We start from the raw sequence: 144,179 nt of genomic DNA on the forward strand, positions 1-144,179 counted from the left end.
ACCATCCTAAAAATGTTATTATTATTATCTGATTTATTTAAAATGGTTAATTTTTATTTTTATTTAGCTGATAAGCTGGTATTTACAGCATTTTACTGATTAAAATGTCCGTATGAATTTTGCAATAATGCAGTAGAAGATTTAAAGGGTTTACACTGAAATATTTTGGTTCTGGCACTGAAAAAAAGTTTCATGTACACATTATAGACATGCCATTAAAAAAGAAATTCTGGCACAGCTGCATTGCAGACTCGGGTTAATGGGTCTCATTTATCAATCTTTTAGTAAAGTTGTGCGTAAATGTTTGTGGAAATCAAACCAAAGCACCTGAATCAGTGTTTCATAAACACTGATTTTCTTCTTCGTACTCGCGTGCGTATGCTGATCCCCATAACGTGCAAAATGCGTTCCTGATGCAGCTCATTTGCATGTAGCGACGCCCACAAAACTCCATAAAAGGTAAAGTGCACAGACAGCTGGGAGCACGAAATGAGCAATCAGGGTAAAGTCTGAAAAACAGAAGTGGAAGTTATTTTGACTCACTTCTATGCCAATAAATACATTTGATAATAATAATAATAATAATAATAATAAGTGAGCGCTAAATCTCCCATCAGCTGAGGTGATTGTTTACGGCTTACGGCTCTGCGCAGACAGACTGTTTATACACCGCCATTTCATTTATCATAATTAACTGATTAGTTTTATTTGTCTTAATTTATGGTCTTGTGTTTGCTCACTTTCTTTATTTTCTTAATATTCTTTAATTAATTCCGATAGATAGATAGATAGATAGATAGATAGATAGATAGATAGAGGCCCATTGTACACGCTATAGGGTTAAATTATATAAATTAAATAATATATTAGAAAAAAGTATATACATGAAGAACTTAACCGTGGAATCGTGTTGTGAATTGTCATGTATTGCCAGAGATTTGTTGAACATGTATATTTGTCTTAAGTGAACTAATTTGTCTTAAGTAACAGTAAGTGATCCTGTGATGTGCGTATGCACCTGTATATGAGGATTGCTAACATCAATATCTGTTTCGTTTGCAGAATTTTTCTGGACTTATGTGCAGCGAAAAAAGAGACAGGATCACTTCAGAAGATGAGGTTAATTAAAAGAAATGTGAATAAAATTGTTATTGTGGCAAAAAAAATTGTATTTACTTCCAGGTAAATTAGATAGACAGACAGATAGATAGATAGATAGATAGATAGATAGATAGATAGATAGAATGTCTTTCATTAAGGTGTCTACTGATTTAAAAATGTCTTGAGTCTTATTTAAAGCATTAGAAGTTCTGTTGCACTGGAGTTAACTAAAAAAAAAATTCAAAATCTTAATGTACACATTTTGACCATTTACTGTAGTTAACTGTAATAATGAAGGAATGTGTGTATAATTTAACTCACATTAGAAATCTTCTAACTTTTGTACTCAGAGATCTAACTAACACCTTTTACCATTTTATTAATTGTAATAAAGAGGTAGCGTGTGTCTTTTGCACTCAGCCGTAGATAGATAAATTTGACTCATTCAGATTCATTCACAAAGATATTCATCAGATTTTAAAACAAATCCTTCCATCCACAATTTTATTTCTTCTTCCCATGTAAATTGCACAAATGCTCTGTCATTGCGTTTATTCGACTGTTATTTAAGTACTTTAAAAAAATGCAGGAAAAAATGCCTCTGAAATGCACTGACGCTCTTCAAAGATAATGAAAAATGAATGTATGGATAAATGCACGTTAACGGATCAGTGCACAAATTAAATTAAAGAAAAAAAATATTATTACACACCCATTTATGATTGACTTCCTGTTTCCAAATACAGAAATTGTGACAAAAAATAAAAAAGCATAGAAAATAAAAATGTAGAAAGGAGCATCAACTATACCATTATGGCTATGTATTCTGTCAAAGGATGATTTTATATGTATTTAATTTATATATATATATATATATATATATATATATATATATATATATATAAATAGAATAAGCACTGGCCAGAGCGCCATAAGTGCTCACATTAAAAAAAAATGTAGGATTGCATGTAAAAGGTGTGTTAGCGGCTGAGAAATAACATTTAGTGTGAAAGGTGAACGAAAGAAATCATGTGGCACGTTGCGCATTTCAAACATTATATGCATAAAATAGTTAACACAATTATGTTAGAAAATATCGTAACACAAACTGTTGCATAACTCTCAGTAGGAAGATGACTAATATGTACATTCATACATTCCAGCGCTGTTGAATTCTGGATTCTGATTGGTCAGAAGGTGTTGATTAATTTTCTATAACAGCAGCTCTGACAGTAGCGCAGGTTTATCGTTTCTATAGTAACAGCTCGTTCACAGGGACTTGTACGGCGGACGCTGTTTATATGGTGATGTTTTCCGTAAGAAGACGTTTATTTAACATTTATGGAAGGAGTCTCCAGTGTCGGTGCTAAAGATTTGGATTCAGAATTAAAGCTGTTTACGCTTTGCAGATTTTCAGTAACATGACAAGCTGCATGTTTTTTTATCTTCTTAACTTCAAGAGAGAGAATAAAGAGAGGCTGGTGAGGGAACGACTGTCTATAGCTGCTATAACGTAAGTGAGAACAGGAACTTGTTTCACGGATGTTCCTGAACAGAAATTGTAAAATTGTTGGCAAATCACTGTGAGGAATAAAACACATGCTGTTATCCATCCATTTTCTGTAGCGCTTATCCTATATAGGGTCACGGGGAGCCTGGAGCCTATCCCAGGGGACGGCCTGGACGGAGTGCCAGTCCATCGCAGGCCACAATCACACACATACACACACACACACACACTCATTCACACACAAATTAGACAATTTAGAGATGCCAATGCAGCCTAAAATGCATGTCTTTGGACTGGGGGAGGAAACCGGAGTACAAGCTCCACGCACACAGGGTGGAGGCAGGAATCGAACCCTCAACCCTGCAAGCCAAACATGCTAACCACTGAGCCATCATGCCCCTCACATGCTGTTATAGAAAACTAATCAACTTCAGGGTAGCAAAAGAAACTCCGCTTCATTACACCATGCCAGTATTTTATTCCCTACATGTATCACACCAAGTATGCACTTATGGATTGGCTGAGTTGTGCATAGCGGAAACAAAAAAACTTTTTTTTTTCATAACCATCATCATTCATCATTCCTGTGTGTTTGGAATTAGAGTTAGATATGAAAGTAGCGATGGATTTGATATTGTCTTTTATCCAAAAGCTTTACTTGATGCTAAAATATAATGCCGGTGTAGGAAAGGAGACAAAGCTGTATAAACAGGCAGCCTTTTCATAAAACACATACACCTTTAAGTTCTTTTAAGGAATGGAAGTTTCCAGGAAAATTCAGGAGCCTGGCTTTAACCAAAAGTCAGCAAGAAGAGAGCTCCAGAGCTCGAGAGTGCAGTTTGTGCTCCAGTTCTGCAGGGGGAGCTCTAGACCTGGAACTCAAACATGTCCGCTTGCTTTTTGGCCAGCTTGGCGACCTCATCACGGATGGCCTGGACCAGAGCCGAGGTGGAGAGCGTGATGGGAGTGATCAAGTCCACGGGTTCGGTGGACAGAGAGAACGGCTGATCGGGTTCCCCCTGAGGAGGAGACACCGCCTGGCTGGGGTTCCACTGGAAAGGACTTCCTCGAGGGTAACGTGGGTTCGGAAAAGCTTCTGCGTAACCTGGCAACGGAACCTGAAACAGAAATCACTGCTTTAGCCACATTTTACAAAGTTAAACCACATTTTATTAAGTTTTATTAATTTTAAGAGGGAGAAAAAAGAGAGACTGGTGAGAGAACGACTGTTTATAGCTGCTATAAAGTAAAAAATAATATTAAATATGATTTACAACATTAAGTTACAACATCAAGTGTAACTCTAAATGTGCAAAAGCTATGACATATCGCTGTTTAATAAATAAAAAATGTAATCATTGTCAAATTGCTGTGGTATAAGAGGAATAAAACACTTCGGGAGTGCTGTTAGAAAAGAAACTGGATAAATTTGCTTCATCATACATTTTTGATTATTTTCCTACAGCAGCATGCTTCAGAATGATGTTTCCTTATTCCACTAACTTTGTAACTCAGTAAACTTCTGGTATAGGGATGGATGATATGATATTAGCTAATCTGATGAAAAATAAATAATATTTAAACAAAAAAAAACCTGGCTGCATGTTTAAAAAAAAACAAAGTTCTAAAAAGATATCTCAGAAAAGTGTATCGTGACAAAATCATGTGACATACCATGTTATAGGAGGTTAACTGTAAAAAAATATATATATATATACATATATATATATATATATATATATATATATATATATATATATATATATATATATAATGGTATAATTGTTTATGCTAGACGTCATGAAGGATTACAGGGAGGATTACAGCTCGGTTATGAATCAGGACTCTTCCATGTGAGACTGTAGGCGTGTGAAAGAGTCTCGTACAGAATCAGTCCATGGTGAAGACACGTCCTCGGGCTCTGGGGGATACGACATCCACGAGGGGCTGTGATAGGACGAAGGAGGAGTGGAGATGAAGTAGCCGGGGTAGCCTGGCCTGCTGGCTGGGATGGCGTACACAGCAGTCATCGGGTTTCCTGCCAGACACGTGAAATGGCATTTCAAAACTATACAAGTAATAACTAATCACCAAATAATAAATAATCACAAATAATAACTAATCACCAAATAATAACTAACCACAAATAATAACTAGCCACAAATAACAACTAATCACCAGATAATAACCAATCACAAATAATAACTAACCACAAATAACAACTAATCACCAAATAATAACTAACCACAAATAATAACTAACCACAAATAACAACTAATCACCAAATAAGAACTAATCACCAAATAAGAACTAACCACCAAATAATAACTAATCACCAAATATTAACTAACCACAAATAAGAACTAACCACAAATAAGAACTAATCACCAAATAAGAACTAATCACAAATAAGAACTAATCACCAAATAATAACTAACCACAAATAATAACTAACCACAAATAACAACTAATCACCAAATAAGAACTAATCACCAAATAAGAACTAACCACCAAATAATAACTAATCACCAAATATTAACTAACCACAAATAAGAACTAACCACAAATAAGAACTAATCACCAAATAAGAACTAATCACAAATAATAACTAATCACAAATAAGAACTAATCACCAAATAATAACTAACCACAAATAATAACTAACCACAAATAATAACTAATCACCAAATAATAACTAACCACCAAATAATAACTAATCACAAATAACAACTAATCACAAATAATAACTAACCACCAAATAATAACTAACCACAAATAATAACTAATCACAAATAAGAACTAACCACAAATAATAACTAACCACAAATAATAACTAATCACAAATAAGAACTAATCACCAAATAATAACTAACCACCAAATAATAACTAATCACAAATAACAACTAACCACAAATAATAACTAACCACAAATAATAACTAATCACAAATAAGAACTAATCACCAAATAATAACTAACCACCAAATAATAACTAATCACAAATAACAACTAACCACAAATAATAACTAACCACAAATAATAACTAATCACAAATAAGAACTAATCACCAAATAATAACTAACCACAAATAATAACTAATCACAAATAAGAACTAATCACCAAATAATAACTAACCACCAAATAATAACTAATCACAAATAACAACTAATCACAAATAATAACTAATCACCTCTCATTTGTGTCATTTCTGTCGCTCAGGTTCTTTCATGCTCTAGAATATTTTTTATGCCTGTTTTGCTGATTGTTTTGTTTCAGATGTTGATGTGTACATGTACTTTTAACTATTATTTTTATGTGTATTTATTTCTATTTTATTTTATTCTATGTAATCATTACTGTTTTATTCTGACTGTGTTACAGTTTTGATTTGTTCACATGTGCATGTACTTATTTTTTATACTTGTATTTCATTTTTTTTTCTTTTTTCTCATTTTCATTTTTTTTACACTTTTTTTTTTTACTTGTATTTCATTTCTATTCTAATTTTCTTCTTTTTTAACTTATTTTTCCCTGTGTATTCATTCCTGTTTCGTGTGAGATGCACATGTACAAAGGCATTTCTTTCTATTTTGTGTCCTTTTTTGATTTTCTTTCTCCTTTCTCTCTCTTTTTATTTTTGTTTAATTTTGTTTGTATTATTTTTTACTCTTATTTTTTCTATTACTTTGTTTCTGCTTCCTTTCTTAGGAGGGAAGGCAGGTCATGTGTATATGACACACACACACACACACACACCTGAGTGGTTGAGTACAGGCTCAGTAGTGACAGGTGGGAGTGACCCTCTGCTCATTGGCACGTATGTGTTGCTGTCCTGCTGACTCGGCACGTCTGGCACAGATGATTCAGAGCTGTGAGCTTTTGGGCCGAGATCTGAGGAAGACCTGAGGAAATTTAGAACATGCATTGACTTGTATTCAGCACTAGATGGCAGAGTAGGAACAGAAATCGTTGACCGTCTACACATCCACACTGACAGTGTGAGTTTAGCATTGGACTTGATGCTCGCACCTCCGCAGTGAGCTCCTGGGCGCTGGGCCTGTTCTGGGAGGAACGGGAGGAGGAGGAGAGTCCGTGACCATCTCCGGCAGCTGGGTGAACCTGAAGGTCTGAACAGTGCAGTTAGCATCAGCACTACTAGAGACATTCAGATAACTAACAAACGCCTTGCTACAATCAGTCTATAGCTGTGTGTGGAAGCTGAACAGCGAGCCAGTTTACACCTCGTCATTTTACATGTCCTGTGTCTGGTTTGGAATCTGGAGGAATTTTGGAATGTGGAGGGGTTTCTGTGATGCATTAGGAGGGTTTTTTGTGAGAATATAATGCATTAGGAGGAGTTTTTGTGATGATGTAATGCATTAGGAGGGTTTTTTGTGAGAATATAATATATTAGGAGGGGGATTTTGTGATGATGTAATGCTTTAGGAGGAATTTAGATTATGATGTAATGCATTAGGAGGGATTTTTGTGAGAATATAATGTATTAGGAGGGATTTTGTGATGATGTAATGCTTTAGGAGGAGTTTTTGTGATGATGTAATGCATTAGGAGGAGTTTAGATTATGATGTAATGCATTAGGAGGGATTTTTGTGATGATGTAATGCATTAGGAGGAGTTTAGATTATGATGTAATGCATTAGGAGGAGTTTAGATTATGATGTAATGCATTAGGAGGGGATTTTGTGATGATGTAATGCATTAGGAGGAGTTTAGATTATGATGTAATGCATTAGGAGGAGTTTTTGTGATGATGTAATGCATTAGGAGGGATTTTTGTGATGATGTAATGCATCAGGAGGAGTTTAGATTATGATGTAATGCATTAGGAGGGGATTTTGTGATGATGTAATGCTTTAGGAGGAATTTAGATTATGATGTAATGCATTAGGAGGGATTTTTGTGAGAATATAATGTATTAGGAGGGATTTTGTGATGATGTAATGCTTTAGGAGGAGTTTTTGTGATGATGTAATGCATTAGGAGGAGTTTAGATTATGATGTAATGCATTAGGAGGGATTTTTGTGATGACGTAATGCATTAGGAGGAGTTTAGATTATGATGTAATGCATTAGGAGGAGTTTAGATTATGATGTAATGCATTAGGAGGAGTTTTTGTGATGATGTAATGCATTAGGAGGAGTTTAGATTATGATGTAATGCATTAGGAGGAGTTTTTGTGATGATGTAATGCATTAGGAGGGATTTTTGTGATGATGTAATGCATCAGGAGGAGTTTAGATTATGATGTAATGCTTTAGGAGGGATTTTTGTGATGATGTAATGCATTAGGAGGGGATTTTGTGATTATGTAATGCTTTAGGAGGAGTTTAGATTATGATGTAATGCATTAGGAGGGGATTTTGTGATGATGTAATGCTTTAGGAGGAGTTTAAATTATGATGTAATGCATTAGGAGGAGTTTTTGTGATGATGTAATGCTTTAGGAGGGATTTTTGTGATGATGTAATGCATTAGGAGGAGTTTAGATTATGATGTAATGCATTAGGAGGGGATTTTGTGATGATGTAATGCTTTAGGAGGGATTTTTGTGATGATGTAATGCATTAGGAGTAGTTTAGATTATGATGTAATGCTTTAGGAGGGATTTTGTGATGATGTAATGCTTTAGGAGGAGTTTAGATTATGATGTAATGCATTAGGAGGGGATTTTGTGATGATGTAATGCTTTAGGAGGAGTTTAAATTATGATGTAATGCATTAGGAGGAGTTTTTGTGATGATGTAATGCATTAGGAGGGGATTTTGTGATGATGTAATTCTTTAGGAGGGATTTTTGTGATGATGTAATGCATTAGGAGTTTTTGTGATGATGTAATGTATTAGGATGGTTTTTTGTAAGAATATAATGTATTAGGAGGGATTTTATGATGATGTAATAGGAGGTTTTTTTGATGGTGTGATGTCTGAGAGAGGTTTTAGTTATGATGTATTGGGAATGGTTTTGTTTATGACAGTGTATAAGGAGAGGTTTTTGTTTTGACATGCTGTACAGGGAGGTGTTTGGGCTACGGTATACAGGGAGGGTTATGGTTATAGTGTATTAAGAGGGTTTTGTTTATGACATAATGTGAATGTAGGGGTTTGGGCTATGATGTAATGTATTGGGAGGTATTTTGGTTATGATGTAATGGTTAGGGTTTTGATTATACTATACTGAGAAAGGTTTCGGTTACGATGTAATGTTTTGGGAGGGGCTTTGGTTATGATGTATTGGATAGCATTTTGGTTATGCTGTAAATTAAATAGGTTATGTTGATCTGAAAGGCCTTGGGTAGCTGGGGCAGTAGCTTTTGGGTCACTTAAAAGCTTACCGGTTTGCTCAGGCTGCACTGATAGAGGTCATGGCCATAGGCTGGTACCCACTGCAGTCCACCTTGGGCATGGCTCATGGTGTCAGGTGCGCTAGTTGGCCCCTCAGAGTAGGGAATAGAAGGCCCGGGGCTGTAAGGGCTAATCGCCTGGTGCTGCTGGTGGTAGTGGTTCCTTCTGCTGGATGAGGTATGACCTGCAGAAGCCAGGCTGAAAGCTTCCTCTAACAGCAGATGCATCTGCTGACGCACTTCATCTATAGAGGGCTGTGAGCTCAGTGTGGATGTCTCTGAGTGACCTTTGACCTGCCGCCCATAGCCATAGTGACGGCGAGCAGCTAAGCCATCCACGTTGGTCTCCTCAATGATTTCAGGCTCCGTCTGAGAAATGAGCAATACGAACATATCAAGAACAGATTCAGCTACTTTCACTTCTGCCAGAAAGCATTACATGACACCAACATTCCTCCAAAATATCTATAGAATTTTCAGCTAAAGTGGACATTTATATTCTTCTAGTAATGAAAGCTGGTGACTGACCCTGTTAATGTGGTTTGGAGACAAACATCAGCCAAACATGACTGGACTAAGGCAGTGGGCAGTGGTAGCTCAGTGGTTAAGACGTTGGACTACTGATCAGAAGGTCATGAGTTCAATCCCCAGCACCGCCAAGCTACCACTGCTGGGCCCTTGAGCAAGGCCCTTAACCCTCAACTGCTCAGATGTATAAAAAATGAGATTAAATGTAAGTCGCTCTGGATAAGGGCGTCTGCCAAATGCCGTAAATGTAAATGACTAACAATATCTGCACTACAGCATAAATCCATAATCCATGTGTTTTTATTAGCACTGATGCTGCAAACAGTTCCAAAAAAACTAAATATTCCAGGTTAAGACACGTGTAAACAGCAAATAATCTGAAAAAAAAAAACTTATATTGATGTGTTTAATCTTTGAAAGGTTTAGCCCTGTTAGCTCATTTATAAAAGGCGCCCCTGCTGCTAGTGACATTCGTTCTTAAATGCTTTTCACTAATAATCTCTCTGTGTTTAAAATAACGTGCCATAAAGAATGCACACTGAGCTGGTGTTTGAGGTCTGTGCATTTTGCTGCTGTTGCTTAAACAGCATTAAGAGAGTCGTGTTTATTTATCGCTTTCCTCGGCTCCACCTCCTCTGATTAATAGTCCGGGCTGAGCTCGTAAACGCTGAGTTAGTGCAGTAATGAAAAACGAAGCCCATCTGCAGTCTGCTGCAGGTGTGTGTGTGTGTGTGTGTGTGTGTGGGGTGAAATCTCTCTCTGCATTTATCTGCCTCAGTCCACCATCTTTCTCCTTCCTTTGCTCCCTCTTTCTCATGTCACAGGAAATCGGGAGCACCGCATGCTGGGGCTCATAAATCAGGTCGTGCTTGACTCGAGGTTCTGCAGTAATCTCAGATGGATTCTCTCACTCTGTTCAGAAGATCCAGCTGCAACGTGTTTTACTGGATATTGCACCAGGGACAAAAATATTACAGGGGTGACAAGAATCCTGTTGCAAAAGACAGCCATTTCCTTAAGAGATAAATTAGGCTAATACTGAAATAATGCTGGAGTAACCCATAGATTTTAGACTAAAATCCAGTTCACACCGGACGCATCGCCTCAAGAGCCCATTCAATTCCATTTTAACAAGTGTTTAAATTAGGGATGACATTTTTTTCAGACCAAGTACAAGTAGATGTTCTTTTCTCTCCAGAATTCGGTTATCAGGTATGAATAGGTGAATTTTGTTTTTAGAGACATTAAGTGTTTAATGTTTAATAATTAATGAAATAAGCCTAGTCTTAAAGCCTAAAAAACACTCCTCACTCTCAGCCAAGCCAATCTAAATACACAATATCATTTACTAATTACTGAAATGTCTTTCCCGAACTGTCCTGAAGAGGGCGCTAACATGACAAACTGAATGTACAGCAGCGGACAAACAAAAGAAAAGGAAGGTCACTTTGGTCTCGTTTGCTCTCGAGTTCTCTTCATTACTAAGTCTGTTTTGTCCGTAGTGATCTGCCTGCTGTAATTACGAAACCCTTCACCTAAAAATAACAGGTGTGTATTTGTGTTGATCGTGTTTCCTCATGTTGGTTTTCATGTTGGAGTATCATAGCGTACGAACACAGTTATGCAGCTACAGATTGCACAATCACGCATCTTTGTAGAAGATTTATCTCTTTTTATGCATCTCTGGTTTAAACAGTGGCCATTAAAAGTGTACACATGTTCTTTATAAAGTTCACAAGTTTATTTTAAAATGAAGCGCATTAGCTAGCTACATTAGTTAGCTTGGATGGAGCAGGATTGCAGTGGAGAAGAGTGAGTTTTGTTTCACTTCAGAAGATCACTTCTGTACAGCTGTAAGTAAAGTGTGTTTTTGTTTTCACTGTGTCAGAATCCCTGATTGTCAAGAACAACATACTGGGTAAGAGCTGTTATTTTCATTCACCTAGTATCCTCTGTAGACATTTCTTTCCTCTGTAGACATTTCTTCACACCACACTTTCTATAAATGAATGTGCACTTCATTTAAAATCATCTACAATCACAAAGATATGATTGTGCAATCTTGTGTAATGTTTCCACACTATGATACTCATTTTACATCAACATAAAGAAACAAATATTCCACTGATTTACTGTTCTATTGTCTCATGTCATGCTTTCAGTTACAGCTGGCTGCGGCCGAGAACGAAGACCCGAGAGCAAAAACGAAACTTAGCAATGTGAGCTCCTCTTCTTCTGTTTTTTTTTTTTTTTTTTTCCCGGCGCTTTACATCTAGTCTATTGTGTTAGTGACCTCTTCAGGACAGTGGAGTCTGGAGCAGATTTCCTTAGGGGCGTGGCTGGGATGGGGGCGTGTTTGTCAGCTATGTCAGCTAGAGATTCTGATAGCTCTTGAACTAGGCTCGAGAGCTATCTTGAGCTATCTCGAACCAAAAAAAAAATCACCAGAAACCTCAAAAATGAAAAACGACTGGAGTCTGGAGTTTAAGTCTGCTGTTGCTCTTTCTCTTGCCCGTAGCTTGTACGGAAATGCAGCTCAGACATCTCTGGTGTGGACTGACTGAGGTCTTGGCTTGACATTTTTACGTGATGCGTTTGGTGTGAATCCAGGGTTGGGCTCTACTCAGACAGTTGCCTGAACGCCAAAAATCTAAAAAAAAAATTGAGTTCATTTTTCACTAATAATTAACTCCCTGTCAATGTGGCTTATCCTTATACAAATTTGAGTGTTTTTTTCTAACCCATTACCAGTCTCATTTTTCTATTTTTCCATCAGACAGACATTAAATACCAAGCTATAGAGTGATGATCTTGTATCTTTCCCTTCTCTCACTGAAATGCCAATACAGCAGCCCAACTTGCAAGAACCAAAACCATCCGACAGACAGTTGTAGTACAGATTAGCATTACTCACGTCGTAGCCGCTGTTGCGGATGCCTTTCCGTGGCCGTTCTCTCATCACCAGAAGGTCCATCTCGGTTCCCCCGGGACTCGGGCTGTTTAAAGATTGTCTGCTCCGATACTCTGGATATTTTACCTCAGAGAGTCTGCAATTAATACACACATGACAATTATATCATTCTCACCCTAGACTTTAATTGTTGTATTCTGGATTCTTGAATTCTGGATTCTAGCTGATCAGAAGATGTTGATTAATTTTCTATAACAGCAGCTCTGACAGTAGTGCAGCTGCGAATCACAGGTTTATATTAATGCACTCGTTCTAACACATTAATGTTTCTATGGTAACAACTCATACACTGGGACTTGGTGAAGCTTTCTATAAGTTGATTTAACATTTATGGAAGGAGTCTCCAGTGTCAGTGCTTTGTTGCAGTCGGATGTAAAGCTGTCACCTTTCCAACGTCTTCAGGACAGAGGAGTTTACACTTTGCAGTTTCTCAGTAACATCTTGTTTCACAGACCTTCCACAACAACAAAAGTACAGCTTATCATTCTTTAAAAAATAAAAAAGATATAATGGTATAAAAATAAAACACTCCTGGACTTGCTGTTGCAGGAGAATAATCGACTATGGAATGGTAACAGTAACTGCCCTTCATCACACCACCCTATTGTTGATTATTTTCCTATATCAGCACAACACAGGCTGTCACAGTGGGGTCTGAACAGGTTTTTCACAAATACATTATATAGACAAGCACACTAATTAAATCTTTGTGTTAGAAGTTAATTTGAAAATATGAGGCTGATGATTATAAAATTGTGCATGAACCTGACAAGGTATTGGACTGATTTCATAAACTCTAGCACTACAAAACACTACAATTAACTGCTCGATTCCCTTTCAGGACTTTCAGATTGTGAGTAAAAGTGAAACTTAACAAATTAATCCAGATTGAGTGCTTTGGAGCTTTTCCTGTTCTGACCAGCTTGCAGTTCACTTCATTTCCCTTCTATATAAGAAATTGATTGACTGCATCATCAGCATATGTGTGTGTATGTGTGTGTGTGTACGAAGCCTAGGTCTGCCCATCACACCATTACACATTGCACACAAGCATGAAATTAGCCAAAGGAGGCTAAAAAAGCCTGTGTCACATTGACAGTTGGATCAGATATCCTTCAGTGACTGCAACCAGAGCCATTAGCTGACCCAGATGTCCTTGCATTGGTTAAAAAAAAAAAAAAGTAAAAAAAATTCAAAGAAAAGCAGAATACTGGCCTTGTGTCTGAGTTTAATGGTTGGATTACACTGGGTCTGGGGATAAACTCTTGGGCTCAGTGTGTAATCGTCTGTAATTGGCTGTAGTGAGAGAGAGTGCTTCTGTAGGGGCACTTGTGGTTTGCAGCTTGATAAGAGGATTTGCGTAAATTGGCTGACACGATTTCAAACCCCTCGGCCATCCAAAGCCTCTGCTTAAAGTCGTGTGTTTAATTTGAGAATTGACGGCTGTTTATTTGTAGGATGAGACTGTCTAGATCATAACGAACAAGATGAAAGTAGTTCTTGATACGTGTAGCACCTGAGGAACATCTGAATTGTATGATTATGCGGGGGTACACTACCTCGATTCACAGCTAAGATGAGTTGTCACTTCATCACATAAAAAAAGAAGTGTGTGAAGGGTGCAGATGTTAATTTCCTTCACAAACGGCAGATGAACATGGGGAGCGTTGGAAACTCCACACAGACAGTAACCCAAGCTCAAGATTGAACCAGGAACCCTGGAGCTGTGAGGCAGCAACACCACCCATCATGCCACCCTGGATGTAGAGTCAGGACGTTTTTCACCCTTGGTCCAAATACTCAAGTCTGCAACCACAATGGATTCTGGGCTTGTCTGGGGTTTGGCTCATAACTGCAGGTTTGCTTTCATATAGAAGAATTCCTTCCAAACCCAATTCCATATGTCACCTCTGTGCACTCAGGTTTGCCAAGTGGTCGGCCCTAGTTTCACCCATTTGCTGTTTTTATTTTTTTATTTTCCTTTGGTACCTACACTCAAGCTGGGAAGAATAGCACTTTTTGGATGGATGGCATGCCATTGTGCAGGAATACCTGCAAACATGGAGCTGACCTCATTTAAAGAAGATTTTTAACCAGGCAGGCTGGCATGAGAAGTGCATTTTTCACGATGCTCTCAGTGCAAGCACTCGCACCAGAAATGTGAGCTAATTACAGCACTCCAGTCCTGGGAAAGTCTGGTTTTTATATATCAGTATGCACAATAATGCTTTCCCTGGCATCATAAAAATAGAAACAGGAATTAATGTGACAAATTGAACCAATCACATTGTCGGTAAACAGCCCCAAACTGCCATTTTCAAGAAGACCTGGAATAGGTTCTCCAGGATAGAAAACAGCATTCACACCTCTTCAATCATACCAACTAAAAAGTCAAGTGCAACAATCACCTTAGATCCCTAATGACCAAGTAAGAGGCAACAGTGGTAAGATGACATGAAGAAGAAACTTTGAGAAGAATCAGACTCAAAATGAAACCCGTCCTCTTCTGGCTGGCACCAGACAGTGGGATTTTAAATCCTTATATTATAGTAAAAAAGTAAAGAAAAACATTACTAAGTGTGTTTACAGGATGTTCATTATGAGCAGATTGTGAATAAGTGTCCTGGGATGAGCACAGGACCGTGTTTATGATTATAACAGCAGCTCTTAGGTACAAATGTACAGTATCCAGCTAAGACTATTGAAGCAACAGTGAGACTTGGGCATACATTTAATAATGTAAGTAAGATAACATGCTTAGATAATCCCAGTACCATTAAATCCTAAAATATACAACAGAATTGTGAGGTCGTCACACACAAACCTCCTGCGTGATTTGACATACGTGGAGCTCCGGTCGTCGTCGTACTCTGGCGTTCTGCTGGACGGTCGTGTAGCTGGGATGTGTTCGGCTTTGTCGCTTCCGTGTCTCGTAGCCTTGGAGCTGCCCTCGGCTGATGGGAAGTCGTAGTAGCCTTTCCTCTTGGCTTTCAGCCTTAGCTTGTTCCTGTAATGCTCGATGTCAGACTTCTGCTTCAGAGCTAAATTCACCTGAGGAGAGACAGAGGAGGAAGTGGTTTATCTGAAAGCACAAAATAAAAGAAATAAGAAAGAGGAGCACTTAAGCCTTGATTTCCCATCGGTCAGCTAATTATACACCCTCAAGGGAAATGTGTCATGGATTTTTTTTTAAATGCTAATTTAAGTGAACGAGGCCAGAATAGGTATACATTTGGTGCGTTATTTCACTGCATGGGATCTGGCGCATAAAACTGCTATTACATGTACAGTTTACTTTAAAAAATGAGTCAAGACATTCTGACCAATCAGAGTCTGGAATTAAACAGCACTGTGATGGAGTTTAGTTTAAAAGACAGGAAGCAAACCAGTTAGTTCATCTCGCTTCCTTGGTGAAAAGAAGTTAAAATCAGGAATTTGATACATGTCCAAGAGTTTTCTGATGGTTAGTACTAGTTCAGTTGGTCTTCTTAACTAGCAAAACCTTGCAGGTAAAGCTGACCTGGTTTCTTTATGGTCCTGCTCTTCTATGCTGGATTTTCATAATAGAGATAAAACACTAAAGATGATTGAGCTCTTAAAATCACTCGAGGATAATCTGGACTCAGAACACTGAAGTAATCAAAATGATTTAATGAAAGAATGTAAAAATAACACAGAACGTAGATTAATGACACAGCACGAAAAAAATATTAGCGAATTAAGTTAGATACAAGAGACATGAACGCGTAATAACTTTGAACACAAACAGGAAATACGGTATATACACATTGTTATTAACTAAGAACAAGACAAAGGTGACACTGATAACTGACAAAATCCAATGAGTTAACACGGCTGAGGAAAGCAAAACCTAAACAATAGCAAAAGCATGTTGAAGACCGATAACAAGAAGCGCCAGAAGGGAAATTTGTGCGATGAATGTTTTGGTGATATTGTGGCTGGTGAAGATCGATGGCATCATGACATTTTAGCCAAAAAACCTGGTTGCATCTGCCATGAGGTTACAACTTGGCTATAGGTGGATCTTTCAAGAAGATAATGATCCTAAATGTGTATCCAAATAAACAGAAACGGCTGAAGGATGGAATATTTTTTGCGATTTAAACCTGTGGTCAAACCTGCTTATATACAGGAGCTTGAAATGGAGGAAAGAGTAAGAAGTAAGATCCTCAACAAGCATCTCCGATCTTGTTAGATTTTACAGGAAGAGACTCTGCACTGTTATTCTCTCCAGAGGACAGACAGCGGCACCAAAAATTAACTGCAGGGTGAAAACAGCATTTTGCAGCGTACCTCGCCATTCAGGACAGCCGAATCTTGACTGCGGTCAGAGGAAGCTGGCTGCGAGTACGCCGGCGGTGCTGCTATCGGTTTTACAGAGATGAGCTGCAGAGATCCTGATGAGGTGTCATACGGATCTGCCAAAAACACACACACACACACACACACGCACACACACACACAGCATGAACTCACACCTTCATTTCAGTGGCTACATCAGCAGAGCTGTGCTCTGTGCTCTGAGCTAGAAATGCTGCAGATTATTAACTGACTAAACTAGGAATTCATCGATACCATTTTTTCAGACTGAGCACGACTGCATGTTTTTTCTGTTACTCATCGATACTGATATAAAAATGAGTAACCTGCTTAATATTAATCAATTAGGGACGTCATAGAACATTTTATTTAGCTCTGTTTATGTTGGTGGTTGTCGTGTGCTGCTAGCAATGAACTCCTCGTGCTGAGGTTTATATTTTCAGATGTCAAAATGTGTACAAAATACAAGGACTCGTGCTTTTTCTGTGGCTGAATCTCACGTGGTGTTCTATTGTTCATGTAGGGCACTAGGTAGGGCACACAGTGCCCTTATGTTTCACCCTACAAAGTGGAAAGGAGTTGATTTGGGACTTTAATTAATATAAAATCAAGCTGAATGCCAGCAACCGGAAAACATTACTATGGCTAAATGAATAAAAACAAATCAGAAACATTAAATTGTAGATAACATCGTGATGTCTTAAATATGCAAGAAAAAAGGAGATGAGAAAAAAGAACAAAACTCTGTCAGGTCGCAAAAATGATGCTCAGCATGACAGCAGTCTGGACACATTGCCTGAAGCAAAGCAGACTGCAACCTGTGCTGTGTGAAAAGGAATTACAGCATCGTCCTACAATACAAGTCACCTGATAAAACCAGCTTTACGGTGTTTAAAAGTATTGGCACCCTTGCCGGTACCTGGGTAATATTTGTTGCTGTTAACACCAACTTTCTGCGTCTCATGCTCAGCAGTGCCCCCTGTGTGGAAGAGTGGTATGGCACTAATACCAATTCAGGGCTTTTTGCCTTCATCCAATATTTAATATTAAAGCAGCAACAACTTTTTCTTGACATTAGCCTCCTGTATCAATCCCACATGGCACATGAAACACAATGATTATTAGAAAGAAATAAACTGTCATTACTATTTTTGAGATTTATTAGTAGATGTTCCTGTCTCTTTGTACCTGTAAGGTCAAACGCAGTCTGTGTCAGCAGAGGAACATGAGGCAGCATATGGCTGCGACGATGTGCTTTACACACTCCCTGTAAAACTAACGCAGCGTGAGGGAGAACTCTACATGACAGATAATTATGTGTGAGGGAAGTGTCTGTTTTTCTCTGAGAGGGTGTGTTCATATGTGCAGAGAGATGTCTGTGTGTGTTTATTATTCAAATCTCATATATAGGACCCTGTTTTCATCCTAGTTAGTATCTGCTTGCTGCTAGTTTGCTTAGATGAAAGCGTTTTGTCAGAAATAAAGGCATGGAGGGGTAGCACTAAGCAACAGAAAGTGTGAGATCATAATCTGCTGGTACTGTGGGATTTTACAACACATCAATTTTTTATTATTATTCTTATAAAGCGCAGTCTTAAGTCATGTCGCATTTCTTTCAACGCTGATTTGTGGATGATTGCTAAATGTAGGTGCTGTGTAATGTTGTGTAACGGAAGTGACTAAAAACCAAAGGAATATTCCTTACACTGACTTACAAGTCAAGTGGGAAGTGTTGTGTTGTTACAGTAAAAAAAAAAAAAAAAGCAGAAAAGCCTCATTTCTACTTGATGCATGACTTTGTGCGCAAATGCAGAAGCAGCATCACTGTGAGCGGCGTTGTTCACGCACTCACTGCGTATCTTCTGCACATCCAGAAGATTTAAAAGCCCCATCCACTACATGCCACATCAGAGCCAAAGCATCCCATCAAACTCTAAATTGTTTAGCGATATCATACACAGCGACGTTAATCACACTGACAAACTCTGTCTCTCTTTCCGCCGTGGTTGTGATTGGTGTCGTGGGCTGCATCACAAATCTAAAACTCTGACTTTACATTTATTTACTAAATTTAGAAAATCCAGAGGGCTGGTATGTAAAAAAACAGAGCTTTTGGTAGGTTTGAAGGCTATATTAGAGGTTTTTAAAATTCTAAGTATAATAGAAAAAACCGCTAGTGTTAATATAAGTATAGTATAGTATACAAGTGCAGTTTGAATCTCTGCTCCAGCTCACTGAAGCTCCTCAGGTAGAACGTCACCAAACATCGTTTTAGCAAAAAGACGAGTATCTGCACTTCATCTCAATTAATAGAAATATGAAGGGAAGTTAAATCAGATGAAGGATCTGAGCATCCATATGTCCAATCTGTACCATTCATGAGGGAAAAGACAGCGCACTTCGTTTTTATCAAGTAGAATAATAAAAATATCAAGTAGGATTAGTGTTAATACACCCAGGAAACAAGAAATAATAATATATGGAACAGGTCTCTTTCTTTCTTTCTTTCCTTCTTTCTTTGCCTCTAGTAATATTTTTATTACTGGTCTCTACCACTTTTATGACATTCTACCACATTAACAAGAGAAGAAATAAGAATAAATTAAAATGGAATAAACATAAAATATATAAAAAATAATTATAGATTAGCCAAACAAACTTGCTTTAAACAACAGTCAAAATAAAGTGCACAGCATAGAGATAGGTCTGAATTTAAGAGCATTTACACTACCTATCAAAAGTTTGTACACCCTGGTTCATGGAGCATCTTCATTACAAGTAGCCTTTTTACTATTTTCTATAAATATTATATTATTATATATAATGAAGAAACTGATTACGCAGTGACCAAGAATAATGTTAAACACTCCTAGCATCTTGGCAGAGTTTCACAGAGGAGACTTTTCTTAGAACAGAGAAATAATATACAGCTACTATACAGGAATATACTGTATACTTTATATAAATATGTACATCTCTGTGATTTAGCCCATGTCAATCATACTTAATAACAGATATCATCCAGTAATATTAATTAACGGGAAACTAATCGAATAGTACTTCAAAACCATAATCCCTTATCATAATATATTAAGGACAATGAAAATATATATTTAATATACTCCGTCCAAAATATTGATTGGTAATGTACAGTATATGGAGTTCTCTGTTTTTTAGTTAAATCATGCACCATTTAAAAAAACGAGGTTTGACAGAAATGAGTCGCACTTTGTATAAGGATGCTGTGGATTGAAATCTGTTATATAATATTTTTATTTTGTCAGTGAATCTGGCCTTTATGGACCTTACACAGAGCTGAATTATAAAAAGAAAATATTTGAAATTAAAAGACAGGGAGCAGAAGTGGTTGGAAAACACATTAGGTTGAAGTATGTGTGTGTGTGTGTGCGTGTGTGTGTGCGTGTGTGTTGCCCTCACTCTCACCGGTCCGCTTCTTACTTTCCTCCTTCACGAGACTTTGCTGTGTCGTGATTTTCTTCACCGTGGAGCCTCGTACTGAGACCGGCCTCGCCGATTCGACGCTGACCGCAGAACCGTCCTCGCTCGGCAACCTGCTGCGGGAAACCATAGCAACAAGACGGCGAGGGTTCATGTGTGGGGATGCTTAAGTCACTCTGTTTTCTCTCTCTGTCTCTGTCTCTGTCTCTGTCTCAGCATCATAAATATGTTATGAAGTAGTTAGTAAGTTTAGTAAGTCAGTGCTCGGGTTAAAGGGGAACATTAAAATGGACACAAAAGCAATAATTATTGAAACATTCTCTTATAAATAATACTTCTTTCCTTTAGTGCTAAAATTCAATTTAAATAAAATCAAACTCTTTTTCTTCTTTCTTTCTGCCCCAGGGAATAGGAGTGTCCTACATCTTACCCTGAACATAAATTAAGGAATAAAACACCCCAAAATTGATAATGTTCCTATAACAGAACTTCCTGTTGTGTTTTATTCCTCTTATACCACAGCAATTTGCCGACAATTAATGTTTTTATTTATTAAAGGACAATGTGTTGTACTGTTTATCCATTTATAGTTACATGCCATGTAATGGAATGTCCACGAAACAAGTTAGTTGATTGATCGATCGATTGAGTTAAAGATTAATAATGCTTAAATCTGTTATTAAAACCTGATCATGTGTAAAATTTTGAAGCGGAAATGCCAGAGTAATTCTGCTGTCATCACCGTTGGTTTTTCTGAGTCTGAAGATTTAGAGCTAATTTAGAATATTGAATCAGTCTTAAACTCCAATCCAGCTCTCACATACACACTTTCTCACGCATGGCTAGTTTCTCTAAAACCTGAAGTTTGAAGATTAATCGGATTATTTTCCTATAATAGCATGTCCAAAGGTGTTTTGTTCCTCTTACACCACAAAAAGACTGAAAAGTCTTACATTTTATCCATTTATAGTTACATTTAAGGTTGTGGAACATCCATAAAACAAGCTTATAGTTACAGCAGCTATAAAACATCCATAGTTACAGCAGCTATAAACTGGTGCTGCAGCTGCAAATCACAGGTTTATATTATATTAATGAGAAAAAAAAGAGAAGCTGGTGAGGGAACATCATTATAGCTGCTATAACATAAGTGAGAACAGGAACTAACTTTTTTTGTTCTTATTTGATGCAGATAAAATAATTCGGTCAGAAATATAGCGTTGGTAAATTTATATCCAACTAAACTAGCAGTACGCCAGTGTCATATCAACTCGCAAAGGAGTTGTATTCTAGAATAAAATATGTTCAAAATGTCCAAACCTTTTCCGGATTTCGCCACTGAGGGTCTTTTTGGAGTTGGTGCCGTCTGGGTGGATGACCTTTTCCATGGAGAGAGAGGCGTCCCGGATCGGCAGCGGAGCCTGAGGAAGGGGTGCGCTGTCCTCGTCGGCGCCCAGCTGACCCAAATGCTGCTTCGCATAGTCGAAACCCTGAACAGGCTGTACCAGAAACGAAATAAAAAATATTATAATATCACATTTCGTCAGATAATTAGAAATCCGGCTGCAATTCTTATAGGAACAGGTCCAATATTTACACAATTTACAGTTTACTGTTTACTTTTTCATTCAGCAGTTACATTAAAATGGTTCCTTATTAATAAGTGAAACGTTTATAACAAAGTGAGTTATTATTTAAGATGTGAACAATTCTGGATATTAATAATAGTTTGGTGATTTTCATTTGATAATGTTTGGCTACATTTATGTAAGGTTACATCTCACACACACACACACACACACACACACACACACAGAGATAAATATTTATTTTATTAACATTTCCTCTCATTCCATCAACTGAAAGATATTATTTTGTATTGTACAAAAATCTAGAACCCTTAAAAACCCTTTTATTGCTGTTAAAGATTGCATAAAATTGCTCTTAAAGATTAAAATTGCTCTAGCGTTCCCACTCTCCATCTCTCTCTCTCTCACACACACACACACACACATAGCTTAAATGATTCATGAGTGTCATACGCTGCTGTCGACATGCCGCTGCTCAGCTGGAGCTAAGTGAAGAAAATCAATACACAGAATCACATACTCACAACTCGTAAACACACACTGCACACACACACATACACACACATACACACACACACACACACTCACTAGGAGTTTCTCATTGGACACTGAGCCACCTGAGCTTTCTGTTTTATACAGATATGAAAAATATCATCTCACATGACCTGCACACTGTAACATAACAACACTAATACCAGTCCTAGCTAGTATCAGCTAACTAGCTAGCCTAGCTTGCTGTCTAGGTTAGATTTATTATGATCAGTAATGCAGATGAAATAAATAAAGGTTGGTGTGAGGAGGTTGCTTTTGCCTTTGCGGAGAATTTGAGCTGCTTGTGTGACTTGACTGTACACAGCTACATTGCAACGTTGGAATATTGGAAAAAGACTCATTTTTTCACAAAACTTTGTCCTCCATGTTTGTTTTTCTCGCTTGCCACCAAACTTGTGACCTGATTGGTCAGGAGACAAAAAAGCATCACTCTACCACTCCACTTAACACAGAGCCACTACGACCAAAAAAATGCTGAAAGCTACCTGAACTGTGCAATTCTAAATCCGTAATCTTTGAGGTCTTTGCCTTCTCACCATCATCTCATGGTCAAGTTTCCTTTTAAAACCTTTGTCCCTGGTTGCACTTAATAAATATTGGCTTATGTGTTTTTTTTTATACAACCATCTGTGTTTTTTTATTGAAAGCTCTTAACAGCTTTCCACAAGGTGATGACAGAGAGATTTAAAAATATTGTTTATCCATTTATAGTTACATTTAATGTTCTCACTTATGGTATAGCAGCTATAAACACTCGTTCCCTTCCCAGCCTTCTTTTCTTTACTTTTCTTTTTTCTCTCTCTTGAAGTTAATAAGACAAAAAACATCATGTTATCAAGAAACTGCAAAAAAGCTCCTCTGTCCTGAAGATCTTGGAAAGCTTAAAGATACAGCTTTACCTCTGACTGTTACAAAGCACTGACACTGGAGACTCCTTCCATAAAAGTTACATAAACGTCTCCTTACAGGAAACTTCACCATATCAACAATTACACACATTTTTTAATTCGTTTATGTGAAGCGTTCGCTGTACACGTCCCTGTGAATGAGCTTATTATTATTATCATTATCATTATCATTATCATATCATTATATCACATGAGAACAAGTGCATTAATATAAACCTGCGCTACAGTCAGAGCTGATGTTAGAGAAAATTAATCAACATCTTCTGACCAATCAGAATCCAGAATTCAGCAGCTGCGGTTTTCTTTCTAGTCACTGATTGATTAGTCTTAGGGTTTGGAAATTCACAAAGAAGCATAACACATTAACATCGGTTAACTGTTTGTATTTTATACACCTTATACTGACACTTTTGTATGACAAACTCAGGAAACTCAGTTGTGTCTGGATGGGAAGCTCGTTTTCATGTCTTAATTTCATTTCTGTAAAACTTTCCTCTATAATTGGATTAAACTTCAAGCTCCTTTAATTGAATAAAGCCACAATTAAACTGGAAGTCATGGAGAAATAAAGCACATTACAGCTAATTTACTTCCAGCTGTCACATTAAACGTGTACAGTGACACTCAGTATGTACATTAAATAATCATAAAGACAGAACAAGTCCTGAGTAAAGAATGGCAATTTGTGATGGCAAGATTTCATAATTTTAGAGCTTTCAACCCATTTAAGACCACCCTCACCTAAAACCACTGCAGACTATAGCCTGTTTTCTCTTTCCATAAACATCAAATCAAGGCTGTAGATTTTTAAAGATCTATAAATGAAAGAACAGAATTGTACTAATGACTGGATTTTTTTTTAAAAAGCACAAATATTTAATAGAAACAAAAGTTGAATCTGTTTAGATGTGACGTTGGTGGTGTGTCTACATGCAGAAAATCACTGGGCGAAAATGTGTGCACAAATGGGTTACACTAATATAAAAGGGGTCAAGACCAGAGAAAAGGACGACAAAAAAAATCTAAATGTGTCATTATATCACATTATGTGTTTCTGTGATGAAGATGTGTGAAAAAAATTAACTTGATGTTAGCAGGAGGAATCTGTAGTTTAGCTGTTTTTATTAATTTATTAATATACTTTTTTTCATCTTAGAGAACTTGGTACCCTGCATAGCACAGCTGGCCTACTTTCACAAAAAAAAAAAACCTACAGAGAATTTCTGACCTTGTTCCCAATTCATACTCCACATATTTGGGTCTACATACCCACACACACACACACACACACACACACACCCACACACAGAGACACAGACACACAAGCTTTCAGAGAGCATCAATCCGCATCACCGTGTAAACTGTCCGAGAATGTAGCAAAAGTCATAAACCTTATTGGTGATTGTAAATGCAACATGACACCAGAATATGAACATGAAAGAATATGAAAGTTGCATACGTACCTGGTGATAATAACTCATGTCTCTCCGGTAAGTCGTCTGCAAGAGAGAGAACAGTGCAAAAAAGTCATTATCTACAGTATCTCTCTCTCTAGTACTCAGGGTGTTAACTGCAAAGAACTTTAAGCACATGTGGTTAGAAGCTCTTTTTAATAAGTTTTTTTAATAAGACGTTCGTACTACATGTAATAATAATAATAATAATCCCATAATAATACAAGAAGCAGAAGGAAAGGCAAAAAAATACCTCCACCCAGATGTGTCTTTACCTTAACCCGTGGATTCAGGTTGCCAATTCCGTCGGTTTTAAAGTCGCTCTTGTTTTTGTGACAAAGAACAGCGGTGATGATGATGATGATGATGGTGACAATGCCGATAGGGGCCAAAACAGAGGCGATGATCCAGAGATTGTTGGAAGGGCCCTTCACCACAGCTGCATGACAAGAAGATACGAAAGAACATACAACATCTGTCTCTGACATCCACTCAGCTACTTCTCTTTCACCTGGAAGTGATTTGTGAAATCACTCTAACCATGCCTACTCCTTCGGAACATATTTTGTCCACACCCACCTGCTCCCACAGACACTCTGACCACACCCACTTTTCCCCATAGACACTCTGATGACACCCAGCCTTTCTGCACATCCTTTGACCATGCCTACTTTCTCCCTGAGACACTCTGAACACACCCACCTGCTCTCAAACAAACTCTGTCCACACCTACCCCTTCCGAACATACTTTGACCACACCCATCTGCTCCCAGAGACACTCTGACCACACCCGCTTGCTCCTACAGAAACTCTGATCACACCCATCCCTTCTCATATATGTTCTGACCACACCCAGTTCCTTCTACACAAACTCTGATTTCATTTGTATAAGCTTTGACCATGCCCACTTCCTCCTACAGACACTTTAACCACACCTACCCCCTTTTGTACATAATCTGACTATGCTCACTGGCTCCTCCAGACACTCTGAACACACCCACCTGCTACTACAGACACGACACTCTGAACACACCCACCTGCTACTACATGCACTCTGAACACACCCACCTACTACTACAGACACTCTGAACACACTCACCTGCTACTACAGACACTCTGAACACACCCACCTGCTATTACAGACACTCTGACCACACCCACCTGCTACTACAGACACTCTGAACACACCCACCTGCTACTACAGAGACTCTGAACACACCCACCTGCTATTACAGACACTCTGAACACACCCATCTGCTACTACACGCACTCTGAACACACCCACCTGCTACTACACGCACTCTGAACACACCCACCTGCTACTACAGAAACTCTGAACACACCCACCTGCTACTACAGACACTCTGAACACACCCACCTGCTACTACACGCACTCTGACCACACCCACCTGCTACTACAGACACTCTGAACACACTCACCTGCTACTACAGACACTCTGACCACACCCACCTGCTACTACACGCACTCTGAACACACCCACCTGCTACTACAGACACGACACTCTGAACACACCCACCTGCTACTACAGACACTCTGAACACACTCACCTGCTACTACAGACACTCTGACCACACCCACCTGCTACTACAGACACTCTGAACACACCCACCTGCTACTACAGACACTCTGACCACACCCACCTGCTACTACACGCACTCTGAACACACCCACCTACTACCACAGACACTCTGACCACACCCACCTGCTACTACAGACACTCTGAACACACCCACCTGCTACTACAGACACTCTGACCACACCCACCTGCTACTACACGCACTCTGACCACACCCACCTGCTACTACAGACACTCTGAACACACCCACCTGCTACTACACGCACTCTGACCACACCCACCTGCTACTACAGACACTCTGAACACACCCACCTGCTACTACAGACACTCTGACCACACCCACCTGCTACTACACGCACTCTGAACACACCCACCTGCTACTACAGACACTCTGAACACACCCACCTGCTACTACACGCACTCTGACCACACCCACCTGCTACTACAGACACTCTGACCACACCCACCTGCTACTACAGACACTCTGAACACACCCACCTGCTACTACAGACACTCTGACCACACCCACCTGCTACTACAGACATGACACTCTGAACACACTCACCTGCTACTACAGACATGACACTCTGAACACACTCACCTGCTACTACAGACACTCTGAACACACCCACCTGCTACTACAGACACTCTGAACACACCCACCTGCTACTACAGACACTCTGAACACACCCACCTGCTACTACAGACACTCTGAACACACCCACCTGCTACTACAGACACTCTGACCACACCCACCTGCTACTACACGAACTCTGACCACACCCACCTGCTACTACAGACACTCTGAACACACTCACCTGCTACTACAGACACTCTGACCACACCCACCTGCTACTACAGACACTCTGAACACACTCACCTGCTACTACAGACACTCTGACCACACCCACCTGCTACTACAGACACTCTGAACACACCCACCTGCTACTACAGACACTCTGACCACACCCACCTGCTACTACACGCACTCTGAACACACCCACCTACTACCACAGACACTCTGACCACACCCACCTGCTACTACAGACACTCTGAACACACCCACCTGCTACTACAGACACTCTGACCACACCCACCTGCTACTACACGCACTCTGACCACACCCACCTGCTACTACAGACACTCTGAACACACCCACCTGCTACTACACGCACTCTGACCACACCCACCTGCTACTACAGACACTCTGAACACACCCACCTGCTACTACAGACACTCTGACCACACCCACCTGCTACTACACGCACTCTGAACACACCCACCTGCTACTACAGACACTCTGAACACACCCACCTGCTACTACACGCACTCTGACCACACCCACCTGCTACTACAGACACTCTGAACACACCCACCTGCTACTACAGACACTCTGACCACACCCACCTGCTACTACAGACATGACACTCTGAACACACTCACCTGCTACTACAGACATGACACTCTGAACACACTCACCTGCTACTACAGACACTCTGAACACACCCACCTGCTACTACAGACACTCTGAACACACCCACCTGCTACTACAGACACTCTGAACACACCCACCTGCTACTACAGACACTCTGAACACACCCACCTGCTACTACAGACACTCTGAACACACCCACCTGCTACTACAGACACTCTGACCACACCCACCTGCTACTACACGCACTCTGACCACACCCACCTGCTACTACAGACACTCTGAACACACTCACCTGCTACTACAGACACTCTGACCACACCCACCTGCTACTACAGACACTCTGAACACACTCACCTGCTACTACAGACACTCTGACCACACCCACCTGCTACTACAGACACTCTGAACACACTCACCTGCTACTACAGACACTCTGAACACACCCACCTGCTACTACAGACACTCTGAACACACCCACCTGCTACTACAGACACTCTGAACACACTCACCTGCTACTACAGACACTCTGACCACACCCACCTGCTACTACAGACACTCTGACCACACCCACCTGCTACTACAGACACTCTGAACACACCCACCTGCTACTACAGACACTCTGAACACACTCACCTGCTACTACAGACACTCTGAACACACCCACCTGCTACTACAGACACTCTGACCACACCCACCTGCTACTACAGACACGACACTCTGAACACACCCACCTGCTACTACACGCACTCTGAACACACCCACCTGCTACCACAGACACTCTGAACACACCCACCTGCTACTACAGACACTCTGACCACACCCACCTGCTACTACAGACATGACACTCTGAACACACTCACCTGCTACTACAGACACTCTGAACACACCCACCTGCTACTACAGACACTCTGAACACACTCACCTGCTACTACAGACACTCTGAACACACCCACCTGCTACTACAGACACTCTGAACACACCCACCTGCTACTACAGACACTCTGAACACACCCACCTGCTACTACACGCACTCTGACCACACCCACCTGCTACTACAGACACTCTGAACACACCTACCTGCTACTACAGACACTCTGAACACACTCACCTGCTACTACAGACACTCTCAACACACCCACCTGCTACTACAGACACTCTGAACACACCCACCTGCTACTACAGACACTCTGAACACACCCACCTGCTACTACAGACACTCTGACCACACCCACCTGCTACTACAGACATGACACTCTGAACACACTCACCTGCTACTACCGACACTCTGAACACACCCACCTGCTACTACCGACACTCTGAACACACCCACCTGCTAGTACAGACACTCTGAACACACCCACCTGCTACTACAGACACTCTGAACACACTCACCTGCTACTACAGACACTCTGAACACACCCACCTGCTACTACAGACACTCTGAACACACCCACCTGCTACTACACGCACTCTGAACACACCCACCTGCTACTACAGACACTCTGAACACACCCACCTGCTACTACATGCACTCTGAACACACCCACCTGCTACTACAGACACTCTGACCACACCCACTTGCTCCCAAACTTACTTTGACTACACCCACCTTCTTCCACAGATGCTCTGACTACACCCACCTGCTCTTACAGAAACTCTGACCACCCACTCTCACAGATGCCCTGATCGCACTTAACCTGAGATATTTTGACTACTCTTGCCCCATGCCATGGAGACTCAGACCCCTCCCATCTGCTCTTGCAGAAGCTCTAACCACATCCACTACCATCCACACATGCTTTGAACACTCCCACCTGGTCTCTGGTCTTGCACATACTCTGCCCCAGTCTGCAAATTCTCTGTACACTCCCTCCCACTATTGCAGATACTCTCACCATTTCTTAGATACTTCCTGCTCGCACCCTGAGCCTGCAAACGCTACACTCTCCCACTTCCAGATGAACTCTGACCAGTCCTACCCTCTCCCACTCATTCCTGCAGGTACTATGTGCTCAGTGCTATGCTTCCAATAGCAGTTAACTTTACTCCATTAGTCAAGTTCATCAAGGTGAACTAGGTTAACCTCAAAAATGTGTGACCTTTGATGCATAACATAACAGCAGGGCTCTGGTCTCTTCTTTATGAACGCATTATTAATAAAGTAACTGGTCATTCTTAAGTAAGCTTACAAGGATGTTGTGTTATCTCTCTTCATTCTACAATTTTCATGTCTTACTGCCTGCATGAGAATAAAGACATCCCACAGAATCCCAGTCCTGAAGAAAACCTCGAATGTGCAAATGTACCTGTGCAGCACACTACTTTTCAAGAAATATTCAGATGTGATTACACTTATCTCTGATTCCAGTATGTGCTGATTGATGTGTTTATGCTAATGCTTGCATTTGTGTGTGCCTGAGGCAGTGCATGTGATATGTTTCCGAACTAATCCCACATCCTATACGTTGCAAGAATTCTGTTATAAGAGATTTATTTCCCCTGATTTCTCGCTGAGGTTCAGCACTCCCTCCTTTTCTCCCTCCTGTGGAGAACTGAAGTGGTTTATAGCACCTCAGAGTACAAGCATGTGTGTGTGTGTGTGTGTGTGTGTGTGTTTGTGTGTGTGTGGGCGTGCTCAATCAAATCCCTGTGTAGTTACACATATGAAAATGGATTAGTGGATTAGCATAGAAACACCCATTTTCAAGCTGAATCCCTACGCTAGCAGTTGTCTATCAGTAAGGCAGTTAGAAGTGCAGCATTGATTTTAAGTAAGAACAGAAATATTAACAAACCTTCAGCTTGGAGCTGGACAAAATATCCCAGTGTCAGAGCCATTGTCTGAGAGTCCACAGTGTTCAGGATTTTCGCTGCAGTTGTACCAGGGAGTGGCATTCCATTCAACTGCACATAGTAGGTGAGTTCAGCCGGGTTTTTTGGACCTACCACTCGCCTCATGCCAACCATCTGAGATCAGAAAGAAAGCACACAGCAGAGACGTACGAATGTGAATACTACACGCTACGTTTATTTGATTATTACATTCTGTCTTTTTTCTTTGAGTCTGCACAAGGTGACCTCTGAGCCAGTATGTTGCTGTGGGTGCTGGATTTTGGACAATACTTCTTCATGCTTGGCAATCAAGGCCAAAATTCCTGGCTTCTTGAGGTTGATTCTCTGATCCCCCAGGTTGTTTTCAACTTTCCTGATTCACATCTCCTTTGATGCTGATGGCTGTACTACCTCCAGTGAAGTCTGTATAGTAGCTGACTGGCATTCACTCTGCATATGTGGTTGAAACCTCACAGCTTTAGTCTCTGGATTTTCTCCTCGATAGTGGGTTGTTCTTCACATCTGATAGTATGATGGTCTCGTTTTGAAGGTAATTGTGGAAGGACATTGCCAGGATTTGTCACAACATAGAATTAGGGAATTGTCAAGCTTGTTCATGTCTGACTTGAGCAGCGTCCACATCTCTGATCCATAGAGCAGTTGTGGCAGGATCAGTGTTTGGAAGAGATGTATCTTGCTCTTGATGGATATGTTTGTTTTCTTCTACATGCACCACTTGAGCAAAAGCCTGACTGTGAAATCTGGGCTGTGGATGCCACTTTCTTCACCTTACCCAATGACCCAAGATATTGATCTTGACCTGTTTGATTTGGACTCCATCAAAGCAGACAACCGTCTGTGACTCATCAGTTGCCTGGACTTGGTCTTGTTTGCACTGTCTATGCTCTGTAGATGCACTCACTGATTATTTTTCCAGGTCCACCTGCCATATAGGTAATTTTTTAGGTATACAATTACTGTAGCCCATATGTTGCTCTGCATAACCACATCTCTACCTTATCCATGTAAATGGACCACCACAGGATCACTAAATACTGCCCAGATGTCATGGTAGTGTTTGTATACCATGCAGCAGCATTTCTAAGAATGGACTACCACCCAAATAATACCATGCTTAGTGGTGGTCCTATGATGGTCTCTTCCCAATGATGAATGTTATAGAGAGAGCTAAGCAAGTACTAAGTACTAGTACTTTCATTACACAACCACACCACATACCAAGTAACCTCCAACTGTCACATTACTCCTTTAGATTCAGACTCAGAGTTACCTGAACAGTGTAACTGCCCACCGTAGTGGCACGTTTAAAGCGGGCACCCTGCTGATGTGCTACCACAAAGAGCTCTGCCAAGCGCTGCTCCATCAGACTGGCAAAGCTCTGGTACTGACCCTCCAGAGACGAGTTCTCCACGTCCTGAATCACTGCACACAAACCACAGCAAAGCATGGAAGAAAGGCAGAATTTCTAGTTATTCACCTACTGTGCTATCGTTAATCCAGTCACACTGCAGCAGACTTAGTTCAAGAAATATTGACCATCCTGACAGGCAGAAGCATGAAAGGCAAAGAAATATAATCTCTCTGATAAGATCTTTCCCTTCTCCTGAAGGACACATGCACATGAACATTTATACTCACTCACTCGCTCACACAGTAACTTAAAACAAAACAATGTAATCATTTAATACGATTTACCACCCTCAAGAGAAATCAGTGTCACTTATAATGTCCTGTAGCCCTGATTTGGCTTTGATATGATTATTCTGACCACCGAGAAGGTGTCCAATCTAGAAAGAGGTTACAATTAGACAATTCCAATCTCAGATCAGAGGGAGCTGTGCCTGGTTATGAATACAACCATCATGTCAAAAACAAAGCCATTAAAAACAAAATTCAGAGTCAGTGTGTTGATTATAACATTTTATACCACAGCACTGTTGAATTCTCGATGTTGATTGGTCAGAAGGTGATGATTTGTTTAATTCCGACAAGCCAAATTCAAAATAAAGGACAATATCCACTTGCTGTCTAGCTAACTGAAATGCTCGGATGCTACATTCATTTTGCTTGTCATGTTTGCGTGAGGCAAATCAAATCTCTGGTGTTTAGTTTTCAGTGCCTGGTAACAGGGAACCAACTCTTTATGGGATCGACTCCCAGCACCTTTAGTGTGAACCAAAAGAAGATTGATAATCTGATACATATATATTGACATATAACATTTAAAAAAAAAGTGAAGAAAATTAAGCAATGTAGCAACAATGTTTGCTGAGTTTTCATTCTTTGTCAGTAAAAAGGTTTCCTGATTGATTGATCTTAATTAACATGCTTACCTGTGATTACCCAGAATTCCTTGGTAGCTGCTGAGGTGTTGAGGTTGTGGTACTCCAAAGCTAGAAGAGAGGAGAGAGAGATACAGGGTGTTAAAGTGAAGTGCTTTGATCCTCAGCTCAGAGGCTTTTTAGAATATTTCGCCGAGCAGACCATCCGTACTGGTGGAGCGAAGCCTCGCAGCATTTTCCTAATGAAACTTTGACTCAGTTACATATCGGCAGAGTGATTAAAAGCTTTGGCCGGCTGCATCCTCTTAGGGCATGTTGGAGCAGAGAGCATGAAATCAGAACCAGGGTTTGGCCTATTTCTTCTGTCAAAAATGAAGTGCATGCAGCTTTTTTGCATATTAAATATGTGTGGAAAAAGTCTGCAGTGGGCTAGATTAGATTGGTACTGGCCAATTATAAATGTTTGAAAGAACGTTTATCCTTTCTCAGCGCTAAAGAAAAAGGCTTGAGGCTTGAGAGACTTAGAGACCAAATTAATACGACTCTTGAGATCGTGCAGCAGATGAAGAATGGGCTTTTCCAGCACTTAGAATGGAGGTGTCAGTCTTTCTGTAATGCACCAAATATAGCCCCTGGAGGCTTTGCTAATTAGCTGACAGGGGAATCCGATGGGTTAAAAAAGCAACTCCAATCAATTAAATAAAAAATAAACATATAACTTTCAGGTTTTGTTTTTGTATCATTTTTCAGTCATTTCACTGGTGTGGCTCTTTTAATGAGATAGGAAAAGATCTGTGAAGCCTCTAGGACCATAACAAACAAGAGCATGTGTTCTCAAGCAGGAGAGTGTGTGTTATTCCCTCCCATCTGCCTGAGGGGCTCTATAATGCTCCACCCTCACACACACACACAAACACACACACACACCTATAATAGCACTCCCCCATTGTTAATTATTTTCCCTCTTAATTAGATTTGATGATTGAGCTTTCCGTTTTTGCCAGGAAGGGCAGGAAACAGCTTTTGCTTCCTGTGCATGCCAAGTGTACAATGTTTTCATTCTCCACCTTGGCATGCACCATGCCCACCATGCTGCTTTTGTCTCATATACTTCCAGCTACAGAATATGTGGAAACATTCATGTTCCTTACAAAAGATTACAATAGAGAATATTTTAGCATTGTAATCGAATCTTACCTGTGTAAGACGTAAAGAAGAAAACACTCCGTGTCTCACTCCATGACACAAGATAGTTCCTATTCTCGCTTTATTATAGCAGCTCTCTTTTTTCTCTCTATGTTCAGCATGTTGTGTTACCACGAGTGTGTTACATCTGACTGTTACAAAGCGCTGACATTGGAGACTCCTTCCATAAATGTTAAATAAACATCTCCTTACACAAAACTTCACCTTCAAAAATATCTGTTTATGTGAATGAGTTGTTACTATAGAAACCATAACGTATTAGAACGAGCGCATTAATATAAACCTGAGATTTGCAGCTGCACTACTGTCACAGAAAGTTAATACCTTCCGACCAGCCAGAATCCAGAAATTAATAGATTACCATATATAGGTTAGCACCAAAGCACACTAGCTTTATAAGGAATAGGGAGCACACACACAGATCTATGAGACATTCCCTCACTTCCTGTATCTCCAGACGTCTTCCTAAGCAGCTCCTGACCTCTCCTCATGTCTCATCCATCCTCTCTACTGTTCCAGAAGTTCTGACTCTGTCCGTTCAAATAACTGCATAACCTTTCTGCTGCAAATGCCATTTCAGATTTATCCCCAGTCTGAGAGCCAAAAATAAAAGGGTAAGAAGTGAAATGGAGATAAGCAGCAATCATACCGATCATGTAGCACAGAGAAAGCTGCATTACGTACTGACTGAGTGAAAAATGTAGGTCTGATCACTGAGCCAAAGCATGCAGAAGACACGCAATCTGCCTCTAACCATACAACAGTTATTTTGTTCTGTTTCAAATGAGACGTCAGGTGGCTTCCTCTTGACCTTCTGAAGAAACAAGAACCACGTTAAACCTTCTAAAAATAATCCAACATGGTGTATTGGGTGTTGTCATTCCTCTAGATGAGTTCTTCTGTACAGAAACGTGTGAATCTATTCGCATCATATTCATAAGTGTGATATCACATGACAATTATTAAATAATTCAGTAATTTTTTTTTATAGTACAATAAGAATTTAATATGTAAGGGGTAAATGTATTGAGAAGAAGCCTTTATTTGTCACATATATTACAGCACAGTGAATTTCTGTGTTTTTTCTGTTAAGAAGCTAGGGTCAGCCACGATACAGCACCCCAGAGCAGAGAACGTTACAGGCCTTGCTCAAAGGCCCAACAGTGGCAGCTTGGCAGTTGCTAGGACTTATAGGAACCCCTGACCTTCTGATCAGTAACCCAGAGCCTTAACCTTTGAGCCACCACTGCCATAGAACAATAGTCAAATAACCCTTTTTGGAAGGAGGAATATTTATGGAAGGAGTCTCCAGTGTCAGGGTTAAAGCTGTAACTTTAAGTTTTCTGACATCTTCAGGACAGAGGAGTTTACGCTTTGCCCTTTCTTGGTAACACGTCAAGCTGCGTTTTTTTTTTTTTTTTTTGACTTGTTAACTGCTGAAGTTGGGTAAACAAATAAATATACAGCATGCGCAAAAAATGTAAGCATCCATAAAAAAAAAAACCTTACGCTCTGCAGTGATGAGCGGAGGGTAAAACAGGAAGTAGCCCACAAGCTCAGCAGTCAGGCGGCTCAGCAGGTTACTGGCCACGGTGCCGTTCAGGGTCTCGGTTCTGTTATGCACCACGTATATCAGAGATACTGCAGGAGAACCGGCCGACTGAGACACACTCAGAATCTGAGAGACAAACCAAGACCAGAAATTAGAATGACAAACAGAGAGAGAGGTAGAAATGAGACACAAGTAGAGCAGATAAATATAGAAAGAGCAGGCCAGTATAAAAGAAATAAAAATATATATATTTTTAAATAACTTGTGTAATGTAATGATAAATGTAATGTAATGATAAACAGGAATAAAAATGCTTCAAAAAGTAACAGCGATCAAATAAGTGACATTTTGCCATCTTCTTGTCCCTACAGTCTTAGAAAAAAGGGTCACATCTAGTCTAAGTGGTCATCAGTTGTCCCTCTTGGGGAAGTTCTGCAGAACCCTACACCTACAACAGAGAGGGTTCCAAACTAGAACCTTTTTAAAAAGCTATACAAACTACACAAAGAACTTTTAGAAGAACCCTCAAAGAACCATTTTTTCAAGAGAAATATTCAGAAAAAACACTTTAAAGCAAAAGACTTTAAGGTAAACTTGGTTCATCTCCAACACTGAGATTCTCAAAGCAATCAAAAAAATAATTAGCCATGCTAAATATGCTAACGCTACATTTATATTAAAGTTTATTATGGGCACACACTCACAAAAAATCTATTTAAGGAAAAAGCAGACTGTTGTATAAAAGAAAAAATTTAATTACGTCCAGTTATGATGTCTTAAGGAAAGAATAAAGTACTTGCCCACACTTGGGGGGCATCCTGTTATAGAAAAATAATCAATGACAAGGTGGTGTGATGAAGTGGAGTTCTGACCAATCAGAGTCCAGAATTCAAATTTCTTGCTATAACAGAATAATTAGAGGTTTTAAAACGGGCCTTTTGTGTGTGTATGTGTGTGTGTGTGTGTGTGTGTGTGTGTGTGCTCAGACCTGCACGCTGAGTGTGCTGTAAGCGTTCAGCAGCACTTTGGCCTCAGCCTCGGCAAACGCGTTCTCCAGTCTCTCCTCCATCAGCTGAGCAAACCTGCAGGACCTCAGATCATCTCCCGGTCCTACAAATCTCAAAACTGTTTACACACATACACACAGTTACACACACACACACACTCACGCCAGACTTTACAGTATATATAAAACACGAAAATTAAACACTGGCTTATGCTTAATAGGCATTATATTATCTCAGGCACACTATCATGGAAAATATGGTCTAATGGTTAACATTTTCAGTCATAAGGGTGCTGTTCTTAAGGCTACATGATTCCAACATAAGCGCTTCATAATGGCCGATAAACCTACATAAAAATAAACTTCAAGAATTGTTTGTTTTTGTTAAACATCATGACAACTGACTTCTGCTATGTCAGAGTCACAGAATGATTACGAACTGATGAAGGTCACCAAATGAAGGTTAAACTGGAAAAAAAAAATTGCAAAAAGTGACACTCAGGAGAAGAGCATCTTCTGAACTCAACACTTCAATTCTGGATTGTGATTGGTCAGAAGGTGTTGATTCATTTTCTATAACAGCAGCTCTGACAGTAGTGCAGCTGCAGGTTTATATTAATGCACTCATTCTAACATGTTATTGTTTCTATAGTAACAGCTCATTCACAGGGATTTGTACAGCGGACGTTCCACATAAACAGATTTAAAAAATGTGAATAATCATTGATATGGTGAAGTTTTTTCTAAGGAGATGTTTATTTAATGTTTATGGAAGGAGTCTCCAGTGTCAGAGGTAAAGCTGTAACTTTAAGTTTTGTAGTTTCTCTGTAACATGACAAGCGGTGTTTTTAGTCTCAAGAGAAGAAAAAAGAGAGGCTAGTGAATGAACGACTGTTTATAGCTACTATAACGTAACTGAGAACAGAAACTAACTTGTTTCATGAAATTTGCACAACATTAAATGTAACTATAAACAGATAAAAAGTACAACATATCATTCATTAATAAAGAAAATATTTTAATCACTGGCAACATGCTCTGGTATAAGAGGAATAAAACACAATGGCCATGCTATTAAAGGAAAATAATCATCTTCCGGGTGGTAACAGTGGCTCTGCATCTTCACACCACACTGTCGTTAATTATTTTGTCATTAATTATTTTACAATAATAGCACAGATAGAGTGTTTTCTTTCCTTACTTAACGGAGTTACGTGTGTAGATGTGTAGAAGTCAGTAGTTACGTGTGTAGAAGTCAGTTGTCAGTAGTAAAGTGTGTGTGCAGGTGTTATGTAGCCTTATGAACACCACCCTTCAGTGAAGTGTTACCACATTTTCCCTACTCTTATTATTAACAGTAAACTCTTCAAGGATCAGTCCAGTGATTAAAAAAAAATAGCTTCCAGAACTGACTTCCTGTCAGACTTGGTTTGGTATAAGTTGCTTTTTTTGACACCTGAATTTCTAACACTCTGTACATCATTCAAATAATTTCTACTTTTCTTTGACATTACTGCAAAATATTTGGGATTATTTAACTGGTATTGTGTCTATTCAATTCATAATTAATTCTTTTTTTGAATATTGCTAACAAAAATGTGTTCACTTGCTTTTTAACATAAGAACTAATCCAGTTTAACAAGCCTGATTATGCTGCGATTTGAAGCTGAGAGCTAGAGAACGGGTTTGAGTAAACACGCACAGCGTGCTAGAAGTGATGACGCACGATAAAACTGAACGAAATCCCAAATGCGATCCCAGCCAACATCTCTTCTCAGTTGACAGGTAGTGCTAAGAGAGCAATAACACTTTAATTTAATATCACAATAATGAGACAAGTGACATAAAAATTAATCAGCACATGCCTAATTCAGACAAAAATCCCCCCTGTCCCATATAACATTACTAGATTAGCTCATCCTCTGGTTCCTGGCTGAACGTCTCTGTTATTGGAAGTAAATCAAGCTCACAGCAGGTGCCAGCTCTCGGAGCCAGACTGCGTCTCTGACCTGTCTTCAGCATGAGTGAAATAGCAGGAGTAGGCCTCCAGGGGGCTGCTGGGATTGGCACCGCCTGCACCATGGGCACAAACTGCCGGATATCCGCCATCAGCCTGTCCATGCCGTAGGAGCTCAGAGCCTCCACTACGACGGACGTGGTGTAGACCATGTCGCCACGAGTTACGTAATATCCCACGGTCACGTTGTGCACCGTGGACAGACTTTCAATCTGTAGGAGCGAAGCATCAGAGCATCAGTCAATCCCAAGAAACGCTACAAGTGTTCAAGTCAAGAATCGGCCTTGTGAGGAGGAAATGAGGCGTGAAATTGATATGTTGGACAAAACAGAACATATCCTTCATAAGGTGGAGTGTTGTTTCTCAGACAGAAAATAGTAAATGTCAAAAAAAAAGAGAATTACATAGATGTGAGCTGTCAGCTCTTAACTAACCAGGAGTATTAGGTTTATCATTTTCACTGTTTAATAACCTAGTCTAAAAATATCATGCTTTCACAGTATCACCATATTAATCAACCGCTTAAAAAGCACACAAGTCAGTGGTGAAAATGAAAGGAAAAATTTATTGCGATTTATCTTTGTACAAATGTATCTTTGCACATCACAAAAAGGAAACAAATAGATTAAACCCACTACTTGCTAATTGTAACTATTTTTGAGAACAACTTTTCCATAAAATCTCTCACACTGTCAGTATTATTCACGTGATACCCTGAAAAAGAGCACAGCTATGAGATGAATAAATATCTAACTAGCATGGTAGTGTGTAGCGCTGCTTAGCCAAAAATGTAACAATGCTTAGTTTATTTCTGGTCAGCAACACCGTGTTCTTGTGTGTTTGAAAGCTGTCATGTTTGATAAAGTTCCGAAAAATCCTACAAGTCACCCTAGAGGTAGAAATGTAAAATATTTTCAACATTAGCAGATTAAATACACCCGAAGGGTTTTCAGTGCAGTCGCACCCCTGTGTCGAGAAATGGAGGTTGCTGTAGTGTGATTTAGAACAAGTCCAGAGGGAAGGGGTTGTGAATTTTTTGTGGAGTCACAGCCGGATACAAAAGGATAAGAACTGTTGGAGTAAGGAACTCAATCAGGTTAAAACATTACTAAATGGAAATGCGTTGTAATTTTGAAAAACGTAACGTTGAGGTAAACGTGTGATCATACACAGTGACTAACTGTGAAACCATGACACTGTAATAGCCCTACTGTTAAAAGAGAAATTTCTTTTTACTTGACAATATTCCCGGGGATAAGAACAGGGTTGGGTCGGCTCTCGGAATGACAAAATGACAGATGGCCTCACGGCTCAGCACACATTAAGTCTGTGTGTAAGTGTGTGTGTTAGGGTGGGGTTTGGATACTGCACGATTTCTTATACAATTGAGTCTTGTTGCTCGGGATGTGAACTGGCCTTTTGCCTGAGTCAGCAATCAACACCTCATGAAGGTGATATTGAGGGATTGTGTGTCAGTGAGGCTCGGAACTGAACCTCGCCCACACTTCCCTTGATTCAAAAGATCATTAAGGGATTAGACTGCATTTCCTCTCAGGGCCTTCAGGAACATCAACAAGACTCATTTGCGGTCAAGGAGTCTTTCATCTAGTGTTACTACTGGGTTAACATTTTTGGAAAACGCCAGAACTATTGGTGCCCTCTATGAAAATGTGCAGAAAGGGTTGCTGAGCGTTGCTCTCAGTCTTCAAGCACTGTATTTTTGCCATCACCTGTTTATCTGGGGGTATCTCTAAGAGGTTCCACACATGTTAAATCATAGTTCAAAAAGGAATGGATGTTCACTGAAATCAGCATTTTGCAGAAAAGTCTGAACTACTGAAATTATGCTAAAATAAGTCTAAGTCTTTTTTATGAAACGTACTGCATTTATTGTTCACAGAAAGATATGCATTTACTGACATTGCATGAAGGCCTTAAAATCAGTTCAACCTTCAAATTGATCCAAATTCATGTGCAGAAAGTGATGCTGTGAAAGATGCTAAGTGTCTACACAGTCAAATGTCAAAAAAGAGTTTTAAATGTGTGAAGAGTTGTCCAACTGACTGTGCAGTACCTCAGAAATATACTACAGTACAATATGAAGAGCAAAACCAGAGCAAGACCACAGAGTAAGACCAAACTGACCTGTGCACGGGCACCGCTGTCATTCAGAGCCTTCGCCAGTGCCAAAGTCAGACCTTTCGGAAGGTTCTGTTTCAAAATATTGTCCAGCCGGTTCCTCCGGATGTGGATGGACAGAACTGCCAGAGAAGGTCAAAGACATAAAGAATGAATTGGAGTGGCAAGGCTTATATGTGGTAAGTGCCACCCACAAGCCACGATATCTAATGAGAGAATCAACATCCATCCAAGTATTAAAAGGAAGATAAGGGTCCTCACCTGTTTTAACCCACATCCTGTCAGTTATGTTGCAGCTGAGTGGAGAACTTTGAGTGGTGGTGGTGGTTCTGGGTGGACTGGTCCTGACATGCTGGGTGGTGGTGGGCCATTTAGGGGACACGGTAGGTGCTATAGTTCCGGGAGGCTTTGCCGTAGTGGTGGTGGTTGTAGTCCCTGTGGTGCTGGTTAACTGAGTTGTGCTGGTCGGTTGTGTGGTTGTGGTACTTGTTGTGGAAGCTGTTGTGGTGGTGAGTTGAGAGAAATTGCTAGTTGGTAGTTGCTGGGTAAGTGGTTCTGAATGGACTGAGACATTTACATTTTTGTTGGGTAATATAGGACTTATCATTTGGAATGGCGGTAAACCAGAGTCATTTCCTATTGCATGAAGCCTCGTCTCTCGAGATGTAAGGACAGAGGACGGAAGCCCGGACATCCACTGGTCCAGCGTAGACTTCTCTGTAACAACAAGACGAGGTTCACTCACTTCCTGTGAAAGGTGTGATGGGATTAGTGCAGAGATCTGAGAGAACTGCTGCGAAGGCTTTGATGGTGATGAGAACAATTTTGATGGTGACACGGATATGAATGGTTGTTGTTTTGATATGTCATAATAGGACAATGGCTCAGATGATGTAGACGACATTAATGATGATTTTAAAGAGAATGATGAAGACAGTGATGGTGATTCAGATGTTATTACTGATGGTAATGGTGATAATGTTGAATATTTTGTTAATGCAGACTCATAATAAGATGCTGCTGATGGTGATGAAGATATTGCCAATGGAGATAAAGTTGAGGACAATGAAGACATTTTTGATGGTGATAGAGATATAAATTGTTTTGTTAACAAAAAATCATAAATGGATGATGTTACTGGTGATGTTAATGGTGAGGATGCTGATGGTGATAATGAGGACGATGAAGTCAGTATCATTTTCGATGGCGATATCAATGATATCAGTTGTTTTGTTAACACAGAATTATAATAAGATGGTAATAATTGTGATGGTGATAATTCTGATGTTTGTGATGCCGGTGATAAATCTGATAGTGATGGTGATAATTCTGATGGGTGTGATGTTGGTGATACTTCTGATGGTATTTCTAAAGGTGATGGTGATAATTCCAATGGTGATGCTTTTGGTGACAATTCTGGTGATAAATCTGATGGTGATGATCTTGGTGATAATTCCAATGTTGATAATTCTGATGGTGATAATGCTGCTGTTGATGATGATGGTAATAATTCTGATGATGTTGCTGGTGATAATTCTGCTGGTGGTGGTGGTGGTGGTGATAATTCTGGTGATAAATCTGATGGTAATGATGTTGGTGATAATTCAAGTGGTGATGATGCTGATGGTGATAATTCCAATGTTGATACTTCTGATGGTGATGGTGATAATTCTGATGGTGATGATGCTGGTGATAATGCTGGTGATAATTCTGTTGGTAATAATTCTGATGATGATGCTGGTGATAATTCTGGTGGTGGTGGTGGTGATAATTCTAATGGTGATATTTCTGATGGTGATAATTCTGATTGTGATGATGTTGGTGATACTTCTGGTGGTGATGATACTGGTGATAATTCTGATGGTGATGATGCAGATGGTGATAATTCTGATGACGATGATGCTGATGGTAATAATGAGGATGATGAAATCATTCTTGATGGTGATATAGACACCAAGGATGTTAATTGTTTTATTAACACAGAATTATAATAAGAAGTGAATGCTGTTAATACTGATGATGTAGTTGCTGATGATGCTGATAGTAATTCTGATGATGATATTTCTAATGGTGATATTGGTGATAATTCTGATGATGATAATGCTGGTGATAATTCTGATTGTGATGATGGGTGTGATAATTCTGTAGGTAATAATTCTGATGATGTTGTTGCAGGTGATAATTCTGGCTGTGATGATGCTGGTGAAAGGTTTGCTGGAGGTAATGTTGGAAATGATTCAGATGGTGATGTTTCTGTTGATTCTGATGGTAATGATATTGGTGATATTTCTGATGGTGATAATGCTGGTGATAATTCTGATTGTGATGATGGGTGTGATAATTCTGTAGGTAATAATTCTGAGAATGCTGATTCTGGTGATAATTCTGGTGGTGATGATGCTGGTGAAAGGTTTGCTGGAGTTAATGTTGGAAATGATTCAGATGGTGATGTTTCTGTTGATACTTCTGATGGTAATGATATTGGTGATATTTCTGATGGTAAAGAAACTGGTGATGATTCCGATGCTGATGATGTGGGTGATAATTCTGAAGGTGATGGTGATAATTCTGATGGTGATGCTGTTGGAGATAATTCTGGTGATAAATTCGATGGTGATATTCCAGGTGATAATTCTTTTGGTAATGAAGGTGATAATTCTAGTGAAGATGATGATGGTGATGATCCTGGTGATAATTCTGTTGGTAATGATGCTGGTGATAATTCTGGTGGTGATGATGTTGAAGGTGATAATTCCAATGTTGATTCTTCTGATTGTGACGATGCTGGTGATAGGTTTGTTTGTGGTAATGTTGGAGATGATTCAGATGGTGATGTTCCTGTTGATAATTCTGATGGTGATGATACTGGTGATAATTCCAATGTTGATTCTTCTGATTGTGATGATGCTGGTGATAGGTTTGTTGGTGGTAGTGCTGGAGATGGTAATAATTCAGATGGTGATGTTTCTGTTGATAATTCTGATGGTGATGATACTTGTGATATTTGTGATGGTAAAGAAAATGGTGATGATTCCGATGCTGATGATGTGGGTGATAATTCTGATGGTGATGCTGTTGGAGATAATTCTGGTGATATTCCAGGTGATAATTCTTTTGGTAATGATGGTGATAATTCTAGTGAGGATGATGATGGTGATGTTCCTGTTGATAATTCTGATGGCGATGATACTGGTGATAATTTCAATGTTGATTCTTCTAATTGTGATGATGCTAGTGATAGGTTTGTTGGTGGTAATGCTGGAGATGGTAATGCTGGAGATGGTGATGTTCCTGTTGATAAATCTAACAGTGATAATGACACTGACAATGATGGTGATGATACTGGTGATAATTCTGATGGTGGTGATACTGTTGATAAAGCTGATGGTGATGCCACTGATAATGATGACGGTGAGGATGCTGGTGGTATTTCTGATGGTGATGATGCTTGTGATAATTCTGAAGGTGATGATGCTGTTGATAAATCTGATAGTGATGATGCCACTGATAATAATGATGGTGATTGTACTGGTGATAATTCTGATGATGACAATGCTCTTGATAAATCTGGTGGTGATGATGCCACTGATAATGATGATGATGATGCTGGTGATAATTCTAAAGGTGATGATGTGGTTGATGAATCTGATGGTGATACCACTGATAATGATGGTGGTGAGGATGCTTGTGGTATTTCTGATGGTGAGGATGCCGATGGTGATAATTCTGAAGGTGATGATGCTGGTGATAATTCTGAAGGTGATGATGCTGGTGATAATTCTGATGGTGATGATGCTGGTGATAATTCTGATGGTGATGAGACTGGTGATAATTCTGATAGTGATGATGCAGGTGATAAATCTGATAGTGATGATGCCACTGATAATAATGATGGTGATTGTACTGGTGATAATTCTGATGATGACAATGCTCTTGATAAATCTGGTGGTGATGATGCCACTGATAATGATGATGATGATGAGGATGCTGGTGATAATTCTAAAGGTGATGATGTGGTTGATGAATCTGATGGTGATACCACTGATAATGATGGTGGTGAGGATGCTTGTGGTATTTCTGATGGTGAGGATGCCGATGGTGATAATTCTGATAGTGATGATGCAGTTGATAAATCTGATAGTGATGATGCAGTTGATAAATCTGATAGTGATGATGCTGGTGATAATTCTGATGGTGATGCCACTGATAATAATGGTGGTGAGGACGGTGGTGGTGTTTCTGATGGTGAGGATGCTGATGGTGATAAATCTGAAGATAATGATGGTACTGATAATGGTGATGGTGATGATGGTGCTGATAATGGTGATGATGCTGGTGATAATTTTGATGTGGATAAATCTGATGGTGATGATGTCACTAATGATAGTGATGATGCTGTTGATGAATCTGATGGTGATACCACTGATAGTGATAATTCTGAAATTGATGATTGTGATGATAATGATGATGGTGATGATCCCAGTGATAATTCAGATGGTGATGCTGTTGGTGATAATTCTGATAAAAATGAAGCTGTCGATAATTCTGTTGATAATGATACGGGTGACAATTCTGATGATGATGATGCTGGAGATAATTTTGAAGGTGGGGATGCTGATGATGATACTTCTGATGGTGATGATCCCAGTGATAATTCTGTTTGTAATGATGTAGTTGATAAATCTGATGGTGATAATTCTGAAATTGATGATGGTGATGATAATGATTCTGTCTGTAATGATGCTTGTGATAATTCTGGTGATGATGATGGTGATAATTCTGATGGTGATGATGCTGAAGATGATAATTCCAATGTTGATACTTCTGACGGTGATAATGTTGATGGCAATGATGATGGTGATAATTCTGATGGTGATGATGCTGGTGATAATGCTGCTGCTGATAAGGCTGGTGATAATGCTGATGGTGATGATGTAGGTGATAATTCTGATGGTAATAATTTTGATGATGATCCTGGTGATAATTCTGGCAGTGGTGGTGATAATTCTAATGGTGATATTTCTGATGGTGAAAATTCCAAGTGTGATGATGTTGGTGATAATTCTGGTGGCGATGATACCGGTGATAATTCTGATGGTGATGATGCCAAGGGTGATGATTCTGATGACATCATTCTTGATGGTGTTATAGACACCAATGGTGTTAATTGTTTTGTTAACACAGAATCATAATAAGAAGTGAATGCTGTTAATACTGATGATGTGGTTGGTGATGATGCTGATAGTAATTCTGATGATGGTATTTCTGATGGTGATAATTCTAATGGTGATATTGGTGATAATTCTGATTGTGATGATGTGTATGATAATTCTGTTGGTAATAATTCTGATGATGATGATGATGATGATGGTGATAATTCTGAGAATGATGATTCTGGTGATAATTCTTCTGGTGACGATGCTGGTGATAGGTTTGATGGTGGTAATGCTGGAGGTGATGCAGATAGTGATGTTCCTGTTGATAATTCTGACATTGATGATGTGGGTGATAATTCTGATGATAATTCTGATGGTGGTAATGCTGTTAAATAAAATGATGGTGATGCCACTGATAATGGTGATGGTGATAATGCTGGTGATAATTCAGATGGTGATGCTGTTGATGCTAATTCTGATACTAATGAAGCTGTTGATAATTCTGTTGACAATGATACTGGTAACAATTCTGATGGTGATGATGCTGGAGATAATTCTGATGTTGGTGATGCTGGAGACAATTTTGAAGGTGAGGATGCTGATGATGATGATAATTCTGATAATGATGCTGATGATAATTCTGACGGTGACGATACTGCCGATAATTCTGGAGGTGATGGTGTTGTTGATAATTCTAATAGTGATGACGCTGGTAATGATGAAGGAAATAATTCTGATGGTGATGATGCTAATGGCAATGATGCTGGTGATAATTCTGTTGATAATGATGCTGATGATGCTGGTGACAATTCCATTATACCTGGAGATAAATCAGTTTGTGTTCCTGATGTTTGAACTGTTAATATATTCATGGTGGGTGAAGACACAGATGCTGTTTTCTCTGACAAAAGGTTTATCCCTGATGCTGGAAACCTAGTTGGTAACACTTGGATACCTCTTGTGTTTAAACTAACTGATTCATTTGATGATGTTGTATTTAACACCATATGCAAGGAAAGCGTTGTATTGGTTGGTGAAGAAAAAGACTGTTCTTTTTTAATTATAAGGACCTGCTGCAGTGGATGTTTTATGTGACTAGAACCTCCAGTCCCTGCTGGATTTGATTTACTTGCTTCTGATCTAGACTTTAATGCCAATGTGGTATAGAACCCACTATACATTGACCTGTCTTTCCCAGAAGAGTTTATTAGGCCATTAGGTCTTACGGGTGTGAGGTTCAGGCCCTGGGCACCAGTACCAGGCGCAGATATCTGTTTTGATGATACAATAGATGCAGTTTCATCAGCAAATGTTTCTTTTCTTACCGTTGTTTGAGCTGTGATAAATAAAGCATTTTTAGTGAATATTCCAGGTGTAGCTGATATTCTTCTGTCTGAAGATGTGAAATAATCTGACTTCTCCACATCAGCTTTAGATGTTTGCATCATATTATGAAGACGTAATGAAGGTGTGGGAGAAAAAAACATATCAGAGGACCTCTTACTAAAAGTTGAACCCAAGAACTTCAACATGAAGGAAGACCTTGTCTCCATAGGTGTCTGCAATGAAGTTGAATCAATGGCTGGAAAGAGTTTTTCTTGATAAGTGAACTTATTACTGAAAGGGTTTTCAGATACCCTCAAATTAATTGGTGAGTACGTTTCATGGATACGTCTTTCAGGACCTGATGTAGTTACAAAATTGGAAGTGATACCATTTTGAAAGGTTAAAGACTTTCTGTCCAACAGGATTGATGGCTTGCTACTTGACAGACTATCAGCCACCTGTTTTGCTGTAGAGCTGGAGAAGATGGCAGATATTAAAGGTTTAGACAAGGTCACTGCTCTTGCTATAGTCTCAGAAGAGACTGTGTCAATTCTGTGAGTCATGAGTGGTGTTGATGGGATGTTGGTTGGTGGCGCATCCCAAAAACCTTTTGCTATCTTTTCAGTACCATGAGTTTTTAGAGTTCTGTTAGTGCTAGTTTCCTGAAGACTTGTACTCGGCATGTACTCAGTAAATGCAGAAGCTGTTTGCACTTGCAACTCCTTTTTAGGCATTGTATATTCTGAGAAGGAGACAGGTTTCTGCAGAAAGCTCACTGGTGTTGGCTTATCAGTTGGACCAGACAAATGGATTCTGGAAAAAGAGACAGGTGCAATTCGAGAATCCACAGTTGTCATGTCTGTCTCCAAAAGGGAGTTTAGAGATGTAGTTCTAGGTGATTTATTTTTGGCTTGCCATGGAACCTGTGTGGTCAGATATGTTCTGTATAACACCAGAGATTCGTTGTTGTCATTGGAGTATGGTTCTTCCAAATTCAGGTAACCAGCTGGAATTTGCTGTGTTGGTTTTCTTAGAAATGATTTGTACCCTGGAGAGGTTGGGTTCTTATGTATTTCAGACAAACCTGTAGGAGAAACCATCAAACGAGTGGTTATGAAAGAACTTGAAGGCGCTATTTCCCTTTCATTTAAGGATAAAGCCACACTTGAATCTGCCTTGGTGTGGATCAACTGCTCTTGAGCTTTAGAAGACTGAGCTGCTGATTCTTCATAAACATTTGTAAACATGCTGTTTTTAGAGCCATGTAACTGCATTTGGCTCTCACTTGATGTATCCTGTGGGACTGTAGATACAGATGAAATATAACTATACAGCTTTCCGTGATCATACATTGTTCTAGTGGTCCTCCAGACAAAAAATCCACCTGGGTTACGAGACAATGAAGTCGGTACTTGTGATGGTTGTCCTGAGACATGTGTAACTGGGGATAATGATGGCTTAGGCTCTAGCTCGGAGGGTGCCTTTGACACTGGGCTTTGGACAAATGGCTTGTTAAATTGCATGTATGTATCATACTCTACTGAGGCGTTTGACGTATTCTTAAGAGAAAGTGGTTTATCTGAGTACAGTGTGTAAGAACCAATGGCTGGGCTAGTTGATATTGGAACAGAACTAGATATGTAAGGGTGGTTACGTGCTGGTTTTGTTTCTTTCAAAAGTGGCCATAATGAGGCTGAATCTGAAGATGATAATGACGGTAATGATAAAGATGGTAATAATAAGGAACTTAACACTGGCGACACTGTTGATGATAATGATGATAGTAGTTTTGGTGAAGGTAACATTGGCAAAGGTGGTGTTGCTAATGATGATGACATGATGTCAGTGGCAACTGGAGGTACAGTACGAGATGCTGGTTGAGATTGGACAAAACTGGTAATTGTATGTGTGCTGAACACCAAACCTGAAGTAGAAGACTGGTTTCTAATGTGCACCAAAGCAGAGGACGGGATCATAAAAGATGGCTCTGCTCTCTGAATAGAACCTTCTGCAGGTGAATGGTTAGGTTGGTCGGTGCCCTTAACGGGACTCTCCAGAGTGGAGCCTGAATGAAGAGTGATCTGTGGTTTCACAGCTGTTCTGGCTGATAGAGACTTCTCTCTCATGTCCCTTTGTCGACTTGTAGGATCAGAATGGATGACCGAGATGGGATCCTCATCAGTCATATGCAAACCAGATGGCCGAAGAGAAGAGGTGGACAGGGTTGCTTGGTCCAGAGCTGATGCCAATGATCCAGACGCCTCGTAATTTGTTTCATCTGTGGGAGAAGAAACCCAGATGGTTATATTGGGAATATTTTATCTTTACAATGCAGAACTTTAGTTCAGATCCTATAGAGGGTAGAAGCTATAATTTTCCTGTCATATATTCTGGAAGTTTCTTTGTGGAGCAGGCACTCAGAATTATAGCTCTGTTGAACAATACAAAGCACTCAAAGCACAATTATTTTAAAAAGCCTTTAAAAACACTTTGAATAGACCGAACAGAACTGGTTTAATATTTTGTTATTTCAAGAAAAAAAAATGGAGGAATCAAAATGATGATCATTAAGCATTACATCAAGGAGCATCTTCTCAGGGTCCATACTTTTACTTTGTCAAGGCTTTGCTGCACAATACCATTTACACCACAGCAACACACACTCATTTATAGAGAAAAAAAGAGATGTTTAAACAAATGACACCTTTAAAAGACAGAAAAGCACTGTGTCATATTTCTAGATGTGTCAGATGTGTCAAGGTTCTGTGCAGGATGGCTGGGACAGGTCTCCATCTATCTATCCATCCATCCAGCCTACTCTCTTACAAGTCAGTGCACGTCTGTTTGACATGCTCGACAATATCAATTCATTCATTAGGATTTTGCAAGTCTGGCACATAATAAACGGGAGGCTGATTCTAAGGCATGTCAGGCTAAAGGAAGCTCATTAAAAATGTAGCACATCACTTTGAATAATTAAGATAAAAGAAGAACAGTTAAATCTTAAAGGGTTAGCTGTGATACACAAAAGGGACATTGTGTTAACAAATTGGCAGAACAAAGTACATACCAGTGTTAATTTGGCACCTATTTTGGATATAGTTTTAGACTTATTTTACTCATTTGGCTATAGTAAGTTTAGTTTAGGTTTAGCTGACAAAAACTGCAGCATTCTAAGTAAACAAGCTCAACTAAAACTAGCCACCAATACATTCTTACTTAAGTTTCCAAAAGTAAGATTATTAATATCCCATGTTTAAAGTTCAGAATGCTTTACAAATTCCTTCACTGACTCAAAGTCTTTCTCCTTTTCGATGTGTGTTGCCTAAATGAAAGATGTTTGGTGAACACATTTATTACATCAAGATAATATTTTAAAAAAAAGTGATTTTTGTCTAATAGATTGAATTGACATTGCCAAGACCATGGTCAACTAAATCAAAACAGTGCAAACTGTTGTGAGGAAACAGGAACTATAGTTAGATAAATGCATTCTTCTGGCTTACAGGGATTCAGTCTGAGGGAAGAAGATGTGAGGAGAACAGGACAGGAGAGACTGAGGTGTGTGATGTCACTCACTCTGGTTTCACTCCTGAGTTTATAACAACCACTTACTAGAAACAGTGAAGGTCATGGTGTCCCTTTGTCCCATTATACGCCTAGTGGGGAACTGACACACTTTCCATCTCCCTGGAGTGTATACTTACACACTGCAGTACCTCATGAGCAGCCCAACATATTGCAAATTCCTACTTCATTCTTTCTGCACACATCCTCTGTCAAAGTGTCCTTCTTGTCCTTCTTAACAGTCCTGCTCGGTTGGAGATAAACTGATAAATGGAGAGAATTTTTACCCACATCATCATCATCATTTATTCAGAATCCAGTGCTGCATATGAGAGCAGATTCTCTCACCAAAGCCACATTACAGACCTCTGCTCCCAAAGCACCAGCCAATCAATAGTTCACAGATAGTTCACTCAGAACGCTGAAGAGGTCAAATAAAAGCTTGCTCTGCCATTTATTAAAACTGAACTTGTGTTGAAAATGGACTGGTGTTGAGTGTCTAATAACGTCTATGACTTTGTTCACACAGCAGAGATTATTCAATTCAGTGATTCAAGCTTAACATAAATATACTGTAAATATAAATATAACACAATGCACCAGTTGTAGGAGATATTTGAAGAACATAGAGGAGAAACAACATTTATCACCGCTGTAGTTAGACCCGGCGTAGCCACTGCATTCGTGGGCGCTGCCATGTTGAAATCCATACTTATTGACGCTTAATTGATACATTGAGAAAATGGAGTTAATTGGTCTCACATGTGCAAATTCATTAAAAAAAATTGTATGATTTAATTTGCTTGAAAGTTCAAAGGTTAAGGTTGGGGTTAGGGGCGGAGTTAGCATCTGAACCTTTTCATACCCGCTCATTTTTATGATTTAGATCAAAATCCAACCACGATTGTTTTGTACTTGTCCGTATTTTTCATAAGATCACACTAGTTTTACTTCAGGCCAATATGCAATCGTAGATCCGAATAGACGTGAGCGATATGATAAAAATATTACATTATGATTCTTAAAGACCTTTCTAAGATACAATACGTATATGTATCATTACGTGTTGCCTTTACAAAAAAAATGAGTTGATAATTTTATTTAATGTCTTTAAAACTAAAAAGTAGGGAAAAACATTAAAGTTTCAATACAGTGCAAAACTTGTAGAGTTCATAACTGTAAAAATGTTATATAATAAAAGATATCCTGATACCTGTGGTTATCTCAGAAATGTTTATTGTGACATAATTTATCACAATATTGATATTACATCATTATATTTCTCAGCACTAGGTCTGAACATGCAGCACAGACAGCAGCCACAAAAACTGCAGAGATTTTAACAGAAAGTCAAGACAGACTAGATGTTTTCTTTGCACCAGGCCCAGGTTCTCTTCTCCTTTCACCTCTATCTACAATGTTCAAAATACACACCAGAACTGATTTACTAACAGAGTCTACAGAGAATTGCATCTTTCAAATCGTCTGTTTTGCATGATTGATTTAACAAATATAAAATCCAGGGGCATACGGTGTTTAGTAGAGGGTGGAGTCAATGGAAATACACAATATGGCCAAAAGTATGTGACCATCACACCCACATGTGCTTCTTCCCCAAACTGTTGCCACAAAGCTAGAAGCACAGAATTGTACAGAAAGTGTCTGTGTGCTGTAGCATTACAATTTCCCTTCACTGGAACTAAGAGGCCCAAACCTGTTCCAGCATGACGATGCCCCTGAGCACAAAGCGAGCTCCATGAAGACATGGTGTGTGAAGGTTGGAGTGGAAGAACTCGAGTGTCCTGCACAGAGCCCTGACCTCAACCCCACTGAACACCTTTGGGATGAACTGGAACACCGACTGCACCCCAAACCTCCTCAACATCCCAACATCAGACATCACTAATGCTCTTGTAGCTGAATGAACACAAATCCCCACAGCCACGCTCCAACATCTAGTGGAAAACTTCCCAGAAGAGTGGAGCTCATTATAACAGCAAACACAGGGGAATAAATCTGGAATGAGACGCTCAACAAGCACATATGGGTGTGATGGTCAGGGGGGCACATACTTTTGGCCATATAGTGTAGATTAATTTAGCACCTACAGTATAATTTGCAGAGATTTTGTGTATAAATGAATATGACTGAAGGGCAGGTATTAAATTTGTGAAAGCCTGTTTTACCATTTAGTGAGACTCAATAATGACAAAGTTGCAAAATAATGACTTAATGTCATTGTGGTAATGTTGGTCCAACACCGTGACCATTTAAAGAGACTGTGAAAAAGTTTTTATTACATATACTTTGTGAGCGCGCGCACACACACACACACACACACACACACACACACACACACTCTACACTCATTTATTTTGTGTTCTCAAATAATTTTCTGATATATCTATATCTATTCAGAGCTCATTAATACTATCGAGAACATTCAATGAAAACTCCTTTACATACTCCTTTACTTACTAAACTTTTATTTACAGAATTCATCTCAATCATCTGTAGCACACACAACCAGAAGGAAATATATCAGATTGTACATGTAACGTGGTCTCTCTTTATTTGGGATCTTGACATAGGGAGTGAATGATGAACCCGCTCAAATTAGATGTGTTAAAAAAATTTGATTCGACTGTTTGAAAGTCAGCGTATAAGCATACAAAGTCTTCATGCTAGCCTACAGTTCGACTGCCATATACGTAGAGTCTCTGTGAGAAGCTCTGGGAATCAGGAAGTCCAGCTGACTGTAGCTAAAACAAGTGTGATCAATTTAATGCGGCCGAGCTCATCAATCTAACCCCTCTGAGAGTGACCTACTGAATGTGGCACAATTTTGGCTGAGCTCAGATACTGCAGCTTGCACTGACGCTGTGTGTCCTTTTGCCCAGGAAGGCTAAAACAGTGGCTGAATCTGGGTCTGTACACTCTTGTCCCTTTTGGGAAGCTAAGAGCCCTTAAGTATCCAATGAACCCCTAAAGAACCCACGAAGACCCTTATTTCCTAAGATTGTATGTATTAACTGGGTGTGTCGTACAAAATCTGAATTATTGGTCATTATTCTCACTGAAATACCTAGAATTTAGCTAAACTGTCTTAGTACTTGGTACTTACACTCTTAGAAAAAAAGGTTCTTAGCCTCCTAAAAAGTTTTCTGTAAGGAGATATTTATTTAACATTTATGGAAGGAGTCTCCAGTGTCAGTGCTTTGATACAGTCAGAGGTAAAGCTGTAACTTTAAATAATATAATGCTGATAATATGACAAGCTGGGGTGTTTTTTTATGTTTTATCAACTTCAAAACAGAGACAAAAGAGAGACTAGTGAAGGAACTAGTGAAGTTTATATCTGCTCTAACCTAAATGATAACATGAGCTAATTTGCTGTAACAAAAATGGATAAAAAGTGCATCATTCTTTAAAAAATTTAACACACTTTTGATGACTATAAATAAATGCAGAAAGGACATTGTTCATATCACACTCTCCAGTGTCACCCAAATGAGGATGGGTTCCCTTCTGAGTCTGGTTCCTCTCAAGGTTTCTTCCTCATATCATCTAAGGAAGTTTTTCCTCACCACAGTCGCCTCAGTCGCCTCAGGCTTGCTCACTAGGGATAATTTTGTCTAACATCTAGGACTGTTTGTATGTTTTTGTTTCTTATGTTCTGTAAAGCTGCTTTGAGACAATGTTCATTGTTAAAAACGCTATACAAATAAAATTGAATTGAATTGAACTTTTGGACATGCTGATACATAAAAATAATCAAAATCAGGGTGGAAACAGTAACTCTGTTTCATCACACCACCCATCACTGATTATTTTACTACAAAAGCACAACACAGAGTGTTTAATTCCTTAAATACTGTATGGAGCCACAAATGACGTTATTAAACAGCATCACACAGTGCCACTTATTATCCACAAACGGTGCTTAGAATAAAAAAGGTTGAGAATGGCTGAAACAGAGAATTAAAAACAGATACTACAACAGAAAATAAGGTGTTATTCTCCAACAGGTGTCGTCTTTTAGGATATACGTATACATCGATCTAAATACAATATAGGATTTTATAAAAATCTGAAATATTGAGGCTGCTCAAGCTCGACCCATGAAGTCGGCACGTACACTTTCCTTCAAAGAGAGATAAATATCTCAAGCCTCTTCATATCAGCCTTATGAAAAATATGATATGATTACATCAACCGTGTCTCCAGCTTCGCAGTAATTTCTTTCACACTTCAGTCCACTCTGAAGGTTCACACCAGGGACAAGACAAGCAAGAAATATAGAGCTTTAGTTAACCTCACTAAATGAACTGAAATATGAACTGTGGAACCACACCATACATAATTCATTTTAGTTAATATTAAACTGAACTAAAAGCCTGTCTGAAGGACCGTGTCATTATTGTACAAAAACAAAACAAGTCATGCGACTGTTGGCCTACTGAAGGCACCTGCATTAATGAGTGTTTCAGGACTGAATCTGTGGACGTTAGGCCAAAAATAGGTCACGATATTTAAAGAATATGTATTTCTACAATACACATTATATATCATGACTCACATGTTTGTTAAGAACCTGCCAGCAAACTATTAGTGTTGTATTGAAAAATAAAGCTTTAAAATGTAGTCAGTGTTATATCTATTTGATGTCTTCAAAAGTTAATGAACTGTGATAATGAAGGGAAAAAAAATCTTTTCATTTTACAATTTTTAAAATCCAAAAATGTCAAATTAGCTGATTCCAGAATTTGTATTTGCTGTTTTAAATAAATAAATAAATAAATAAAAACATTTTATACTGGGTTATTGTGATACCTAGTATAACGCATATTGTATGTATATTACATCGTCATATTGCCTAACTAGTCTACAGGTTTTTTTTTTTTTTTTAATCTTCAGTTGCGTTTTATAAAATATCCATGAGGATACAACACTGAGATCCAACAGTAAAAAGGGAAAATCTCAGTTGCATCACAATTCAATTTGTGTGAAAAATCTATTTAGAAAATTACACTACAGCTTGATCTCACTGAATTTGTTTCCGTTTTATTTACCAGTAGTGCAAACATTCAAAGCCACGCTACTTACTGCTATTTTTTATATCTACATTTTGCGTTCAGACACTGCTGAATCGTGTCGTTGCTTGTCTGGGCTTCATGTTAAAATATCAGCTCTACAGTATGACTTAAATCTGTGCTTATTCTCAATATGGAGGAGGAAACAGCTTTTGTGCGTGTGGGTGTTAGCGGTGGAGGAGTTGGCATCGGAGTACTGAGGAGAACGTACGAGGCCGTGTGCAGCACATGGCTAATTTAAGCTTCTCTGAATCTACTGTACTCCTTCTGAAAAAGTGTACTTATCCAATAAGCCCTTAAAGAACCCTGTTTTCTAAACGTGTACCAAGTACCAAGATAGATAAATGTAAACTCCTGACAGGTTCTGGGTAATGAGAAGAAATTATGAGCAATTATTGGGAGGGTCGTGGGTTCTTCAAATGTTTGTTGGATAATTACGAGGTTTTAGCTTCCAAAAAAAGGGTTCTGATTGGTAACACTGAGGATTTTACTTCCTACCTTCCTAAACCTGCCACTATCTGTATCTGTTTACTGCTCCAAATATCCGTATCTGTATATATTCAAACTCAAAATGGCGTTTTGTAATTTTTCATTTTTTTTTTTTTTTTATGGAACAGAGATGTATGCAGGATGATTTTTAATCCGGCTTGCATGGTTATTATTTTTGTTTGTACCTGCTTTACCATGACTTCAGTTGGTTCTATTTTACAAAACATAAATAAACTAGCAGGCTAATTTAAACCACTGAGACCCTGATGAGGCAGGTACTAAGGATGAATGCTACAAATGCATTGTTCGTATTCACCTTACTGAATGTGGTGTTTCTTTGTCCTGCAAAACTATATCTGACCGCTCGCTCATATTAAAGTAAAACCCGTAAGTTTGTGTGATTTTTTTGTTGTGTACTGTGGGATAACAGTCCTGATACACAACTCCAGTCTTAAACGAATGCACTGTGAATCTTTCTGACAAACTTAAAAAAAAAAACCCTCTTATTTGTATCTGTTTAGAACACATTATCTCTTAAATCCAAATAATGTATTGATATTTGATTACACCCAACTACACACTCATCTACAGGACCATTGTTAGATCTGGACCACACACACACACACACACACACACACACACACAGCCTTTCAGTTATATCTAAGTCACATCTGTGATGACATTGAGGACAGATACTGCTGCAGATGTAACATGAATATTTGATCCAGATTGTGAAAAAATGATTTTATCGCCATTTTCAAGTGATGGATCTTGAGGGAAAAAAATGGACATCTCTCTCCCTTCTGTCTTAAAATCACATTAGTTTGAATGAAGACAGAGATTCTGCTGCAGGCTGTAAATGTCCCGTCATGAAGCAGAGAGAGAGACAGAGAGGCAACCCGCCTTCACCGGCCAATCCCATTTATTAAAATTACGAACCTTCACTCTGGCAGAGATACAGAGAGCGAAGTGAGCAACCATCTGCTCCTGCTCTGTCTCTCTTTCTGAATGGACTCGTCCTGTCTTTATGGACCATTCAAACTCTATAACACAGTTCACAGGTCACTAAAATGTCGACCTGCATGCATATGGATCAAGTGGAGGATCAAGGTGATGTTTTGTTAATCACCTGAGAGGCTTCATTGATTTTACTGAATGGTGGGAAAATCGAAACATGCTCCTGAAGTCCACTAATCTGGCATCATATCACCAGTTTAAACTTAAGAAACATTCAGAATAGGAAAAGTTCTACTTTATTTGTATATACAGCTAATAAATTGGCAACTATATATATATCACAGTACTATTTAATTCTCGATTCTGATTGGTCAGAAGGTGTTGATTAATTTTATATAAGTAGGTCCAGCTCTCGTTCTAATCCGTTATCGTTTCCATGGCAACAGCTCATTCACATGGACTTATACGGCGGACGCTCCACATAAACGGATTCAAAAACATGTCCAGTCTTTGATATGGTGAAGTTTTCTGTAAGCAGAAATGTGTTTATTTAACATTTATGGAAGGAGTCTCCAGTTTCAGCACTTTGTGACAGTCAGAAGTAAAGCTGTAGCTTTAAGTTTTCCGATATAGATCTCTGTTTGAACATGTTACAGAGAACAAGCTGTGTGTTTTTTCTTATTTTTATACCTTTTTTAAACTTATTAACTTCAAGAGAGACAACAAAGAGAGACAACAAAGAGAGGCTGGAGAGATAATGAATTTCACGTATGTTCCATAACATTCAATCAGCATTCGAGAAATTGCACTGCACTAAATTTGAAATGTTTTGTGCAGCCATTTTTTTTATTTTTTTTTGTAGATTGATTAAAATTCACATGTACAGTTTCCAAAGCACAAAATTTAAATCCAAATCTTAGTGGCACAAATATCTTTCCATAAGTGCTGTCGTCATGTGGTGACTGTTCCATGCTAGTTTTAAGTTTCTATACAGTAGCTAATAAAATTACAATCACGGTTTGGACATAAAAGTAGAAATAATGCTGAAAAAAGCATTGTGTTTTCTCTAAAGTCAGACCATCTTCTGACTCTCTCAGCACCATGACCCAGTTCTACCGTGTCCTGAATACGGCTCCGGTTTCTGGAGACCCGACAGCACACACACACCTGCTCTCACACACACACACACACACACACACACACACCTGCTCTCTCTCTCTCACACACACACACCTGATTCAAGTCAGCGGTTAAAGGTGTAGTATGTGATTTTGGTAGAAGTTAGCAGAGTATAGCTGATTAAAGGGATACTCTGGCGCTTTGCAGCCTGAACTTTATCCACTCATCTGTAGAGTGTGTGTGATTACTACAGACAAGGATTTCGACTCGTTTCCCTGCTCGGAGAAGAGAAGAGAAGAGAAGACTCGTTCACTTCAAAATCATGTATAATTGAAGTCAAAGGGCAGCTGTTAAACTCAGTCAATAAACATTTTAAATATGTGAGTATAAAGCGCAAATTCAAACCTCTGGTCATTAAACCGAAAGAGTAAATGGATTAGAGAGAGCGTGACTGTGGGATTCTGGTCAGTCTGAAGCTAGGCTTATTCCAAATGATCTACTTCTCAAAAGAGATTAAAATCAAAGTGTGCTGTTGATCTTTTTGCGGCTGGTAGCTGCTAACGGAAATGCAGCTGAGCTGAGGCTGGTGTGATGGTCTTAACGAGACATGTCCGATGTCAATTCGGGATTAGACTTCCATTATGAGTGAGATTGGAGTGAACGGGTTTATTCAGAGCAGTTAAACCTGTGGAAATTCTTCTCACACCTTTAATCAGCTGCAGTAACACACTCATCTAAATTCTGTTCAGACTGATTGTATATAAATCCAGGAAGTCACGGCACTACAGCGAACGTCAGCAATAAATGTAGAGGTTGCAATGTTGAATATTTTGCTGTAGTGAACAAATATGTCACAAGCAAAGCAGATTTTTCTCAGCCACTGTTTTAGTGTCATGACTCTACAGTTACACACAAACACACTCACACAAACTGCTTCGTCCAGTACTAAAGAAAAAATACCAAACCCAGACTTTCACACTTAATACTGGTCTCTCTGGATTCAGGATACATCCTAAACCACATACTACTACCATCCTAAAGTCCAGAATTATTGGCACCTCAAACGGCAAAAATAAATAAATAAATCAAACTTTTCATTAACAAAAATCATTCTCTTAAGAATGTCAGTTTTTTTTTTATAATAATAATAATAAAATAGTATTCTTGCTCCAAGACATGTGGCAAAAATATTTCATATGGTCTTCCATGACAAAAAAAAAGAAAAAAGAATTTCACCATCCGTAAACTGTTGTTGCATTTGGTTAGTTCCTGTAACCTTGAGGTATAAATATGAGGTTGCACACATTTAAAAATCTCATACACTCTCTCTGAAATGGTTCTCTCAATCACTTTTTTCACTATTTACTTCTGAGACTGTTCTATATACAGAGCTATGTAGGTGTAGCAGTAACAGAGACTACATTTATAATCACTTTGACCAAACAAATAAACAATTTGAACGTTAGAAATGACCTAGCAACCTGAAAATTACAGAAGTATTGAAGCGATTCTCTGTAATAAATACCTTCAAATTAATATACACATAAAATTCTACATGACAATACATAAATGCAGAAAGGACATTGTTCATATCACACACTCCAGTGTCACCTAAATGAGGATGAGTTCCCTTTTGAGTCTGGTTCCTCTCAAGGTTTCTTCCTCGTATCATCTAAGGGAGTTTTTCCTCACCTCAGTCGCCTCAGTCGCCTCAGGCTTGCTCACTAGGGATAATTTTGTCTAACATCTAGGACTGTTTGCATGTTTTTTGTTTCTTATGTTCTGTAAAGCTGCTTGGAGACTATGTTCATTGTTAAAAGCGCTATACAAATAAAATTGAATTGAATTGAATTGAACTGAATTGAAAAACGTACCACTAACATGTACCTGTTGGCTTTAGGAGTCGTTAAATAACATTTTTATTTAGATTTATTTACGGAGTCAGCATGATGGTATCCATCCTGACGAGGAAATTTCGAGGGGAAAGAAACAGCTATGCACTGTGGCACTGTGGTGCAGAAATAGTGTATAATGTATATAATGCGGTTATAATATAGTTTGGACAACACTGCAAAATGGCTGCACCTCAAATAGTGCACTATATAGTGAATAAATTTATACACAAAAATCTATCGTTTTTTTTTTTATCACCAGAGTTTTCAGTACAAAAGACACAGATGTTTGTTGATCTGCACATGTCAGGTAAGAGATATAAAATACATACAAACATTTAAAAAGGACAATCATTTAAAAAAGTCATGCTGTTGGAGGAAAATAATCCACAACAGGGTGGTGTGATGAAACCGAGTTACTGCTCATTAAATCTATCACAGTATGAAGTGTTTTATTTCTCTTATACCACAGTAATTTACCAACAACGGCGATTTTTATTTTATTAATGAACGACATGCCATACTTGTTATGCATTTATAGTTACATTTAATGTCTGTGAAACGAGTTGGTTCCTGTTCTCACTTACGTTATAGCAGCTATAAACAGTCATTCCCTCACCAGCCTCTCTGTGAACTTATGAAGTTAATAAGACAAAAAATAAACGCAGCTTGTCATGTCCTCTGTCCTGAAGATGTCGGAAAACTTACAACAGCTTTACCTCTGACTGTTACAAAGCACTGACACTGGAGACTCCTTCCATAAATGTTACATAAATACATGCCTTCTTACAGGAAACTTCACCCCAGCAGCGATGGCACAGGTATTATTTTATCCACCGTGCTGGTCCCTGTGAACGAGCTGCTACCCTCTGGATCTGAACCCTACTGTGAATCGGTGGTGTGAATTACAGCGAAGGCACGAAACCTGAGAACGGAAAGGGAAATCAGTGAAATCAGTGCCTGGGTGCTGGTGCTGGTGCTGGTGCTCTCTACAGAACCTGCACATCAGCCTCGGTGTGTGTACAGAGCACTCATTTTTATGAAGGGTGCCAATAATTCTGGAGTTGGCTGTATGGTGCTGGGACGTAGCCATGGTGATGACGGAAGCTTGCGGTACAACTGAAATGCGCAAAAAAAAAAAAAAAAAAAAAAAAAAGAGAGAGAGAGAGAGAAAACGTGGGATTTAGTCGCTAAGTTATCAGCTATTAATAACACATTATCGCAGGCATTCGACAAAGAAGTGCACGCGCTACCGTGCATGAAATGATCACCAGGTGCGTTTTTTTTTTTTTTTTTTTTTTCTCCTTTCTGTTATATCAAGGTTCCAACTTCCTCACGCGCTGAGGTGTGACCGAGGGGAAGGAAAGAAAGAAAGAATGAAAAGAAAAGAGTTTTTTTATATTTTTATATATATGTATATATATGTATATATCTCTCTTACCGGGGTTGGCGAGCGCACCGTGCACCAGCAGCAGCACTAACCCCGCGAGCATGCCTCCCACGCGCGCGCCTCTGCCGCTCCGCCGCCGCAGGCACGCGCCCGCTCCCGCGCCCACTACACGCGCCCCGGAGGAGCGCCAGGCGCGGCGGAATCTCCGCGCACAGTCGCGCGCTCCGTGCACGAACTCTTCCTCTTCTTCTTGCTCTCCTCCTCGCGCAGTCCTCGAGCTGGATCCGGAAGCCATTTCCGTTTCCGTGACTGAGACATCTGTCCGAACCGAACCGAACCGGAACCGCGAGTCACCCAACCCTACCCAACCCAACCCAAGCGTCGCGCGCTCCCGCAGCCTGCCGCTCTCCTCCGGCGCTCACTGAATTCAGGAGCTGCTGCTGCTGGTGCTGCTTTCCGGTTCGAGCATCATCATCATCATCATCATCACTGCTACTGCAGCAGCACCACACACACACACACACACACACACACACACACACACACACTTCTATCTGTTATCTATCCCTGCTGCTCCGATGATGCTCTGTGCACGCACTGTATAAAAGATTTACTGATAATAATAATAATAATAATAATAATAATAATAATAATAATAATAATTGCATGTTAATTGAATGATTTATTGAATGCCTCTCGAACACGGAGTCAACCTGCGCCCCCTGGTGGAAAACATAACACACTACAAGCTAATCAGTTCATCACGCCCACTGATCATACAGGTCAACCTGTAGGTGCACGTTTACACACTGTAGCCCATGTGACGTTATGCACAAAGTAATGGCACCCCCGAAACTGTGCATGGATAAAAATGGACCCCAGCCAGCGGATATCATTTGGTTGGTAGTTTATTCTCACCAGTCGTGACACTACACGCAGGGGCGGGTTACTACATCCAAGACCCGCCTCCCTTACTCATGAACCAATGTGCAGAGCCCTGACTGCCCACATCCTGCAACCCACAACACATGCTCTACTCCATTACACATCAGTTATGAGTATTTATATTTTATTTGACACACTCACAGTGCAGGCTTGAAAGCCCGGGCTCCTGCGTGGAGCAACAGAAAAGTGGTGGCGCCATCATCAGGAGGTCAAAATGAGATCAAATCCCATGACCAGGAGTCCAAGAGTCCTGCACATGGTCTAGGAGGAGGAGGAGGAGGCGGCAGCATACTCTCTCCTGTTAATCACAGAGACATGAGCCAACTATGGGCCTCTGTGAGCTCATGTATGCGGAAGAGGGCAGATAGTGCTTTCCTCCGAGTGTGTTACGCCACCCTGTGATGCAGCAGGAGCAGCAGTTTGAAAAGGTCCCGAGGTCGACTTCACGTGTTTCAGAGAGCTGTTCTAACTGAACACCTGCCAGGTGTAAAAGTGCACTTTTTTAAACTCACGTTTCTCTCTTAAACAGAAAGGATTAAATTCTTTCTCTTGTATTATTCTCCCCTTGATTCTATTCAACTCTGCACCATTTACTTATTTATTTATTCAGTCCATCCATGACTTTAAGCTCCTTGTTTTCACTGCATTCAGCTAACATTGGCTGCTACTACTACTAATTTATTATATAATTATTATTATTAAATTTATTTTATCTCATGGTGCTTTGGAGGTGCTTTTTATCCTTCCTTCTTTTTAGTTTTATTTCTGTTAGTGTGCCCTTTAAGTATTTAATGTCTGTAGGACTTCCAATATTTGTTTAAAAAAAAAAAAAAATCCACATAAAAATACATATTGAAAATTAGCCAAAATAAAGTAAGTGTATCCTGTAACATAACATAAAATAGAAAAATAAACTGATTAATACTTAAGCCTCCATGAAAAAGGTTATTAGACCATATAATGAATATCACTAAACAATGTCTTTAAGGTATTTTAATCTCAATATTTTGACCATTTCTGTTACAAATAACAGAACATTTATGAAGCCTCACACATGTAATGTCTTGTTGCTGTTAAAAATTTCTCTTTTTCGTAATTGTCCTAAGGGTGCGCAAACTTTTACACTGCACCATATAACCTTAAAACAGCAAACTATAAAGAACCGTTTGTCATCTATAATGCAGAGACAATTAAAACAAAACAAAAAAAAAAAACACGTGTATAAGAAACTGCTGCAATAGTTTTTTTTTTTTTTTTTTTTTTTAATTCAAAGTGAATCTTGACAATACACCATAAACTCTTTATTATGACACTCACCAAAAAGAGTCGCCTGGAAAACCCGCTTAATGTGACGGAGCCCAGTCACATCCAAGTCACTGAGAACTAGAGAGGATACACTATCGCAAACTGTAAAGACGTCACATCCGAGAGTTACACTTCCCCCATCCTCATACGGTCAAATATTGCACAGTGCAATTGCTACATGGCAAAACTAGTGTAGCATCGAACGAAACTTAAACAAAACAAAGCAAACAAAAGCCACAGAACTGACACGCGGATAAACAGTGAGTAACAGCTCCTATTTCATCACTGGTGAGTCAAAAAAGCAAAAATGCTGTAACTTGCAGAAACTCAAAATCCGGAAAAATATGCATTAGGACTTTTACAAGCCGTCATACTCAGAGGTGATTTCAGGATAATACAGTAGCAACAGCAGATTAGTACAAACACCCTGAATTAAGTGGATAGATTGAAAAGAAAAAAAAAACAAAACAATAATAGCAATGTAGCAACAACATATTAGTAGGAACATTATTAAGTAATAATAATAATAATAATAATGTTGATAAAAATGCAGTCTTATAGCAGGCTGATCAGGAGAAATAAAAAGAAAAGTAGTCAGAAAGTGGATAGATTTAAATAAAAAAAAAAACAGCAATGATGTATATATAATAATAATAATAAAAAAAAGTCTTTCAGTAGGTTGATTAGTGGGAAAAGTGTATGAAAATAAAAGTACAGTCATTTTTGCAACAATATCAGATGCATTAATGGAGACAGATTTGCTGGTGAAGGCCATTTCACAGGGATCCAAATACAACTCCAAATCTGGACTATAACTACAACTGCAAACTGAACACCTGCATGTGCACTAACAGATACATAATCATTAACTCTAGCCAAGAAATGTTAAATTACCGTTGATGTAAGTGAAAGATCATCTTTCTACAAAATAAAATGGTCTGATTTCGGTATTCTGATCCCTGGAATGGGAAATTAAACTGCCAGTTCTCGTTTCCAGCCTGTTTTTGCAGCGCAGCTTGTTTCATTACAAATTTCTCCTCAGTAAAGGCACACACACACACACACACACACACACTGTTCTTAACAATGTTTTAAAAAGACAATCGCTACAAGAAAAACACGTATTAAGCTTTATCCACATGAAGGACATGAACATGGAGATGAAGCTTTTAATGCTTTTATTGTAAGCAACGCCATTTTCAAACGATTGAACCTCCGATTTTAAGTACTGTTGATTGTGAGAATAAATTTCAGAAACACTTTCTATATGAAGCCCATATTCGTAAATTAATATAACTGCGGTTATAATTATTCTCAATGTCAAGCTCCAGTATAGTACTATACTTACAGAAGTAATACAAGTCAGTAAATTACTTTGTATTGATATCTAACTAATATGTGTCTGGAAATTAGGCGAGGAAAAACTGACGCCGAAAACTGGATTCGTGTCTAGACATTTAACGCCATATTCATAAATTATTATAACTGTGTTTATACTTCTTCTCATTATCAAGCTCCAATACAGTGCTATAATTATGTAACCAATACATGACTCGTGATAATTTCTTTACACAGAAATCTAACTAATGTCTCTGGAAATTAGGTGCCAAAAAACCGGATTCATTTCTAGACATCCAGACATTTAACTGCATTTTATTTTATTTTATTTTATTTTAAGGATCATAGATTTGGTTAATTCATTCCGAATGTAATGTGTGCTCTGTAGTTACTGAGCCTTAATGGTCTCCAATTTAGGAAAAAATTCCCAATAATAAATTTCTTTACAAAATGTAATCAGAAACTAAAATCTAAAATATTACTCAAAGGTTTGGAATATTTAAGGCTCTTAATGTTTGTTTGCTTATTTCTAAATCAATTCTGAGAATTCTTTATAATTATAAAAAGCAACATTTATGTTCCTATAATTCCACTGTGTTATGAGAGATGTATAAGGCATTATGCATTTTTAAGTATTTTTAAAAATTCTAATGCTACCAAATAATGAATTATAAGCACAGCCATAAATCTTTAACGATATCAGCTTTATAGAAAGTGTTACCTCTGTTTAAAAAAAAACAAAAAAAAAACAAAACATAAAAAACATAAAAGAATCAAACAGGTTATTTATGAAGTTGAATAAAACACTGGATTTTCATAAAAAATAAATAAAAAAAAAAAAACCCTGTGGCAAATTCATTGCTGGAGATTTAGACAACTGCACAAAATTGCATGAGGTGGAACCAAAAAAAAAGAAAGAAAGAAAGGAAAAAAAAAAAGTTGGGGAGTTATAATTTTCCTCGACATTTCGGCTTACCGGCACATTTGATAAAACCGATTCTCTGAATTTGTGATCATTAAAACAAATGTCTATTCTGCAAGCCATCACTTCGATCAACGTATAACGAAAAAGTAAACAGAGGAAAAAGAAGAAAAAAAAAACCTTAAGTTACATCTGGAACAGTTAATGAAAGTTAAAATACTGATGCGAAACACCACCAGCCCACAGAGCATCAACAAACTCAAACGAATCTCCATCAACAGCAATACAGTAGTTACAATTACACTCCAAACATTAAAGCAAAACTATTCAACCAAAATACACTTCTATCTCAGATAAGAAGAGAGAACTATACAAAAAAATACAAACGCAGATATGAACTAAGAAAAAAAAAAGTCATCTAATTTCACAGCTATCTGAAGTGGCAATAATTATATAGCAGCTTATCTAGGATACATTCAAGATAGAAGATACGTCTTATTACTTGCTCAGAAAGCTAAACCTAAAACGATAACCTAAGCCATATTTCAAATACGTTTCCGTTTATTCTTAAAACTTACCCCAGGACTATAAGTACTACAGTATACATGAGGTCTATGCAGGGAGAGTAGCTACCTTGCTTAGAAAATGAATTAATTACGAATTACAGTCTTTGGTGCTGCACAAGCAACTTTATATTAAAAAGAAGAGACAAAAATAAAAGTACACACAATTACCAGAAAAAAAAAACAAAACAAAACAAAACAAAAAAACAACGAAACAAGAAATCTGCACAAAGCATACATATTATCTCCCTGACGGAATGTATAAAATAAGCAGTCGACACCAGTAAGCATTGAACGAATTACATAATATAGAAATAAAACACATTAAACTGTTTCACACATGCATAAATGAGAAGATTGCACAAGATAAAGTCACACCTCGTCAAGCTTCAGCACTAAATAGACTAGCTCTATTAGATATACCGTACATATATATTAGATTATATTCCAAATACTGCATGGTCTGTCAGGCTAAGATGAATCCAAACCATGAATCAGAGACCTATTTGCATTTCGTCATCTAGTCAAAGCCATGCCCACCACGTTTCTACACATCTAGAATACAAAACTCGAAGAATTTCAAATTAAAACGAGAAAAATAAAAACACACAGACGCCCGAGAATCAACGACTATTTCGATTGTATTGCATTAAACAGTACAAACACTGTTAGTAGTAATTTTTAGTTTATTTTTTTTTCTCTCCACTTAATAGAAATTGATTATCAAACATTAAGCGGTATTCAATGCTTGCTTTTTGTACACTAGTTCATTCGTCGAAGGTAACAAAGAAAAACAAAACAAACAGCAAGCGTTTCGCTACAGCAAAAGCATGCCGTCCTCGGAAAACAAACAAACAAACAAACAAACAAAAAAAAAAAGAACCGACTACGTTTCAGATTCAAAAACTGGTTTTTGTGCAATACGACACATCCATGCCAAATTAGGTATGAAAGCATACACCTGTGCGTATACACACGCAGAATGCACGGACCGATCTGAATTTCAAGTGCTGCAGTCCGATACATTTATATATATATTTATATAAGTAGTAACATGAACAACTTCAAATATTTAAGGCACTATGGCTGAGGACGCGTTGAAACGATGCAGCGAGTGTCATGACAGGAACATTTAAGAGCGACATCTATTGGCATCTCTCCGATCCGACGTTGACGTTTGCAGCTCATGCAAGAACACATGCAGCGTGAGGAACGACCACTTTTCTAATCCGATTAAGTGACTCGACACCGAAACCACACCAGTATAAATACTTTGAGAAGGCAGAACATCACGACGTGGACGTTATGTGCAGGTCGGGGTTCATGACCAGGATACTGGGGTGGCTTTACAAACAAAGATGTGTCTCGCACAATTCAGAAGGCAATATAGAAAAATAGATTTGAGAGGGAACGAGGAGGAGGAGGTGCGCGATTACATGATTTTTTTCTTTTTGAATCGTTTTTTTTTTTCCCCCGGCACCTCCTTTTTTTATTCACCTGTTTGGAGGAGTGCTTCGTTTGAAAATCTGACAAGAAGTTGTAGAAAATGTGCAAAACACATTGTCTTTTTTTTCATCCATACTTGCTTTTCCTCTTTGCGTTCTTCACCAACTTGCGAAATACCTTCATAACATTCTTTTTTTTTTTTTTTTTTTTTAAAGCTCGATTAAAGTTCAATTGCACCCGAGTTGACGTGGTTCAGAAAAACAGCTTGCGTTCTTGTTTGTGCCATGGCTTTGGGCATGAAAATCAGATGATTTGTGGTTCCCGTAAGAGACCCTGCTGGGACACGGGGGTAGACGTGCTGCCTGCACCGAGTGGCGGTCAGATGTAGGAGTACTGGCTGAGTTTGGTGGGGCTGAGGGGGAAGCCTGCGTAGGCGGGAGAGGCGATGTACGAGTGTGAAGGGAAGATAGGTTTGAACTGGCCCTGAGGGTGGAGCGTGGGCGAGGGCAGGAGGCGGGCGCTGATGCCCACGCTCACCTGGTGCACCAGGTGCCTGGCCGGGTGGGAAAGGAGCACGTGGCTCCGTGTAGTACCAGGCGAGGGCAGGAGGTGCGACATGGGGCCAGTCGGCACCAGAGGAGCCGACGGCGGGTAAGAAAGCAAGGCGGGCTGTGCATGGGGGTGGACGATGCCCAAGGGCGGGGCAGGGGGATGGGCCGTAGAGTGGGTGGGGCTGCCATGTGGAAGGGTGAAAGCGTGGCCATGCACCGTGGGGGGGATGAAAGCATGAGGGCGCCGGTGGCTGAAGTTGCCGTTCCATTCTGTGTGGGACGAGGCGGGATGCTGGAGCTGAAACCAAAAACCAGTCCAGGAATTAAATAAACACAAGACACGCACAGCACGAATGCAGAGCTGACATTAAAACATTTTTTATTTCAGTCTTTGTCACATTTGCTTCATCTTTTAATGATCCTCTACCTGCCATCACCAGGATCTTCAAATATCTGAAGGGGTTTTATATGTTCATCACCATAAACACTGCCATAAATATTACTTACTACCTCTTACTTATAATTGAGATGAATATATATATAATTTATTTTAAAATTTTGTAACTGTACTGCTATAAAAAGAGCCTGTCTGGGTCAAGCGGATATCTACTGCTCAGTAGGGCTGCCAGAATAAAATGCCTCAACATCTCTGTTCAAATTATTAAAAAATAAATCAATAATTCAATAATTCTCTGTTTAAGACTCCATGTTCTATTTTTATGTCCTAACCCATTTCCACTGAAAAGTTTCCACTCATTTCCTCAGCTTTTTAGCTAAATCAACACTGTGTCGCTTAACATACTGTAAGAATAAATGAATAATTTTTCTCCGAAACTGGTATTATATATCCACAAATGTAATAAACAATAACAATGATGTATTACATTTAAAATACAGTTTTAAAAGATGAAGAAGAAGATGAAAGATCAGATTTAAATAGCTCAATCAAACAATTCCAATTAAATATTTTAAAAAACTACATTTGCACCAGGCACTTTTACTTCCATGCGGTTCTACAGCCACTGCATAGGTTTAATATCATTAACGCTATAATATCATTCCCTGTGTATTAATTAAATATACTGAATAGGAAATCATTTACGATTTGTCTTTACTGTGTGTTAGAGGATTCAAATTATAACAAGTTGAAGATGGTGGATATTATTTGGTTCCCAGGTAATGAAATGTAAGAAATGTAAAATGTAAACTATTAAATATTAACAAGAACAACAAAAAGAGATTAAATACATTAGGTTCAGTGTTAAAATTATAATATTGCCTCTTAATAACATGATATATTCTTCACCGCTCTTAGTTCATATCAGTGGTTCGCTAAACGGGGTCCAGCGTCTCCCAGGGGTCCATGAAGCATAGCCCAGGTGTGTGATTATTCTACATTTTGCTACAGGAAATCACAATCCATCGTTATCAGAGTTATTAACCTGTTTCTGTCTTCTCACTTGAATCGAATGGGTTCAATTCAAACCTCAGTAACTCCAAAATAAAAAGAACAGAATGATTACTGTTTTGACCTTTAGGCAGTAATGGAGGAACACTGACCTGCCCAAAAGGTGGTGGTGGTGGTGGCGGCGGCGGCGGCGGTGGCGGCTGCGACTGCTGCGATGGAAGGATGAGCTTCTGCGGTCGGTTCAGGAGCGGGGTGGAGTGATGCAGCTGTCTGACGGCACCAATGCGACCTTTCGACTGGCACGACGGCTCTAGGAATGATCGGATAAAAGAGGAAAACTGTTACCACCCTGAAGCTGATTATTTTCCTATAGCACCATGTCCCCAAGTATTTCATTCCTCTTAAAGCTTCCTGTCTGACTGATACAAAGCACTGACACTGGAGACTCCTTCCATAAATCTTAAATAAACATCTCTTTATAGAAAACGTCACCAAATCAACACACATTTGCTTTGTTAAATAACAGCAGGTTATCCATGTAGTGTTAGATTTAAATGATGCGAGCATAATGTTCCCTGTGTGCGTCGTTACTATAGAAACAACGTGTATATATTAATAAATGTATTAATATAAACCTATTACATTCTGACTAATCAGAGCCCAGAATTTACCATCGCTGTAGTGTAATCAGATTTACAACCATTAAAAAAAATAGTTTGAAAATAGTGACCCCTGTAGCCTGGATGCGTTATGGGGTAACTAATATCATTCAGATTTAAAGTTTCAGGTCACACCAGCATCTAAAAATACACCATCAGAGATCAGAAAAGCATGCACTACAATCTTACGCAAGATGTCGACATGGAATTAGATTATACCAATCATTATAGAGCTTTATTTCACAGACAGACCAGAGAAGGATTTTCCACAAAGGTAAGACAGAAAGCATGAGAAGGCGGCCATGTTGGTAAGGACTGTCACTCAAACACAAGAACCACGTTTCCTTTTTTTGTAATTCTCAACAGCTGCATCATGTCAGTCTGTGAGTGCTAAGAGCCGCGACAGGACACATCTGGAAACACAAACCTGGTGCTCCATTACGTAAATATAAACCTCTGGCAGGCGATTCATTCTGATCTTGAAGCTCTTGAGGTTGTGTGGTTTTGTAGGAAGACTAATACATGATTAGCATTTTGCTGTGTGTTAGATGTCTGGATACAGCTGATGTTTATATTTATGGTTAAATAAGAATGTGTATGAAGGTCAGCTCAGGACACATCTGGAATTCAAACCAGGGATCCAGATGTTTATTTAAAGATAGACAGTTACATAGATACTAAATACTATTAGGTACGCAGTTTAGTTGCAAATGTAATACGTTACATAAATTAGCTACCAGTTATAATCATATAATAAAGTGTTTTACCTAAAATTAGTTACCTAGTTTCCAAACCTGGCTACGGTTATGTGATTTCACAATAAATAAACGCTGTCCTTAATCATTTTACAACATAGTATCATTAAAACAGCTTTTCTAACAACTTGTCTGCAAACTTTGCTGGCTATCTATTACCTAAAAACTTTGCTAAGCTAACTAAGATAGCTGGCTGCTAAATAGTACGTCTTGTACAGGATGCGTGTAAAGAACAGAGAAGTTCATGAGACAGGAGGGTTCAGAAACACAGGTCAGGGAAGAGAAAAGGAAAAAAGAAAAACACGGCACACAGAATATCCAGGAGAGAAACCGGAGCTGCAGCCATAATCACCTGTACTGCCGACTTTCACCTATTATAGCTGCGCAACTCCGAGGCATGTGACCTGAAAACAGACGACAGCAAGTCGGTCCAGTGCCGGTCTCTAATTACACCCCTGACCTGACAGGAATGAACTCCACCACCCTTCAGTGCACAGGGTCAGGATTTACCAGCGCATCTCTTTACAACGTGGATGTGGGAGTTCCTTTAAGAGCTTCTTCAAATTCATGTTTGAGGTCAAGGCTGTAAATGTCACTGACTCGACTATTAGCACATCAAACGCACAAATTACGGTTTGCTGCAAGTAGTTGTGACCGCGCATTCGTGTTAAACTGCAGTATATCTTCAGTACAGTCTTTTCATAAATCCCTTGCAGTGCGAGTATATACGGGGTTTTACGGTAACCACCGGCTGACTGACAATTTTACTTTCTTTCTTCCTATTCTTAAGTAATCAGAAAGTATGAACTGTTCTGTGTCTAAATAAACTAAACTAAAACAAATACGCGCCTGGAGTTTACCGTAAAGCCCTGTATATACGCACATGACGGGCTTGACTACTTTTGTTTGTACCAAACAGCATTTTAAATAATTTTCTAATCCATTATTATCATTAGTATTACTTGTAAAGTGTTGTTGGCTTATTTAATCATCAAAAAAAAAAAGATTAAGAAGATTTATGATAAAGATTTAGTCTGATCTTTCTACATTGTCAGGGCTCATTTATACTTCTGTACACACGTATCTGCGAAAACATCACGCTACACACTGCACTTTTGTGTACTGTGAGTGTGTACACTAGGGGGCGGTGTCTAAGCCAAAAAAATGGGTTTAAAGATTAATAAACACAAGACAACGTTCAACAATTATACTCTTGACACTTGATACAACTGAGGAGGAAGCGTCACAACGCCTCGTCACGCAAAAGTCCATCTCTGCATCCCATAATTCCCCTGCAACGCTGCAACACAGACGCGTAAACACGCTTTAACGCAGAAACAGAAATCAGCCCTAACTGTCTCTCAATCAGGGTTTTGCTCTTTCCTTGTAAAAAACATCACTGTGTATTTTTAAAATAATTTTTTAAACATTACTACATGTGTACTTGCTTTGTGTACTTGCTATTTTTTCTGTAAACGTCATTAACTACATTATAAAGAGAAGAGAAACTGCAGGGAATTCTAAAAAAAAAAAAACCTGCCAAGGAAGACTACGCTTGAACCATGAAAACATAAATTTTTTTTTTAAACCGAATTACAATGAAGACTAAATTATGTCTTATCTTCAATCCTGATGTTCAACTACATTAATCTTTAAATTTAGGGATTAATTTGGTTTGTGGTTTGTGAAATGGTCAGGTATATTAGATAAACTGTTCCGAAAACAAAAGATTTCTCAATTTTTTTTTCAACTCAAGGCAAGATATAAGATTAATAAACAATCAATCTCATGAGAAGCATTGTTAGCGCTGACATTTTTAGACAATCAGAATTAATCCTGGGTTAGGGTTTTAATCAGCGGTTAAATGTTTAAGCCATGTTCAGCGCTACAGAACTCTGATTACAGTTGAAGTCAGATTAAAAAAAATCTCCAATTTGTTGTTCAGAGTTGTAGCGTGATCTACATTTTGAAAACAGCGATATCTACGCTTAACAGACACAGCACACGTAGCTGTTTTCCATTTCTGTCTGATATACAGTGATGTAAACGTTCTGTACCCGTCCTGGCCGTGGGTTCGTTGTTGTTATTCTGCACCCTCATGGGAGGCACCACCATGGTCCGTACAGGTGCTTTGCTCATCTCCGTCTCCGCGCTCACGTGGCTTTTACAGTTCTGATTCCCGTCAGCGATGAAACGGCTTTCCAGGAACGGACTGTCTGCTCGACCGGAGGAGTCGGAGGCAGGCGAGCCGTCTACCGTATCACAGCCGCTCTCTCGCTCGTCCTCAGACATGCTGCACACACACACACACACACACACACGAGCGGTTCTCACAGGGTTCTGGGGATCACAGTCACCTCAATGTTCATGTACACTGATCCATCGTTACTTTTTTTTTTTACATTTCTGGGATGCGTTTGTTGAGAGATACAGTACTGTAGGTCAACACATTTCATCACGTATTCTGAATTATTATCATCATTATCATTATTATTAGTATTAGTATTTAGTTATCGTTTAGTTTTTGGCATGAGGGAGGAAAGGAGGGAGGAGACATTTTCTGTCTTCTTTTTCATCAATGAAACAAACACACAGACATATTACACACACGTAAATGTTCTAATCTGTTAAAGCCAGTTTTGAGTTGGTCTCATAGAAGAAGGGTTTAGATTTAGTTTAGTTTAGATTTTTTTTCTTTTGTTTCTTAATTTCAAAACAGAACCTTTATAGTGTCATGAGAATGCAGAGCAACATGGTGTGTGTGTGTGTGTGTGTGTGTGTGTGTGTGTGTGTGTGTGTGTGTACACGTATTTACCCCTTTGTAAGGACCAAAATGTTCTCACAATGATAGGAATGTCAAATGTTCTCATCACAATCAGCCGGTCAGAGGTAAAGTTAGGATTAGTTTTAGGTATAATATTAATTAGCTACAGTAATCATTATGTCCTGATGGATACAACGTGTGTGTGTGTGTGTGTGTGTGTGTGTGTGTGTGTGTGTGTGTGTGTGTGTGTGTTTACCTGTTGGGTCTCTTGCAGGGTGAGGTGCTGGACTGCACCGATGCAGATGAGCTGGTACTGAGGCTGGAGTCGGGACTGCTGAGAGAACACACACGCTCCATATTCAGCGTACTCCGACACGCCTCACACTCCGGACTGCCTTTACACCTGACACACACACACACACACACACACACACACACACACACACACACACTTACTTTATATAATACCTCTAAACCTAAAAAATTTATCATTCTATAAAAAAAACAGGCGGCCAGATGCTAGTTTTTTAATTAACCTTTTTTAAGTGTGACACTTGGGAGATATTTAGATATTTTTTTTTATAAAAAAAGGTTAATTAAATTAACAAAAACTCTCAAAAAAATCTCTAAATGTCTCTAAATGTATTATTTATTTATTTATTTATTTATTAATTATCAACTTATCTGATTCATGTAACATAATAATAATAATACAATTATATTATAAATATTATTTTTTACTTTTTTATTATAAATATTATTTAATACTTATAACAACATTTTTTTTTAATATTATTTAACTCTTATTATTATTAAAATTTTTAGATCTTATTTTCATGTAAATGTGTAAATTGTAATTTATACCCTTACTGTATTTTTACATTAAATTTTGGCTACATCTGTCACCCGAAGGTAATAGATTAATATAATACTGAACCAATATTTAATGCGTTTTCTGTTTAAAGTGTTTAATAAATCTGAATTAAATAGACATCACGCGGTTTGGACTCACTCTACTGAGTGCCTCTGCGCTCCCGGCTCCTCTTCATCCTCCTCTTCATCGCTGCTGATGCTGATCACGCTGCCTGCTGGACTCGGTGTGTCGGCTGTCACGGCCTGCCTCTGCTTCTCCGACACGCCCAGCCCGTTCGACTCCGCCTCCACCTCTACCTCCACCTTACAGCACGCAGGCTCCTCCTCCTCCTCCTCCTGTGACTCCGCCTGTGACTCCGCCTCCACCACACAATCTTCCGTTTCAGGACACTGACCCTCCACTTCCTCAGTGCGTTTGCGACCGTCGGTGGTCTTCGGGGAATGGCACGCCGAGGTGTGTGTGTTGCTGTTGTGTGAGAAGTTAGCCCTAAAATAATAATAAAAAAAAAAGTCAAGTCTAGGAATAATGCGAGTTTAGGTTCGGGTTTGAGCCACGTATCCGACTAACCTGTTTGCACAGGGCTTGTTTCTCTTGTTGGCCGCCGGCTGCGGCCACACCACATGAGCGATACCGATGCTGATTGGCTGGTGCGCTGACATGGCTGTCATGTGATTGGCTAACAGAGGTTGGGGGTGGGGCAGGATGGAGCTGTAGTGGTTCCCGTGAGGCCGGACTTTCCTGAAATACGCAAGAAACGATGCAGTGATGATATTTCGAGCATATAATATGCCAAAATTCGGTTTCCCGTCACTCACCCCCAGTCTGCCAGCCTCTGTGGTCCTGCCATAGAATCGGACGCCACCGGCGTCACCTGCTGCCAGGCCGGTACCAGGATCTGCTGCGCCCGATTGGACCAGGCTTGCTGCAAACAGACAAGTGACGAGATTTTCCAGTAACCGCCAGGCGCCGCTCGTCTTTATTAGTTAAGGTCCGACACTAGAAAAGTTTACATGCACACTTTCTTTCTTTCTTTTCTAGAAAACTATATTCTGTACGGAGTTGGGCGACGTGACATATGCAAAATATCTTATTACACCATTTCCAGACATCTCTGCAATAAAACAGTAGTGTTGCATTTTAAAAATATAAGCTTTTAAAATTTATTTGATGATATTTTTTAATTTAGTACCTACAAAAAATAAATTAACACTGAAAAGGAGGAAAAATCTCTTAAAAAAGTGGCTCACTTTAAAATGATTTTTTATTTAATGATAAAGATACCCATGATATACACATGAAGTGTTTTTAATCACGTTCTAATTATCATTACTATTTAAATTATTTGTAAAGTAAGATATTTCCTGTCAAAATGTTTACCTTTTTTCTCTTTCAGGCGATTTCTTGCTTTAAAAAATGTTCAGTGTTGTTTTTAATAAATATAATAACTGATGTTAGTCACGTTATCTATCAATAAATCTTATTTCACGTTAATGAACTCAAAACAGTATCCAGTTACCACGACAGTCAGTAAAGACGCCGCGTCTGCGCATCTATCGAGCGGGAAAATCGAGTCGAGACGAGAGCACGTTACCTTCGTAAGATGGTGGGAAGGGGGCGGGGCTTCCTGAGAGCGTCCATTAATATCGGAGGGATCAAAACACCTACGTAACTGTCAATCATTCCAGGTTTATAAGCTGATTGGCTCATCTGTTTGAGCGATAGGTCGTAGGAGCGTACGCTGATATTATGATAGTATGCGAAGCTCCTAGGCAAAAACGCGTACATGCAGGAAGATTAGTAAGTGTAACGTGGTGAGAAGGGCGTGTACCTGTGTGATGACGCCTGGTCTGATCTGTAGAGGCTGGATGGCGGGGGCCTGGGTCACCAGTGGAACCGTGCTCTCCATTCGCACCGAGTAACCCGCCGGCTTGTTGGGGTTGGGAGGGAGACCTGCGAGAGGACGAATCAGTATAAACTGTAAACTTTGTTCGCAGAGACAATAACAAGCCACAAGCTTCTCCTCATGCGTGCCTTGTGGGCGTGGCCTATCCGACTTTCCAAAAATAAATGGTAGAAGCCACAATATATAAAAGTTACTGCGTAATTTATGCGAGTATTTATGATTGTCCAAGTCAGTGTGTGTACACGGCACATCGACACGACCCACAAATCCCGTTTTCACAACGCAATACAAACTCACAACATGTCATACAGCATCCATTATAATACCTTATAAACCTGCATTAATGCTCAGAAATAACACGCTGATGAATTCTGATAAATGCACACATCCACAGCCGGGCGTTCACCTTGGATGGTCGGCGGGCAGATGATGAGCGCTTGCTGAAATGAGTCCCCAAACTGAGCACTTCCTGTTTGGAGCGAGATCGCAGGATGCATGACGGAGGGAGCAGACGGAGCCAAAGGCTGCGGAGCGCACAGGAAAAATAAAAATACCACGTTAATGATGTCTGAAATCTGATATCTCACTTATTTCCATTTCACGCACATGTTCATGCTAGCAATCAATTTGCAGTTTCTGATGTTTATGATTTGTAGATTATTATTTAATGTAATGTGTTAGAACTAGAGACAGCACTGATCTGATTCCCAGTAACGGTGTCGAGACGATATCGACAAAAAAAAAAAATGGAGGATCCGATATCAGAGGAAGATCAGAATTGGAAAAGAAATTTGGTTTTGGAACTGGAAAGGATTGGAATGATTGATTTTTATTATATTTATACTTTATTATATTTACGAGTGAGTGTTTTTTGTGTGAAAGAGTTTAACTGTGAAGTGCTTCAGTTAAAAAAAAACGTAGCGTAAAAGGGTTGTATTATTTATTTTTAAAAATTATCATATGAGTATCGATATCAGCCGATATGTAAAGTTCCGGTATCGCTAAAGAAAACGCAATATCGTTCCATCTGTAGTAACTTTTTCAAAACTATGAAAATTATGAAAATACTATAAAGTGTTTTTTTTTTTTTTTTTTTTTTTTTTTTTACCAAACCAAACCTTCTTTTTTTTCACTTCATTAAAAAAAAATACAAATAAAAGAACGTCCAGTTATTTATTACATTTTAAGCAGCTTTACAACTTTGAATTTAAGAATTTAACAAACAAATCAATATTTAAAAAATTATATTATTATTATTATTATTATTATTATTATTATTATTAGTATTGACACATCAGTAATGCACAGACATTAAATGACCAACAGGGGGCAATATAACAATTCTAAACAAACCTTGTGTGGCACACGCACGCACGCACACACACACACACACACACACAAAGATGGGCCTTTGACTCAAAGTTCACATGAGCAGCACCATCTTTTTTTTTTTTTCCTCCACACTCTCAGTTATTGAATTGTTTCCTGAGCGTGATTAAAAGAGCAGGCGCAGGCCGAGGCCACTCTCTCCATCACAACACCACAACCACCATCACCACCTTCACCACCACCATCACCACCTTCACCACCACCATCACCACCTTCACCACCACCACCACAACCTCTTTTCAACCTTTTCACCTGCCGTTCCTCTTTACAATCCCTTCCCGCGAAGGTAATTTGCTCGTTTCGTTTTGACGCAGGAGAGAACGCAGGTGACTGAAACCTTCTCCAAACTCTTCCTCTGGTAAACAAATTACAGCTAAAATTAAGACTTGTGCCTCGAGGTCAGTTCAGTGAACAGAGAGACGGTTTGTCGCTTTTCCCCCTCCTTAGCAACCGAACGCTCCCTCCGCGTCGCCATGACGTCGTTCCGGTGTTGCCATGACTATGACGCTGCTGTGCAATAAGCTGACATTAGTGAGCTCTGTGTGAGAACAAGAGTGTGGAGGCAAACCGAGACATTTACATGAGAAGCACACGTACACACACACACACACACACACACACACACACACACACGCACACGCACACGCACACGCACACGCGTCTCAGCCGTGCAGGAAGACGTAAACGTTAGAGGCGGTACAGCTACGCGTGGCGTGACTTCGGATTACGGCTCACGCCGCTGTGACTCGTGAGCAGGGTCTCGTACTTGCGTGTGCACGGCGGCCATCTTGCTGTAGGGCACGGTGAGGTTGGGCGCCGAGGTCGTGGCCGGTCTCGTGAACGATGCTTTGTTGCGGTTGACGCTGTCGTAGGTTCCGGGTCGCGGCCGGCACACGTCCATGATGTGGAAACACGACTTCACACTGCGAGGAAGAGGAAAGAAAGAAAAAAAAACGAACAAAACCTGAAAATGTGCAACATGAATTAGAACTGAATCTTTCTTTCTTTTTTCCACCACTCCAATCATCACTTCAATAATGTGCTTTTCTTTCTTTCATTCTTTCCATCTCGCTTTCTTTCTTCCACCACTCCAATCATCACTTCAATAATGTGCTTTTCTTTCTTTCATTCTTTCCATCTCACTTTCTTTCTTCCACCACTCCAATCACATGCTTTCATTTCTTTCTTTCTTTCAATAATGTGTGCTTTTCTTTCTTTGTCTCTCTCTTTACATCTTTCTTTCTTTCTTTCACCACTCCAATCACATGCTTTCCATTCTTTCCTCCTAACTGATTCTATCATCAGTAATGTTTGCTTTTCTTTCTTTCTTTCTATCAATAATGTGTGCTTTTATTTCTTTCCATCTTTCTTCTTTCTTTCACCACTCCAATCTCATGCTTTCCTTTTTCTTTCTTTCCATCTGTTTCTTTCTTTCTATCATCAGTAATGTTTGCTTTTTTCTTTCTTTCTTTCTTTCTTTCTTTCTTTCTTTCCATCTCTCTCTCCATCTTTCTTCTTTCCTTCAACACTCCATTCACATGCTTTCATTTTTTTCTTTCCTCTTTCTTTCTTTTTCTTTCTTTCACGTTAACCGCTGGAACACTTGCATTAAACTAAATGAAGATTACGCAGAAAAACTGACTCACCCTCGTATACGTTCCACAAAAAAATAATAATATTTAATACTATTTTAATATTACATTAATACAATACATTGCTTATTATTATTTTATTTATTTATATTTTTGTTGTGTGTAAAAAACTCATCCATTCACTATTTTTCAGGCTCTAGTTTGTTTGTTTGTTTGTTTATTTATTTTTCAGTGTTGCTGTTTACGCTGGTTTCTCTGTTCAGTGCTCAGAAGCTTCATCTTATTTCCTGCGTAAGTGCACTCCGTAGGCTGCAGTCATGTTTTCTCCTCCTTATGTCGTGCACTAGATATTCGAGTCGTGATCGATTTCAGATTAACGCTTATGAGATGATAACGACAAAAACAATCTCTTTCTCAGTTTTAATGTGGAGCGATTGCTTACTGATTGCTGTGGGGAAAGTCGAGCAGGTGCTGCATGGTGACGAAGGGATGGTTGAGGACTTCACCGGGGACGATTCTCTTCTCCGCGTCGATCCATAGCATCTTCTTTAGCAAGAGCACGAACTCTCCACGATCCACCTTCTCAGCCAACAAGTCACAGCCTTCCAGATTCATCACTAAATTCACCTGCAACAGCGAGAGAAACCAGTCACACACACACACATGCACACACACGCGCACACACGCGCACGCACGCACACGCACGCACACGCACGCACACGCCGTCTCGCTCAGCTGGAAAAGTGACAATTCTACAATGCAAATTTTCCACAGTGTCCCTAATAAACATCACTATCTGACATAGCTAATGTCAAAGCAACGATAGATTTTATTTCCCATTAATGAACTCGAGGACGCCGCGTCACCGCATCTTGAAAATCGACACGAGAGATTACCAACGTGAGATGGAAAAAAGGGGCGGACCTTCCAAGGGATGTCAGTTAATATCAAAAACTTAACACCTACAAAACTGTCAATCATTCCACATTCACTACGTCCATATAAAGCCGATTCGGAGGCGGGGCTAAGTAAGAGCTCGGATTGTGATGTCATTAAATAATCTCGAAAGATAGCTGCTTTAGCTAACGGTAGTGTATCAGCCAAATTGTGGTTGTCATGGTAACAATGGTGTCAGTGTTTTCTTGATTGGAAAGAGTAAGAGGACATTTGGGGGCGGGGTTAATTTGCATGTCATGTATATTCATAGACTGTGATCTTTTTAATGAGAGTAATGAGTGCGGTTATACTGACACAGCTTTGCACTGGGTTCTAGTGTGTGTGTGTGTGTGTGTGTGTGTGTGTGTGTGTGTGTGTGTGTTACGTACATGCACAATATCATCCAAACAGCTGAAAATATACTTTCTGGCTTCCTTCGATTTCATCCCAGTTTCTGCCTCGTGTTCCTCTGTGGACTGAAGAACACAATAAAAGTCGTTATACACTGCATGTGTGCGCGCGTGAGTGTGTGTGTGTGTGTGTGTGTGTGCGTGTGCACGTGTGTGTGCGCGTGTGTGTGTCACCTTCAGTCTCCACGCAGCGTACTGTGAGTCAGACTCTCTGCAGAAGAAGCGAGACGTCTTCGTCCCCAGGTTCAGCAGGTTCTCTCCGGGTAAACCCTGCGTCTGCGAGATGTAGCGGATCTGAGGAAGGACCACGGGACAAAGAGAGAAAGAGTCGAGCGAAACGATTAAAAAAGAAAAAAAAGGAAACAAAAAACTTTTCTTTCTTTCAGCTTCTAAATAAATAAACAAATAAATAAATTGCTGATTTTTGTAAAACACCAGTGCAATTCAGTCATGAGATTTCTATAACACAATTCTACCTTTCGAAATTATTTTTCTTTCATTCTTTTTTCTTTCTTTTTTACATCACTACGATCACATCCTTTTCTTTCTTTGTTTCTCTTTCTTTCATTCTTTCCTTCCTTCCTTCTTCCTTTCATCACTATAATCAAGAGCTTTTCTCTCCCTCACTTCCTGAATTTTTTCTGACCACTCTTCTTCATTACACCTGCTTTTTTATGTAATATCTACAAAAATAAACAATTTAACAACGAACTAAAGAGTAAAATAACATTTTAAACATTTTACAATTTAAAAGATTCAGTATAAAAATTAAAAATCATATGTTTGTCCTATCACAGTTTATATTTATCTTTATTTGTTAGTTTGTTTGTTTGAACGCAGTGATGTCGGTCTCCTCAGACCACAAACCCACGACTCGGAGTTCAGTAAAACTTCAACAGTTCAGATTCTAAAATTTTACAAAACATGGAAAAATTAACTTTTATTTTTTTCTGTGATTGTAACAGCTCCAGACTTGTGAGCTGTTTTTCTCATTACAGTCCTGATTCTTCACATTAATTCCGTCTGGCTGTTTAGTTTTACATCCATTTCCTGACTTGTGTGTTAAACTTTGTGTTGCTCTTTTTTTCGAAGAGATGAGAGATTTTACACGTGTGTAATCTCACCTCTCTAAAGCACAGAAAGAGGAAATGGTCAGAAGGCAACAGTGAAGCTGCTGGACATTTAAAATGATGGTATTTATTTAAAATATTTTGCAAGGCAGGATTATTAACCCGGGATTTTCGTTACGTTTTTTGAGAAGAATGTCGATAATTCTGAGAAGAGCGAGAGAGAAGCTTCACCCTGACGTCAGCGTCACGCTGCTGTAAAGAGAAACATCCATTAGACACCCGGTGTGACAGCAGAGCTCTGCAGCTCACACACACACACACACACACACACTCTCTCTCACACACACACACTTCGGGAACTCCTGGTCACATGACCTTTAACCTTTCAACTCTGGTCTGTGCAGAATCGTGACTCATGCCAAACAAAATGGAAGGAATTTCCTGAACATGACGTGTTTAAACACACATGCACGTTCACACACACGCACACACACGCACGCATGCACGCACACACACACACGCGCACACACACACGCACACACACACACGCACACACACACACGCACACACACACACGCACACACACACACGCACACACACACACACACACACACCCCGCACTCTTAATGAAAGTGAAAGGGCTGTTAAATTCCTCTAAGAATCGCAACAGCAACAAGTGTTTTTATATTTCATTAGCAACTTTTTGCATAAAATTGTGAAAATCCACATTATTAATATTTATGATTACACTCACCAATATGTTCTACCCTACGCAGGGAGCATCGAGAGTAAAGAGCAAGTGTTTTGGGATTTCGCTGCACTGTATTTCGGCAAAAAATGTTCTCAGATAATTATATACAATTTTTCACTTTTCTCAGGAAGACTACAAAATATAAAAAAATTAAGCTGAATATCAGCAACAAGACTTTTTCTTGTTTTGGGGGTAATAATAAATAAAGTAATTATAAAATTAATAAATAAATAATTTAAAAAAAAAAAAAACATTAACACTGATAATACCATCTGATCAGCGTACACACGCCTGCTAACATCATCACTAACAGCAATGTCTAAAAAAAAAAAATTACAAAAATATTCTAAGGACAAATATCTAAATTTAACAAAAATGTTAAAAATTATTTATTAGAATGCATTAATATTAATTACAATTTATTAAATAAATGTATTAATTAAACAGCAGTTAAGGAGGTAGAAGGCTGAATTATTTTGGTTTTGTTGTATTTTTCATCATCCAAAAGCGATTAAATATATTTTAGCTCAGTTTTAGAACGACTGAGTTTTACATTTTGCAAAAAGACTCTATAGACAGATAGACAGACAGATAGATAGATAGACAGATAGATATACTATATACTATATATATTAACTTCATAATATAATTTTTGGTAATTTTTTGTTGCAATCGCTTCTTGAGGAATTTAATTTGCTAGTTTAATGTTACGCCAATCACTTGATTCATACTTCAGAGTATTTTTTGGTACACTGATGCGACGTTTCTTATTTGTAGGATATGTAAATATAAATATAACATAAAAATTTTGAGTAATATTAGCCATATTACATTACTCCTCTTTGCTTTTCTTTCCCAAAAAGAGCGATTATCGAGGATGTCGAGGATTTGCGCCGACTGCGTGTTAGTCTTCCTCTCACTATAAATTACAAATAATAAACTTTCAATCTGAAAATCCAGGACTAAAACTAGGTTTAAGAAATAAATAAATCTGCTCTGCTCTGATTAACTAAACACAACTGTTTCTTCTGCATAAACCAGAGAACAGCGTCATTTCTCCAGCTTTAGTTTAAATATAACATTTGAAATCGTTTCCTCTGATGATCAACACAGCGCTGCGGAAAATCACAAACATCCGTGCTTAAAATTAGACGAGGCAGATTAGACGGGAAGCGAGCGCCGGTTCCCGGGATGAAATGTTTTGATTGGCGTGTTGGACAGTGAGGAACGAGGAGCGAGGAACGAGGCCAGACAAGGGAGCGGATTCATCGGCATTCCGATCTCTTACATCAGCAAGCCGGGAGTGAAAGCAGCCCGGAATACGAGGGAAAAAAAAAAAAAAAACTTCATTACTCTGGATTTCTACCCAGCTTTTTCTTTTTCACTGCAGCGTAAAAAGTTAAACGCTGCACGTACAGGGTTGTAATATTTGTGGAAGTCTGTGGCAGGTCCAAGCCTGCACAGGGAGTGACGGGAAAACCACCATCGCTAAACACTCCCACATCGTACACAAACACGGAGAGGCACAAACCCCCGCAGAACGCTCGGATACTGAGCTCCGACAGCTGCGATTCCGAAACACTGCTGTTCCACACATGCCTACACGCTGAGCCGCAGCAAGGCGTTCGCTTCGGCTATTAATACTTTCTGCTGTGTGAGGTGGAACCCGACCCCCCCCGTGAGGAAGGAGTGTGGACGAGGGGGAGGTCTGGGCGCTAAACCCATGACTCTGACTTCACTCGCAATTCAACATTTTAACTTTTCAGTGACATTTTAATGTTCACAGTCACCAGGCTGCAAAAAGCAAAAGAAAAAGAAGACAAATCAGGAAGCAGAAAAACGAAATGGAGCGGTCTTCATTCTCACGCCTCCGCATGCACGCGGGTCACGGGGCCGTGTTACTGAGATCAGACTTCACACTTAAATCAACGAGCGCGCGTGTGTGTGTGTGTGTGTGTGTGTGTGTGTGTTCACGGGGTTCACAGTTCTAAAAATAAAACCCCTCTAAACGAGATTAAAAGGTGAAATACTAATTGTGTTTGTAGAGAAATCCCTAAACGTGGGCGTACAAACTTTATCCTCACGCACAAAAATGTTAACGACTGGTTTCGTGATCGCCTTAATGAACACGCAATTTTTACAAAAAAAAAACATAGAAAATAGTTAGAGTGTGCGAAGTCACTTCAGGAGATTAGCTGTGTAAAATAACACCACTGAAGGGCAGGTATTCAATTTGCGGAAGTCGCTGAAAACAAAATTACGCCTTTTACTTAAAATGTCTTAATATTACCACATCGAAGACGGTCTTTTATTATTTTATACCATATTATGGGTGAAATCTCGAATTTGACTGGCTCTGGATTTGATGTTTATATAACCGGATGCTCAGACGGCAGCTCCAGCCGTAACACGAACGCCAGGTTTAGAGTAATGCACTCGTTCGAATACGTTATCGTTTCTATAGTAACAGCTCACACGCAGGAACTTGTACAGCGGACCTTACACTTTGTGGTTTCTTGGTAACATGAAGGTTTTTTTTTTTAATCTAAAAGTAAAGATAATACAAAACACGGGGCTATAACCTTTCGATTAGACCGGACAAAAACAACAAACTCAAAAAGCTAGCAGCGTGTGTAAGACCTGCTCCTACTAAAGACCTCGACTATGCAGCTGTTCCTTCACCACATAAGTGAGCTAATCATGTATATATACATGCTAGCTAACTAGTATTGTGGTGTTGTGCTCATTAGCAGCTGCGACTTAAAGGACTAGCTAGCCAAGTGTGAAACATGTAGCTAGCTATTTACTTCTTACCTTAATACGAAAATATTGGATTGTAAATATAACTGTAATTTTTGGATTTGGTGTCACTTGTGCATTTCAGGATCTAAACTACGTTCCAAGTGGCAACAGGAACACTACTATTCAATACCTGATATGAGGATACAGTCATTGTGAGAAAAAAATAATAATGAATAGTTCAATTAGCAAAAGAAAAAAAAGTGAATAAAAGTAGTCAAACTATGACGAAATGTTTACAGCCCTCTCTAACTCGATCCTAACCACTGGCCTGTTTAGCTTTCCGTCAGGATTTTGAGAACAAGCACAAACTGTAAACTCGAGCACTGGGACAGCAGGAGGGCGGGGTGCGAATCTGATGCCTGGTTGTAAAAATACCTCGGTGTTTGTGCAGTGGGCTTAAGAAGGGCTTTAGAGTATAATGGGGCTGGATAAATACAGAGAGCTAGCGTCTGCTGAGCTAGAAACCTCACAGCAGCGCTGAGGGAGATCCATCACAGGTTTAAATACTCGCAGCTTCTCTTCCTGCGAGCCTTTCCCAGAAACAGTGTTCTAATCTGGGCCTGTTGCTGCCCGTCCCTCGCAAACACACACACACACACACACACACACACACATACGTGTACATATACACACAATGCCTCTAAAAAAGTCTCCCTGAAGAGTCTCAAAGCGGTGCCGGAGACAGGAGGGGCGGAGCTTGAGAAGACTTTAAGCACAGCATACACACGCTGTCCCATACACAGTCCAGCGTCGGAGAGAGAAGGCAGGACGAATTCCTCTCTGGACTGTTTGTACTGAGAGAACATGCCACGGCTCGGCGAATAACAGATGACGTAGTGCAGAGATCACACAGACGTGCGAGGACTCGGAGACCAGCGCTTTCGGTTCACGCCCACGCCGACCTGGCAGCTGCCGGGACGCTTTCAAAGCATGATTATTCACCTCAACTTTTAGTGTTGTATTACATAACACAAAAAACAATACATGTTTAGCAGGTTTCGACTCATTGAGCAGATTTTTAACTGAAAAGGAAACTTGGCAAACATCGTAATTTTCCTTCTCCTGTTTACTAATATTTCACTAAATCTGTGTGCAAACAACTTCATGAGGCCAAACTGAACTAAACATCCGTGCCAGATTTACAAAAAAAAACTGTGCTGATTTTCTTCACACTCATGTGCGTACGCTGATAAACACAATCAGCCGTAAATTCACGACCACGTAATGAACCACAACAGAGCTGATTTACATTTAGCGACGCCCACAAAACTCCATAAAAGGCAAAGCTCACAAAGTGACAAAATGGCGACTAAACGGTCAAAGAGACGGTGTGGTGTGATGAAGCGGATTCACTCTTACCAGCTCAAAGTGTTTATTCCTCTTAAACCGCAGCAACTTGCCAACGACTACAATTTGTTACTTATTAAAGAATGTCACATTATACTTTTTATCCATTTGTAGTTACAGTTAATGTTGTGGAACATCCGTGAAACAAGCTCCTGTTCTCACTTACGTTAGAGCAGCTATAAACAGTCGCTCCTTCACCAGCCTCTCTTTATTCTCTCTCTTGAGGTTAATAAGTTTATAAAAAAAAAACACTGCAGCTTGTCATGTTACTGAGAAACCGCAAAATATAAACCTCTCTGTCTTGAAGATTTTGGAAAACTTACTGACTGCTAGCGCTGACACTGGAGACTCCTTGCATAAATGTTAAATAAACATCTCCTTACAGAAAACTTCACCATATCAACGATTACACATGTTTATTAATCTGTTTGTGTGGTGTGTCTGCTGTACAGGTCACTGTGAATGAGCTGTTACCATAGAAACGATAACGTGTTAGAAGGGGAATGGATGGGAAGCACAAAACATGCACGATGTTGCTGTTGTAGAAGATAATAGCCAGTGTGTGGACTTCATTATTCTTTCTTCTTGGGTATTTTTGAAGTGTATTACCTGGTCGTACTCCAGCGCCCCGGGGTACAAGGGCCAGCCCAGGAACAGCTCCGCTATCACACAGCCCAGTGACCACATGTCTATGGCTTCACAAAACGGCAGGCCCAGGATGATCTCCGGAGCCCTGAGAGACAGAAAAACGGCACATCAGAGCAGAATCAGAGGCTCAGATCAATCTGAAATCAGCAAACAAATGCTGGGGACAAATACAGGGCCTAGTGTTTTAACATCTTCTCTCCTAACATCTAAATACAGCCTGATAATCGCTCCTGTGACTTGCAGCTTGGGTGGAACCTGGAACAAATACAGCACTGGAGCAGGAGTGCCAACACCGCAAACGAGAAAATCCTATCAGGCAGAGCACAGGGGGAAAAAAAAAAATAAATAAAAAATCTGAATTTTACCTCAGCATACGTCAAAGGACAGGGACAGGACGACTCCATGCTAACAGCATTACTGATGAAACCTAATAAACCCGATATTTAACTGCAATCTACAGAAACGTCTGGATTTAAAGCTGACTTTATGTTCTCACCCATTTAATAAACTAATATATATTATTATAAAATGACTAGTACTAAATAAACTACTAAATTACTGCTGAATAAACTACAAAACAATAACAACTAAGAATATTCTAAATGACTAAGAATAAAAAACTAAAACTATTACTGATTATACTGCAGAACTTTCTGCCAAATAAAATATTAAACTTACAAAATTACAAAAAAAAAAATACTACTGAATGAAATACATACAATTTATACTGAATAAACTAATAATTATTACATAAACTATTACTTTTGTAATACTAAATTATTAAATTATAAAAAATACTAATGAATAAAATACAAAAAGTATTACTAAATTCAGTACTAAAATGACTACAATGTAATGAATGAACTACAGAAAATACTACTGAATAAACTATAAAAGGTACTACTGAATACACTACTACTGAATAAACTCATTAAACTACGTAAAAACACACACACACACACACACACACACACACACTCTACAGAATAAATTATCGAAAAATATTACAGATTAAACCACAAAAACCTACTAAATAAATGACAGAAATTACTACTGAATAATCTACTAAAATCAGTACTGAATAAGTTACTGAAATAACTACTGAATAAAAACTAAACAGAATTACTACTGAATAAACTGCATAAATCACCACTGAGTATTTTACTAAAAACTGCGACTGTAGTTGTGTATTAAACTACACAAAATCTGTAATGAGTAAACTACTAAAAATTACTACTGAAAAATAAAAAAAAAAGCACAACAGAAGAACCTGAATAAAATCACTACTGAATAAATGACATTAAAAACTACTGGATGAGCTACTAAAAATAGAATAAACTAGTACTGAATGAACTACATAAAATCGCTACTAAACAAACTACAAAAACACGCTACTGAATAAACTACGTCAAAAAAAAAAAATTACAAAAAGTGTGCTGATTGGTCGAGTGCAGAAAGTCACTAAAAATGACAATAAATGAGCTCACAGTTTGTGCGAGTTTCCAGGTTTCGCGTCATCATACTTTAATTTTTTTTTTTTTTTTTTTTTTTTTTTAAAGTATGCGTATTAGATGTGATTGGTCTAAAGCTCATACGTAGCCCCGCCCCCGAATAGGTTTTTTTTTTTAAGATATGCTGAAAAATCAGTGTCTCTTTATAATCACAGCCAGCATCCAGGTGGAGTTTCTCATTTAAACATCATGTTTGTGAGAGTTTTCAGCAGCAGAACTCGTTTTTGTGGTCATTTTTTTAATATTTTAAGTTATAACTTCTTATGAGATGAAGAGAGTAAATGCGGCAGCTCGGGTCGGTTAACGCTGTGGCTAAGCTCGACCTCGGGGGTTTTAGGTTAGCCTGGTCGTGGGAGTGATGCGGTCACGCCACGTGAGGTTGAGGGTGATGCAGCTCCACTCAGCGCTCGTTAGTGCAACCTGAACTGACAGCTTAGTGTTACTCGGGTTACACCGGTGTCTCGTTACTGCCGTAAGCGTGCCTGCCTGCGAGCCTCCTACAGCGTGTACACAAAAGATGAAACCCTGTATGCCACGACTCTGCCTCCAAGCACATCCACGCTAGCTTTCCTTCACCGCTCCAGACCTGACAACCCCTGAAGAGGAATAATGCCGAGCTGGTAAAAACGCAGCAAGCAGTAAAAACCGCAACGCAGTAGGTTTTCCATAAAGTCGTGCTCAAAAACTGTTTCCATGCATCTGCACTGACTAGCGCAGGAGAGCAAACAGCAATGTTTTTTTTTTTCAAATAACTATGACTTCAATTAAAATTACTTTTAAAGTGTTACATTTCACACTTCACTATAGGAAATATTTAATCTTTTTTTCCCCTTATTAAAAATTTCGTCCTTTGTTCCTCTTGATTTTCTATCCCATCCCAAATAAACAGAGATAAGCGATTTTAAATATATACACGTCTAATGTTAGCTAAGTTGAATATACATTAATAGACTTTAATGGAAACCATTCTCCAGTGCCTGTGACAGAAAACGAGGACGCCGCGTCAGCGAATCTTTCAAGCAGGAAAATCGAGACACAAGTCGAAAGGAGAGCACCGGTCCCAAGATCACTACTGCAAGATGAGGGAAAAGGGGCGGGGCTTCCAGGGGTGTCAGTTAACTACAGATCTTCAACCCAATTTTTCCCAAAAATCGCACATCATAAAATAATTATTTGTTTGCGAGTTGAGGTCGTCGTTGGAACGCACAATGTAAGCGCTCACGTTATCAGCGGCTGATTTTTTTACGCCACTCCAACCTAAAATGGCCACCATTAAAGTTTTTTTTAAATCAAAATCTCATCCAAAAGTCACCGGTCAGAGGACGGCATAAAATAACGCCAAACTCGTGAAACAGCCACGAATATAATAGTGGCGATCGCGAACCAAACAAAACACGCGGATTTACAAGAAGCGCGAGTTGTTGATTTGTGGCAGCAGAAAGACGTCTCTTTGACGTCTCATCCGAGCTCAACCGAGTCACGACGGAAATAAACAGAGAACGAATTCCAGCTTCCTGCATCCTTATTACACAAAGCTCTGCAGAAGTGTCATTCATTCTCTCTTTTTTTAAGCCACGAACAGCTTCAAACTCTTTCACTGTTTAAAATGTGTTTCCTCCAGGCACAACAATGCTACGATTACACCGAGGACTCGTCTCTGTTTACGTGACACCATTTCTATGCGTTCCACACACACCTCATTTTAATCCAGTATTTGTCATTTATTGTAAGCGCTTATTCTCGGAGGCGTGGCTGAACAAGTTTGATTATTATTAGGTCACATGACCATATATGAACATGTATGTAGGCTGTACCTGTGCTAGGAACTCAACAACGTACCTAAAATCCCTGGAAAAGTCACTTCTCTGAAACGTCCTTTTAACATCATCTATCATTTTTATATTAACTCATTTTGGTTTCAGTGTGAGATGATAGAAAAGCATGAGCGCTTCCTGGAGAGTCTTTACACATCGATTTAAAAGACAACAACTGAAATAAATCGATGTAACTCGGTAAAAAAAATAACGGATATTTTGAAACTGATAGCAAGGTGATTTGCTGTAACTCTGATCCTTTTAAAATAGTCCTTCTCTACATCTTCATCATTTGTGAATTAACGGTTGAACTGAATAAATGTGGTCACGTATTGATCGAAGCCTGTGATATGATATCATATCGTATCGTAACAGATTCAGTGGCATTGTCAAATATCGAATACGCCATTTTCTCACTGATGACTTCATGTCTATCGTTAGAGGACCTTCATCGTATAATCTGACACGGAGAACATGTTGTCACACGGTCTGACAAAAAAATTTCAGCCAGTTTCTTGATTTTATTTCTGTATCTCGTAGATACGTTTGTCGATCTGCTGTTTTTATTGGGAGGAGATGGAAGAAGACCGATCAGGCGGGAAGGTCGGCAGGTCTGCAGCTCTCCCCAGCTTCCTTCATCTCCAACATCAACCACCATGATGGAAATGTCTGATTTCTCCAAACATTACAGCTGAAAAACACCATGGGCCAAGAGTAATTACACACAGCGATGATACAACGGCGTCAGGGTTCTCCGGGGTGCTTTAAGAGTGTTCTGATCTAACTGAGAACGAGCCATGATGAGAAGAGTAATAATCCGAGTGAGCTCAGCGTTTAAATGTTTATCTGTGATGTTAATGGGCCATGAAATGATTCTGGGGATCCAACAGAGCAGTCGCATTAGAATTATCAGTCTAATCTGAAATATTACATTTCAGGTTTGTAATGTCTTCGATGAAAGGAAGCGTGAGCGCCGCAACAGCGGCAAACATCTCTGACGTGAACGCAGGGGAGTGTCACGGCTGTATATACGCTGGAACGCTCTGTACCGTCTCTCATTCCACACATTACAGTGAACATTCCTGAGACGGATATACCGTGGACATGAGGGCATGTGGCATGATTTCCCTTCGGACCTTCTCATAGACATTTTCCACACGGTAACAAATCCGAGGTCCCACATTTGGTCGAGGTTTTCATTGCCACGTGAACCAGACTATAAGCACACGTGCTCAATTTAGTTCCTCTACATGTGGGCGGAGCTATAAATAGCGCAGATCGTCGATTGGCTACGGTTGCTTTTCTCTCAGAGACTACGGGAGATCGATCCTGATCTTCAGGAGTGTAGCGACCGTCCTGATCATTTTCCCGGGAATTGTAACGGCTCTCTTTTTGTTCTCCACTGCTGCATCGATATTCCCAGGGTTTGAACTTCACACTTCTTAATTCCTGTTAAGTTCATTTCTTTTAGACTTGTAGAACACTTATAGCCTTTTAAATATGATACCTATAAATATGTGGCTATTTCAGCTGACCCACGGAGTCACCCCTCACCCCATGGAGCCACGTGTATTTGTGTATTGAAGATATCAATTTCTCATCATCAGCGTGGTAAAAACAGCCGACGAGTCACAGCACTGCAGAGGTTTAAAGTTTCCCAATTCCAAAGCCAACGCTTTTCCAATTAGAAAGTGAAGCTGGGGGATATTTCAGTATAAATATAGCTTGTCCGATGTCATCCCATGTTGTATAATGCTCACGTAGCTCTAGTGCTTACTGAGGAGTTCCACCCAATTTTATTTATTCATTTCTTTTTATAGTTATATTTCGTATGTGCAGTGATAACCTGGTCTAACCTGAATTGATGAAAAAAAAAAGACGGTGTTGAAAATTAAAGGAAAATTTTATTACAAAATTCTGGACGAAAGTCTCATCAGTATGTATAAAACAAACAAACAAAAAAAAAACCAAAGAAATCAAAAGAACGAAGCTTGGCGTCTTCATGACGTACATGTGCTCGTCAGACTAAAAATTCAAACCTCATTTTAATCCAGTATTTGTCATTTATTTTAAGCGCTTATTCTAGGAGGCGTGGCTGAACAAGTTTAATCATTATTAGGTCACATGACCATATATGAACATGTATGTAGGCTGTACCTGTGCTAGGAACTCAACAACACACCTAAAATCCCTGGAAAAGTCACTTCTCTGAAACACCCTTTTAACCTCATCTATAATTTTTATATTAACTCATTTTGGTTTCGGTGTGAGATGATAGAAAAGCGCGATCGCTTCCTGGAGAGTCTTTACACATCAATTTAAAAGACAACAACTGAAATAAATCGATACAAAAATCATTAATCGATCATTACCAAAAAAAGATGAACTGGTGTGTAAGAAATAACGGATATTTTGAAACTGACAGCAAGGTGATTTGTTGTAACTCTGATCCTTTTAAAATAGTCCTTCTCTACATCTTCATCATTTGTGAATTAACGGTAGACCCGAACAAATGTGGTCACGTATTGATCGAAGGCTACGATACGGTATCATATCATATCATAACAGATTCAGGGGCGTTGTCAAACATCGAATCGTTGCCTTATTAATAAAAATCGTACTGTATGGAAGCCTGAAGTTTACATCTCCAGTCTATTCTGCAGAAAAAGCACTAACACTCAACTCTTTTCCCCCCACAGGATTTAATAAAACCTTTCCCAAGATTACCATTTCTATAAAACCTTTTACACTGTCAGTATTTCTCACTGTCATAATAACAAGAAAGAGATTTTAACTGGCATTTCAAAAACGTCAATAGTGAGGTGAACATCCAATCATACGCCGCGACTGAGTAAAGTGAGGTAAACATCCGATCATACACCGCGACTGAGTAAACACTGAGGTAAACATCCGATCATACACCGCGACTGAGTAAACACTGAGGTAAACATCTGATCATACACCGTGACTGAGTAAAGTGAGGTAAATGTCCGATCATACACCGCGACTGCGTAAACAGTGAGGTAAACATCCGATCATACGCCGTGACTGAGTAAACAGTGAGGTAAACATCCGATCATACGCCGTGACTGAGTAAACAGTGAGGTAAACATCCGATCATACACCGTGAATGCGTAAACAGTGAGGTAAACATCCGATCATACACCGCGACTGAGTAAACAGTGAAGTAAACATCTGATCATACACCGTGACTGAGTAAAGTGAGGTAAATGTCCGATCATACACCGCGACTGCGTAAACAGTGAGGTAAACATCCGATCGTACGCCGTGACTGAGTAAACAGTGAGGTAAACATCCGATCATACACCGCGACTGCGTAAACAGTGAGGTAAACATCTGATCATACACCGTGACTGCGTAATGACAGTATGAAAGCAGATCATTGATATCCTCAGAGAGAGAGGAAAAAGGAGAGATCTGCTAAGACACTTTGCTCTAACGCCTCCTTGCTCCCAGACAAAGTGTCCAATACAACTCACTGTCCGACTTCAGCATCTGACGAGTCAACAAAAGACAAGAAGCTTTTTATTTGGCTTGTGAAGAGAGAACCAGAGGCCAAAAATCGTCCTCAATCATGCGTCACATGCATCATTACATATTTAAAGAACTGTCAGTGATACAACTAGTCGCTATTTATAGAAAATGTAAAATTGATGATATTGTGCATATGTGAATATAAAGTCACGCTTTATACCTGTTGCGCTCTCAGAGGAGGACGAAGAAAAACGCCGACATGGCACAGAGTACATCACAGAGTAGCTCCATAACAACAGGAAGTTACCTCAGGACCCCGTGTAAATTTAATCCTGTCCGAATACGGCTTTAGTCAGCCAGTACGTCGCCGTTCAGTCCTCAGATATATCTGCATGACTAAAAACACACTTCAGCCCCATCAGGACAGGATTAAATATACACGGGGTCCTGGGATAACCTCCTATTTCACAGGAGCTCCTCTGTGACTTTATCTCCGGCCGGATATCTGTGTTTTTCTCCGTCCTCCTCTGAGAAAATTACAGGCCAGCGCTCACCTGATCATTTTAATCTGTTTACACATGTGTGATTTTCTATACAAATGTCTCCTAACGTTTGACTGCTGCTACTTTCCGTGTTTAATCTCGTAGCGTGCATCAATGCCCCTCCGCTAGATATTAAACATTTCCCGAGACATGAAACAAAAAATACAGATGCTTCTCTTATACTTTGTGATTATTATTTTATCGTATTTTCAATCTGTTGCTGGAAATTTGGTTCGTCCCAAACTGAATTAAGAGCCAGCGCCTCTTCTTCACTCCAGTCTCTCTTCGACCGCTCGGACGCTACGCAGTCACATGACCACGTGACGTGTTTACTGACGTTCTGCTGATGAAATGATCCAATCCGAACAGGGCCTTAGCATCAAATACACGCAGAATTTAATTCAGTGTTTAACTGAGAAACGTTTAAAGGTTCTAATCAACCATGTACTCGGGTAAATATTCATTTCCGTAAAGCTTTATTGAAGCCAGATGAATTCAAAGTAAATGTAACGTTGTGTAGTTTAATCTCTGTCTCTGTTGCGTGCAAAGCAGCAAAGAATTTAAACGTTAATTCCCACAGCTGAGTCAGAGGAAATGACTCTTGTTGTAATTTTTTTTTTCCTCTTGAAATGTAAGAGCATGTATTTACAGAAACTGCAATAAACCAGCATCCAGATTACGATCTTTTGAAAAGCTTTCAGATAGAAATGATCAAACAAATGCACTGACAGAACAGACCTCAGAGATGATGTTTAAGTTTGGTAATAAAAGTAGTTTTTTTAAATGCTGGGTTCAGTAATTCCTGTTTTCCCCCGTATGCTCTGTAGTACAGGAGGATAGTCGTACATCAGATTAGTGTCCCGTGATAAAGGGCACTTCTGACATCCTGGGCAACTTGCCTGTGCTCATTTTAGTCTCTGTAGTGTGCCAGCGCTATGCTCAGCATTTTGTTTCTCTACGCTGGCTTTAACTCGTGCTCCATACACGAAGGCTGGAGGGATCTGCAGAACTTCATCTCGCCTTATTTAAGTACAGAATAATGCTGCAATAGATTGCAATTCAAAAAGGTCCAATGCCGATTTTCCCGAAAGCGTTCCAGCGCTTCGGCTCGGAAAAAAACATGGATGCCCAGAGCAAGATCATATCTGTGCCTAGTCTCTGAATTTGATAAACACATAAAGAAGATCGACATCTGCATGATTAGTGAAGGGAAATGATGTATAACGCGCAGTAGGTTAACTGTCTTGTTCATCTTTACTCAAAACAAAAAGTGAGCTTTTATTGCGTTAGTGTATTTGGGATGAAATCAGTGGACTTGCCTTTAAACAATCTTTTCACGACGCAAAAAAATACACAGCAAGAAAAATCCAGTTTAATCAAGCAGAAAATGTTGCAAAGGGAATTCTGTTTAGTGTTGACGGTGCACCATGACGTAATGTTGTGGCGTCATGTGGATTATCGTCAGAGAACTCGGCAAGGTGGACGTTGGAATTCCGAGTTCAATGAATGTTAGTTTGCACTTTCCCGTGTCGGAGGTCTAGCTTTTCCTCTGAGTGCTGAGGATTGCAGCACAACAAACATACTGCTAGAGGAAAATGATCCACGCTGTGGTGGCGTGATACGCTCTGACACGCCCACTCGGAAGTAGAAGTAGATCGGGTTAAAGTTGTTCAGGGAAAGAAAAGGAAAAAAAAAAAAAAAAAAGGTCAAAAGTAGCTTAACAGGGCGTAACGATCGAGCGATTTTTCACAGCTGCATAGATTTAATTGGCAACAATCAAAAATTAATTATTATAGAAAAGGGATAAACAGCTGGTGTGTAAAAATGAGAATATTTTTAGACTGACTTGCAAGATGATTTGCCCATAACGCTGATACTTTTAAAATAGTCCTTCTCTACATCATCACCATCACCATCTTCATCATCATCATCATTATCGTTAGCGAATGCACAGCAGGCCTACTCCATATTCTGAACAAAGCTGATCACATATTGATCAGAGGAAACGAAATCAACTCGGTCACTAAATGAATTTATTAAAGCAACTGAACTCTAAAGTCACTTAGGGCAAGATTCAGTTCAATAAAGAGTTCACGATCTGGTTAAAATTAAAAACAGGGACGTGTCGATGTACGAATTCTGGGATTTATCGCACATATCTGTATACGGTAGTTAAATGAATTTAGCTGAACATCTGTAGCTGAATCGTTGCCTTAGGAATCTAAATCGTATCATGTTGAAGTGTGAGGTTTACATCCCGACTGCCTGATGAATTCATGTCAATAACATCGAATGTAAAACTCTGAGACGCTACATCTCCTGCAAACGAGAGGGGGAAAAAAACAGTTGCTAGAAAAGCGTGCGTGCGTACTGTACACTGTACACATGCTATTTTTTCCTCCATTGTTTTGCAGCCCGCTATGGAAGTCGCCAGAGACAGCACCGCTGCAGGAAGCGTACCGAGAGCGTGCCGAGCGGTGAAGAACGGATCTCACTGACTCGTGGGAAAGAATTTAATAACGGCAGGAAGAGGGAAGAGGTTCATCTCCTACCTCTCACATCTGTTTTTCTGCAAACCAACATCAGAAACCTCGAGGAACTACATGTCGCCTTCCCTTCCTAGCTGATGAAAGAAAGTGCGCCGCTGGATTATAAACCGCCATCGAAACAAGATCAGGATGATTCACAAAATTAAACGTGGTGTAGCGTCTGTAGTCAGCTGTAGCTATTAGCGGCTGAGAAATAATAAATACATTAACAAATATATGTACATTAAATAAATAAATAAATAAATATCAATTCTATGCTTTGACCAGTAAGTTAAATTTAATTTTTACTTTTTTTAAAAAAATATTTTCAATATTTTCAAAGTGTTTTCAATTGTTATTACTTTTATTACATGTTTTAATTTTTTTCATTCGATGACCATTTCTGATAAATCTTTCCTAAACATTTTCTAAACATCTTTCGTTTCTATTTCATTTTTAGTGGTTGATATTTGAATTTAAAAAAAAAAAAAAAAACAAAAGTGTTACATAAATACAAAAATAAATACTCATAACACAAACCTAGTGGCAATTTCTACATTTTAGAAATGTGTGTGTATCCACTAGGGCTGGACGATATAACGATATAATATCAATATCATGATCAATTTTTATAAAGTGCTTTTTTTTTTATTATTATTATTATTTAACAAACTGCATTGAAGCAGCTGATTTAATGCTAACATTTTGTACTCCTTTTCAGCCAATAAAAATGCTATTTTATTATAAATAAATGTTTTATAGCAAATAAATGTTTTTATAATATAAAAAAATAAACACTCATTTTATTTAATGTCTGCAAAAATAATCATTGAGCAGCGCTACTGTATTCGCAGTCAGTTTTTTAAGGAGACTGTAATAATAAATTTTCATTCTAAACAGAATGTGATGAACAAACTGTCGCTTTATTGAACTGAAACTCACCCTAAGTGACTTTAGAGTTGTGTTTTTTTTTTTTTAAGCATTCATGAAAAAGCAAAAGCAATTTTCCAAGAATTGTGAGGAAATGAAACATGCAAAATGCACGAGGAGAACAGCTCTGTAGTGGAAACACCACCAAAAGGTAACTAATCTGACAAATATTACGGCAAATATCAGATAAAAAGAGATAAATGTAAAAGCTGCTTAGTTTTTGATTCATTACGATTATCCTGGGTTTAAACATCCATGGTCAAGACAGAATATACACCGGAAAAGTCCTGAGTATCAGTATATTTACATTATAAATGTTGTTTATTTTGTCAGACAGTCCCAATAAATGTTACTACACCTCTACGTAGAACATTAAGGTTCTCATAAAGGTTCTATTCAGAAACCTAGAACAAGCTGTTTATGAGAAAAAGTAAAACCAAGTAGAACCCTTTTTTTTTTTTTTTTTTTTTTTTTTTAATAAAGCCAAGAGCCTTTAATTATCCGCTGAACCCTTAAAGAACCTTTGAAGAACCCTTTTCGTGTGTATTTTTAGGGTAAGTGTGCAGTAAAACTCCTAATTATTGCTCATTATTTTCTACCTAATATCTAGAACCTGTCAGGAGTTTAACATTTAGATCGTGGTTCACTCTTACGAAAGGTTCTTCAAGGGTTCGCTGGATAATCACGGGTTCTTAGCCTCCTAAAATTGTTCTACTTGGAACGCTTTCTCACTGGAAAACACTGTGTTGTTGGCTTCTACCTAAAACCTTTACGGGATTCCCGACAGGTACAAGTGAAGAACCTTTAAAGGTTCTAAGTTTTTAAGAGTGTAGTTATATAAGCTACATTTTTAAGACTGTCAGATAAATAAAGAAATGTATGAATAAACGTTTGCATATGTAAAGAAGCAAAAGCGGCTTTGCCGGTCTAACTTCCGAGTTTCTTTGATTGAATTATATATAAATGATCTTTCTTTCTTTCTTTCAGCAATAACAGCTAATGATAACTATCTGGAAACTCTTTCTGATGGGGAAACACAGTGTTGCATGGTTCTACACAGAAAACTCTATATAAAGGGACAACCGAAGAACTCTTAAGGGTTTGAAATATTCTTAATAGTGTAATTGGTACTTCGAAAGGTTTTTGCGTTTTTATGAATTAGGAGGGAAAAAATGGAGCAAAAAACAACTGAGACCAAAAGAAACAAAGGATGTTGAAACCTCATGAGAGGAACGACCACTTCCGTTTTGCTTCTAAAAGCCAGGAGTCTGAGAAAAAAAAAAAAAGAGAGAGAGAAGAGAAGAGAGGAGAAGAGAAGAGAAGTAAGCGTTCTCTTCGGCACGGACGCCTCATCCTGCCTACAATCACAAAACAAAACCGTGACATCAGCTGCTGAAAAATGTCCCCACAGCGTTCTCACACAGAGAGCAAGAAGCCGAGCTGCTTTCATCCTTCCATTTCTTTCTCAACAACAAAAACCTCTCATTCTCTCGGCGATCTCTGAGAACTCGCCCCAGCGCCGTTACTCACACTGAAATAAAGCAAATTATACTGTGAATTTGTTAGTGACCTAGTCATGATACAGTACAGCTCATTTGTTTACTCGGTTGCCAGAAACAGCAGGTTTAAGCAGGCTCTCATAAATGAATGATGAGGCTGAGTTACACCAGCAAAGACACAGAAACCAGGAGGACATGATGCCACAAGCAAACAATAAAGCACAACTTCCAGCCCTGATGAGGAATAATGCGTCATCCTTCTTTCACAAATCAATTGTCTAAGGTAGAAACTGGGGTGTGTGTATGCTGTATATACAGGGTTTTACGGTAACCGTGAGGGGAAAACAAAGCTGCCACTTCTCTGTTTTAATTAAAATGTACACAATAGAAAAGTTCACATGCTCACTTTCCTTCTTCCTGTTCTAGGAAAAAGACATTATGGACAGAAATTACTAAGAACGTGAGCATGCGAGCAACTTTTCTAGCATCTACAGTTTAAATAAAACAGACGAGTGGCAGCTTTTTCCGCCCAAGAGCCTGGTGTTTACCGTAAAACTCTGTATACATATATATACATACACACACACACACACACACACACACACACACACTCCAGTTTCTCCTGCTACTGTTTCTAATCACTTTCTAATTATCATTACTATCAAATCTATTTGTATTTTAACAAGTGTTAGATATGACACTTCGTTGTAGTTGCCTATTTAACTTTTTCTTTCCCTTTCGTATGAAAAAGTGCAGTTTTTCACCATTTATTTGGTCTGTAATAAACATAGCTAACTGGTGTTAACTATATACATGTCTAATGTTAGCAAAGACAAACGTAAACCGGAATTTTATTTCACTTTAATGAACAAAGACACAACGTCGGCACATATTTCAAGCAAGAAAACAGAGTCGAGACAAGAGCACTGATCTCGTCACTATAATAACGTGAGATCGGTGAAGAGGGCGGGGCTTCCGGGGGATGATGAGTTCAGAAAAACCTGTGCAGCTATCTATGCATCATTCTAGCTTCATATGCCAACTGGGTCATGTGGCATTTTTACATGGGGGGAAAAAAAAAAAAAAAAAAACCTTTTGCAAATTTTTCATAGCAGCGTAGTCCGATGTGAAGCTTCTACACAACATACGAAGGACTTCCATGCCATTTCTGCAGAAGCTGATGTGAGCTTCGGCATGTTTATTGCTTAGAAGTGTTTAATTAGGGCCTACTTGACTTTTCCATTAGCAAAAATGAATATCAGAGTCGTAATAAAAAGTCACAAAACACCGCAGACGCACTCTATGGGAATGATTCAGTGCACGACCCCTTTAACTCAAAGAACTGGCATTAAGTTGCTTCAAAATTTAATCCAGACCACCGCCTCACCCCGCCCAACACCTTTGGAGTAGGCTATCTCTATTCCACCTTCTAAAAGCAACAAAAAACAGCTGACTATTTAAGTTGGTGACCTTGACCAAGAGCTGGGGCGATCTCTCCAGCATGCATTTCATCCTGACTCATTTCACTCCAACTGCCAGCGCACTTCACCATCTATAGAAGTCAAACTGTGCTGGCGAGCCTCCCGTCAGCTAATTTTAGGCGGCTCAGCTCTCTCCAGCCCTCGTCCCCCCACCCCCTTTCCATCTGTATGTTTGGGTATTTACTCTCACTGGAGAAGCAGCAACAGCAGGCGTAGCCCGGCCATCACCAGTGTGTCACATGCCAAGAGTTTCGGCTGGAGGTTAGAAGCGACGCTCAAAGTTGGAGGCTTTCCTCACAGGTTTAAAAGAGCAGCAGCAAGAAGTAAATATTTTCCAAGGTGATAAATAAAATGTAAATATCATGGACAATGTCAGAAAAACTCTGCCAACTTTTCCAGAGCTTGTCGATACAAAGACATCAATGACATTATGATATATATATATATATATATATATATATATATATATATATATATATATATATATATATATATATATACATACATATTTTTTTTTAAATCAGGACGTCTCCTTTGTTACTTGCTTTTTTTGTTACTTGCTGTTATTTTGGTATCAGTTGTTTTTTGAATCTCCTTAATGCTGGAAAAAAGCCTGCAGAAGCAAAATTACACATCCTAATACATCGAGTGTATCGTAAAGATGTCTTCGAGTATTATTTAAGATATTTCAGCCCCATCACTGACCCCTAGCATCTACGCTAATTAATCCAAAGTTCCTGTGTTCTTAAGAGAGCTCCCAGTAAGGACATGTGCTCTGGAACTCGGCGCTCCATGTAAACATTCTCACAGGACTGAAGCTCTCATTGAGATTAACTGGGTCAGTCTTGATTATGTAACATGTATTTCAGGTTCATTTTTCTTAACTCGAGACAGAAACATACTCAGCTGCTACGACTTGTTTTTGTCAGATAGTTTTCATTTGTCTAAAATTTGCCTGTTTTTGCATTTAAAAGGTGTGAAAATGCAAAATTAGGGCTCAAGCGTCTAAGGTAGAAATCTGTTAGGATTATTATTGCTCTTTTTCTACTGACATTTTTGCATTTTTGAGGCTCTTGGCATGCTTGAAAACCCACAAAACTTGGCACTCGCATCAGAAGTGCTGACCATCAGGATCTGGCAAAGGCTTGGACGCGGGCGTGGCCCTGGGGTTGGGACTGTGACATTGTTCTTCACTGTTGACATCCAGTTTCATCTACGTGCACCAAATCTGGTACACATCTTGGTCTTTTTAAGACAGACAAATTTCACAATCACACTTATGATCTCTGCTCAACAGGAAGTCGGCCATTCTGGCAGATACTTGATACTTTTATATACTACTTGTGAACGATTCATTAGATAGAAACCAAATTTTGTTCAGCATGATGTGAAGACATTCTTGGCTAAAAGTCAAAGACATTTTTGATATCTTAAACAGCGCTGCAATGGCGAGGCAATAAATTAACATGTCACACTGCTCAAAAAAGAGGTGTGGCATAATTCCACTGTACATTGTGCAATCTGGCCCATGTATGTTCAGCGATGTGGCAGAATTGCATCCACATGCCAGCACTGGCTCGTCAAACTGACACTACTGCACCCTTGGTGCTTGGGCCCACCAATCGCTGCTTGCAGCTATGTTGTGTTATAATTTTATTTGTTATTTTGGGAGAATACTCCAGCTGATAGGATCCAAAACGACACACAAGAGACCAGGGACAGTTATAAATACAAAACAATAGGCACACCAGTTATTAGAGAACATTTATCTGACTTCCAGAAGGGAAAACGTCAAACTTCGGACCTTTTTTTCTATATTTAACCGTGCTTAGAGGAACATTTGTGAAAACAAAACACACTGAATCTTTTGTTGCTACAAATTAAATTTCTGCCTTCTCCATTTTGTCAACTTTATAAATCAAAAGACAGACATTATTGCACAAAAACAAATAACGGAAAAATAAAAGTTTAAAAAAAAATGTTTAGACGGATGAAAACTCATTTAAAAGGAATGTCATTTAAACTCAATGCCACATCAAGTCTTATAAAGTTTGCTTACGATTCTTTAATTAAGTTCTTGCTCCCAACAGTTACTGCATTTTTTTTTCTTTAAAAAAAAAAACCTATTGTGCTGGAGCATTTTTTCAGAAACACTGCTTCCTTTCCCATACTAACTGACTATAAACCCCCCTCCAGCAGCAGTAACACTGTTTTACAGAGTTGGTATGTGGTTCCTGAATAGACAGGATGTTTGTCATAGATGACATTTCCTTTCCAGCATTTTTACAAGACCTCAAATGTTATTTGACCTGATTAAAATGAAGGAAAAGATTGCTTAAAAAACATCATTATTGTGTGTTATTACTGTAAAGAACACCTAGGCTTTGGATTTACCTTTGTATTGCATTGTATATCTAATATTTAGGAATGGGCATTTCAGGGGGAAAAAATATGAAAAATTGAGTTTAGTGATACTTTAATGGCTACTACAACAAATTAATACTGAAAAGAAGGAAAACATTTTACAATTTTAAAGATTAAAAAAAAAAATCTTAACATCCAACTGGCTGCTTACAATCAGAGTGTAGTTTTTTTTTTACCCCAAAAAAAAGATATTAATACATCAATAAAAATCTATCACCAAAAAGTATACGACAATTTATCACAGCACCGATATTATATTATGACGTTGCCCAGCCCTAATTCATATCTAATTTACGATTATTTGTAACCTTTGCATAACTTAGTAAGTCATAATTACCCAGTGAGCTGCAGTCGCAACAACATACCATGTATAGCGTAAAATCATTTATATAGTAAGGTAACGATAAAACCAAACCTTGCTGCCTAGAGAAAGCATAAGACTTTTTATTGGAGCAAAAAAAAAAAAACAAAACAAAAAACAGACTCCAGAAGACTCACTGCTTAGTAGAACAATCAGGTCGAAATCAAGTCTGTAAACCAGACTATTCATTTTTTCCCCTTATAAGAATACTTAGCTTGTCAATATTTGCTTTGTGACAACTGATAAATTCTTGCCACTGTAAGACAAGACGAGGTCTAGTCACACCTGAAAATCTGCAAAATGGCCGCATTTGACGGACAATTGAACGCATATCAAGATTTACCCAAAACATCAAAATCAAATCAGGTAAAAACGCTTGAACACGTGAAGCTAGTTGTGTTGTCACTACACATGTGGAACAAAACTCAAAGGCCCATGCATTAACCTTACATACATACCTGTAGTACCGCGACTGGAGGTACGTGGAACAAACGGCTTTGGAGACATGGCTGGCGGAACCAAAGTCTATGACTTTCACCCGGTACGGCTGCCGGACAGGATCCACAAGCATAATGTTCTCAGGCTTCAGATCGGCATGGATCAGTCCCATGGCCTTCAACTTCTTCAGGGCGGTAGCAACCTGCTGAAGAATGGGCCGTATCACCTTTAGAGGCAGTGGGCTGAACTTGTTCTGCTTGAGGAAATCATATAGGTTCTGCTCAAGCATCTCGAACACAAGGCAGGTATGGTTACGGTGCTGGAAGCACTCGAAAGCCCGCACCAGGTTATGCTCGTCCGCATTCTCTCCGCTCAGACGGGCCAAGATGCCGACCTCAATCTGGCCCTGCCGCGCGTAGGACGGGTGATTTTTCAGGATCTTTACCGCCACCACCTCACCGGTGCCCCGTTTCCAGCATTTGACCACCTGACCAAAGGTACCACGGCCAAGGAAGTCCAGCACCTCATAGGTGTTCTTCATCGAACAAAGCACCTCATGTTGTACCAGCTGGTAGTCGCCATCCCCGTTGCCAGTTCCACCTCCTTGCTTTACTGGCCCCGCTGCCACGGCTGACGGGACCCCAACTGGCGGGTTCCCCACATTCGTTTGCAACATTGCAGGCAACATTGACAGGTCCTCCACTATCTGCATGGCGTTTCCCTGGTTCTCCAGCTCCTCGCTCTTACGTTTCAAACCACATCGCTGGGAACCATCCGGCAAGTTAGAACTACAGTTGTCTTCTTCCTTGTCTTCGTCAGCCCCTCCACCGGCAACTCCTTCTCCCCCACTACTCCCGTTGTCCTCGCCCCTGACCCCTCCAGATGCCCCTGTAGCTCCACCGCTGCTCCTGCCTTTTTCCAGATGTTTCGGCTCTTTGCCCTGTAACGGGACACCTCTTTCTTGGTGATGTGCTGCCGCACTGGTTGGTTGTCGTTGCACACCTTGTACAGCGACAGTCTGCACTGGAAAGTCCCCACGGTGTCTGCCCCCTGCAAAGTCCCGTGTCTTGTACGTCGGTGCAAATTTCGTTGGCTGTCCAACGCCAAGAGTTCTACCATTCAAAAAAGTCAGTGGGAAGGCCCTCTCATGGTAAACACAGTTGTTGGGTTCGACTTTGAGTTTCTTCACACTGCAAAAGGCACTTGTCTGAGTTTGATAAACATGTGGTGGGTAGACCAAGACTTGTGAGGCCATACCTGTGAGCAAAAAAACAAAAAAAAGAGTTACTAACATGGGCCACCACAACACTGAATAAATGAATAAGTGGAAAGATCTACAGTGAAATATTTTACTTGTGATGAATTTGCTAAACCATGTTAATCACACTCAGAAAACAGTTTGTTAAAAATGACAAGACCCTTTTTTCATCCCTGGCAAAAACAGCAATAACTTTCATTCATTCATCTTCAGTAATCCCTTTATCCTGGTCGGGGGGGCGATGGATCCGGAGCCTGTCCCAAGAACACTGCAAGGTGGGAAAACACCCTGGATGGAACACCATCTCAGGGCACCATGAACACACCTAGGGTACCGCCGACCTCAAGGTCAAACGGGGGGAACCTGGAGATATCAGGCAGTCCAATCAAATTATTTCACAGCTCTTTCTCAATCTACATCTCAGAGCAAGAACCTTTTTTCCCCTTTCACTTTTGAGATTTTCCAGAAATTAATCCACAGATTCCCTTGACCTTTCAGACAATGTTCTACATGATGACTTGATGAAGCAGCTGACAAAAACCCTTCTTCAAGATCAAATCCAGAAATATCACGGACCTATGCTAGGTTTGCCACATTCATTAAAATCCATAGGGATGACTGAATGCAAAACGTCATGGAGGGAAACCATATTTGAAAGATATTTCTCTCTCTAAAACCAAACAGAAGCTGTCTGGAGTAGGCAACTTTTACTTTTGGGGGTATCTTAAAATTCCCACCAAATTTTCCCTTTATGGAGATGAACGACAAGAAAAATTGTCTGTATAGAGATACAGAATTGATAGATAAACTGGGTTTAAAAAGGCGATATAGGCGTCCAAAATTCACGTTCCTTCAAATATAGAATTTTAGTTACAATATTTAACCTCGGGAAAGTCATACAGACAAGCAGCCCAAGATTCTGAGCAGGTTTAAGCTTTTGTTCGCTTGCTGATTTTTCTTTTTAAAGCCCAACTTTGGTAACTCCTTTAAGAAAGCATGCGATCCAACAACTAGTCACTCAATCATCTCTAGCCTGTTTAGAAAGGATATCAGACCTCAGTCATCCTGAGTTGGAGGCCAACCAACACTGTGCTCCAACAAAGCAGCGGCTTGATGCAATAATCGTTGACGCACACTATTGTGTACTGTATAGGTTCTTCTCTAGCCCTGAAAAGCTCCTACAGCTTCATAAATCTTTGTCAAACTTTCAAAAGATTTTTAAGGCTCTAAGGGACCTGTTTTCATTCTTCACTGCTGTCCACAGACTATGTATAACGGCAATGTTTTTCTTATCCATACGATACAACACAGTCAGAACAACTGCCAGATTTGCATCGCATTAGTGGTTGGTTTTGAGTAGGACATAACCTGAATTTTCTCCTTCCTCAATCAGGCCACTCCCTACACCTGGTGTGCAGAATGGCACCACATTGTTTAGATGGAATATCCAGTTACCTAGAGCTTGAATATGAAGGTAAACAGTTTGGGATCATTCATCTTTTAGTATTTTAAAAAAAAAAATAAACACCACCTCTGGCTGTGATGCACCTCATCCTATAATCCCACCCCTCCATGCTTCCATCATCTTTAAAAAGATCATCTCGGAGGTCTTTACTGGTAAGCTCAGGTGTTCACAGATGTGCATGTGTGTGTTCACATGAGGTTTGGTTTAATTTTTCAGCCAAACATACCAAGCCTCATCGCTAAACAGCCATTTCACAAGTGGCCACTCGCTCAACATGGATCAGATTTTAAATTAAGAACTCCCTTGCCTTTTGTATTAAGCATAAACATGTCTGAAGAGATTTCCTTCGTAATTTGTACAACACATTTACTTCGAATAGTGAACAGCAATGTATCAAAGTTCCCGTGTTCTCGTCTGACTCACTAGCTAGGAAAATAAACAAATTTACATCAACAGTCAGTTTGCTACAATTGTTTGGTACAATATTGTGAAGTTTTCTGTATGGAAGGAGTCTCCAGTGTCAGCAATTCGTAAAAGTCAGAGGTAAAGCTGTAACTTTTCCGACATCTTCAGGACAGAAGAGGTTACGTTTTGCTTCTTTCTTTTTTTTTTTTCGGTCAGTAACACGACAAGCTGCATTTTTTGGTCTTATTAACTTCAAGAATGAAAAAAGCGAAGCTGGTGAAGGAACGTCTGTTTGTAGCTGCTATAACATAAGTGACAACAGGAACTAACTTGTTTCACGGACATCACATTCTTTCATAAACTTAAAAATTGTTAGCGCTGGCAAATAGGTGTGGTATAAGAGGAATAGAACACTTTGAAAAGTGATGTTACAGGAAAATAAGCAGCGTCGGGGGGGGAACAGCCAGTCCGCTTCTTCACACCAAGTCACTGTTGATTATTTTCCTATAACAGCATGTCTACAAGTGTTTTATTCATTACATATCAAGACCTACAAAGTATTTCATCATTTTATTGCTCAAGCCTGCGTCTTGTCCTCCATAATTGTTCCCAAAGTCTACAGTTATGTTGACTGGTTCCTAACAAACGGCTCTCATGATTGTGACAGTGAGAAACGATGAGGGCAAGTCGACATGGGGTATTTAAAAATAAATAAAAAATAAAAATACTGAAATGGGCACGTGTCTTCACTTGTAGTGGACTTTCTCCTCATCCCATGAACCTTTATGCTCAGCAGTAATACATTCTCTCTGGGTTTATTACACATCCACCCTTTTTGCAAACATCCATCCTTTTCCAGTACAATGATTTTCCCAGCTTATTCTACACTTTAAATTCCTGCACATAAAAAAGCTTTTATATTCCCACATCAAACAAAAGAAAGGTGTGGTCTTATTTTTTGTGGTTTTCCTATATTGAGTGAACAAAAGAAATCCTTTCTAGCATCCTGAACAACTGTTAAATGTGCGCTCGTGACGTGCATCTGAGCAATTCTTTTCGTTTGGCAGAAAAAATAAAGAGCAGTCTTCCATGTAAACCATGTTTTAAAAGCTTTTACATAATAAAATTCTAATATTTAAGATTTTAGAGCTGCTTCCTGAGCAACTAAATATAATGAAACAGGACACGGTTCCAAAACCACAGTATTGCACGGTATAGATTTTTATCTGTTTTCCCGAGAAAAATCAGTGCTTTGCTGGGTTTGAGGTTTTCTCTGCAGGTTTCTTCGCATCCCTCTCCGATGGTCTTTATTAAATCCACCATTTTCAGAGGCAGCACCATGATGCTGTATTCCCAGTGTTTTCACCATCTTAAGGGGTTTAAAAATTTGATCAAGTCCTCAGCCAGCCTAAAAGTCACCAAGCCTTTGATATTTTCCTTCTCAGAGAGAAGAGAGAAAACAGTCCTTGATTGTTCAAGATTTCTCAGCCATGTCATCTTGGGTAACTTTGAACCCGAGAGGCTGCAGCATTTCCTGTTTCGTCTCAACACAGGGGCAGCTGTTGAGCTTCTACTAAAGAAAGACAACTTTTTTTTGTTTTGGACTCTCGAAGTTGCGTCCTTCGTCGGCGTGACCGTGGGCTTGTTTATGAAATACAAACTGTAGACTGATAGAAGGAAAGTACCACTGAACGCATTGTTAGATTTAGAGCTGAACGATATGACGATTTAATATCGATATCGTGATAAATTATTTGCCAATACACCTTTATACTTACTCATTAATTAATATATCTTCAAGAATCGTGATGATATTTTTGTCATTTTTGTCGCCCAGCCCTATTCTGATGCACACTGAGCCCTTCTAGTTTACTAGCAGTAGGCTAGCTGGATAATTATCAGGGCAAAAGCATTTAACTACAACTTATAAAAATCCAGTGCTTACAAATGTCCAGATAAGCGACTAACATGAATAAAAGAGCGACATCAGTTACCTTTTCATGCGTAACTGTTACTGATTAGCTTATGCTTATAAAATACGACAGCTTTTCGAGAGTTTCATGGAGTCCGAATTTTTTTTTTCTCATCCCAATCATTCTGCTTTCGTAGTCAACTTTAAACTTTAAACAAACCGTGTCGTCAGTTCATTACTCAGAACACAGAGGGTTAAAAAAAAAAAAAAAGAAAAAGAAAAAGAAAAGCTCTCAAGCCCTGTAGCTAGTCTCTGGTTTGATGAGCTGCCTTTAGCTATATAATTTACATAAATGCAGCTGACTGGATAAAACTGCAACAGAGGATCTGCTACACAAGTCGAACTGGTTTACGTTTAGACAACGAGTCGCTGTAGGGACTGCTGGAGAACTTTATTCCCCAAGTATTCAGTTCGCGACTTGTTCGCGTCTAGTCCACAATCCGCCAGATGACGACCCGTGTATTACAGATTGCCGGAAAACAACATTGGAATTTTTCCAACTTGCGTATTCGTGTATACACTCATGCCGCAAAATTACCTCATTTTCGACCTCCATGTGTTTGAGCTTCAATGTGGGGAAAAAAAAAAAAAAAACATGACCATCGACACCTTCTTGTTCTTCTTTTGTTAGCAACCAGCTCGCCAGCTAACTGTGAAGAGTGATGTATATTCTCCTCCTCAAAGCAGTGAACTGTATAGTCACTACAATGTTAAAGACTTAATAAGCGAATATTTCTTTATTTCATTTGATCTAAAAATTAAAACTTGTGAATAAAATTAAAAAAAAAACTCATTTAAAGGTCAAAAATGTTGCTGTGTTTATGGTTGATGCGGCGAGCGGCCATGTTGATTTGACGTCACTTGCTGAACTCAAGGTTGAGGACGCTGCTCCGAGTGTACGAGTAGGAACTTTGCGGTGTGGGGCGTTTTCTTTGCTTTTTCATAGTAAATTACGAAGGCAGCAATAAAGTGTGTCATTTTTTAATAAGGTTAAAGTGTAGAAATGTATCAAGCAACGCATTATTCGAATTTTCTTTGGCAGAATTTCTAGGAAGACTTCAACCTTTCATTTTTTCATTTAAATAACCAAGAGGCAGCTTTTCTTATATAATGCCACGTAACTGAAAACGCTGCTCTTTTAGGTAGATCGCCTAATTTGGAAACAAACAGTGAGAAAAATAAATAGCGTCTGTTACGACAGTGAAAGTTTTCATGAAGGAAAAAAGGGTCGTACATGAAAAGCAGGCACGGCTGTGGTGTTAACGGTGCTGAAAAAAAATAAATCTCACAAATAAAAAAAGCTCAGAAGCACACACAGAGCGAAACAAGGACAAAGCCTGAGCTGGATCCAGAGATGAAATCATCTCCAAATGGATTGTGTCTTGTGCCGTCACTTCTCACCGCCTGATCTCCGCGGTATTCGTGTGGTGTTTTTAAAACAGGAAACAAACTTTAAATAACCGGCGTTATGGATACAGCACATCTGCGCTCGACTCATCTGGTTTTTCTGAAAAACAACAACTTTTTTTTTCCCCGAATTCCACTTACGCACAAAAACCAAGCAAACTGTTTAAATTAACAGAGCTTGAAATGATTATTTCATCATCATCATCGTCATCCCGATTTTCATCCTAATCGAGCTGCACAAACACTCATATTAAAATCATGATACTGATTCATTTCTCAACACGATGTGATTCAAGAACTGTACATTTTTTTTTACGAAAAAATATAAAACAGAGCGCTACTATTCCTGTTTATTCGCTGTGTCCAATGAGCAAGCACGCGCTGCACCACATGACCTCACAAATGCACCTGAAGCTCAGTGAATCTACAGCTAAAAAAAAAAGGGGAGAAACAACGTGTGTGTGTGTGTGTTAGTTGAAGCTTTGAGTGAATTTCAAAAATGTTCACATGTAGTGAGAAAAAAAAATTATTTCCAAATGAATGTTTTATATAAATATCATGTGCTGAATATTACAATTCCAGATGACTGAAAAAACCGATGACTAAACGTATAAATCGAAGGAAGTGGGCGAGTGAGTCATGGCTGCACGTGCCGTCTCACGTTCTCACGTTTTTATCCTGTAATCTTTGCATGCGAGCAGCTTCAATTAAAAAAGATTGCACTATTTATCCGGTTGTTTTTATCGCTCGTTAAGTAGGTCAGGTCGTGTGTTTGTTCCTCAGCTAAACACATTTACTGATTAAACTGCGCATCTCGGTCATGCAGCGGCGTTATCGCGTAGTAAACACGGTCATGTGCGGTTTTATTGGCGTCTCGTGAACGTGATCCACTTCTCCGCTGTCAGAGAGACTGCTCTGTTTTCGCGGCCCGTGACTCCGCGGCATTTAATCGTCCTGATTACGCCTGATTCACTTCGGATCAGACTGCAGCGGCACGTGACGAACGTTCCTCTGAACTTCTGCAGAACGTTTCTGTGTCCTTCACCTCGGTTTTAAATCTTTCAGGGATTAAAAAAGTAAAACAGGTCGTTTGAGTTCTCAAATCGAAACCACATTAAAGCTACGATCAGGAATCACGTCACCACTGACGGGGAATTTTATTTCTGTTCAATAATCAAGGACATGAGGCTGCTTGTGGCTTTGGGGGAAAAATCCACACACAAACCTACAGAAGTTAGATTTAAACAGTTTTTAATATACGCGCAGGTAATAAATTACCATTTTAAAACTTTTATAAAATCATTTACGCTAACGTCACTGCACAGATTTGCTCAATCAATAAATTAAAAAACATTTTAAATAAAGAATTACATTTTAAAACAGAACAGAAATCAATATGAACAGAAAAAGAAAATTAATTCAAACATTTTTAAAGTTGATTATTTAGTTTTAATTTAGATTATTGAGTATTAACTGATTATGTCTCATAAGTATTTTTAAAATTTTTCAGATATTTTAAATTTAGAAATTTAGAAATTAGAAATTTAAAATAATTGTAAATTCAATGACTAAACTGATCAAAAATATCTTGAACAGTAAATAAATATACAAATATAAAAAAATTATTTGATATTTCTTTAACTGCAACACACTCTATTTGCTTTTCTGAGAAATCACGATCTATCCATTATTTTTTATTTAACGTAATTTAAATAATTACAAACTGACTAAAAACATTTTGCTCTAAAAATTGTAGAATTAAAAACTGTAAAATTTAAAAACTAAATTTTTAATCTTTCAGTGGTAATTTTTTTTAAATAAATAGAAATGTCATAAAAATTAAAGAAAAAAATTATGTATTTGTATAAAATATATAAATATTTTTTATTTTGTTTTTTAATAATGAAAAATGTTTTATTATTAGCTTTTTATTTTTTTTAAATAAAACACTGCTTTATTCCTGGCAGTTTGTTCGGAAACCTGTACATCACGTTTCGTAGAAAAGTCTCTGAGAACCGTGATACGATGAAGGTTCATGTTCCGAGATGTGGAAGATATAGGGCATAATAAACGCCTTAGTGCACGTGGCATGTGTGTGTGTGTGTGTGTGTGTGTGTGTGTGTGTGTGTGTGTTTAGAGCCCTAAAGTTCATTTATTTTTTTGCAAATCTAAAAATATGCGTACAGAATTTACATAAAACGTTTATAACGATTTATAACGTTTGTAACGCAGCGTCTAACTTAACAGTTACTACTTAATAATTATCACTTAGTTATTATTTCCTAAACAGGAAGTAACACGGTACTTCAAAGCAGTCAAACTGTAATAAACAAACAAACAAACAAACAAACATCTTTGTTAGAGAAAAACAGCGAGTATACTCTCACTGAGCACTTTATTAGGAACACCTGAACACCTACTCACTCACGTAATTATCTCAGGATTGCGGCTGGTTTGAGTTTCTCTAACTGCTGATCTCATGGGATTCATTATTAATTAATTAATTAATTAATCAATTAAGACGAGAGTTAACGAGGTGAGGGAGTAACGCGTGGCTGTGCATTTGGTTCTGCTGAGGGAAAAAAAAAAAAAAAATCGATTATCGCGTGACTCGGGCTGCACTTCCTGTCAGTGAATGAACTCATTCTTTGCAACTGCGTGTGTGTGTGTGTGTGTGTGTGTGTGTGTGTGTGTGTGTGTGTGTGCGTGCGTGCGTGTATATGTGTATGTGTGTGTGTGCGTGTATATGTGTATGTGTGTGTGTGTGTGTGTATGTGTGTGCGTGTGTGTTTACAAGAGACAAACACAACCTTCCTGTCAGCAACAAGTTAAACCTTTTTTATTAAACTGTTCACTGGGTTGCCAGATCATCTCGCAAATAAATCCCCTTTACACGTCTTTAAAAATATATATATGTGCCATTTTAATTAATCAATTTATATTTAATTAATTAATATTCAATGTTTTCATAAAGATTGTCTGATACGCCCCGTTAAAGGAACGGAAGCTTCTTAAATCGTTATCGTGCCAACATTAATTCTTCTGCAGACCAGGAATTAATTTTAAATAAAATTTACTTATTTATTTGTTTATTTATTTTAAATATTCAGAAATAATCGAGTGTGATCGTAGCGTGAGAGGAATCGCCGTTATTACACGTATATTACCTCTGCGTTTCCATGACGATATTGCAGTTGATGACTTTGAAATCGGTGAGATAAAGAATTTTTTTTTAGTTAAATAAATTAATCCAGTTTTAAATATCAAATTTGAATATATTATAATATTTCTAATTAAAATAAGGCAGAATGAGCTATTTATGTGTTTTCTCTCTCTCTTTCTTTTCTTTTATTGATTAAGGAGTCACTTTTTCTGTCCTTCTGTATTTTCGTATTTCTATTTAATTTAATCGAGTTTTTAATGAATTATTTATTTAGTCGAGTAGCTTTTAATGATCCTAGTTTCATTTAAACTCTTTAAACTCTTCTTTTATTTATTTAATTACTTTTATTTACATTTATTCTTTTACACTTTTACTGTTTTGAAAAATTAATTGTCATTTTTTAAAGCAATTTGAACTGCTGTTTGTATCAAAGGTGAAAATAAAAAGATTATTAATAATAATATTAATATTAATAATAATAATTTTTCGGATTACATCCAGACAGCAGGGTTTAGTGGATGATGTATAAATATATAAAGTTAATTAACATAATTACTGTCACACAACATGTAAATAATAACATAAAATAATATAATTGCAAAAACAATTTAAAAAAAAAAACAGAACCAGAAAATTAAAAGTAACTCAGTTCTGTAGATTTAAAAACGGACGTGTGATCTGAACTTGTCCCACAACCCAAAAAATAAAAATAAATAAATAAATAAACAAACAAAAAACAAAACACCAGCAGATTAAATGTAACTCAATTCTTCATATTAAAAAACTTTTAAAAAAATGTATCTATATACGTTTCACAACTCTTAATAAATAAATAAATAAATAAACCAGTTGATTAAAAGTAACTCAATTCTTTATATTAAAATATAATTTAAAAAATGTAAAATAAATTAAACATAAAAATATAATTAAGATAATAAATAAACAAATAAAAATAATCACCAGCAGATTAAAAGTAACTAAATTCTTTATATTAAACTATAATTTAAAAAATTAAAAGAAGTTAAGAATAAAAAATAGAATTAAGATAATAAACAAATAAAAATAAAACACCAGTAGATTAAAAGTAATTCAATTCTTCATATTAAATTTTTTTTTAAAAATTTATCTATATACGTTTCACAACTCGTAATAAATAAATAAATACACCAGTAGATTAAAAATAACTCAATTCTTTATATTTAAAAAAAAAAGTTAAACATGTCTCTCACAACTCATAATAAATAAATAAATAAATAAATAAATACCAGCAAATTAAAAGTAACTCAATTCTTTATATTAAAATATAATTGAAAAAAAAATTTAATAAGTTAAACATATTATAAATATAATTAAGATAATAAATAAACAAATAAAAATAAACACCAGTAGATTAAAAGTAACTCAATTCTTTATATTTAAAAAAAGTTATCAATACATGTCTCACAACTCATAAATAAATAAATAAATAAATAAATAAATAAATAAATAAATAAATAACAGCGGATTAAAAAAAACTCAATTCTTTATATTAAAATATAATTGAAAATTTTTTTTAATAAGTTAAACATAAAAAATATAATTAAGATAATAAATAAAAGTAACTCAATTTTTTATATTTAAAAAAAAAAAAAAAGTTATCAATACATGTCTCACAACTCATAAATAAATAAGTAACTAAATAAATAAATAAACCAACCTTTAAATAAATAAATAAATAAATAACCTTACTTTAAAAAGCATGACCTGGCAACACTGCTGATTTGTCAGTATTGAATTCAGTGTAATATTCCGTGCACTGCGCTTTCACACTCAATACACACTCGCTCCCTACTTAGGCGCCCTACAGTCAGCGGCTCGTGCGCCCTACCTAGTGCACTTCACACCCGCTGCTCCGCTATTAGGGACGGAACCGCTGCTAGTTATAAATAGCGCTTTGCTTTTATATCCTGCTGAAGGCGAGACTCGGTGTGATTTCTTTCCTCTTTAACTTCATCAGAGCAGCTAAAGAGCTCATTATTCACCCTGTAACGCGTCATACGCGTCTTATTACACGTTATAACAAGTTTACGACACAGAAAACAGTCACTTAAACGCCTCGTACGCAGCTATGTTTGCGAATTGTACTAATATAATGCATTATTTCTCTACTTAAAGTATTTTATTATTGTAACAACCCGAGATTTTATCCTAATCCAAAAGTCTGGATAATTTTACAACTACATTTGAGTGCGAACTTTTAGCTAGGTGCGAAGTTAGAAGCTAAGCTAGCTATCGATTTTTTAGCGAATTGAGCTCTTCATAATTAATCTTTCTAACTTCTCGTTCAACAGATACACTTGTAAGATGATTCTATATTTATAGCATTGTCGAAATGGATGTTTAAATTTATTAGCAGGCAAGAAAAAACATGAAATTCTCGTTAGCTAGTTAGCAATAAACACCGCGCTGTTTGATGTCGACCGTTTGTTCTTTTCCTAACCGTTTCAGGACAAACCCCGCCTCCTTCGCTGTGATTGGCTAATCCGTCACAACACAGGCGACCTGTCAATCAAAAAGTGAAGCCAGCCAATCCCAGAGCAGGACGCGGGATAAAACTAGCTAATAATAGCACAGTGGGCGGGGTTTTCTGTAATACAGGTATGGAATGAAAATAAACTCGAAAACAACATGCTAGGCAGCTAGATAATCAGATCATGTTTGGCTTCGGGTTCAGCTGATAACCGCACAGACGCGCGGAGCTGGAAGATAAACCTCTTACCTTCACGCAGAGTAACAGTTGGTTAGCTCCAATGTTTCTCCGGACATTTTAAACACTCGTATTATAACTCATAGCGTGTACATCTGTGTGCACTGCTGCCATCTTGTCCTGCACAACTGGAGACGGAGAGCTCGCGCCTGATCATAACATAGCAACAGCACCAGCGTCTCGCGCGTGTCAAACTCCACAAACCCGCATCAGCGCTCAGAGAAACCGCACGCAGTCCCGGGCATGGCGGTGCGGTGCGCTGCGCTGCGCTCGGCGGGGCGGCGGAGCCGCGACTCTAACCGGGAAACGAGCTCCGCTTCATCTCCGAGCTCCTTCCCTCTGCGCTGATCTCACCGACTCTCAGCTGCGCGAGACTAATGTTTTGGAGTTTATGTCACCGCGCTCAGACCTGAGCAACCGAGCACAGAGCAATCGAACAGCGAGAGCGAGAACACAGAGCAATCAAACACACACCACACATCGATCAAACAGAGTAATCGAACACAGAGCAATCAAACAGTAATCCATCACACACACACACATCGATCAAACACAGAGGAATCAAACACAGATCAATCAAACAGAGTAATCAATCACACACAGAGCGATCAAACACAGAGAAATCAAACACACACACAGAGAGAGCAATCAAACAGAGAATAATCAATCAAACACACACACACACACACACACAGAGCTCAAACACAGAGTAATCAAACACAGAGCAATCACACAGAGAGCTCAAATACAGAGTAATCAATCCAACACACACACACACAGAGCGCTCAAACAGAGAATAATCAATCAAACACACACACACAGAGCTCAAACACAGAGTAATCAATCCAACGCACACACACACACACAGAGCTCAAACACACAAACACACAGAGAGAGAGAGAGCTCAAACACACACAGAAATCAAATACGGATAAATCAAAGTGATCAACACAGAGTAATCAAACACAGATGTCAAACAGATTAATCCAGATATAAACTAGAAAACACACAAAAAAAAGCCTTGGACATAACAAGGGCGAAAGCATGACAAGAGTTTGTGATTAGAGGAAAAAAAAACAAGAGAGTATAAATAGACAAACTTATAACAGGCTTAACGCCTGGACACAATCAGAAAACACAATACTGACAGAACCGGGGGGCAGAGACATGAACAAAACAAAGGCACGTGTAATGAACTTGTGTGACAAAACCTGAAGCGTGTCAACAGAATCCAAAATGGGGTTCGAGATCCCTGAGCAAAGCGTCCATCAGCTGTCAGAGGTCTCGAGGCAGCAGCTCCTAGTCTGTCATGGTTAATAATTTCATCCATACTGTTTTCTTGAAGGGTGTCTTTTTAATAAAGAATTAAAAAAAGCAATATTATGTTCTACTAATATTAATATCAAACTATCAATTGATATTTTATATTTAAAAATATATATATAAGATATTTGTGTTTTATTTCCATTTTTTAAGGATCTTTCAGATTGTTTAACTTTTCCAGAATCTGATAAATAAAGAGGAATAAAAAAACAGGGAAGAAGAGACGATTATATCTCACTTTATTTCATTACAGCTAATCCACCTGTTCTCATGAATCATTAGTGAGGTGAGTTACACTGAGTCAGGTTTCCTCGTCAACTCTGAGCTCGATTAGTACAGTCTGTTAGTTCTGGAACTTCATTTGCTGCCCTCTGCTGTTAGAAAACGGAATTACAGCTTTATTAGAAAGTTTCTTGTGGAGAAAATCCTCTTCTGCACAGTTTAGTGTTTTCCCTGCTCAGGAAAAATGTTCTGAGCTTTAATTTGATGAAAAACTGAGGATTAGTGACTTTTAAATGGTCTGAATAATCTGAATATTTGCTGAAACTTCTGTTTATGTGTGTATGACTACAACAACTGTCTAATCTCATTGTTGTTGTTGTTGTTGTTGTTCTACCACTGTCACTATTTTCCATAACTTCATTTATTCTTAAGCTTGTGCATATGAGAATAAATTTCCTGAATCTTGTGGCTTTTTTAAATGTATGTAAATAAAGGGGAGAAACAACAAATAAAACTCATTTTACTCGATTTGGCAGTAAATTACTCTAACAGTAAAATATGTTTAAACTGACAGATCTCAAACAAAACACAGAACGAAGGAAATGAAGGAAAGTCACAGCTATTTATCTGGATAAAGTTGCTCACTCCTTCTCATGCAGGTTCAGAGATCATCAGCTGTAGCTGTCAGTATAAAGAAAACCATTTCACCCTGTAAATAACTATAAGAGCTTTACACCACACCCTTTCTTTAATTCAGCCTCTCTGTAAAGTCTCTGTGTTTACAGTTTACACATCTATAAATCTATAAATCTATAATAACTCCCTGATAATCCATACAGTACAGCAATGTCATGTAATTATTAAACATTTCTGGTGTTAATAATAAATGCAAATAAAATAGAAAAAGAAGAAAATTAAAAAGGAGAATAATTTAAAATAAGAATGAGAATTTAAAAAGAAAAAATAAATAATAGCAACAACAACAAGAAGTTTTGTATAGCATTATTTTGCTTTTGTTTATTTCAGTTCCAAAGTCAGAAAGTGTTTAGGAAATTAATAAAATAAATTAAATAACAATCTTAAATACGCTAAATATAAGAAATATAATAAATAATAAAATAACATCATTAAATTATCCTCGTATTAAGTTCAGATTTATTTAATATTAATTTACATGTTGTTGTTGTTTTTTTGCTATTTAATTCTTTATATGAATTAATAATTAATTTATTCTTATAAGAAAATTATATTTATGTTTATGCATAAATAATAATAATAAATAATTCAAAATAAAACAGTTACACACTCAAGACAGCCATCATTATTTTCCCACTTCCGCGTTCAAAAACGTGCTTACGTAAAAACGTGCTTACGCAACAATAACGTGCTGCCATGGAGACGGAGAGACGCGTTGCGCTTTCCGGAAGAAGCTCGCTGCGGCTTTCTGCGGGTTTTGTTTGAAAGGTTGTTGATTGTTGTCGTTTTGTTTTAGCTGTGAGTGAAGGAGGGAGGTGTGATGAGCGGCTCGCTGTGTGCGGTGGCTGTGATGCGGGTCTCTGCGGTGCTGCGGGACTGCGTGGATCAGCTCGCCGTGTTGGGACACATCATGTCCGGGACTCAGAGAGACACAACCGCCGCTGCTGCTGCTGCTGCTGCCACAGTGAGAACATCCGCCACAAACAACCTGTTTCCTCTCCAAAACCTTCCCCAAAATACTCATTTATACTCATTTATACTCTACAGCACCAGAGTAGAGCGAGTAAAGTCTAAAAATGTCTCCAACATACTTTAATCATCACTTTTAATCCAAAAACATACTGATATCTACACCAGTCTACAGGGCCGGGCGATATGAGCCTGTAATACCGATATTGCGATAAAGTGATGTGACGGTACACTTTACTGAGATATCGTGGACATCATGGTATCTTTTTTTTTTTTCTTTATAAATAAATTGAATCATAAACTGACTGGAAGCAGCTGATTTGATGGTAAATGTTGTATAATATTTAAAATTATACCCTGTTAAAGAGTTTGACAGATTTTTAAAAATATTTTTTCACCTTTTCAGGGTTAAATATATTTTACTTTTATATTTATACATTTTAAAAAAATCATAATTTTAACATAAAATATAAAATAAATGTATTTTTGTAGACATTAAATAAATCATTTTATATTTATATTTATACAGTTTAAAAATCATAATTTTAACATTAAATATAAAATACACATATTTTAGTAGACATTAAATAAATCGTCGGTTTATTTATTTATTTAAAAATTTCCAACACTGCTGGCAATTTGTGAGCAAACCTACTGTACACACTGTAATACACATCATGATATAATATTTCTGTCATATCGCTCACGCCTACACACACTCAGTGTCCACTTTATTAGGAACACCTGCACATTTATGCAGCTCTTTAATCAATCAGTTTCACACACATCAGTCTGTAGAGTTACACAGAGTGGCACGAAAAACGAAAACCATCCTGCTGTGAGCGAAGGATCTGCAGCTGAAACACCCTGATGATGATGATGATGATGCTGATGATGATGATGATGCTGATGATGATGATGCTGATGATGCTGATGATGATGATGAGAGATCAGACGAGAATGATCAGGCTGAAGTCCACAGTAACAGTGTTTTGTCCGGTGTGTGTGTGTTTTCTCGAGCAGGTCTCGGAGGACATCAGCGCGGTCCTGGAGCAGCAGAGAGCCGCGGAGTTTCACCTGAAGGCGGCGCGCGGAGGCCGGGTCGAGGCCGGGGGTGTGACGGAGGCCGTACAGGAGCTGCACAGGACACAGCGCGAGCTCGAGCGCACACTGAGGGACAGTACGATCTCCTCCGATTCCATCGGCAAAGTGCAGAGCGACCGGTGAGGACACACACACACACACGGATACACACACACACGAATACACACACACACACACACGAATACACACACACACGCGCGCGCGCGCAGATACACACACACACACACGGATACACACACACACACACACACACACACACACACACACACACACACACGGATACACACAGACACGCGCGCGCGGATACACACACACACACACACACACACACACACACACACACGGATACACACACACACACACACACACACGCGCTGATACACACACGCGCGGATACACACGCGCGCGCTGATACACACACGCGCGCGCTGATACACACACGCGCGCAGATACACACACACACACGCGCAGTTACACACACACGCGCACGGACACACACACGCGCACGGACACACACACGCGCGGATACACACGCACACGCGCGCGGATACACACGCACACGCGCGCAGTTACACACACACGCGCAGTTACACACACACACGCGCAGTTACACACACACGCAGATACACACACGCGCACGCGCGCTGATACACACACGCGCACGGATACACGCACACACACGCGCAGTTACACACACACGCGCAGTTACACACACATACGCGCAGTTACACACACATACGCGCGCTCGGATACACACACGCGCGCGCGGATACACACACGCGCGCGCGGATACACACGCGCGCAGATACACACACACGCGCAGATACACACACACGCGCACGCGCGGATACACACACACATGCACGCGCGGATACACACACGCGCGCAGATACACACGCGCGGATACACACACGCGCGCAGATACACACGCGCGTGGACACACACGTGGACACACACGTGGACACACACACAGACACACACACACTCAAACACACACACATGCACGCGGACACACAATTTAAACATATTCCTACAAAATGTCTAATATTTTTCTTTAAAAGTCACTTTTCTATTTTTTTCTTTAAGTACCTGCACGTTACGGAGCCCCTGAAACGCCACGGAGATAAAGTAATTATTTATACACACACACGCGCAGTTACACACACACGCGCAGTTACACACACATACGCGCGCTCGGATACACACACGCGCGCGCGGATACACACACGCGCAGATACACACGCGCAGATACACACACACGCGCAGATACACACACACACGCACGCGCGGATACACACACACATGCACGCGCGGATACACACACACGCGCGCAGATACACACGCGCGCAGATACACACGCGCGTGGACACACACGCGCGTGGACACACACACAGACACACACACACTCAAACACACACACATGCACGCGGACACACAATTTAAACATATTCCTACAAAATGTCTAATATTTTTCTTTAAAAGTCACTTTTCTTTTTTTTCTTTAAGTACCTGCACGTTACGGAGCCCCTGAAACGCCACGGAGATAAAGTAATTATTTCATGTGTACCTTTAGATTCTCACTTTTTCACTCTTGTCAGTCTCTCAGTTTTCTTTAAGAAAAAAATAATGTTTAGCCGCATTATGTAAAAATGAAATGAAATATATTATATACAGTATACAGTTTTTTTTTGGTCCCTTCAGGGGCTCTGTATGAAGTTCCCGTAGTTGCACGCGTACCCCGTTTCAGAAACAATGGTTTAGGCGACAGATACGTGTCTGTAACTCTGTCATTTATTATCGGAGGATGTTAAAATGAATCAGACGAGCGGATTGGATAATCCTGAATATATGATCTTGGTGTTGTAATGATTAAAAGCGAACGGCCGACAGAACCGTAGAAAACGACGTGTACGTTGTGACGGAACGAATCCGATTCCCACGCAGGAGGTTTGCGGCTCAGCTGATCACCAGACTGCTGACAGAGCTGATCGAGGAAGGAACGTTCCACAGCCTGATCCACACTGTGGAGGAAGAGAAGAGGATCAAAGCTCAGCTGCAAGATATAATCACCAGGTCTGGTGCTGAACGATAAAAAAAACCTAAACGCTCCCGCTTTACTGGAGCTTACTGTGACTATAATAACACACGAGTCAGTTCATGACCAGCCTAAACACTGAACTTCTGCACTGCAGTGAAGAAGAGGATCGTCTCCGGATCAAAACCCTGCAGAAAGAGTTACTCGACATCTGCAAAGAAACAACGCTCCAGATTCAGGTAATCACACCAAGTCTACATTAATGCGCTCGTTATCGTTTAACGCTAACGTGTCATCGTTTCTATAGTAACAGCTCCTTCACACGGTGGACGCTCCACGTCAACAAAAATAAAAAGCAATAAAAATGAAAAGAAGGAGTCTCCAGTGTGTAATCGTTAATAAGGTGAAGTTTTCTGTAAGGAGATGTTTATTTAACATTTACGGAAGGAGTCTCCAGTGTCAGAAGTAAAGCTGTAAAGTTTCTGACATCTTCAGACAGCGGAGTTTACGCTTTGCGGTTTCTCTCTAAAATGACAAGCTGCATTTTTTTTTTGTCTTAGAGAAAGTTAAACGTAACTATAAACAGATAAAAATGTATGACGTGTCATTCTTTAATCAGTTTAAAACTGCAATCGCTGGTAAACTGCTCTGGTGTAAGAGGAATAAAACACTTCGGGACATGTTGTTTTTGGAAAATAATCAACTCCGAGGTGGGAACAGTGACTCAGCCGACGCCGAGTGTTTTACATCAACAACCTCCTTTTATAGGGTGCCATTACTTTTGTACTAATTTGTCTTAATTTAAGGATTTGTTTTGGCTCATTTTCTTTCGCAAAAAAAAAAAATAATAATAATAATTCCGAACTAGGTGGAATTTCATAAACATGTTTTATTTTGTTGTAAACGATCCTGCTAATGATGTACGAATAAATTTGTTCGTATCCAACGCAATCAATAATTAAAAAAAAAAAAAAGTCTGCTCTGTTCGTGTTAACAGATCGCTAACTCACGGATTGTTTCGAGTCTCGATACATCTGCACTTCGTATGTAAAATGGAGGTACGCAGTTATTCCGGATAACTCAATCCGGCTAAACTAATCCCAGGTGTGTATGAGGAACAGGTGTGTATTAGCCCGTCTGGAATAATCCGGTTTACGGCATTTCCAGCTTCTTACGCAACATATTAAGAACAAGTCCTTTATTAGCCCCGCCCCTTTTTCATTAAGGCCGCTGAAAGTTGCAAACTTGCCCTTTAAATGAGAAACGCAACATCCGACGTGCGAAGCGTGTCGTGAACGTGAACTACTTCACGATGATGTCATCGTAGGAGCGTGACAAAATGGCGGCGCACCTCGAAGATCAGCTGCAGGAATGGAAAATGAAGAAAAGCCTGCAGGAGAAGTACATGAGTAACAGCACTCAGCTGCTCGTCTATCAGGGACAGAAACTGAACAACCACAACGAGAAGCAGCTGGAGGCTGAGATCGAGGCGAGTGTGCGTGTGTGTGTGTGTGTGTTTTACTTCGTATGTTTCGGTATCAACTCCCAGCTGATGAGTTTTTGCCCCTGCAGATGCTCAAGAAGAAGCTGAAGGAGGAGGAAAAGGCTCACGAAGAGCTGGAGGTTTTTCTTAAAAACAATCAGACAGTAAGTGCACGAAGAATCGACATTATATTCGTGCTGTTCTGGATCCTGATTGGTCAGAAGGTGTTGATTAGTTTTCTATAACAGCAGCTCTGACAGTAGCGCAGCTGCAGGTTTACATTCATGCGCTCGTTCTGATACGTTATCGTTACTATAGCAACAGCTCGTTCAGGGTCGCTACGCCAAACGCTCTGAATAAACAGAATTTAAAAAAAATCTCTCTAACATTTAGGGAAGGAGTCTCCAGTGTCAGCGCTTTGTAAAGCTGTAACTTTAAGTTTTCAGACGTCTTCAGGAGTTTACGTTCTTTTCTCTTAATATTGAGAGAGGAAAAAAAAGAGAGGCAGGTGAGGGAACGACTGTTTATAGCTGCTATAACGCAAGTTTACAACATTAAACGTAACTACAAATGGATAAAAAGTATGATGTGTCATTCTTCAACTAACTAAAAAGTGTAATCGTTGGTAAAAAGTGTAATCTGCTGTGGTGTAAGAGGAATAAAACACTTCAGGACGAGGTGTTATTGGAAAATAATCCAATTCTGGGTGGTAAGAGGAGCTCGGGTTCGTCACACCGCCCTGTCGTTGATTAATTTCCCGTAACGTCACGACATGCAGTGGTTTATTCTTTACTCAAATCTCGCCTTTAAGCTGCCTGCTCAATTTGTTTCTAAACTTGTAATAATCATATCATTTTGTAGATACCTGAAGAAGTATTATTTCACAACAACACAGTGCTGTAACCCTTTTCCACATTCTGGTTAGTTTTTTCTGGACCAGAAATTTGTTTAAAAGGCAACACGTGCGGTATAAAGTCACCGGGAAAAATATACAGGAATCTTATACAGGATATACGATTAACTGAAAGAGTTTGTTTTCACTACAATCATAATTCATCTTACAGCCAGCAGAGATAACATACTGCCGCTTTAAAAAAATATATTAAATTAAAACAAGGTAAATCTCAGACTAAAGAGACTAAATGATCTAATGATTGAATGATTTAATGCAAACACACCATTAAATTTCACGCTAAACTTTACAGAATGTATGTTTGAGTTAATCTGACAGAATTACGGGATTCGCTTCCCTCGAACCTCTCGCTAATGAACGCGTAACAGCGCACTGTGTGTTCACGCCTCTGTTCCAAGAGTCTGGAGGAAAAGCTGGAGTACTGGATGGAGCGCTACGATAACGACACGGAGGACAAACAGCGAGAGCTGAACACTTTAAAGACCAACAAGTCCAACAACGTGGAGCAGCTACAGGACCTGGCTAAGAAAGTGCGCACCTTTGTTCATTTTTTTTTAAACTCGACTACAGTTTCACAGCGCTGCACAGGACGAGTTCAGAGTCAAAAAACTCTTTTCTGTTTTGTTGTTGTTGTTGTTGTTGTTGTTTTCAGTACCGAGACAGCGAGCAGGTGATTATCGAGGACAGACTGGAGAAGGAGAAGCTGCGCAAACAGCTGGAGAAAGAACAGCTGCAGAGGAACGCAGCTATAAAGGTGAACTTTAGTCTGATATTTATACGCTTTAAAAAACACGGCTGACACTTTAAGGTTTTCAGGCTCGTGGAGTTTCATACCAGGGCCCTGAATTAGACGAAGGAGATCGCGCTCCACTCCACACGGTGCAGGATTTTTCTTTTTCTTTAGGATGTGTGACAAATTTTAAGGTATTTGTTTTATTTTCTGCAGAGAAAAGAACCTCAATTTTAATATAAGACATCTTTGTCTGAAAATAAATAATGAAAAAAACGTCCTTCAGGGCTTTTTTTTTTTTTTGGATGGTGAACAGTTATAGATTTGTAAACTTTTAAAAAATATATATATTAATAATAACAACAAGACAAAAAAGAATAAATATATAAATAAATACATAAGTAAATAAATAGATAAACAAGACCATGAAAGACTAATGCAGCTAGCTAAATTAAAAAAAAAGTTAAAGTTACTACTTGGAATCGATCTGGTTCCACCTTGAAGGTACTAAATGGTACTTTTAGTAAGAGTGTACAGTTTTGTTTTATTTTGTTTTTTTATTTTTAATTCATTTTGAGTCACTTTATTTGCGTAACCGAACACAGCTAGCTAATGCGTGCACAGGGAACTGGTCAGCTACATTCACTAATGATTATCTAATGATCCTTTAACGCTTTTTGTTTTTAATCCATACATTAAATTAACACTGGATCTGCATTGTTTGGGGGGAAAAAATTATTGGCACCCCTCAAGAATATGGCTTAAAAAATATGGTATAAATATATAAATATTACACACAATATTAAATCAGGAACATTTCAAGAAGTTGCAGATTCTGATGATATTATAGAAATGAAGTCAAGATATTTAGAGAGAATAATTTGTGAATGTCTGAAAAACAAGAAAAAAAATGATAATATTTTAAGATTAAACTCAAAATATACTGTAGCTAAAAAATATTACTGTTATATTTTCACCTTGAAATACTTTTTTTCTATTTAATAGCTTACTAATTTATTTACTTTATTTTTTATGATGGTGATATATATATATATTTTTTACAGTGACATAAAATTCTGTCGTATCACCAAGAAAACTTTAAAAATATACGAAATTAAACTGGACAAAGTTTTAACCTCAAAATCTCTCTCACTGCATGCGTTATTGGGTGCCAATTATTGGGTGCCAATATTTCCGGATGCGGCGTAATCTTTAACCCGCTGTGAAATTAACACGTACTAACGTTATTTCTCTGCAGATTCAGTCGTGGTGGAGAGGAACGCTGGTCAGAAAAGGTCTCGGTCCCTTTCAAAAGGCGAAGAAACCCAAGCAGAAAAAAGAGGGCAAAAAAGGGAAGAAGAAGAAGTAGTGAAGTGATGAAAAGAAAAAAAAGAAAACCACAAAAAATCAAACACGTGGCAGAAATGGGAACTTTATTAATTCATTTTATAATAAATCCAAATGTTCAGAAAATACTTTTAATATTTTACTAATTTTGTAACATTACAGTAAAAGCTTTGATGGGACAATTAAACAAGAAATGCTGTTTAAAAAAAAAAAAAAAAAAAAAAAGAAGAAGAAGAAGAAGAAAATGTCCACGCTGTCTGATTGAAGTATGTAGTGCATCCTCGTGTGTGTGTGTGTGTGTGTGTGTGTGTGTGTGTGGTCAGCGGTACATACTTGTAAACGTATGGAATGTATTAATTTACTGTACAGACACGCAGGTGAAAACCCTGCAGAAGGGTCAACATCATTTCTGCTGGGGAAGAACCCTAGGTCAAAATAAAACGAATAATAATAATAATAAAAAAAAAATAATAATAATAATACAAAAACATCTATAATATTATATTTATTTTTTTAACTTCCCTCTTTAAAACACCAGGGTCTAAAAAAGCAAGTTAAAAAATATTCAAAATAAAAAGTTTTATATGCATATTCAATTTTTTTTTAATGTTTTTTTTTTTTTTTTAAATTTTATTTATTTATTTAATTTTATATTTCTTTATGAAGAATTCTGGGCAAGCTTTAGTGCACTGACCTAACCGCTACGTTATTCACCTACAACAGCGCCTCCTCTCGTCACAAGCCGAAATCACCTTCACCGTACGCCTCCTTCTTCTCCGGTAACGTTCTCATCTTATCAAAGCACCAAACACCCCAGATACCCAGCCAAGGTGCAATGCTGTGTCAGCGTTTTATTTTTCACTCAGCAGCGAAGACGACGGCCTTCGAGAAATTTACAAAAAAATAGATATCGGAATCCATTTCCGCAAGATAGAAAAAAAAAAAAAAAAATTGCATACGCTCTTTTTTTGGGCAGCAGCAGTGTGTCGAAATTCTGACTCATTATCTCAAAATTCTCACTTTTAATCTCGAAATTCTGATTTTTAAACTCAAAAATTTTACTTATTATCTCGAAAGTCTGACTTTCAATCTAAAAATTTGACTTGTCTCGAAATTCTGACTTTTAAACTAAAAAATTTGACTTGTTAAAATTCTTACTTTTAATCTCAAAATTATCTTAGAATTAACTTTTAATACAAAAATCTTGACCTATCTCAGAGTTCTGACTCACTCATCTCAGATCTTTAACTTATTATCTCAAAGTTCTGACTCAGTTTATATAAGATTATATCACATTTTTTTTGGACTTGCTAAACCAAAATAATGATTTATGATGTTGAATTTTTAGATTTTCATAAGTGCCACACTGCTGGCTCATTGGGTCGTCCTGATAAACAATTGTGAGCTATATATTCGATTAAAAAAATGACACATTACTATTAGCATAGGTCAGAATTTTGAGATAAGTGAAAACACTGAGATAATTCAGAATTTTAAGATGTCAAAAAAATTTGAGATAAGTAAGAATTTGAAAGTCAACATAAGAATTTTGAGACAGTAACAGAATTTATAAGTCAAAAATTTGAGACAATTGTATTATTTTAAGTCAGAATTTTGAAATAAGTCAAAAATACTCACATAAGTAAGAATTTTAAGATGTCAACTTTCTGAGATAAGTCAGAACTTCGAAATAACTCAAAACGTTGAGAAAATAAATAAGAATTTTAACGTCAGGATTTTGAGATTAGTTAAAACTTTGAAAGTAGTCAAAAAAAAAAAACTGAAATAAGATAATACGTCACGATTTCGAAACAATGCTGCTGCTAAAAAATACAGAAAAATGCATTTTTTTCTTTTCTACCTGGGGAAATGGGCTTCCATAAAATATATTCAATAAAAAAAAACCCACAAACACAAACGTACAGCTTCCGATCACCGAATCACAGATACGGACAAGCAAGCCATGCAGTGGTGACTACAGCCTTAGCGTCTAGCACCGTGTGTGTGCGTCTCTATTCTAGCCCCGCCCCCTTTTTAAACTCCTCCCTTTCCCCACGTTATATCGAGTAACTCGTTCATGCATGATCTGTTACAGAAAGAAGAGCAACTAAGTAACACTTGCGTCTCCTGCAAACCCTTTCGTGAACATTTCACATTTTAATGCATTCACATCACATGAGATGGAAAAAAAAAACCCGATCGATTAAAAAACAATGAATCGGAAGCTAAAGACTAAACTAGGAAAACTGATTGCATCGCATATCTGCGAAAATGAAGCTTTCCAAATAAAAAATTTTAGTTTACATCTCAGTTTGTTAAAGAACTGACGCTAGCTCGTGTTATATTAAACAACTACAACCGGAATATCCTGGAATTTTTCCTTTTTTTCCCGAATTCTCCCACGTGACGTGAATGCTGTATTTAAACTGATCTAGAAACAAGGCTGTACGTCAAAAAAACAAAAAGTGTTTCAATATTTGTGTGTTTTTTTTCCCCCCTAGTCCCCTAAACGTCCTTGTCACACATAGTGCCTTGCTTTATTTTAATAAACTATTAAATCTATTAACTGTTATATAAACTATGATAAAGAGATTTAGAGATTTAGATATTTAGGACAGCGGGTGTTCATAGTCTTTGGGAAACAGCGTCACCCCGTGGCTACATACGTACACTTCTGATAAATCTCTGTGCAACGTGCACGTTCTCTAACACAAGAGGTCGGGCTTTTAGCTTCGCTCAACGAGTGAGAGTTAGTGTGATTTACTTAAACCGTCTTTTGATCCAACAATCCTGATTATTAAGATCTGACATCCCAGAGTCAGCCGTGATATTATAATAGTAATAATAATAATAATAATAATAATAATCATAATCATAATAATCATAATAGTAGGTGCAAAAATGATGTGACAGAGAAAGAAAAATAAATGAGAGAAGAAGAATCTCTGTAACTATTGAATGAATGCTGGTTTTGTAGGTCATGATGGATGATCAGCATCTTCTCTCCTCTTTTCCACGCCGCAATCGCTCACCTCGTCCTTTCGTTCCTCCGTGTGAGGTGGAACGAGTGAGCGAGTGCCGCGTCTCTACATGGTAACTGAAGTGTCGGAGAATGGTCAGTTTTCAGGTCCAAGCCGTGCGCAGTCTCAGTCTCTCTCTCTCTCTCTTTAGCCCATATTAAGCACTGGAAAGGGCAAACGGTGTGCTGTGGCCACGCCCATGCCCCGCCCACCACTGACTGGCAGTCCTACATGGAGAGGGCGGAGCTGGTGGTTGGTGATGTAATGTTTTTCGGAGGTGCCAGCTCGAGCAGGGCGCGCACCGTCCCCGCTACCTGCTCCAAACCTTTCTCCTCCAGGATGTGGAGCGGGAGACAGAGCTGACTCTGAGGTTCAGCACACACACACACACACACACACACACACACACACAGAGAGAGAGAGAGCGAGAGAGAGAGAGAGGGAGAGGGAGATGGAAAGGGGGAAAGAGAGATGGAGAGAGAGAGGGGGAGAGAGAGGGAGAAAGAGAGGGAGAGAGCGATAGAAAGGGGGGGGAGAGAGAGAGAGATGGACAGAGAGAGATGGAGAGGGAGATAGAGAGGGAAATGGAGAGGGAGATGGAGAGAGAGAGAGAGAGACAGACAGGGAGGGCAATAGAGACACAGATAGAGATAGACAGAGAGGGAGATACCAAAAATAGAGAGAATGATAGACATACACAAAGAGAGCGATAAAGACAGAAATAAAGAGAGACAGATAGAGGCAGATAGAAAGAGAGACAGATACACAAAGAGACAGATAGAGAGACAGAAATAAGGAGAAAGAAAAGGAGAAACAAAAGAGAGGAGAGAGACAACGAGAGGCGCACAGAAAGAGAGAGAGATAGACAAGGAAAAAGAAAGCGAGAGAGAAAAAGAAAGACAGAAAGAAACAGAGACAAAGAGAGAGAGAAGAGAGGGAGAGATAAGATAGAGAGACAGAAAGAAAGATAGACAAAGAAAGAGCCAGAGAGAGAGAGAGAGAGAGAGAGAGAGAGAGAGAGAGAGAGAGAGAGAGAGAGAGAAAGGGAGATGGGGTTTGGGAACAAAACAAAATAAAAAAGAAAAAAGGGGCGTGTCAATGGTAACGAAATAATGAAAAACCGTACAAACATAAAAAAAACAATGATATAATTAAATAAAAAAAAAGAAAACATGTCAAACTTAAAAATAAAACTGTGTAAAATTAATAATGGAGTGAGAGAGGAATGAGGGGAAAAAAAAAAAAACAAAGCCATGACTGTGGGGAAAACGCAGAAGAGTAAAAGCGGAATAGAAGAGAGGCCAATCAGAAAAGAGAGAACTCTCCAGTGTTTTTAAACCTAACCTCTCTCCACTGTATCTGCAGTGTGTGTGTGTGTGTGTGTGTGTGTGTGTGTGTGTGTGAGAGAGATATTTCATCACAAATATGAATTTCCGCGTTCACTCCGAACTCAACTAGAACCGAAGTCTAAAAGCAGCTGTTAAACTCCGTCAATAAACCTAAACACGAAAAGCAGAAATGCTGTTTTCGATTGTTTTCCTCCCGAGATTATTTCAGTCACATCGCTAATAAATATAAATAAATAAACTAATAATTTTATGGAACGTACTACCAAAAGAACATACAGTATATTGATCAATTTTATTTCTCATTAATAAACTCAAAACATACTCAATTTACCATGACAGAAAGCAAAGACGCCACGTTATTGCGTTTTTTTTCTCGCATAAAAATCTAAATGAATCGAGACTGAAACGTTACTAACGTGAAATCTCAGAAGGGGGCGGGGCTTCGAGGGGGATCAATTAATTTCGATTAGTAAAAATCACCTACGCAACTGGATTCATATGATTCGAATTATTTCGTTTGAGGTTTTTATTTAGCGCTTTTGGCATATGTTGGAGTATCGTACTTTAACGATAAAATGCGGAGATCCTACGCAAAATCCCGGAAGGTTCGTAAGTCTGTATTAATACTAAAGGAATGTCCAATAGATAGACAGATAGAAGGATAAAGTTAAATCCTGACCTCATACTCCTAAAAACTGTTAACTGTGGGAGTCACTTTGTTTATAACGTGACATCACGACAGGTACGACTTTTTTAAGAAGAAAAAAATTGCGTTTATGCCAAAATTACCACAAACACAACTCTCATTTTTTAGAGTTCTTTACAAATCCACATCCCTAAAACACTCCTGAACGCTACAACAAAAGGAGAAGATTTCTAGATCTGGTACGACTTTCTCTCACATCTAATAGCTGCAGGTTTGAATCTGTGCTTTAAATTTGTGTATTTTAAATGTTTATTGCTTGACGGAGTTTAAAAGTGACCAGGTTGAAGTGACTAAATTGTCGTCAGAATTGGTGGATAGAGATTAGGATGAATAACACTGGAGTAAGTAGCAGCAAAAGAGCCAGAAACAGTGAAGGACAAGGATTCAATTTTATTGTAAAAAGTTTTGGAAGAGTCATAAACTTAAAGGATTATCAGAACATTAGGCATCAGCGTGTATAACCCACACACACAAATACTGACTGAAGGTGTTTAAACCAGTGGTTTCCAAACTTTTTTTTTGGCTGTAGACCCCTTTCAATGATCTTTTAAGTCAAGTATCCCTTTACTGCACTAGAAACACTAGGAAGATATCTGTAAGGGAAAGACCATAGTTCCTGTATGAAGAGCATTCACTGCACAGCTACATACACTGCAGATTGCAATATGTATAATATATAAATAGATGGTGGAAGTCATGATGGAAACCAGCTGAGAAGTTTAGATCAGACTTTCTCTATCCCTACATACCATCTCCAGTGGGTCCTGGGTCTGCCCCGGAGTCTCAGTCCATTGCTACGTGCCTGAACCATCTCCAACCAGGAGGCATCCTTGTAAGCAAGGAATCAAAGCAAGAAGCAGCAACACTACTCAGAGGCTCTTCCAGGTCATCAAACTACTCACCGTATCACAGAGAGCATGTAGAGGAACCTCATTTCCACAACCTGTACTTGAGAACTTATAAACACGTAGAATGACCGATAAACAGTGCGCTTCATCTACAAACCGAGTTCCTGCTTCACCGCTACGGATCGGTGAAGTGACTGTAATGCTGCAACAGTTAGAGGGGTGTCCTTCAGTGAACCTCAGGGCTACGTCACCGGGAGCTTAATGCTCCCAGTAGGGCCGCCCTTGCAGATCTAAGAGGAGAAATCAGGCAAGGAGTGATGACCGCTATAAAAGCTACAAAACAGACTAGATGTACCCTGCATGGAATAAGGTTTAAAGGAACCCACCATTGGAGCAAAACCTGGGGGTGGTGAGACCGGGTCACTCACGTAACCCAGGCGAGCTCAGCCTGAAATGATTACATGGACCATCTTGTTGGCTCACTACCTGCAAGATGAAGGGTGGAGCCAGGCCTGGGGGGTAGAGTCTGCAGGTCAGCTTCTGGTGACTGGGCCAATCTTGTAATCGGGTTGAACTCAACCCAAAATGGAGTCATGGAGTGATCATGTGGGCTCAACCAACTGCAAGGTGAAGGGTGGAGCGAGACCTGAGGGTAGTGTCTGCAGGCGAGAGTATGGTGACTGGGCCACTCCTGTAATCGGGTCAAGCTCAGCCCGAAATGCCAACGTGGCCCCATCTTGTAGGCTCATCACCTGCATGACAAAGGGTGGAGCCAGACCAGGGGATGGTGTCCACAGACAAGTGTCTGGTGACTGGTAACTGAGTCGAGCTTAACCCAAAATGGAGTCATGGAGCCATCATGTGGGCCCAACCACCTGCAAGATGAAGGATGGAGCCAGACCTGAGGGTAGTATCTGCAGGCGAGCGGGTCTAGCTCAGCCCGAAATGTCAACGAGGCCCCATCTTGTAGGCTCATCACCATGATAAAGGGTGGAGCCAGGCCTGGAGGTAGTGTCCGCAGGTGAGTGACTGGTGACTGCGCAGTCAATCTCAGCCCAAACGGCAATGTGGAGCCATCTTGTGGGCTCACCACCAACAAGATAAGGGTTAAAGGTCAGGTGCAATGCCAGTGGAGCGGCACGCTCGTCATATATTTACTAGACCTTTGGAATGGAATTCGTAGTTCTAATTATTACATTAAAATAATATCTAGGGGAAAAAAAAACAGTATTAATTATTACCCTTTTCCCCTTAAAAGTCTTTTCTGCTCAGTAGTATCTGGAAATACCTTCTATTTGAAAAACACTGGTTTAAACTATCAAACCTCTCATACTGGTCTTAGATCATCTCACACACACAAAAACCCTAACATTCATTTCCAAAGCTATGTTCTAGCTATCTATCTAACTTACAAAGTTACAGATACGCTATTTCAACAGTCCTTTTTATCAACAGAACAAAAAGGCCTGAATTTCTCAACCCTGAAACCCAGAATACATTATTGCAGATTAAAAACAATCGTTACTGTATGCTTAGAAATGCGCACCACTAAAAGCAGCCGATAAGAAGCTCGGAAATAACAGCAGCGTTTCTCAGTAAAGAGTTCAACAAATCCACTCTTTGGAAGGAGAGATTGTAAAATGTTTGGATTTGAACAGGGGCACTTATCGGCTTAATAAACGTATGGCTACTTCCTTTAAGCAGTGAGATGTTTTCCGAGTCAGCATTTGGGAAAATTCCTGATACAAATAGTATCCAAATGTCTGAGTCTACAAACAAAAACTGTTTTTATTTTTTTTTTATTCCATCAGCTATCAAAAACAATCATAAACAAACACAAAATTGTACGCAGTCTATTCGTATTATTCACGAGTACATTATTTAAATGGAGCTTCAGTTTGAACCCCATTTCCTACGTTCACACTAACCACTGACAAGCTGCTCGAAGTTTGTCTCTTGTGGGCGTGGCTTGTCATGAGAAATACTAGTAGCTATATAAAGCTTCTAAAGCTAACAGGTTAAATAGAAATTAAATAATTCACTAATCGGTGTAAAAATTGCTTGTTTCATTTACACAGCGACGTTCTCAGATTAAACGACCAAAGCGAGCTAACTGCACAAGCTACGTACATTCATCGAAGGAACCAAAGATCTCTGCTACTTCCTTCCAAGCTTGGTTTTTATTTTTCTTTGTAATGTCTCTACACACATTTCATGAGAGTTCGTATACAGCAGGGTAAGACGAAACCACAGTTATAAGTTTTCTTCCATCAGTCAGTAAATGGGAACTAACTGCAGGTAGGAACTAAACTTCTGAGCGAGTGATGTTGGTATTGGAGCATTTTTTCCGAAATGACAAACACCTGGTGTGTGTTTATTATTATTATTATTATTAGTGAAGAAAAAAAATTCAATCTTGTTTGAAGGAACAAATTAACTAACACGATGGTAAAAACCAAACAATAAAAACAAAAAACAGTTCTTGAGAGAGGACTCAGACAAAAATTGAAAACGTTTCCTCGTGCTGTCTGTTATTAATCCATCATCCAATGAGCTGTTGTGCTTTACAATCTGACCATGTGGTATTCGATCATTAGTTAATTACGCTGAAGATCATCCTCTGAATTTAAGAGTAAACCTCTAGGGATTTCGTAGGAAGATGATGATGATGATGATGATTGTCTGGTTTATTAGTGCGAACGTTAAACGCTTTTGTTCTAGTTTCAGTGCAGAAGACACACTGTAAGTGTACGAGTGCTGATTAAAAACACGGCACCAGGTGGCAGTAGAGAGCACATAACAGAGACATGAAGGACAGGTAGAACAGCGCGAAACCGGCCAGCTGGCACGGAGGCGACGGACGCATAGGGGGCGCTAGCGAGAGCAAAGCGTCGATCAGTCTGTATAAACACAGCGCTTTGCCCTCCAACACCTCGCCAACTGAACACAGGCTTCCCTTCAGCGGAGTCACGGAAATGTACAGGGGGCGGAGTTACGCAAATATATAGGGGGCGGAGTTACGTAATCATACAGGGGGCGGAGTTATGGAAATATGCAGGGGGCGGGATTATGGAAATGTGAGGAAATAAAGCATTAGAAATGTAAAATAAGCGATGAGAAGAAATGAAAAAAAAGGGATGTTTTAGGAGATGAAAAGGGGGAGAGAAAGAGAGTTAATGATTTTAGCTACTTTAGCGCTCGGGCATTAAAGCGTGAAAAGATTAACGAGGTTTATTAGAAGAACTTAAAAAAAAAAAAAAAAAAAAAAAAAAAAAACAAGATTCTATAAGCTTAAGAATTACTTTTAAGAAAAGATATCTTAATATTTTAAAAACAGTGAAACTTTGGTTCTGGAGGTAAATTTCTCAATTATTATCTTTATTTTCCACATAAAATTTTTTGAAAATTTTAATAATAAAATAAAAGAAATTGAAAATTAATAAAAAATATTTAAAAATATAAAAATAATTTTTCGATATATTATTTAAGTCCAAACAGCTACAAGTTGAATCATGGCCTTTAGCTGAAACAAACAACTTTAAGAAAATTAACCAGCTACAAGTCTGACAAGAATCACTTTAGCCAACAAAAGTAAATATAAATAAATAAATAAATAAATAAATAAATAAATAAATAAATAAACTGTAGAAAATCCTAAAAGATAAAAGTAGAATCATTATCTTTAGCAACCAAACTACAATTAAAAATTAACTAACTAACTAAATTTCAGAAAGGTCAACAAGCTACAAGCTGAATTATGACCTTTAGAAATAAATAAATAAATAAATAAGATGGCTAAATCCATTCCAGCATGTTTATGTTAGCATGTAGCTAACGATTAGTTTTAACCTCCAGAACCTCAGCGTTCTGCTTTTATCGAAACATCACAGGACCGATTTTTTAAAGCTTACCTGAGGGACGCCGATTTTACGACACGCCTCCAGGAAGTTCTCCACGTTCCGTCGACATTTAGCCATAGTCAGTTTGGGCTGAAAGGAAATAAAAACTCGCTGTGAAACATCCACAGACAAAAAAATAGAGGGAAGAAACATACATATACAGCGTTACTGACCACCGCAGGCGAGGGCACGTGAATGCTGGGTACTGAGCGAGGCCGCACGTGATTGGCCAGATGGCACAGCACCACCCCGTCCGTCAGCGCCGCCCCCAGGTCGCTAGGCAACGAAACTTTCAGCCGAGACTCGATGTTCTGCGGTCAGGAGAAATCAAGAGCAAAAATCACAAATTCAATCGTTGAGCCACTTCGAATGAAGATAATGACCGCCCCCTCCTCCTCACCCCAACTGACCCCGCCCCCTCCTCATTGGCCCCGCCCCCTCATCAACCCCTCTGGCCCCGCCCCTTCCTTGCCCCCCCCCCGCTGGCCCCAGCACACAAGGGGAAGTGATTGTTTAACTTCGTGAGGAAGTTCTGCTGTTTGTGAACAAAAGAACAGAAAGAAAGTGAATAAATGCGGATACTGCAAAGAAAACGCAGGAGTCCTGTGTGTGTGTGTGTGTGTGTGTGTGTGTGTGTGTGTGTGTGTGTGCGCTCCTCTGGGACGATGAAGGTTGTGTACGTGTTACGAATTTTTGAACGTTTTTCACGTTAGAAGCTGATGGAGAACCTTTCTGAGCTGTTCCACCAGTTCAGCTTCTTCTCCTGTGAGTCCTGGAGCTGGTGATGGTGTAGGAGTCGCGTGATCCGGCTCGGACCTCCCAGCTCTCGAGTCTCCTACACACACACACACACACACACACACACACACACACACACACACACACACACACACTTTTTAATCACGGTCATCCTAACATCATATTAAGTTATTTTCCTGTCAGAAGCATCAAAAGCAATTCCATTTAATCTCAAATCCACCTTCAGACTCTTATAAACCGTGATTATGACCCGAGTTTTGCTCGAACAATCCTTCTACGAATTACTTCACGTCCTACAGCAGCCGCACCGAATAAAATACCAAACGCAAATAAAATTCGTCTGATTAAAAAATAAATTAATTAATTAAAAAGACCTAATTCATGTGAATGAAAGAAACTTGGCAATAAAATAAAATTTTGAAAAAAAAAAAACAAAAACGAATAAATACCCCCTTTTTGTTCTTTAAATCAAACATAAATAAATATAATTTATTTTAATTTATGTTTGTAATTATTCACTTTCTTTCTTTCCGTATTTAATCACTTACATTGTTTTTTCCCCCCAATATATATATATATTTTTTATTTATTAATTTATTTATTCATTCCTGAACTTATCGCTTCATTCTTTTATGCACACTTTTAATTCTTCTTTATGCTTTTTATTCATTTGGTATTCTTTTATATATTTTTAATAAGTGTAGAAAAATATAAAGAACAAAAAAAAATATAATAAAGACAATATATACCATTTCAGTAATGCTTAAATAGAAAGATGAAATTTATTTTAAAATATATATATATAAATTGTTTAAATGTATTTTTAGTCATTTATTTTTTCTTTATTTTTATTCTATTTATTTTTTATGGGATTTTTTTTATTTGACATTTTTCGCTCTCGGTTTGGGTGACTTTTTAATTTTTTTGGTAAATTTTGGATTGTAAACTTTCCAGACTTTTTATTTTCAGTGATTTTTAAAATGTTGTGAAAAATAGAAAATTGCGACGTGCATTACGGAGGCTGCGTTAGAAGAGAATAAGGGGAAAAGTCTGAAAAAAATAAATAAATAAACAATCACATGACATAAAAAATGTTATTAACATATAGATCGATATTTTCCTGCATCTCCTGCAGGACTGAATAATGGTCCAGGCGCACGGCGTACCTCGTTTCTTCTCCTCTCGCTGACCGAGGCGGTACAGGAAGCTCTCGGGGCGCGACGCGGCTCCGCGGCAGGAGGTCGGCGCAGCGGGGCCGGGGTAAGAGGGCGACTGGAGCGCTGTGTGTGATACGGAGTGAGCGGTGAGAGAGTGGTGATGATAAGGGAAAGATAGAAAATAAAAATAAAATAACATGTTTATAAAATCTCACCAGTCGGGGACAGCGAGGCGCGATCTTCTCCTTGCTGTGATTTTTTTATGGAAGAGGGAAAAAAAAAAAAAAAAAAAAAAAAAAGAATCAAGATTAATCAGAATTTCACCCTGAAATGTCAATCATAATTTCACACGCTTTTAATCAGATTTCATTTTTGCAAAAAACTGATTAGACCTTTTTTTTTTTGTTTGTTTTTTGTTTTTTAAACACAAACTCGGACCGTCATCAAGGAAAGATGATCCACTTTTCCAAAAACGGACGTTTATTTCAAAATCTCTTCTCTCGAGTCTTCACTGTAAAAAAAAAACATATTACATTTTATTAAGTATAAATATGCGTCCATTTTTATACTTAATAAAATTTTAAATCTTTGGATGATGTTGGAATTAAAATTAAATGAAAATGTTTTTCGCAGTGAAGACAGTCTCCAGAGAAGAGACTTTTACAATGAATGTCATTTTTGCGATATAATCTACCAGATATCAACCAGTTATGTATATTTTTGGCAAAATTACACAGTGTGTGTAGTTAATGAACAAAATGTTGAACCAAAAGTTCAAATATTTACAGATGTAATTTTCTAATCTGTTACTGTTACTGCGAGGAACAATCCTGATGTTAATGTATCACGATATCGAGATCGTCTTATCGCCCGGCTCTGTGTGCATGTAGTGAGAAGATGGAAAAATAAAGCAGGTGTGAAACAGAAAGAGAAATCCAACACTGAAATTAAATAAATAAATAAATAAATAAAGCAAACACAATGTGAAGACAAAAGAAGGAAATGTTTCAGCATCCTGTTTAATACCCGTTAAAGGTGGGGATGAAATTTATTTTCTTCCGAGTTTACTTTTTCAAGGACATGTTGGTCTATTTAACGGTTTCCTACATTACCCACAATGCCGTGCGACTACCTGCTGATAACGGTGCAGTGGAATTTAGCCCTCAACATCATCTCAATCTAAAGAGAGCGATGCAGCGGCGCTTTAGTGCCGTAGTCTGTCTTCAACTTTTGCGCTAATACATCGCGCTCGTCACCTCGCACATCGAGACTTTGCCGTCGTATACCTGCAGTGCATTCTGGGACTTTGAGTCCAAAGTTAAATATTAAAAAGAAAAGAAGCTCTTGCTCTTTATTATTTCGGAGCTATTATTACACGATGCCCAGAACCGGAGCGTCATCCCTGACGTCTGAGATCGTGGAAATGTTTTTCCGCGTATTAAACGCTACAGTAACTGCGCTAGTTTCTTCCTAGCGTCCTGCTGTGACATCAGCGAGACACACGACCACTAACCTCTCACAGGTACAACAAAAATACAGCACCAACCAACACATCAGCGCCAGAATCACTAAACACACGACACAACCTTCAGTATCACTTGTAGAACAATCGTGATCTACATCCTGACGGGGCTGGATAGGGTTCATGACTTTGACTTTTTCAAAATACTGATTAAAATGCATTTCTGATTTTTAAATTTTTTTTTAACACACCACTTCGTCTTTCATTTTATAATGACAAAGTGGGACATTTTATGGTAACGTAATCATTATTAGAGCATCTCTGGGATTTTTAGCCTCGTCTGAATGTGTGTGTATATATGTGTGTGTGTATATATATGTGTGTGTGTACGTGCCTCACACTGAGTTCTCTAACATGAGCGGCAAAAATAACAGCAGGTAATATACAGTATATCCAGTCTGAAATGACATGATTGTGTAATATCCTGTAAGAAAAGTAGAAGTTTTTATGCTTTTTCTTCAGTAGAAAGACACTTCAGGAAGCGCTCGCTCTTTTCTCTTCTCTATCATCTCTCCAAAACCAAAAGATTCAAAATACAGAACAATAAAATATAGACGACGTTTAAAAAAAAAAAAAAAAAAAAGAGACGTGTCGGGGGAAGCGATGCGTGGAGTTTTTAGTGTGATGATCAAGCGTACATCGAGAAGCCACGCCCATCTCTATACATCTATATTCCTGTGTGAAGCGATCAGAATTACGTCATTACTGAACAGAAACATATCGGAAATCTAATCCCACAGGAAAAAAAGAACAATTTACACACACACACACACACACACACACACACACACACACACACACACACACACAAGGAAGTGCAATGAGACAAAGATTTCAGAATGTAAATATTTCCTAACAGTGTATATGTAAGATTTATTATTTCTGGACCTACTCAATATACAGAAAACGTTTCCTGTAGATCAGACGAGATCAGACGAGATCAGATCAGATCAGAGTGTGAAACCGGCTCTTCAGGAAGAGTCTTTCCCAGGAGAAGAAAGCGAGATAGCGGATTCCTCCAGCTTTACTGCAGCACGCTCCACTCTGACTATAAAACCTCGCTTTGACATTTAAAGCCCTTAATGGCCTCGGCACGTCTGAAACGCGCTCACGTTAACAAGCTCTGCTTCTCCGGAATAGAAGGAACGCAAACCCTGAAATCCACTTTCACAACCGTTTGAGCTACGACACGCAATTTATTTTCATTTCACATTTTCATCTCACCGTCCAAGGTGTTGATTAATTTTCTATAACAGCAGCTCTGACAGTAGTGCAGCCGCAAATCACAGGTTTATATTAATGCACTCGCTCTAATACGTTATCGTTTCTATAGTAACGGCTCATTCGCATGGACGTGTACGGCGAAGAAAGTAACATTAACATTTATGGAAGGAGTCTCCAGCGTAAAGTTTTCCGACAGACGAGTTGACGCTTTGCGGTTTCTCAGTAACGTGACGAGCTGCTTTTTTTTTTTTTTGGTTTGTTTTATTAACTTCAAAACGACTGTTTACAGCTGCTATAACGTAAGTGAGAACAGGAGTCACGGAGTGTTTTATATTCATCTAACGTGGTTTCCAGATGCTGACTAAGTAGAGTTTGATTTTATTTTTGCAAAAGAAAATGTGTGAAATGATGTGATGAAGCAGCAGATAATGAAAAAGTCAGATGTTAGTATAAACCAGGGCTGTCGAATTCCTTTAAAACTTCCATCTGAGTTGCAACTAGAACCTTTAGTCCTGGAATGAATTAGCAGCAGCTGCTTTATACACTTATACACTATATGGCCAAAAGTATGTGCACCCCTGACCATCACACCCATATGAGCTTCTTCACCAAACTTTCACCACAAATTTTAAAGCATACAATTGTACAGAATGTCTTTGTATGCTGTAGCATTACAGTTTCCCTTCACTGGAACTAAGAGGCCCAAACTCTGTTCCAGCATGACAATGCTCCTGTGCACAAAGCGAGCTCCATGAAGACATGGTGTGTGAAGGTTGGAGTGGAAGAACTCGAGTGTCCTGCACAGAGCCCTGACCTCAACCCCACTGAACACCTTTGGGATGAACTGGAACGCCGAACACCGGTCACTGTTTCAGTGGAACTCGTGATAAATATACTTAACTGATGTTAACTGTATACATGTCTAATGTTAGCTACGTCAAACACACTCATAGATTTTATTTCATTGCGTTAATGAACTCACAACATTCTCTATTTTCCATGAAAACTGGGTCGAGACGAGATATTACTAAAGATGGGAGGAAGTGGGCGGAGTTTCCAAGGGACTTCAAAACATCTACGCGACTGTCAATCATTCCAGACTCCTATGCTGATTGGCTCATCTGCCGTTTTTATTGGGAGAAAAAAAAAAAAAAAGGAGACTTTCAGCGTATTTTTTGAGCGATGAATAACTGTCTCAGTTTACT

At 38.9% G+C, this 144,179-nt stretch overlaps 4 protein-coding genes across 19 annotated transcripts in view; 1 reads left to right on the top strand and 3 right to left on the bottom strand.

The window, feature by feature from the left end:
* Nucleotides 1–2,000: 2,000 nt before the first annotated feature.
* On the bottom strand, nucleotides 2,001–62,631 carry kiaa1549lb (KIAA1549-like b). Of its 11 annotated transcripts, XM_053235072.1 has the most exons (22): nucleotides 61,903–62,631; nucleotides 49,269–49,622; nucleotides 41,124–41,579; nucleotides 40,869–40,984; nucleotides 38,716–38,935; nucleotides 36,689–36,825; nucleotides 35,658–35,826; nucleotides 32,994–33,053; nucleotides 31,931–32,082; nucleotides 30,603–30,774; nucleotides 25,050–25,213; nucleotides 24,784–24,819; nucleotides 21,592–21,770; nucleotides 20,251–20,387; nucleotides 16,786–16,910; nucleotides 15,296–15,522; nucleotides 12,415–12,547; nucleotides 8,964–9,341; nucleotides 6,639–6,736; nucleotides 6,366–6,511; nucleotides 4,498–4,649; nucleotides 2,017–3,729 (listed from the first exon to the last, which is right to left on the bottom strand). In XM_053235072.1, the coding sequence occupies exons 1-22, from the start codon at nucleotides 62,144–62,146 to the stop codon at nucleotides 3,478–3,480; spliced, it is 4,107 nt and encodes a 1,368-aa protein (XP_053091047.1). In that variant the 5' UTR covers nucleotides 62,147–62,631; the 3' UTR covers nucleotides 2,017–3,477. The 11 variants fall into 11 exon arrangements, 10 of the variants coding, with proteins under 10 accessions (XP_053091043.1, XP_053091044.1, XP_053091041.1 ...); XM_053235068.1 differs by lacking the exons at nucleotides 49,269–49,622; nucleotides 61,903–62,631 and having other exon boundaries at nucleotides 2,001–3,729; nucleotides 15,317–15,522; nucleotides 41,124–45,995; XM_053235069.1 differs by lacking the exons at nucleotides 49,269–49,622; nucleotides 61,903–62,631 and having other exon boundaries at nucleotides 2,002–3,729; nucleotides 20,272–20,384; nucleotides 41,124–45,995.
* A 5,926-nt stretch (nucleotides 62,632–68,557) lies between these two features.
* hipk3b (homeodomain interacting protein kinase 3b) lies at nucleotides 68,558–118,047 on the bottom strand. Its single transcript, XM_053235073.1, has 16 exons — nucleotides 117,681–118,047; nucleotides 105,273–106,509; nucleotides 88,191–88,314; nucleotides 81,786–81,905; nucleotides 81,591–81,677; nucleotides 80,708–80,892; nucleotides 79,440–79,596; nucleotides 77,691–77,808; nucleotides 77,210–77,331; nucleotides 76,197–76,303; nucleotides 75,949–76,119; nucleotides 75,520–75,867; nucleotides 74,764–74,910; nucleotides 73,801–74,036; nucleotides 70,482–70,639; nucleotides 68,558–69,219 (listed from the first exon to the last, which is right to left on the bottom strand). Exons 2-16 carry the CDS (start codon nucleotides 106,505–106,507, stop codon nucleotides 68,749–68,751), a joined length of 3,786 nt encoding a protein of 1,261 aa, XP_053091048.1. The 5' UTR covers nucleotides 106,508–106,509; nucleotides 117,681–118,047; the 3' UTR covers nucleotides 68,558–68,748.
* Nucleotides 118,048–120,618: 2,571 nt separating this feature from the next.
* Nucleotides 120,619–128,980, top strand: iqcg (IQ motif containing G). The gene is made up of 9 exons (XM_053234875.1): nucleotides 120,619–120,873; nucleotides 121,902–122,101; nucleotides 123,927–124,055; nucleotides 124,175–124,256; nucleotides 125,345–125,506; nucleotides 125,590–125,664; nucleotides 126,812–126,943; nucleotides 127,066–127,167; nucleotides 128,402–128,980. The coding sequence occupies exons 1-9, from the start codon at nucleotides 120,730–120,732 to the stop codon at nucleotides 128,510–128,512; spliced, it is 1,137 nt and encodes a 378-aa protein (XP_053090850.1). The 5' UTR covers nucleotides 120,619–120,729; the 3' UTR covers nucleotides 128,513–128,980.
* lrch3 (leucine-rich repeats and calponin homology (CH) domain containing 3) overlaps nucleotides 128,556–144,179 on the bottom strand; it is a 42,641-nt gene continuing 27,017 nt past the window's right edge. For 3 of the 6 annotated variants that reach the window (XM_026913660.3, XM_026913659.3, XM_026913662.3), the window contains 6 exons: nucleotides 140,444–140,477; nucleotides 140,238–140,351; nucleotides 139,041–139,147; nucleotides 138,486–138,623; nucleotides 138,325–138,402; nucleotides 131,885–137,369 (listed from right to left, as the gene is read on the bottom strand). In XM_026913660.3, coding sequence (XP_026769461.3) covers nucleotides 137,175–137,369; nucleotides 138,325–138,402; nucleotides 138,486–138,623; nucleotides 139,041–139,147; nucleotides 140,238–140,351; nucleotides 140,444–140,477 — 666 coding nt within the window. In that variant the 3' untranslated portion in view covers nucleotides 131,885–137,174. The other 3 variants (XM_026913661.3, XM_034305169.2, XM_026913663.3) reach the window with 3 other exon arrangements.

This window comes from Pangasianodon hypophthalmus, chromosome 6 (assembly GCF_027358585.1).
Source record: "Pangasianodon hypophthalmus isolate fPanHyp1 chromosome 6, fPanHyp1.pri, whole genome shotgun sequence".
Lineage (NCBI taxonomy): Eukaryota > Metazoa > Chordata > Actinopteri > Siluriformes > Pangasiidae > Pangasianodon > Pangasianodon hypophthalmus.

Bases quoted from the DNA above. Each gene is read 5' to 3' on its own strand.
- hipk3b (XM_053235073.1), bottom strand. From the start codon at position 106,507: ATGGCCTCACAAGTCTTGGTCTACCCACCACATGTTTATCAAACTCAG. The intron at 81,906-88,190 runs GTAATACACTTC...GTCCTTCCTCAG, and splicing joins GGGCGCTGGAGTACGACCAG to ATCCGCTACATCTCGCAGAC. The intron at 69,220-70,481 runs GTCAGTGTTCCT...TTTTGGTTTCAG, and splicing joins CACCACCACCTTTTGGGCAG to CTCCAGCATCCCGCCTCGTC.
- iqcg (XM_053234875.1), top strand. From the start codon at position 120,730: ATGAGCGGCTCGCTGTGTGCGGTGGCTGTGATGCGGGTCTCTGCGGTG. The intron at 122,102-123,926 runs GTGAGGACACAC...ATTCCCACGCAG, and splicing joins GGCAAAGTGCAGAGCGACCG to GAGGTTTGCGGCTCAGCTGA. The intron at 127,168-128,401 runs GTGAACTTTAGT...ATTTCTCTGCAG, and splicing joins AGAGGAACGCAGCTATAAAG to ATTCAGTCGTGGTGGAGAGG.
- kiaa1549lb (XM_053235064.1), bottom strand. From the start codon at position 45,993: ATGTCATCAGAATCATCACCCTTGGCATCATCACCATCAGAATTATCA. The intron at 9,342-12,414 runs GTGAGTAATGCT...CTCATTTCTCAG, and splicing joins TCCGCAACAGCGGCTACGAC to ACGGAGCCTGAAATCATTGA. The intron at 4,650-6,365 runs GTGTGTGTGTGT...CGTGTCTGGCAG, and splicing joins GCCTGTACTCAACCACTCAG to GAAACCCGATGACTGCTGTG.